At 39.9% G+C, this 144,179-nt stretch overlaps 1 protein-coding gene across 1 annotated transcript in view; it reads left to right on the forward strand.

Moving 5' to 3' along the window:
* The window catches only part of tshz1 (teashirt zinc finger homeobox 1), a 49,175-nt gene extending 44,639 nt beyond the window's left edge, over window positions 1-4,536 (forward strand). The window contains exon 3 of the mRNA XM_083523537.1: window positions 1-4,536. This exon is cut by the window's left edge and continues 37 nt beyond it. Coding sequence (XP_083379663.1) covers window positions 1-3,340 — 3,340 coding nt within the window. The 3' untranslated portion in view covers window positions 3,341-4,536.
* Window positions 4,537-144,179: the final 139,643 nt, after the last annotated feature.

Below are 144,179 nucleotides of genomic sequence, written 5' to 3' on the forward strand. Positions count from 1 at the left end.
CGATGAGGAGCACCTGCAGGATGATGGGCTCTCTTTAGATGGCCAGGACACAGAGTACCTGTGCAACGAGGAGGAGGATCCACGTGAGCAGCTGAGCTACCAGAACTCCCCTCTCAGCAATGGCACTAACCCTGACGCCGGGTACGGCTCACCACTTAGTGACACCAGCGATCACCTGGCTGACTTTAAAAGCACCTCTTCCAAAGAGGGCCAGGAGAAGGATGAGACTGAGGACATGGAGATGGAGCCTGGTCTTTCTGTGCAAGACAGCTTGGCAAAGATGAAAGCCGCCTATGCAAACTTGATCTCGAATGCCTCGTGGTCCAGCATCACAAGAGACATCATAAAAAGCAAACAAGTTAACATTAGCAACAACAGTACCACCAGTAACCACAAGGGGAGCAATAGCATTATGAATAGTCATGCAACTAACATCAACAGCAGTGGGAGCAGTAGCGTTAGCACAGCTAGCATTAGTGCTACAACAAGCACCACCCCAAGCAACACTTCCACCAATGCCATCACTTTAACCAGTAATAGCAATGGGAATGTGAGTGGTACCAGTAGTGGAAGTGTCTCTTATGACTGGCATCAGGCTGCACTTGCTAAAACATTACAGCATACACCGTACCACCTTCTGCCAGAACCCAGTCTCTTCAGCACAGTGCAACTGTACCGGCAAAACAATAAGCTGTATGGGCCGGTGTTTACTGGTGCCAGCAAATTTCGATGCAAGGACTGCAGTGCAGCTTATGACACACTTGTAGGCCTCACAGTGCACATGAATGAAACGGGCCATTACCGTGATGACAATAAAGATCAGGAGGATGACATGGGCAAGAAATGGTCGAAGCCAAGGAAGCGTTCCTTGATGGAGATGGAGGGCAAAGAGGATGCTCAGAAAGTATTAAAGTGCATGTACTGCGGACACTCGTTTGAATCTCTACAAGACCTAAGTGTTCACATGATTAAAACAAAACACTACCAGAAAGTGCCTCTAAAAGAACCAATGCCAGCTCTGGCCTCAAAGCTGGTGCCCTCTACCAAAAAACGAGCCTTTCATGAACTAGTGTCTCCCTGCTCACCCGAGTCGATCACTAGCACAACAGGTGCTCCACTAACAGAGTCCACACCTACCAAAGACCAGAAGGTTGCTAATCCCTATGTCACTGCTAACAATCGTTATGGCTATCAAAATGGTGCGAGTTACACCTGGCAGTTTGAAGCCAGAAAAGCCCAAATACTCAAGTGCATGGAATGTGGAAGTTCCCATGATACCTTGCAGCAGCTCACAGCTCATATGATGGTAACAGGACATTTTCTCAAAGTCACCAACTCTGCTTCGAAAAAGGGGAAACAGTTAGTGTTTGACCCAGTTGTGGAAGAGAAAATTCAGTCCATTCCCCTTCCACCCACCACCACACGTCTACCGGTTCCAACTATCAAGTCACAAATAGATTCTCCATTACAGACCTCTACAAATGAAGAGAGAAAGGATTCACATGAGGAGAAAAAAGAGGTGACTGAAACAGAAAGGAAAATAAAAGAAGAAAAAGAGGACCCCTCAGACAAGCCAGAGAACTCTGCTAAACCTGGCCAGTACAAATATCTCAGAGAAGAGGATTTGGAAGAGACGCCAAAAGAGGGTCTTGATATTCTGAAGTCTTTAGAAAATACAGTTTCTAGTGCAATCAGCAAGGCTCAGACAGGTACTCCTACATGGGGTGGTTATCCAAGCATCCATGCTGCCTACCAGCTCCAGGGGTCAATAAAGTCTCTTGCTGCTGTCCAGAGTGTCAAAATGCAACCCACCTTCAGTGCTAGTAGCTTGAAGTCTCTGTCAACAGAAACCAGTGCCCTCATCCATTCTCCAGGGAGCCCGTCCCCACCTCCAAACCATAAGAGCAATGTATTAGCCATGGAAGAGTTGGTGGAGAAGGTCACAGGGAAAATTGTAACTAAAAAGGAGAAGGAGGAGAAGCCAAACGAACGCATTCCAAAGCATGTCTCTACGCCATCCCCATCACCTGGATTCAGAGAGAAAAAGGACTTCGCTCAGCCAACTGATCTTAGCAAGCCGACAAAGAATGGTATCACAGAGGAGACTGAGTCAGTCAGTAAAGAAGGGGAACAGATTGAAAGTCATGCTGAAACCCCAGACAAGAACGGAATAGATAACCTCAAAACGCATGTCAGCAACGGGTGCAGTAGCTTGGGAATAATTACTGACCACTCACCAGAACAGCCTTTAGTGAACCATCTCAGTGCACTGCAGTCCATCATGAACACTCACTTGGGCAAGGCATCCAAAACTGTTAGCCCGTTATTAGACCCGTTAGCAATGCTGTACAAAATCAGCAACAACATGGTCGAGAAACCTTTCTATAGCCCAACTCAGGTTAAGCAAGTCGAATCCATCAACAGATACTTTGACAATGAAGACCAGCCGATCGACTTGACAAAATCCAAGAACAGCAACGGGCGTCCAAACAACAGCTCCTCCACGGTCATAAGCAACAGTAGCAACAGCAGCATTCCGAACACTAACCGACCCATTCTTTCAAACTTATCTGAATCGCTGTCTTCCCCTCTGAGGGAAAATGCCTTGATGGACATCTCAGACATGGTGAAAAACCTCACGGGCCGCCTGACACCAAAGTCGTCGACACCCTCTTCAATCTCGGAGAAGTCAGAAGCAGACGGCAGTGCTTTTGAGGATGCCCTCGAGGACTTTACCCATGTCCAAAAGAGGAAAGGGAGGCAGTCGAACTGGAACCCTCAACACCTGCTGATCCTGCAAGCTCAGTTTGCATCCAGCCTTCGTGAAACTCCGGAGGGGAAGTTCGTCATCACCGACCTGGGTCCTCAGGAGCGTGTACATATCTGTAAATTCACAGGCCTATCAATGACCACAATCTCTCACTGGCTTGCCAACGTAAAGTACCAGCTCAGGCGGACAGGTGGAACCAAGTTTCTAAAGAACATTGACTCTGGCCAGCCTCTGTTCTTATGCAGCGACTGCGCCTCTCAGTTCAGAACTCCCTCTACATACATTAGCCACTTAGAATCCCATTTAGGCTTCAGTTTAAAGGACCTGTCGAAGTTGTCTATAGACCTTATGCGAGAGCAGCAATCGGTCACAAAAATGATAACGGACAAGACTTTCGGTTCCCTCGGCTTGAACGAGGACGACTCAAATTCCATCTATCAGTGCAAACTGTGCAATAGGACCTTTGTCAGCAAACACGCAGTTAAGCTGCACCTTAGCAAAACGCATGGCAAGTCTCCAGAGGACCACTTGATCTTCGTATCCGAGCTTGAAAAGCTTGATAAAATGTAGAGGAGCAGGCCAGTGGCAGTGACGTGACTGACTTGAGAATCATTGCACTACATCATTGTTCTGCACTGCATCCGAACTGAGCCTTCAGTCGAAACTGATTCGAACTTTGATTTGTTGTGCAACTGCCTGACTGGACCATGATCTTGCTCTCCTTTTTCAGTTTTCTTTTTCACTTCTGTTGATTTCTATACCTTACTTTGTATTGTATTTATATATGTGTTAATTATGTGCATGTTTTTTTTTTTTTTTTTTTTTTTTTATAATGAGTCCAGACTTGAGCAAATTTTCCACTGTTTGTACTTTGTGGAATTGAGAATGAGACCAGCATGGTATCCATGGGCATGGTCAAAACAACACGCGAGGAGTGCCATGTGAATTTCGTCCAATCTATTTCGTTCTGTATTCTTCGAATAACTGACAATTTCAGCAAAGCAAACCTGCAGAAACTATAAAGAATATATAGAGAGTATAGATTTTATTATTTTGATCTTAAATTCCCAAAATTTGACTTTATTACAACGATACCTACATTTCATTATAAAAATAAAAAAATATACAAATGGCAGCATTGTATCTTTAACCTCAACAGATGATGACTGACTGCTTCAGATTATTCAGTTTGTGTTTTAAATGATTAATTAAAAAAAATTTTGTTGGTTTTTTTGTTTTTGTTTTTTTAACTGTAGCAATTTGGAAACGTATGCTTTGGTACCAATTTTTCTCTTTCTATAGGTTTGCTTCGATTTCAACTTGTAAAGACTTAATCAAATCCTTATATACAGTACATATATATTTAAATGATCTGCAACAATGTACATGTAATTTTTTTTTTCCATCATCATATCTTGCCAGTTGCCACAGCTTTGTTTGTATGGTGTGCATTCTTTTATATTGTCATTTTATATATAGTAAAATGAAAAAGGAAATAATATGTAAATAGATATATATGCAGACGATATGTGAACAGTAGCGCTGACGTTCATCTTTTTTGGTCCTCCAGTGTGGTTAATATTAATTGGTTTGACGGAACGCATCTTGCGATGCACATGATGCCTGAGTGAAAATGAGCAATGCACAACAGGAAAGCCAGTGCATTTTAATGTTTTTAAATCATACCATTGTGAAATGTCTCATCAACTCATAAAAAAATATTGTTTTCGTCTCTCAATTGTAAAATAAATCCTGACATTTCTTGACTAAGTCTCCTTTTTTTAATTGATGTGATGATGTGATTGTGTGATGCCTTTTACAGCAGGCAAGAGCTTTTAAAATGTACAATGTACAAAAACTACATTCAAAGAAAGAAAGATGATGTTAGGAAGCTGGGGTTAGCCATGATACAGCACCCCTGGAGCACAGAGGGCCTTGCTGAGGGGCCCAAGACTAACAGCTTGGCAATACCGGAGCTTGAAACCTCAGCATTTATATATATATTAATTAATTTATTTATATTTAGTAGACTGCCTTATCCAGAGTGACTTACATTTATTTTATTCATACAGCTGAGCAGCTATACGGTGCTCATGGGCCCTGGAGTGGCAGCTTGGTGTGGCTCAGATTTGAACTCATGACCTTCAGATCTAGAGGTCCAATGCCTTGACTACTAAGCTACCAACCTTCCAATCACTAACCCAGAGGTCTGATTTCCTTCGGATGGTTTGTAAGTTTGTCCCAGGGTACTGGTCTAACACCACTGTGAGACCTTTTTTGTAAGTGTATCGCAAAAAAAAAAAAACTAATGAATTCGGTATTACACAGATGAGGATGGGTTTCCTATGTTTCTTCAAACCATCTCTGATTGTTTTTATTCCACCACCATCACCTCTGGCTCGCTCATTAGGGATAAACGGTAAGGGATAAACAAATGGAAGACAATTAAAGTATCAAATCTATTTATTTTAAGCTGCTTTGTGACAATGTGCATTGTTAGAAGTGCTATACAAATATAAGCAAAGTGATTTGAATTGATTTGGCTACATACAAAAAATCCAAAATGCTATTCATTAATTTATTGTGGTGTAAAGATCACCTGAAAATCCTACATAAGTAAAAGTATAGACATCTTACAGCCAAAATTACTCCATAACATGTTAAAAGTCACCAATTGAATATGACTTTAAAGATGCATTAGTTCTTAACATTGAGACATTAGTTCTTGACACCATGACATATGTTAGTGAAAAGCTAACATTTAATTTGCCAGGTTTTATTTCCTAAAATACAAATCAAATTGTACACCACAACACTGCGTTAACCATCAACACAACAGCCGGAATATTTAACATGCCAGCATTAAACAACCAATCAAACAACCAGACAAAGAAGTTAAGCGATCTTTCAATTTCTTCAATTAACAAATAAAATGACAGGATCATGTCACAAAGTAGAAGAATAATTATTAATCAATAGACAAATAAAATAAAAGTAACTTATTTCACATAAAGTAAAAACAATTATTCAGATATGACTGTGAATTGATGAAGCTCTCAGTCTCAGAGAGGAGCAATATTTTTATTTAACTTCAACAAAAGCTGTTTTTCAAAGCATTTGGAATTTATTCAAGCTTTTTTCAGACTGAAAATGATGCCAGCAGTGCTTAAAAGTTGAGCTTTAATGACATCTTCAATGGCAAAATGTAATTGGTAACGATCCATGTCAATTAAAATAAAAAGTAAGTAAAAAAGAAAATACACTAAGTAAAAAGTAGATACACTATATTGGCAAACGTTTGTGGACACCTGGTCATAAGTATTGTATGATTTTTGAGCATTGCATTCCACATTTAGTCTAAATTTGCTCTTTCCCTGCACTCTTCTAGGAAGATGTTTTACTAGATTTTGGAGTGTGCTTATGAAGATTTGTGTTCATCAGCCACAAGGGTGTTATGAAAGGCAGGTGCTGATGTAGGTGAGGTGAGGAGACCTGGGGTGCAGTCAGTGTTCACATTCATCCTAAAGGTGTTCAGTAGGGTTGAGATCAGAGCTCTATAGCAGGCCACTCAAGATCTTCCTCTCCAAGCCATGTTAACCATATCTTCATAGAGCTAGCTTTGTGCACAGGGGCATTGCCATGCTGGAACAGATTTGGGTTTTCAAGTTAAAGTGAATGCAAAATATAATTATACCGCATATAAAGACGTCTTGTACAATTGTGTGCCTCCAGCTTTGTGGTAACGGTTTGAATCACATATGGCAGGAAAGGTTAGGTGTCCCAAAACTATTGGCAATATAGTATATCATTGAAAGTCAAAATCTAGAAGGTAGCTACAAAAATTACTTAACCACAGTAACGGAACATATTTACTCAAATACTTTAGACCACTGTATGGTTAGCGTTGTGGTGGATCCAGAGACTATCCCAGGAACACTGGGTATAAGCCAGGAATACACCTAAAATGAAGCATAATTCCATTCTAGGGCATCAGGCACACACTCTATCACCATTAAGAGTGATTGGCTATAACCAGGGTAATTATTCCTATGGGTGAGGTTGGAGGAAAGCTGAGGAAACTACATGGAGAAAAAAACCCATACAGTCACCAAGAAAGTACACAGACAGTAACCTAAAGAGTAACTCAGTGGTTAAGATGTAGTACTTCGGCTCAGAAGGTCATGAGTTTAAAATTCCACCACTACTAAGCAGCCACTGATAGGCCCTTGTAAAAGGCTCCTAACTTTCAACTGCTCAGTTGTATGAATGTACGTCACTCCAGATAAGGGTGTCTGCCAAATGCTGTATCACCAGGGCTTCCATGCAAAACATTATGTTCAGTAATAAAACCTTATGGTTAGTGTTTTGAATTCTTCCGGTACATTTTGACCCTCAATTTCAGCATTTTAAATTGTATGTAAATATGGGAGGGGTTGGGTTGGGAATGTTCTATCTAGAAACAAATGCTCTTGCAAACATTCATTCACCAAAACTAGGAGGGAGAAATATTTTATACACGTCCAATAAATGTGTCTAATCGAGACTGCAGGCAGGACCAGGGACAGCTCCAGAACCCACTTTTGTTAAAGAATTTAGTCGGCTCCCTGTACATATTCTATGTAAATGACTATAATCACTATAAATGTTACCATAAAAGTACCTGGAGAGCCAACCGAGACGTCAGCAGAGAGATGCCATTTAAGCAGATTTGCATAACTTTTGCCTACTCCAACAAATATTTTCCACAGGGTACGTCTCAAGGTGTTCTGACATCATAGGAAAATGTCCAATATCTTTTGGGAATCCAACAATTTACTCATTCCGACTCAATTACTGGGTGATTATGCCTATGGACAACGGGGCTTTAGAGCGTTCGAAAACCCTGAGGGAGCCCGTGACTGATATCCGTGGTGTTTGTGCAATAATCTAATCCTCCGTTCGCAGCAGCTTTGGGGACTTTCCATAGCAAACCTCTTGTTAGTTGTCCTATTTGAGAATACAATCTCACTCAAATTGGCATGTTTTGATTTCCCAGTAGTCCCATAGCGTGTACGAAAAGCCTCGGCGTCGAAGTTCTGCTTTACTTCAATTACTGCAATTTGTCATTCAAATGGCCCTTGCTGCAAGAAAATCTACTCGGGTTTTAGTCAGAAATCCAAATCTGCATGTGCAGGAAAGAAAATACAAGCAAGCCAGGTCATAAAACTGTGTAGTAAATGTCTTTTTTTATTTTTTTTTTATTTTATAACTCAAGCATCCAATCTTCAAATGGGAAGAGATTTAAAAGTTTATTCCATCCTTTTAAATTAAGGGAAGATGCAAGAAGAAGTTGAGAGTTAAACAGACTTACTGCAGCAATGCAATTTTTTTTTTTTTGCCTTTAGAATAAGATGAAAGAAACATTGTTATTAAAATCATACCTTTCGGAGGCTTAGCAGATTCAGGTGTATTATTAAATTAAGCCTTCTATTTTTCCTGACACGTGGGTACGTGACTTGGTGAAGATAAAGAGGACATGCCAGATTTCTCTCCAGAGGAATTTCACAGTGCGACTTCCCGCCTGCCTGCCATTTACTTTTACACTTGCCGGAGGCACCGCATTGAGAAACAATAGAACAACGCTGTGTTTCACACTGAATCGCTTCACACCGAACACAGCTGGTGTTCTGTACCTTAAAGCTAGAGTTCTATATAAGTGCTAGAGCTTCGGGTGAAACGGTTAAAGACAACTGAGAAGGTAAACACAGAGATTTAGAGATTTAAGCACCCTCACAGGTTTGTTTTGGAAGTCTCTCTCTTCTTCTCAATAAATAATTCCATATTCAGTAGCATTATGCAGAAGTAGAAGAATAAACCGGCCTTAATTTTTGTCTGCTTTTGTCTAGAAAGCATTATCTGGTGTATTGTATCATTCTGATAAGCACAGAAAATTTTGCTCAATGGTGTTTTTCCAGGGTTTTTTTTATTATTTTTTTTATCAAAAAATATACAAAAATGTTTTAACCTAGATTCATCACAAAATACACAAAAATGAAATACCCTTTAACCATGCTAATGTGGACGAGGACCTTGAGACATTCTAATGATTTTTCTTATGAATTATATGCATTAAGTCTATAGTTTGTCTAAACACTGCTGTATTTCCAAACTGATCTCATCAGTCAATACAACATCATGAAAATAAAGCAATAGAACATTAAAATTATTATTTTTTTTGTCCTGTGATATTCAGGAAATGCAGATAACGACTTCCTGTTGTGATTAGTGGAATGTTCTCATAATTTTTTACAGGGCTGAGTTTATTTCAGCAATGCTGAGAGAATGTTATGGAACTGAAATACAGATTATCATATAAAAGGATAGATTAAAGGGGCAAAAAAGTTTTTTACATGTATGAGATGTTAAAAGAGATGATTCATGCATTAATGCATTGTATTATTGCATAAATAATACACTTTGTGAAGTATTTTTATGGTTCTATTTTGAAGTGAAGTGGGTTTTAATGGGCCGGGACAGGTGAATATATAGGTTTTAATATTTGAAATGATTTATATACTACTTGTGTCAGGCCATGAATTTCACACCCAGGCCTTCAGTGATGTTCTACCTGAATCAGTCCACCTCTTTATACCATCATTATAATGCCATGTCTTTAGAAACCATCAATATTATAGAGAAACGCTGTATAACAGAGCGCCGCATCATAGACAGGAACAAATGTCATTAATAAAGCAAAAAAAACAATTTGTGTGCATTTATTAAGTTTTTCCTTGGGATTTGAAATGAAGGCAAGTTGTGTGTTTTTGTGCAAATTGTACAGACACGAAAAAGTATAACCTGTTTTGAACTGTTTCAGCCAAATTTTCCTTACAATGTCCAGCTTTTCTTAAAAAGTCTGTCTTGTGAGCGTATCTGCAACCATATCAATTTCGTCTCGTCCGTCAGTCATTGTGGAATGAAAAAACAGCTAACCCATACAAATATATTCATGCTTGTGCAGTTTGCTATAGATGCGGGTTGTGAGCTCCGACTAGTGCGCTCTATGACCATCCAATGAAAGCATGTAAAAATGCTGACGTGTTTAGGAGCCCATGAGAGGGCCTTGGGGTGGCCAAATCAGAGTCTGATTTAAAGCAACAACTTCAAGCAACATGGAGTTAATGGTAGAAAAAATCTGCATTGCTCACAGTGCTGGTCTTACGGCAATACGTGATTTGACGGCTGAAATCTAAATGGAGAGAAAAGCTATTAAATGAAAAAAAAGATTATTGGGAATAATTGAATGCATATTTATATACAAAAATATATTAAAACATAGGTCAGTGATTCTGATAGAGTTTAGGACAGCAGAGAAGGCCTTTGCTTGCCCTGACAGCCATCCACTGTTTAAAACATACACATGTTCTATAACATAGAGTTGATCTGAATATCATAGTTGTAAATGTAATATATGTGACATAAAATGGCACGTCAATCATGCGATCTATTCACTGTATAATGTTAAAGGCAATACTATTTCAAATTTTCTCATCACAATACGTCGTCTTGCCCGCACACCATCACAAAGCTGTCATCAGCAACTGCTGGTACAACGCTCAGAACCATAGTGTGTAGGACAAACTTCTAATTCATACAGACAGCTGTAACGAAATTTCCTGTACGTACAGCAGATCAATTAAATAAAGGCCTCTTCAAGTCTTTAAAATCCACTCACTTTCCTGAATGTTGTTTAGTTTAAAATTGTTTGTTTTTCTAAAACGGACCACATTTAGGTCGATCGCGCAGGCAGATGACGGCTGTCAAATGAATCAGATCAAGTAAAATTGAATCACAGTCGAGCGCACAGAAGAAAACAAAGGCCTGTCAGCTAAATACACGAGGCTGATAAATTGTGAGGCCATTTTGATCGACAGGCCTGGAACTATATCGTACGTTTTTCGGAGCGCGTAAATACTTTCCCGTGACGGACTGCGAGATCATTGCAATGAGAATTATTTGAAGTTTTTTTTTTCTTTAAGAAACCGACACGCCGTGTAGCAATGGAAGTAAACGGTTGTGTTGCTGTCAAAAGCGAGCCGTGCTCGGAGACGGGACGTGCGTGCGATTCATCAGAGCGAGGACGGCGCTGTGAAGAATGGAGATGTGACAAAATCGCTCCTTTATCGAATAATGATGGCTGACACGGGGCCTAATGGATGCAGTGTTTTTAATCTTGGCTCAGTGATGGACTCCGCTGGCAGGCCTACAGGTGTGCTGTGACAGCCCCGTCTCTTCTCTTACTCATCACTTACCCACAGCAGACAAGACTTCATCCTTCTTCTCTAAAGCACTGGCACTTCTGATTTAGAAAAGCACAAAGAGGACTCGGTATTCTCCGACCCTGAGCGTCAGGTGCAGTGACCTTCGTAATCGTGCGAAAAAATCGGCGTACTAAACACTTGGGAGCACAAGGTACTTGACTAGTGAAAAACTTCTTGTGCACTGTGTATCTATCACGCGGTATCTTTTTGATGCTAACAAGCCAACGTTCCAACCTGGCACTGTCCACCTACACACTGAGTCATTCTGATATTTTCAAACTTCAGGCAAAATAAACACCTCACACCAACCCCACGCAAAGTTGTTCTATCAGGCATCATTCAACACTATTAACTCGTCTCGATGCTGTGAGTAGGAGATACCCTTGGGGCTGCAAAAATGTTTTTGGTACCTCGCAAAGTGTTCTTTTTTCGTGGGGCCGAATGCAAGAATTGTTCACGTGGTCAAACCTTCACATTTTACCCGAGATAGATATATTTCTTGAAACTGTGTGATCTCCTGAACTAAAATATATTTCCCTTTTGGATGTATCATTAACATCGTCTTACCGTCTAAGGCAAAAGTCAGTCCCAGGATCTAAACACTAAGCTCAGCATGATCTCTGTGTCACGAACATCAGCATAGATTAATCCATGCATTTGTAAACCTTGAACAATCTTCTGCCTTGCATTATGTATTAATTGATTTTTTTCTCCAGACATGCCGATCTTAAAGGAAATAAAGCATTATTTTGAAACCTTAATACATCAAAAGGTCTTGGAGATGAAGAACCATCTCTCCTGAACCCTTCCCTTATTTCAATTCAAGCGCCTTCAGTTTGATCAAACTCTCCTCAGCGTGAGGGTTATTTATTCTCTCTCCTCAGTCTTGTTTTTTCTTTTTAATTTTCAATTCCTTGTTGAATGTCAAACATTTGATTCAAATCAGGTCGCTTTAAAGCAAACATTTTATAATTTTAAACCGTTTTTTTTTTTTTCTGTGGTGGCTGCACATATTTTCCACTTAAAGTGATTTACTGACATGCATTCATGAGTGAATGATTGAATTTTGCCAGGCCTGAGTGATATTTGCACAGCATGTAATTGCAGAGGGCGGCATAGCGAACAAAAGCCCCTGCACATGTTGCTATGGGATTTTGGTGCAATCTCTTCTTAAATTGGTGTTTAAAAAAGAAATATGAGAGCAAGTGAGGAATAAAGGAACTGCGATTGTGTGCTGGCAAATTAACAATTAAAAAAAAAACTAAATCAAACAAACAAAGGATCGGAATAGGTTTGTAGCCATTTTTATAAAGAAATATAGAATACATTCAGTGGTGCTCTTCACAAGACAGAACTCTGTGCCACTGATTCATTTTTTGCATACCTGTCTTGTGGGGTCTATGACAGCTGTCTACCAGAGACAGGTTGATGGGTTGCATGATGTAAGCAGATGTGTGCAAGACGGATGAATCCAGGCCTGAACAGAACAGTTTCTTACTTTTTCCTCCATATTAATTATACTGAACATTAAACTAAAACTCACTGTATTCCTACTTCCTGTTCGATTTAGCACGTAAACGCGAGCAGTACAACCATCTCCCCATGCATCAGAACTGTCTGAGATGTGAGTGCAGTCCTCTTCTCTTCAGTTGCAAGTGAAATTTTTCGCCCTCTGCACCACACCATCCTCTCCAGTACTACAAAGAGCACTAGCATGTCCACCCTGCCGCTAGCTTAACCTGACACTAGCGCATGCTAGTTTCCACATGCCTTTGCTTGTTTTGGTTTGTTTTAATCGGATGGAAGGGTCCTAGCGACGTTGACATGCTTTGGCTCACAGATACACACACATACACATTCGCACTCATGCATACAGTCAGAAGGACAGTGGGCTGTCCGGCGCAGCATCATTAGCTCAGCAGAGACATAGCGGCCCTGACACATGTCGGACGCTTGCGCATAATTTGGAGGTAACACCACGTTTGTGTGCAGGCATGCTGTCAGCCGTGCAGCAGGAGCAGAGGACACTGGGACGGGGGGAAAATCGGTGCGAGAAAGAGATGGAAGGGTTTTATATGGGGGAGTTCTGCTGGGCGCAAACGACTGCTTCCCCTTGACGCCAGAGAAGCGGAGGGGCTGCGTTTCAACAAGCTACTGCAGCGATCATAGTCTCTGTCCAAGAGAAGACCTGCCAATGCGGTTCCTCCTCAAACAGGGCCTACCTGGGATTCACTATTTGGCAAGTTAGACATCACCTTTCAGGCCAGTGCCAATTGTCATGCAATTGAATCAGCATAATTTGACAGATAAGACATGGCTGGTTACTTTATGTCGCCACAATGCTGCTTATTTCTGGTCGGGACGAGCAACAAGAAAAGCCATGAGGATCAAATGGAAAAAAAAAAGCTTCCTAGGACACATACCTATTCTCCATGCTTTGACATCTGCTGTGCAATAAATAGGAACATTCTTTACAATGAAGCCGATCCATTCTTATATACTTTAATTATGTCTTAGCTAGCACACATAGTTCATCTTATATGGACTGTATGAAAACCTTCACGTTGCATCCACGGACAATCGATCAACGCTCAGAATGAGTTCTTCCTGTTTTCCAGCCTGGCACTTAATATATGCAGCATGGTTGCTCTGGAGGTATTTTGTCCCCTTCATCCATCAATCTATCCATGCATTATGCATATCAGGGGGTCATATTGGTGGCTGCCTTCTCCTGCACAAGCGCTAATCCTTATCTTAAGTGTAATAACAAGATTAGCCGAGGTACGAGGGCCTACACAAGTTCCCGGTTTGACCACAACAAGGTTGACAAGGCCAGGGCAGCGAGGAGATCTCGCACAGTCCGCCGAGCCTGCCTCATTGATTACCTTAACACACTACACAGGCCTGGGGTTGGGTCTAAGTAGTGTGTGGAGTCAGATAAATGGCAGCTAGCCACACACAGCAGGGGCCAATGTCATGCAAATGGTGTGGTGTAGGTTGTGTTTGGTCAAGCTGTGACTAAGAATGATTTTAGGCGTTTCATTTTTGGCCCTCGTTGAGTGCTATAATGCCACAGAATTGTTTAATGGTTTAAAATAACAATTAGACAAAAGCCTCCAGTGATTCTATACTCTGTAGAGGTTAAATGTCATAAAGGGTCATTTGGAATTAGGAAAGTCAAAAGGTTAAACCAACAGAAGCACACTACTGCAGAATTCACACAGAAATCAGCATTCACACAGTCAAGAAAAATGACAAAATGACAGATAATATGATGATGTTTTTAAGACTGAATCTCTGGGCCCAGATGTGTGTAAGCATGTTACAGCTGTAATTATTGATTTTTGTTTTTTTACACTAGTCTTTTTTGTGGGAAATGGTAGCTCAGTGGTAAAGTCATTGGACTCTGGATCGGAAGGTTGCAAGTTTAAATCCTGCTTTTTGGCCCTTATGTAAGGCTCTCAACCCTCAACCGCTCAGTTGTAAGTCGCTCTGGATAAGGTTGTTTTTGTTGAATTAAATGTTTGTGGATTATAGGTAACAAGTTGTGTTTTTTGTACTTATTAACTTCAAAAGAAAAAAACATTGGAGAGGTAGGAAATGTGTATATATATATATATATATATATATATATATATATATATATATATATATATATATATATATATATATATATATATATATATTTTTTTTTTATTATTATTTATTTATTTATTTATTTTTTTATGACATTTGACGGACACACTCTTATCCAGAATGACTTGGAGTAGTATGATCTCAATTATACAAGTAAGCAGATAAAGGCCTCGCTCAATGGCCAGTGAAGGCATCTTGGTGGTGCCAGGAATTTGAACTTATGACCTTGCACACAAAAGTCTGTTGTCTTTACCATTGATGTACCAGTCCCCCTGGTGAAGTTCTTTGGTATAAAAGGAATAAAACACAACTATTAAGCTATTGTAAGAAAATATTCAACTTGGCTAGATTCATTACCAATAGGAGTAAATGGCCAATTCAAATCACTGTTTAAAGCTTTTAACTTTGGACAATGTCTTAAAGCAGCTTTTCACAAATAAAGCGGTTTTAATATCCTTATAATTGTAAGTTTGTTCATAATGAGTAAACCAGTGGTGACTGTGTCAAGGATAAACTCCCTGAGATGACATTAAACAGAAACCTTGAGAGGAACCAGACTTAAAAGGGAACCTCATCATAGAATGTCATTTATCACATTATATATACATTAATTAGTAGACTATTAATATTAATTCCAGTCCAAATCCATTATCAATGTTCTTGAGTTGTTCAGTAACGTCATTAATCTTTAGATTGTTGATGTGGAACCATCTCCAGCTGTACAGAGTAGACAGAACTCCATCCAGAGGTAGGACTTCAGGATGAATCGGGAAGATCCGAAGAGAGAAAAGGAACACTATAGTCCCCTGTGTTGGACTGGTATCCCATTCGGGGTGTATTCATAAGTTCCTCCCCAGGGGTTTCTTGGAAAGGCTTCAGTATTACCATGACCAGGATAAAACAATCAGTGTTGCATTGCCTTAACCTTAATTAATCTATTCATGAAGCACACACTTACACACTTTTCTGCCCACAAGCTTCATACTCTTTCAAGGTCCATCTTATTAGGTGGCTTTGGAGCAAGATTTCTGGATTGTTATTGTATACTAATAAAATGATTAGTTAATTTGGAGCAGTCAGCAGTGAATATATGAGATATCCTGATTTGATGACTATGGAAAAGTTCTGTGTTGGTTTTTTTGCAATGACAGTAAAACTGTTTGTGAAATTAGAAGGCTCTGGGTCACATTGAGTGGTGGAAATTACCAGCCAGAAAACTTTGGCTTGCCAGTTCACTAGTTCACTTCATGCTTGTTGAATAGTTCAGGGACTTAATACCATCATGCGAAAACCCTGTTGCAACATTTAGAGTATAATCGGTACATTTAATTCAGTAGGTCTTAGAAGACCATTTGAAGACCATGGGTGACTCCGCTGTTAACTATCAGCCCCCATTTCCCAGTCCACGCCTAACCCTGAATGGCTAGAACGTATAAACAGTCTGACTTCGTCTTCCATTCAGAGGACGTCTCCATTTTTTATGGAACCCACGGATGCATCAGCATCAGTGTTCGAGCTCGGAAAAGCCCTGAATGTATGCGAAGTCCATAAACAACTTAGCCGGTAAAGTTTTTTCATTTTCTTCTTCAAAAGATATGTCCCATATCTGTCAGGGACAGATGCTGGCTGATGAATGATAGATGCACGCTCAGGACGACATGGCTGACTGCTGTGGGCGCTGATGTTTAGAGTCTATTAATTTTACAGTGCGAGTTGGAATTATCCATCTGCTTAAAGGTTAACTGCCTCCTTGCTTGTGAAGAGTGCATTTCTCACTCACGGCCCATGTTAAACACGCCGATGAAGCGCAGACAAAGTTTATTCGAGTCTAGCGGGCACGTACAGCAAAATCACAGCACGGGCCCATTAATGAATGTCAATCACGGCATGCCGCACCGCTGTTTTATCGCCTTGGCTCGGACATATGCTTCTTTAAGAGATGTATTAATAGGGAGACAAACAATCCACTTAATGCCCAAAGTGAAGCGGAGAGGCGTTTTTACAAGTCTGCAGATGAGCTTCGCTTTCATAGACGCTGTCTGTGTGCTGATTTAGTGCACCGTCTGCCACTCGCCTGTCAGTCGGCCAGAGCAATCTCTCTTTGTCAGCTGCCAGAGGGGGTGAAGTTCATCTTTGCAATAACGTTAAATGCACCGGTCTTTCTTATCTCATGCATATGAATGGGTGTATTCATATAAATAGGGAAGTTAGATCAGGTGGGTGTCACTTCAAACTTCCTCATCATCCATAATGAGCGCATTTCGTGCCATGCTTTACATAGAGCTCTTGCTTTCTTAGAATGTTCTAGTGCAGGACCTCTATTTAGATCTTTTTGCAAATGTTTTGGTGTTTCTTTCCATCAGTGTTTCCAACGTGTTTCTTTCCATCAGCTATCAATTCAGTATCAAAAATGTCCAGTTGTTTTTATTTGCTGGATTTTTATTGGTTCCCTCACTTTATTGGTTTCTGTCTTTCTAAAGATATTTTGCCAACAATTAGTCAACATTGGTTGGTAATACAGGTAGAGTTGATACCATTGATGGAACTCTTGAACTTATATTCATATAGTGTCACTAAGGGTACAGGGGGAGGACAATGTAGTAATGTAAGTCCCCCAACAAGACATTCTGTTAGTAATATAAGATTAAATTGGACAGCTCTTTTATTTGTAGAGCGTTTTTAACAATGCACATTGTCTCAAAGCAGCTTTTCAGAGATAAAGCAGTAAATAAAGTACAAGGTGGTGCAGGAAAGTACTTTATCACACTATCACCTTTAAAACAGTACACTTGCACAGTTCATGACACCTCTGAAACGTGTCCTGAAAGTGTTCTTTTTAAAGTGTGTCAAACACCTTCTGCGATTCTTTCGCTGGATTCCCGCAGTGGTTCTAAAACTGTGACCTTTGAGTTGAATCTTCATCTGTCGGAAAAGTCTGCAGCAGCCAAATCTGGTGAGCAGGGTGGGTGTGGAAGTGAGATCATGTGGACCTCACTCCGACGATCATCATGCACAAGTTGCCAAATTGTTTCGACATTTTCAGGGTTTGAGCTCGTTAAAGGTCTTCCTGATCTCTAGTTGCCTTCTAGTGATGTTCTTCCCCTCTTGAAGCGTGTGTTGCTGCTTGAACGACTTGTTGCAGCATCGCCGTATGTCATACGTACATCATGTCAAATGTCTCTGTGGCAGATTTGTCCTGTTTTATACAGAATTTCACGTTTTCTTTTTGTTCTAACTTGCTGTCTGTGACGAAATCGCAGATGTGTGGTCAGAACAACACCAGTTACACCATTAGTTTCTAAACTTTTTGATACCACCTCATATATGCTTGTTCCTTATAATTGTAAGTCCATTTGTAAGTCCAAATCCATCCTTAAAGTTCTTGAGTTATTCAATATCTTCATCATATTTAGGATGTTCATTCGAAACCATCCCCAGCTGCTCTTCCCACTGAAGAGAACTTTATCCAGAGGTGAGATTGGGGTCAGTTGCTATATTGAATGTAGGCCATGGTGCCTACATGTTTTTTTTTGCAAAATTAAAAAGAAATTATGTAAAGATAAGTTAAAATATAAATAGTTTAGGATTATTTTAATTTATTAGCTAATCTCAGCCGTAGCTGAACGATTTCTGTTTAAAACACCACCAACAGAGGCAAGATAAAGAAAAAAAAAAAGCACTTTTTTTTGAAGTGTGTTTCTTTAACACCTCTCGGCAGGCTTGGCTGTAACACGGCACTATTTTTATTGACACCCTTTGAAAAACAACAACCACGAGGCAAGCTGTCAGTCATGTTCCCCTTTTCACTCTCGTCAAAATCCGAGAGGCCGGGCCTGCTCTATCTCCAACATGGCTCAGTCAGAGCTGCCTCCACTCGCGAGGCTGACACGTCCCTTCGCTGCTCGTTGTCACCTCACACACACACACACTCACACACACACACACACACGCTCTTCGACGTGCAATACTTCCAACAGAGCACACGCCCACTCACATGCGCACCACCACAATGTGTGACAACTCCAGCGCAACACACAAAGCCCCCCCCAACACACACACACACACACACACACACACACACACACACACACACACACACACAACCACGTGGCGAGTTAATTCCCGCCCGCGTATGTTTCTTTGTCCACATTCGGCTGGTGTTAACCCAAACCGAGATGCCAAGAGAGGGGGGTGGTGCTGGTGGTGCTGCTGGTGGTGGCGTGTAGAGCAAGAGAGAAGGGAGGGATGACAAAAAAAAAAAACAGAAAGACAGACAGAAAGAAAGAGGAAAATTGAGCTTCAGCATGTGCCAAAGTCGGCGCTGCCAGTCAGCGACACGTATTTTGACAATCATAGGCTGTCATCACTCTGTGATCAGAACTGTCAGAGCTGAGGCGGCCAGGAGATGAGCCGAGAACTGGCAATCCTCACTTTTCCTCCTCACAAAGCACTGTCAGAAGAGTCACTTCTGGTATTTATACACACACGTACACACACCCAACGAGTCGACAAATCAAACATGTCACCCGAGCCATGTGTGGCACACAAAGAATGATGAACAGATCTGGGGTTTGAAAAAACTTGGGAAAAAAAGGCATATCTGTCTAAAAATAATCTCTAGTGTGACATTGTTTCACACAGGAGGCCTGTTATATGCAGCGTTCATAATGTTATAATACTGCTCTTATACAAGCTCTTTATGGCATGTCCATGTGGGTGCCCTGCGGGTTCTCTGCTTTCATCTCACTTCCTCAAAACATCCCATTGAATAGTAATGCAAAATCAGCTCCAGTTGTAAATGAGTGTAGGTGCTTTGGCATAAAGGTAAACAATGTGATGCATAGATTTAGAAATGCATGCATCGGAAACAATTTGCATTTGAATCAAGATGCATAGTTATTTAACATATGATGCTCTAAACTTTAATAATTTAGAAAGTGACCGATATTTTAAGTCGCTATTTCTTGTCGTTAAACTTTTTCTTGAGCGCGTTCTCTAAGCACTACTGCTGCTACATGAACATGACACATGACAACACGACGAAGACCGAGGCTTCCTGAGAGTCACGTATACAGATTAACATGGCAGAGGTAGAGCTGCATCTTTCTGCAGACACAACAGGAAAAGAACGTCTGGGTTTATATCATCTTCTTTTCTTTTTTTTCTTTTTTGCAGTACAAAGGCGTGTTTGTAAAAAGGCCATGCATTAGAAGTCAGAAGGTGTTTAAATAAATTTAGGATTTGCTGTCTGACTGAACCGAAGACATAAAGTGAACTATCTGTACCGTATTGAATTGCATAGCATCATATTTTTTTTCATGGATTCATATCATATTGTTGAATTGAACTGAAATCAGATTGTTCTGCACCTTATAAGAGGGGAATCGTATCGCATTGGATCAGTAGTTGATTCATATGTATCTTTAATGTATTGTATCGTTGCCCATGCATTAAGATGTAAATCGTATTAGCCTCAGTTATGGATATGTGTTAGCCTCAGTTATGGTATTTCTCTGTCTTAAACTAAAGTCCCATTCTGCATGTATTCTAGTCTTACAAACCAGGCATCAGAACCACTGACCCTGATCAAGATAAAGTGTTTGCTGAAGATGAACAATGAATAAACATATGTGTGATGGTCTGGAAAACCAGGTTTAGGCAAAGATTTCTTTTTTTTTTTCATATAATATTCTTGGAGTCTTTGATTTCCACAATGTATCAATATATTTAAGAAATACACAATGGATTTTTAATTAATACAAACTTGGTGTTAGGTTTTTGCACCGTTACACGTCACTGCATCAAAAACAGAATAGTGCTCAGACTCTCAGTGCAGTCAGCATGGGACATGACAGAGAAGCATCTTTGGAGAAGAAAATGTGTGTGGGATCACTGGTATCTTAATGGTTAAAATGGCAGCTAATTTCAGATCGAAGAGTTGTTAATCTAAACGACTGAGCATCTCCAAAACTGCAGCTCTTCCTGATCTGCAGTGGTCAGTATCTATCAAAAGTGCTCCAAGGAGGGAACAGTGGTGAACCGGCGACAGGGTAGTGGGTCCGTGTGGTCAGATCCAACAGAACCTGTAGCTCAAACTGCTGAAGAAGTTAATGCTGTTAATGGTAAATGGGTCACAACAGATTTAGCAGCAAAATGGGACCAACACAATATTAGGAAAGCGGCCATAATGTTCATAATGTTACTCCTGATCGGTGTATGGTATATAAGATATATATATATATATGTATATATCACTTAAACTTAAGTGGTTCTGAATAAAGGCATCTGCCAAAAACAGTAAATGGCAAAGTTGTAAAAATATGATCATAAAAAGATATTAATATAAAAGAAACAACCTGAAAAAGGTGTAAATAAATCAAAGATTATCAGATTTGATTTTCATTTGTTACTGATTTACTTTTCTATCTTTCTATTTTATTGCAGATTTTCAGTATGAAGCATCATATCCAGTTTGTATAATCTGTGACTCTTTGCCTGTTACAGTTTGTTGAACTGGACGAAAAAAGTTAAATGAGAAATATAGCTATAAAGGGCATAAGGAGTTAATACCAACATCTTCAAGAAAAGTAGATGAGGCACAGATTCTCAATCTCTTTCTCTTTTACAAACTCTCAATCTTTTTCTCACCATCTCTTTCATTCCAGTTTTTCCTCTTTTCTCTCTCTTGCTTTAGCTCTTTGGTGAAACTCATTCAGACATCAGTCAAGTGATTTTTCGCTTATGTAATTGATTGGATTTTACTTATGAGTTTCTTTTTTTTTTTTTTCACAGATATTCAGTCTCAAGCAATTGGCTAATGTCTATAATCTGCGAGTCTTTGTCTGGTCTTCGAATATGTAGGCTTGTTCATAACACTGGTGACCCGAGACTCTAACAAGGAACAACAAAATGTCCTTGGAGCTGATCAGAATCTTAAACGGAAAAATAGTCTTCTCCTTTTTCTTCTCCTCAATCATGAAGAACATTCGTAATAAGAGCTATGATTTCCTCAGCACTACTTGCTAAACATCGCTAGTCGGTTTTGTGTTAAGTGAAAAATATTGCTTTCCTTCTATTACCTGTGATCCTCCTCCTGGTGCTCTGGTGAAGACAGAGTTCAATTCGCTCGTCTTCCCTGTGGGCCTACAGGATGCAGGAACAGGGTTTTGATCTGCGTGATGGACACATGCTCAACACTGGCTGGACAAGCCTGTAAGAAGAGAAACAGAGATAGACAGACACATGGTGAGTGTGAAACAAGCAGGAAGAAAGAGAGAGAAATGTAGGTGATGTATTCTGCCATCTCGCTCGTTGCTCAGTGTTTTTATTGGCTTCGTCTTTCTTGAGTGAGTCGACCCTTGATTTTACTCTTCAGAGAATTCCATGAGGAAGAGTCCCATTTCCTCCAGCCTCACAGTGTAGTCATGTGAATAGAACATCATTCTAGTAGAAAGTGAGAGCGAACATTAGGAAGAGGAAGAGGGAGAGAGAAGAACAAAAACCCAAATGTAACATTTTAATTTTAACATTTGACTTGGACACAGAACTCCTTTTTAACCAAAAGCAACATTTTAGTCTATAGGGAGAAAGTCCTTTAAAGTCAGTGTTAAAAGTATTGGCACACCAGACTTTTCCAGCCCTATGTGGTTCTTCCTCAAAAGGTTACCACAAAGTTGGAGGTACACAATTGTACATGAAATGTTCCTTTCACTTGAACTAGAAGACCCAAACCTGTTCCAACATGACAATGCATCTGTGCACAAAGCCAGCTCCATGAAGATCAGCTTTACCTAGGTTGGAGTGGATAGAGCGATAGAGCTTTGACACTAACATCTTTGGGATGAATCTGAGCGCTAACTGCACCACAGTCCTCACCTCGCCTACATTAGTACCTGCCTTTACCTTGTAGCTGAATGAATCTTCACAAGTACACTTTAACATCTAGTGGAACATCTTTTCAGAAGAGTGAAGGTTATTTTGTGGAATTGGATGTTTAAAAACCAAATAATCTTTTGGCCTGGTGCGAAAATCATTGTTTTTCATGTCACCTGTCAGTAGTTTTAATGTTTTGGATGATAAGTAAAAACCTTTCTATATTGTACTATGCTTTGTCTAAATACTTGATTCTGATTGGTTGGAATGAGGGTGTGAGTTTATAGCATTGATCACACAGGTAGTCAGTTAAATCAGCATTATATAATAATTCACACCAGTGTTGTACCAGTATTCATTCTTAAGCCCTACCTCTGGATGAAGTTACGTTGGAGGCCACTCGTGCAGCTGGGGATGATTCCACATCTGCAGTCTAAAGATCTACTGGGCATCTCAAGAACTATGAAGATGGATTTAGACTGGAATTAAGATATTCAATATACTTTTATTCCCCACAGTGGGAACATTTCTGGGTTTTCACATATCCCAGCTTCTCTGGAAACTGTGGTCAGAGCGCAGGGTCAGCCATGGTATGGGACTACTGGAACAGATAGGGTTAAGTACCTTGCTCAAGGGCTCAACAGTGGCAGCTTGGCAGTGCTGGGGCTTGAACCCCTGACTTTATGATCAGTAACCCAGAGCCCTAACCACTGGACCACCACTGCCCTATTTATTAATATCTTATTAATAGCTTATTAATATCAACAGTCTACTACAATGCCTCAGGACCACAGTTTGCATGAACAGTTCTGCACTGAAGTGCCTATTACTGAACAGCACACCTCAACAATGATGGAACTGTAATGAATAGACATTTGGTGTCACCCAGATGAGGATGAGGTTCCATTTTGAGTCTGGTTCCTCTCAAATAAATTAAATTAAATTAAATTAAATTAAATTAAATGAAATTAAATTAAATTAAATTAAATTAAATTAAATTAAATTAAATTAAATTAAATTAAATTAAATTAAATTAAATTAAATTAATTAAATTAAATTAAATTAAATTAAAATTAAATTAAATTAAATTAAATTAAATTAAATTAAATTAAATTAAATCAATTTTTATTTGTATAGCGCTTTTAACAACAAACATTGTCTCAAAGCAGCTTTACACAGATGATGTGGTGATAAAAATGAATATGCTCTTTATAAGTGTAAGTTTGTCCCTGATGAGTGAGCCGAAGGCGACTGTGGCAAGGAAAAACTCCCCGAGATGGCATAAGAGAGAAACCTTGAGAGGAACCAGACTCAAGAGGGAACCCGTCCTCACCTGGGTTGCACCGAATGTTCATTTATTGCGGATATACGATGTTGCGGTGTACAGTAATGGTGATCAGAAGCAAACTGTAGTCCTGAGTCAATGTAGCAGTCTGTTGACATTAACTACAATGCAAATCCATCCTCAAAGCTCCTGGTCTTATTCCGGAATATCATGGAACCACACAAGGCGTTGATGAGAAACCGTTCAAACTATCCACTACACTATCCAGAGGCAGGCCTGGACGAAGTGGAAAGATCCACCGAGGGAAGAGGGGCAAATAATCTACTGATAAAGGACTTGACTAAATAAATATATTTTCAGCCTTGACTTGAACACTGAGACTGTGTCTGAGTCCCGAGCACTTTTTAGAAGGTTGTTCCATAACTGTGGGGTTTATAAGAGAAAGATCTGCCCCCTGTTGTAGTCTTCATTATTTGAGGTACCAACAAATAGCCTGCACCTTTTGATCTAAGAAGGCGTGGAGAATCATACTGGTACAGAAGTTCACGCAGATACTGCCGCATGCGATTGTTAAGTGCTTTATACGTCAGTAGTAGTATTTTATAATCAATGCAAATTTGATTGGGAGCAGTGTAGACTGATTAAAGGGGTGATGTCATATTTTCTAGATCTAGTGAGGCCACTTGCTGCTGCATTCTGAACTAACTGAAGCTTATTTATGCACTTACTCGAACACCCAGACAATAAAGCATTACAGTAATCTAATCTAATCTAATCTAATCTAATCTAATCTAATCTAATCTAATCTAATCTAATCTAATCTCAAGGTTTCTTCCGCATCCCGTCTCAGGGAGTTTTTTCTTGCTACAGTAGCCACTGGTTTGCTCATCAAGGAAAAACTTACAATTATAAGGAACAAACTTTCTACTTCTCGATTATGTTTCCTATGTAATGCATAGCACAACGTTTATGGGAGTCACATGACAAAAGAACAAGTGACTCGCACTAGAAAAAATCAAAAGATGAAAACTTCTCAATTTTGTTCGCTGTACAGAATCTACAGAAATTTAGCGATTTTGTAAAAAATGTTGGTCATTTAGAGATACTACATCAGGGACCGTGACGTCGCCCGGTATGGCGCAGCCGGGGCCCCACCCTGGGGCCAGGCCCGGGGTTGGGGCTGGTATGCGAGCGCCTGGTGGCCGGGCCTTCCCCCACAGGGTCCGGCCGGGCTCAGCCCGAAGGAGCGACGTGGGGCCGCCTTCCAGTGGGCTCACCACCTGCAGGAGGGACCGTAAGGGGCCGGTGCTAAGAGGATCGGGCAGCAGTCGAAGGCGGAGGCCTCGACAACCCGATCCCTGGACACGGAAGCTAGCTCTAGGGACGTGGAATGTCACCTCGCTGGCGGGGAAGGAGCCTGAGATTGTGCGTGAGGTTGAGAGGTTCCGACTAGAGATAGTCGGGATCACCTCTACGCACGGCCTGGGCTCTGGAACCACACTCCTCGAGAGAGGATGGACTCTTTACAACTCTGGAGCTGCACATGGTGAAAGGCGTCGGGCTTGTGTGGGTTTGCTTATAGCCCCCCAGCTCAGCCGCCATGTGTTGGAGTTTACCCCGGTGAACGAGAGGGTCGTTTCCCTGCGACTACAGGTCGGGGATAGGTCTCTCACTGTCGTGTGTGCCTACGGGCCAAACGGCAGTATAGAGTACCCGGCCTTCTTGGGGTCTCTGGGAGGGGTGCTGGACAGTGCTCCAACTGGGGACTCCGTCGTTCTACTGGGAGACTTCAATGCACACGTGGGCAGCGACAGTGACACCTGGAGGGGCGTGATTGGGAGGAACGGCCCCCCTGATCTGAACCCGAGCGGTGTTCAGTTATTGGACTTCTGTGCTAGTTACAGTTTGTCCATAACGAACACCATGTTCAAGCATAAGGGTGTCCATCAGTACACGTGGCACCAGGACACCCTAGGCTGTAGGTCGATGATCGACTTTGTGGTCGTTTCATCTGACCTGCGGCCATATGTCTTGGACACTCGGGTAAAGAGAGGGGCGGAGCTGTCAACTGATCACCACCTGGTGGTGAGTTGGATCCGATGGCGGGGGAGGAAGCTGGACAGACTCGGCAGACCCAAGCGTACTGTGAGGGTCTGCTGGGAACGTTTGGCCGAGCCTCCTGTCAGAGAGATCTTCAACTCCCACCTCCGGCGGAGCTTTGACCAGATCCCGAGGGAGGCCGGAGATATTGAGTCCGAGTGGACCATGTTCTCCACCTCCATTGTCGAAGCGGCCGCTCGGAGCTGTGGCAGTAAGGTCTCCGGTGCCTGTCGAGGCGGCAATCCCCGAACCCAGTGGTGGAAACTGGAAGTAAGGGATGCCGTCAAGCTGAAGAAGGAGTCCTACCGGGCCTGGTTGGCTTGTGGGACTCCTGAGGCAGCTGACGGGTACCGGCAGGCCAAGCAAACTGCAGCCCGGGTGGTTATCGAGGCAAAAACTCGGGCCTGGGAGGAGTTCGGTGAGGCCATGGAGAAGGACTATCGGCTGGCCTCGAAGAGATTTTGGCAAACCGTCCGGCGCCTCAGGAGGGGAAAGCAGTGCCCCACCAATGCTGTTTACAGTAGAGGTGGGGAGCTGTTGACCTCAACTGGGGATGTCGTTGGACGGTGGAAGGAATACTTCAAGGATCTCCTCAATCCCGCCGTCACGTCTTCCATTGAGGAAGCAGAAGCTGAGGGCTCAGAGGCGGACTCGTCCATCACCCAAGCTGAAGTCACCGAGGTAGTAAAGAAACTCCTCGGTGGCAAGGCACCGGGGGTGGATGAGATCCGCCCTGAGTACCTCAAGTCTCTGGATGTTGTGGGGCTGTCTTGGCTGACACGCCTCTGCAGCATCGCGTGGCGGTCGGGGACAGTGCCTCTGGAATGGCAGACCGGGGTGGTGGTCCCTCTTTTTAAGAAGGGGGACCGGAGGGTGTGTTCCAACTATAGGGGGATCACACTTCTCAGCCTACCTGGGAAAGTCTATGCCAGGGTACTGGAGAGGAGAATACGGCCGATAGTAGAACCTCGGATTTAGGAGGAACAATGTGGTTTTCGTCCAGGCCGTGGAACACTGGACCAGCTCTATACCCTCTACAGGGTGCTGGAGGGTTCATGGGAGTTTGCCCAACCAGTCCACATGTGCTTTGTGGATTTGGAAAAGGCATTCGACTGTATGGGATCGGGGGCCCTTTACTAAGGGCTGTCCGGTCCCTGTATGACCGAAGCAGAAGCTTGGTTCGCATTGCCGGCAGTAAATCAGACTTGTTCCCGGTGCATGTTGGATTCCGGCAGGGCTGCCCTTTGTCACCGGTTCTGTTCATAATTTTTATGGACAGAATTTCTAGGCACAGCCAGGGGTCGGAGGGTGTCCGGTTTGGTGACGACACGATTTCGTCTTTGCTCTTTGCAGATGATGTTGTCGTGTTGGCTTCATCAGACCAGGGCCTTCAGCATGCACTGGGACGGTTTGCAGCCGAGTGTGAAGCGGCTGGGATGAGAATCAGCACCTCCAAATCCGAGGCCATGGTCCTCAGTCGGAAAAGGGTGGCTTGCCCACTTCAGGTTGGTGGGGAGTTCCTGCCGCAAGTGGAGGAGTTTAAGTATCTTGGGGTTTTGTTCACGAGTGAGGGAAGGGTGGAACGGGAGATTGACAGACGGATCGGTGCAGCTTCTGCAGTAATGCGGTCGATGTACCGGTCTGTCGTGGTGAAGAAGGAGCTGAGCCGCAAGGCGAAACTCTCGATTTACCGGTCAATCTACGTTCCTACTCTCACCTATGGTCATGAGCTCTGGGTCATGACCGAAAGGACAAGATCCCGGATACAGGCGGCCGAAATGTGCTTTCTCCGCAGGGTGGCTGGGCGATCCCTTAGAGATAGGGTGAGAAGCTCAGTCACTCGGGGAGGAGCTCAGAGTAGATCCGCTGCTCCTCCACATCGAGAGGGGTCAGCTGAGGTGGCTCGGGCATCTGTTCCGGATGCCTCCTGGACGCCTTCCTGGGAATGTGTTCCGGGCGCGTCCCACTGGGAGGAGACCCCGGGGAAGACCTAGGACACGCTGGAGAGACTATGTCTCCCGGCTGGCCTGGGAACGCCTTGGTGTCCCCCCGGAAGAGCTGGAAGAAGTGTCTAGGGAGAGGGAAGTCTGGGCATCTTTGCTTAGACTGCTGCCCCCGCGACCCGGCATCGGATAAGCGGGAGAAGATGGATGGATGGATGTTGGTCATTTAACAGAATTGAATTGAAATTAAACATGGAGTGGAAGTACTTTGATCATGGCTGAAGCAATAACACTGTTCCTATATAGCATTCCATTCGAGTCATCTTGTCAGTAGATCATTTTTCATTTTTGTGTGGTGAAACAATTTTCAAATGCATATTTTGGATGGTTTATCCATACTTGCTCTGCTTTTTGTAGATCTTTTTAATCTCTGAGGCATCATTACCTACAGCAATAACGGCATTTTAGGTAAACGTACTATTTTAAATTCTCTATGCCAAAAACATAACATTCTCTTTTAAAGAGCCAATATGGTAGCCACTTGATACTGTAGCATTCATGAAAATGGTAAAACTCAAAATAGATTGTTTCTATGGTATATTACATAGAGTTTTAAGTGGTATATAATGAGTAATAATGGACTTTATAGCAGCTAGCTTAGCAGTTAGTTAGCTGTGGCAGGGATTTGAACTTCTCAGTAGTTCAATAGTGCAGTTGTCCAACCACTGAGCTACCACTTCCCTAAATAAAGTGCTGTCAGGAACTGCTGTCTTCACCTAGAAAGTTTGAGAGAAGACTAGTGAGGAAGCTGGGATGGAGAGATGTTTGGCACAGATGCCGTTCCCACTCGAATCTCACCTGAAGTGGTCAGAGTGAGCTGTGAAGCACATTTCCAATTGCCCTCAGGTGATCCTATAAATGTTTAATTACTGCATGTATCTGATTCAAGCTCTTTAACTCGAACCGGCTCCCAGGCGAGAGGCCCGAAGTCAATTCTGAGTGTGTTTTCCGTCTTCCTTTTCTTTTCTTTTTTTTTTTTTCTTTTCTTTTCTTTTCCTTTTTTAATTCACTATGACTTGAAAAGGTGTAGGCAGTGTTTAGCCTCTATGAATGACAAGAACTGGTAACTTTAATTAACAACCTGTCACATTATCTTCTCATGGTGAACAACATGTCTTAAAAATCAGCCTGTTTCAAGGACTCTTTCAATTCACACACCATAATTAATAAAAAAGGGAAAAAAATTTAGCAGTTAAGATGCAGAAAAGGAAGGACATGTGAAAAATATTGTGTAGAAAAATCAAACACATTTCACATGTGGAGGATCAAAATCACAAAATCACATATAAAAAAATTATTTAGGAAAAAATTTACTACGAGAAAATAGAAACATAAAAAAAAAAAAAAAGCGTAGTAAATTACATAAAAAAAATGCAAGAAACTCATAATTTTTATTAAAATGAAAAAGTAATACATTAATTAACTAACTAACAAAATAAATAAAAATTGGTCACAAAAAAAAGAAAATGGAAAAAAAAAACCACACAAAAATAATGAAGCCAAAACAAATCACACAATGAAAATAAGTAAATAAATTAAGTAAATAAGTAAAAATTAAGAAAATAAGTAAAAATTAAGAAATGATTAGGACAAAAATTTATGAGAAGAAATTTAATAAATAAATAAATAAATAAAAATAAATAAATAAATAAATAAATAAATAAATAAATAAATAAATAATGCTGATGTGGATAAATCACTTAAACTAAATAAATTGCTAAATGAATCACATGAAAAGAAATGCATCACAAAAAACATCATATGCAAAACATCACTTGCAATATGCATGAAAGCCGATTTACATGTGAAACATAAAAAAAAACAACGTGACAAAATGCGAATTTGCTTTTAATTTCACTTGTGGCAAATATTGTGTTCATGTTATTTGTTGGTGAGACACACGCACACACACACACACACACACACACACACACACACACACACACACACACACACACACACACATTGCATGTATATATAGACAGCTTCTTGTGTTCTCGCATACACAAACACACACATCTCAGTGTACACATGCCTGCTTTTCTGGTCTGATGTAACATAAGAAGAAATCACCTCCCACTTCTTTCTCACACTTGAACTCATCTAGGTGTCGCAAAAAGCCTCCAGCCTCCAACAAAAACCCAGACCAAGCAGTGAGGAGTTGAAGTTCGGAGTGTTTATCAGAACAGGGCCCAGATCACTTCTTGATGTCTAATTAACAGGGCAGATTCGCGCCACAATGAGTGCGTATGCAGATGAGTTGTGCGGCTGACACTAATTTCGTCAAGTGGCGATAACGAGGGTGAGTTAATCTCCTCTCTTTTAACCCCGATTTACTTGATCCACCATAACAAACAAACAGAAATAATAATCCTATTATTGTCTTAATAGCACATTTTGTTCTCTGAAGTGTTTCTGAAGGATCGGCGCCTGCATTGTGGCTGACAAAAAAAAAAAATCTCCAAATCAATTTCCTGCTATTGTTATGCTGACTTTTTTTTTAATACTCTTCACAATGTTGGTTAATTGTGCGTTCTCTCTTGGTTTGATGTTGTTGTTCGTCCACAGCTGTCACTTTCGCCATTGCTTGGACAATATCGAATAACGAGGGCTTCGGCTGGTGTTAATATTAAGAAGCTTACAATGCTGTCACATGCTGCTATGAGTTTAGAGCTGGAAATGCTTCTGTTCTGTCAATAAGCTGAATCTAAAGGAGAATTGGAACGGCACGAGATTGCAGCACAATACAAAGGAAATGGCTTTAAATGTGCAAATAAAATTGCTGCTCTTTGTACAAATTTAACAATAAAAATGGTTGAAGGATTAGTTTCCAGTGTGCTTATCAATTTGATTTGTTTTGATTTTATTCAATTCAATTCAATTTAATTTGATTCAATTCATTTTGATTTGTAGAGCGTGTTAAACATTGCACATTGTTTTAAAGCAGCTTTACAGAGATAAAGTGCTTATAAAGATATAAGTTATAAAGTAATACATTTAGTTTATTATAATTATTATATATTATTATTATTATATATTATAATTAAGTTTATATCGAATGAGCAATCAAATGGCAACTGTGGCAAGGAAAAACTCCCTGAGATGGCATTAGACAAAAACCTGGTAGGCACCAGACTCAAAAGAAAACCTCATCCTCATTAACGAATGTCTATTCATTACAGGTCCATCACTGTGAAGGTGTGCAGTCATACAGTAGGTGCTTTACTGCTTTAATGCAACCTGTGGTCCTAATCTATTGTAGTACACTGTTGATATTAATTCCAGTCCAAATCCATCCTCAGATTTCCTGAGTTGCTCAGTGGGAACACTATTAAACACCTTCTCTCTAACATCAGCACCTGACTTTACTAACAATCTCATAGCTGAATGCCAAAAATCTCCACATGCACACTCCACAATCTAGTGGAACATCTTCCCATAAGAGAGGAGGTTATAATAGCAGCAAATAGGGACACATGCCGATTCAGTTATTTACAAACTTGTCCATAAAGTGTGCTAAACAACGAGGTGTGTGTTGTAAGCAGTAGAGTTGCAGTATACATTTTAAGTTTATTGTTTGCTAGATCGTCTTGACGTCAGGCTTCAGGATTCAGAATGCTACACTGCCATGAGATGTGCAATATTAAATGTAGCAAACATACTAAATAAAAATGTTTTTTTTTTCCATTTTTATTAGTTTTTTAGACTTGTTTGCCCAAAAACTGTGAATAAACTAACCCTAATGAGACACTGAATCTGTTTGTGTTGTGTTATCTGATGTGAATATTGGATTGGAATAGCTGAGTGATCCCTTTTTGTATCCCGAAACACACACGCACACACAGGCACACACACACACACACACACACACACACACACACGCACTTTAGGCCCATGCATGCACCGGTGTGTAATCACAGTGTGGTGTGTGTAACATGTGATGAGCGGCAGCGTGATGGCATTGCAGGTGTAAGAAAGAGCCGGTGTTTTCAAGGGCGCTCTGAGTTCATGGAAAGGAGCCTGGAGCACCCGAGATTGGCAGTCCTGGCTGCTACTTCCTGTCCGAGCGGCACAGAAAGAGAGGGAGATAGATAGAGAGAGAAGAAGAGAGAGAGAGAGAGAGAGAGAGAGAGAGAGAGAGAGAGAGACGCTGGCACAGGCATAGTGCACGGTTTATTTATAGAGTGGCGAGAAAGCGCTGCCAGGGCCGAAGCTGTATGGTGTTAGCGTGGCATATGGGCCGATCTGTTTCTGGATGAGATGAGATTGTTCTCGTGCTGAAATGTCGCACAACATTTGCGTTTATTTTTGCATATCTCCGCCGTTTAATACGGAATTGCTTGCTGGACTTCTGTATAACCTGCTGGATTGCAGTAAAAGCTGATCTGCGGCTTGAAAATCTACCCTTTTGCCAAATCTCTAAAATACTGCATCCAGAATAATCACAAAATCGAGGTCTGCTTTGATGCTCTTCAAAGAGTGTCTGCTTATTGTAAATCGACACCATTAAGGTCCAGGGTGTTTATATAAGGTTGAGGAGAGTGTGTAAGTAGGTCAGAGGGAGGGCCTGCATGGCGCTTAAAGAGGTTGAAAAGGGGATACTGTTAAGACTCTAGCTGAAAGGCAAATCTCCTATCAGCTTCCTGTATAATAATGGTTCCTAATTACCATAATAGCCCAACTTATCTGATGCATTTAATTAAGATGGCACGTCTGGTACTCATTTACAAAGGAACCAGTGACTTGTTCATATCAGGAAGTGTTTTGCAAGATAGGCTTTGGGAGGCTTTGTGAAAAAAAATAAACTATTATAAATATTTGTTGTATTATATATTTGTTGTATTATATATATATATTTTTTTTTTTTGTAGAGCTTTTTTAACAATGGACATTGTTTCAAAGCAGCTTTACAGAGAAAAAGAGGTTATAAAATAATGTATAAGTTTGTTCCTTAGAATTGTATATTTATCAATAATGAGTGACTCAGTGACGATTGTGGTGAGGAAAAACTTCCTGAGACGGCATGAGGAAGAAACATCGAGAGGAACCAGAGATAAAACCTCATCATTGAATGTAGTTAATTACAGTTCCATCATTGTTGAATTGTGGATCTTCATTTATATTTAGCAGCTGCTTTATCCTTGTCACCATTACAGTACTGTCTATCCAGAGCACATCTTGGGTGCAAGGCAAGCATGCACTGAACAAAGACAGAACACCAATCCATTGCAGATCACCAAGGAGTTAATGTTCTATGTACTGCTATGTTTCTGGTAGGCTGGAAGAAAATGGGAGGTTAGAGAGTCCCCAGCATCAAACCACGAACCCTGGAGCTCCTAACAGCACCTGAATAACAGCTAATAAATTGCTGTCAGGGGTTGATGGTTGATTGGATTTAAAGGTGCTTTTGTTGAAGTAGTGGAAGATCTGCTTCCACTGAATGGCCGGCAATATAGCTCTGACTGCACTCGCAGGACTCCTCACCTCACTTTACCCTACATCAGGACCTGAAGTGTTTGTAGAGCACATATCTTTACAATCAAACTCCAAAAATGATTGTAACACCTTCTCAGAAGAGTGAAGGTTATTATAAGAGCAAATCTGAAATAAATGTGGAGGTAAGGTAAAATGAGGGGGAGTAGCTTAGTGGCAAAATCTTATTGCATTGGCCTTTGGATCTGAAGAATGAGTTAAAATCCCAGCCATACCAGGCGGCCACTCTGGGGCACCTGGGTAGGGCCCTTAACCACAAACTACTCAGTTGTAGGAATTAGATAAACATAAGTTGCTCTGCATAAAGGCATCTGCCAAATGCCATAAATGTTACATACATAAATATTAAATATTTAGAGACAGAATTGCAACCAGATTAAATTACGTTTCATTGCCATTTAATGTATATCACATTTTTTGAGGGCGCAAATTGTGTATGCTGAAAAGACAATAAAGGAAAAATATCCAACGATCTTAAACTCGACGGGTGACCATTTTTTATTGTTTGTGCCCGTGGCTCGGAGCTGCATTCAGCGCTGGTAGAAAGACTTAAACAGTCATGCATAATATTTGTGTGATTTGTGTGTGTGACTCTGGCTTTGTTTTATGTACATGCTGAAATGCAGAAATATAAATAATATATCAAATGTACTGTATTTCTAAACCCCAGGGCTCTCTGAAAGACATTCTCTCTGAGTCTTCAGGTGACAAGCAAATCCTTAGCTCCTTTTTTTTACTTTATTCTTTTTCTTTAATACAATTGCCCCAAACTTCTTCGAAATTAGTGAACGTTCCGTAATTGTGCTAGTTTCTTCACAGACATCAGACGCGGCTTAATCCGTTTGCGATGTTGTTGGGCTAATTTGTTTGGCGTATTAGCGTTGATGAGCGGCAGTAGAGGACAGGGCCTCGGGCCGGACGAGTGATTTGGAGCTCTTTGATCCGAGCAGCACCCTGCTGATAGAGCTGCAGTGTGGCCATATGGAGAAAGCGGCCTGGGTCTTGGACGAGCACTCGGCCCTAACGGAAACTGCCCCGTGAATGCCTAGAGGGCAGGAGAACAACTTATTCTTACATAGAACGATTGCATCGGATCTATATATAGATCATATCAATGCCAGGAACGGGAATTTTACCCGGTAGGTTGCTCGGATTTTTAGCTGCTGGACGTCTCTGTGCTGCTTTTTGTGTGGAACGAGGAGGACATGCCGTCTCTGATAAGCATTTTAATTTCAGTAACATCATTTCCTATGCTTAGAGGACAATGCTAAAGAGGTCTGCTGCTTATGGCTGTCCTTTCTTATGAATATGTAGGTTCCTTTCAGTTTATGCCAGTTTAGAACTGTATTTGTCCTTGATGAATAAAGCTGAAAGATACCGTCTGGCATGATGACACCTGTGTTTTTTTTTTTTTGAATAAACGTCAAAATAAGTTTGTGGACACCCGACCATTTTGAAGGGTATGTGTATCTTTTTAAACATCCCATTCCACATTTGTCTCCAGTTGCTCTTATAATAACCTCCACTCTTCTGGAAAGATGTTCCACTAGATTTTGTGTAGATTTGTACTCATTTAAAGACAAAGATGTTAATAAAGTCAGGTAGTTATGTAGCTGAGAAGGTTCCTGGGGCGCAGTCTGCGTTCACATTTATCCAAAAGGTTTTCAATAGTGTTGGAGCTATAAAGCAGGAGATCTTCCACTCCAGCCCATGTAAAGCAAATCTTAATGCAGATGGCTTTCTGCCCAGGGGCATTGTCATGCTGGAACAAGTTTGGGTCTCCTAGTTAAAGCGAAGGAATAATTTAAATGCTATCGGATCCAAAGACGTCCTGTACAATTGTGTTTTTCTGACCACGTATGGAGTCAGGTGTCCCAATACTTTCCCAAGGATCTGGGTTACTTATCAGAGGGTTGAGGGTTCAAGTCCTGGTATCGCCTAGCTGACACCCTTGTCCCTTTAGTGATCCAGAGATGCTGTAACATGGTTGACCATGCACCTTGACCCAAGCTTCGTACATTGCTGGAATATCTAGTTTCCTTTTTGGATTGATTAAGCGATCTAAAATAAAAAACTATATCATCCAAAACTGTACATTCGAAATGCTTTAGCATGTGACCATCACAGAGCACTAAGGGTGGGTGTATGGTGACTTTATGCTGCACCGTGCTTTTCTTATTTACCTGTTTCTCCCTGATTCATAAAATCTCATCATGGCATCTTTTCAGCTAATTAAGCTGCCTAGCGCAAATAGTTGTACTGGCAGGACACCTCGGCTTGGCTGATGTGTATAGTGAAGCCGCCAGTGGGATTCGTAGTGATGAGCTCCTGCTACAGTTACTGCGCTCACAAAAAGAGGCGCAGACTCGTAAACTAGACTCGTCATCGAACCTTATTAATGATATCCATTTTTAATTTTGAAAAGCAAAACGTCTTTCACTCTACAGTAAACACTGTTACAGTAAACACATCTGAGCAATATCAATCTTTAATTTACAATAATGCAATTATTTATGTTTTATCTGTAAATTCAAAGAATATCACAGTAATTTTGTTCAAACTAATGTATTTGCAGCCTCAACAGTCTGAAGCGCTTGTGCAATATTGATGAGTGCAGTACAGTCTGTCAAGCTGTTCTTCAGTTTCTGAATGAAACTCGGAAGGAAACTATTTACAGCCCCATTTGGGGGATAGATATTACAAGATAAAATTTTATTGCTTGAAAATCCTTAGAGAAATCCTGTCAGGGTCGCTCGGGCACGCTAACTACGTACCATTTATTTACCACCAAACACTGAAAGCTAAGCTTACTAGCACCTAGCAAGACACAAATTTGTATGGTAATGTGTGAGATAAATTCAGATAAAGTCATACCAATTTATCTAGATTTTTGTAGCATTTAAAAAAAATCTAATTCACTAGTTGGTTTTCAATTTTTGGTGTATATGCTTTTTATACTAGCAAAAAAAAACAGTTTCGAGACCGTTTTTTTGTAGGTCTTATTTTAGTTTCGGCCACATTTGGACTCTAGTCTCTAGTCTTGTAAAAAAGCATTCAGGATTTTTTTCATTCAGGACATTGTTTTTCTCACAATGTTTAAATCTGTTTTTCTCACAATGTTTAAATCACAATGCTTGATTTTCGAATAAACATATTTCCAAACAAATCCAGAGCAAAACACTTGGTGTGAAACATCTCGACTGCAGTTCACACTCTTAATGACTGTTCACTAGCATCACTATTCCACACACAGTATTATTATTATTATTATTATTATTATTATTATTATTATTATTATTATTATTATTATTATTACTAAATTAATACTTCTAATATTAGCCTATTATTTTTTTACTGAAAGATAAAGACAGCAATATATCTTTGATATTTGTGTGTTTTCTGCATTTTAAATTCTTAAATGTTTGCCATTTTTCTAGCACAAAAATTATAATGTTTTAGGTAAATGATAAAACATGGAAAATAAGTGTTGAATTTGAATTGAATATATTTATGTATTTATCTGTCTGATTGTTTATTATAATTATTATATTATTATTTATTATTAACCTGCATCACTGCCTCCACGCCAGGTTCTGCCTTTTTTCCCGGACCTGCGGTGTCCAGGTCTGGGCTAAGCCTTACTTGGCCCAAAGTCTCCCTATATTCAAATATAGTCGGAGTGAAAGAGTGCAGTTCTGGGACGATGCCCAGAGTTGAAGAGACACTAGCTAGCTATCTCTGCCTGGTTGCTGCCTCGTCCCTAAAGACCCTGTCTCTGCCCACCAAGCCCTTTTGGGCTACTTTAGTACTGGTGGGCAAGGCTTATGCCTCAGCAGGTCAAGCTTTTTTAGCGCTTCAGGGCAAGTCCAGCCCACCTCGGTTTCCGCTTGACATCATAGCGGACTTGGGGGGTTTGCCGCCTCTCAGGGGGCCCCTAGAGCTGCACCAGGGCATTGCTTTGCCTTTAGGCACACCAGAGGTCAGGTTTGAGAGACAGATTCCCTTAAGAGACTATCTGGCAGCCTGGGAGGTTCTACCAGACATGTCTCAGTGGGTCCTGCGCACTGTAGACAGAGGCTATACAATTCAGTTCAGGTTTTGTCCCACCCCGAGCAGGCTCAGGTCATGGAACAAGAAGTAGATACTCTCTTGAGGAAGAAGGCCTATGAGGTGGTCCATTCCTCAGACAGAGAGTCCAGGTACTACAGCCGGAACTTTTCCAAGTTCCCAAAAAGGACGAAGGGTTGTGTCCTATACTGGCTCTACATCAGCTGAACCTCTCACTTCTGAGACTCAGGTTCAAGATGCTGACCCTGAATCAGTTGGTGTCCCAAATTTGTCAGTTTTGTCACAATAGATCTGAAGGATGCATACTTTCATGAAAGCTCAAGGAAGTTTCTGAGGTTTGCTTTCAGAATGAAACTTATGAATACAGGTTTTTTCATTTGGTTTTGCCCTCTCACCCTGCACCTTTACAAAGTGTGTGGATGCAGCACTGGTCCTGCTGAGACTTCGGGGTGTCTGCATTCTAAATTATATCGACAATTCGTTGATATTGGCTCAATTAAGCAGCTGGCGGTCCACCATTGAGATGTCGTTCTCGCCCACATGAAGGAGCTGGGGTTAATGCCAAAAAGTGTGCTTTATTCATCACAGAGAACCACCTATTTAGGTGTAGTAAGGGATTCAACACTTATGCAGGCACAGTTGTCCCCTACTCATACTGAATCCATTTTTGTGGCCGTCAAGAGAGTGAGAGAAGGCCAATCACTCCATGAGAAGCAGTTTTTAAGATTGATGGGTCTAAAGGCAGCAGCGTCCAGCGTCCAATGTGGTTCCACTTGGCTTGATGCTTCCCTCACGTGGTGGAGGGCGGTCATGAGTGGAGAGGGGGTAATTATGGGGAAGGGTCCATCTAGGGTAGCATATTAATTGCCTAGAGATGTTGGCTGTATTTCTACCTCTGAAGCATTTCCATTTTTCTCCATTTACAAAGCTCAGGTGGACCTGTTTGCAACTCAAGAAACATCACACTGTCCCCTCTAGTTCTCCCTTACATCCCAAGCCCCTCTATCGCTGGATGCCATAGCCATGAGAGAGTGTGCCATGATCCCAGATTCCCCCGCCGTTCCCTGAATGAATGGAACCTTCCTGTAGAGGGAACGCTCCATGCCACACTGCCTGCATCCCTGCAGCGCCGGATTCAGTTCAAGTGCTTTTATAGCTTCCTAGTCATGACGTCACCCCGCTGGGCCCTCGGGGAACCTGGAGACATTCTTACTTTATAATACGAAAAGGTTTTGTAATAATAGTGAAAAGTTAGTAAAAACTTTTAAAGGAAAGTGAATAAAATGAAGTGTTTGAGGAGTGTTATCCTGACCTGTTATTTCCCACCTTTAATTAAAATACCTTTGCATAAATTTCAGAGAGAAAGAGGAGTATATTTAAAAAAAAAAAGGAAGCATAGACCAATTTGAAAGTAAAAAAAAAAAGAAAAAATGTCTGACAAAAGAAAACTAGATTTCAGCTTTTTAAATGCAGTATGTATGTCTGCATCAGCAAGAACAAAAAAAACACATATTCAATCATGTAAATATTACATTGCACATTACAGCTTTGTTGTTGTACAATACTACCTATGATTCAAAAATATTTATAAATAAATGCATGTGAAGTTGAACTGATTCATAGAAGTCTTGAACCCAACAGGAGGTACCTTTGCTGTATACAGCTTCAGGGTCTCAGGTTTAATCCTGAGCTTAGTGTACTGTCTGTGTAGTGTTCTGCATATCCTGGTCATGTGGCTTTTTTTTGCAGATTACACTTTGCAGAAGTATTCGGACACCAGTCTTTTCCAGCCATATATGGTTCTTCCCAAACTTTTAACACAAAGTTGGAGGCACTCAATTATACAGGACATCTTTGGATGTGGAAGCATTAACTTCTCCCTTTACTTGAACTAGGAGACCCAAACCTGTTCCAGCATGACAATGCCCTGAGCACAAAGCCAGCACAATGAAGATATGCCTTATATGGGTTGGAGTGGAAGATCTCCTGTTGTAAAACTATAAACCCTACTGAATACATTTGGGATGAATGTGAACACTGACTGCACCCCAGGCCTCCTCACCTCACCTACATCAGTACCCAATTTTACTAACATCCTTGAATCTTAATGAATCTCCACAAAATCTAGTGGAACATCTTCCCAGAAGAGTGGCAGTTATTATAACAGCAAATGGGGTCTAAATGTGGAATGGGATGTTCAAATAGCACATATGAATCATATGGTCAAGTGCTCTATGTTGAGTTTGGTTTTACAAATAATAAACATATACAGTCCAATCTCGATACTCGCAGGGGTTACGTTCTCTGACCCCTCATGAGTAACAAAATATGGCAAGGTTTTGCCTTTCCTTCAGATGATTCCTTTTTCAAGGGGAATTGTAAATGTACTGTACTGTAAACTCAACAAAAATTGTGAATTATTGTCATAAATGCTTTATTTTCTACTTTAAATGAATAATACAATGATAAAATAGTTTTTCAAACATGTTTAGCGGCTTCTTGTGAACTGTCAGATTTTTCACGAGTTACTCTCAGTCAGGTTCCAAATGAAAAGTGTCAAGGTTGCGAATATCGAGGTTCCACTGTATTTGCATATTTGCATAAATCTTCCATATTTGTTCATGCCCATGTTGATTAGAGTATTGAAAACATGAAAAGTATTAATTTGAGGTACATTTAGAACAGATAAAAATGTGCGATTGAGTTAGGATTAATCACAAGTTACCTCATGACAATCATGCGATTAATCTCGCTTAAATATTTTAATTGACTTCTTCTTCTTCTTCTTCTTTCGGCTGCTCCCATTAGGGGTCGCCACAGCGGATCATCCGTCTCCATACCACTCTGTCCTCGATATCTGCCTCTTTTACACCATGAACCTCCTCCTTGGCCCTCCTCTTTTCCTCCTACCTGGTGGCTCCATCTTCAGCATTTTTCTACCAATATAATTCATGTCCCTTCTCTGCACATGTCCAAACCATCTCAATCTCGCCTCCCCCACCTTGTCACCAAAACATCCTACATGTGCTGTCCCTCTAATAAACTCATTTCTAATCTTGTCCATCCTCGTCACTCCCAACGAAAACCTCAACATCTTCAGCTCTGCTACCTCCAGCTCCACCTCCTGTTTTTTACTCAATGCCACTGTCTCTAATCCATACAACATCGCAGGTCTCACCACAGTCCTATAAACTTTCCCTTTCATTCTTGTAGATACTCTTCTATCACAAATCACTCCTGTCACTCTTCTCCACCCACTCCACCCTGCCTGCACTCTTTTCTTTACTTCTCTAACACACTCTCCATTACTTTGCACTGTTGACCCCAGGTACCTGAACTCCTCCACCTTCTCCACCTCTTCTCCCTGCAACCGCATCACTCCACTGCCCTCCCTCTCATTCACACACATGTACTCTGTCTTACTCCTACTGACTTTCATTCCCCTTCTCTCCAGCGCATATCTCCACCTCTCCAGGCTCTTCTCAACCTGCTCTCTACTCTCACCACAAATCACAATATCATCTGCAAACATCATAGTCCAGGGAGACTCCTGTCTGACCTCGTCCGTCAACCTGTCCATCACCACTGCAAACAGGAAAGGGCTCAAGGCCGATCCTTGATGCAGTCCAACCTTTACCCTGAACCAGTCTGTCGTACCTACTGCACACTTTACTGCCGTCACACTGTCCTCATACATGTCCTGCACCACCCTCACATACTTCTCTGACACACCTGACTTCCTCATACAATACCACAACTCCTCTCTCGGCACCCTGTCGTACGCTTTCTCTAAATCCACAAATACACAATGCAGCTCCTTCTGTCCCTCTCTATACTTCTCCATCAACATCCTCAAAGCAAATAAGGCATCTGTGGTGCTCTTCCTCGGCATGAAACCATACTGTTGCTCACAGATGGTCACCTCTTCTCTCAGCCTGGCTTCCACTACTCTTTCCCATAACTTCATGGTGTGACTGATCAACTTAATTCCCCTGTAGTTACTGCAGGTCTGCACATCTCCCTTATGCTTAAAGATCGGTACCAGCACACTCCTTCTCCATTCCTCAGGCATCCTCTCCCCTTCCAGAATTCTGTTAAACAATCTGGTTAAAAACTCCACTGCCATCTCTCCTAAACATCTCCACGCTTCTACCGGTATGTCATCTGGTCCAACCGACTTTCCATTCTTCATCCTCTTAATCGCTGCTCTCACTTCCTCCTTACTAATCCTATCTACATCCTGCTTCACCAACTCCACATCCTCCAACCTTCTCTCTCTCTCTGATTTTCCTCATTCATCAGCTGCTTAAAATACTCCCTCCATCTTCTCAACACACTCTCCTCACTAGTCAACACATTTCCCTCTCCATCCTTTATTGCTCTAACTTGCAGTACATCCTTCCCAGCTCGGTCCCTCTGCCTGGCCAATCGGTATAAATCCTTTTCTCCTTCCTTAGTGTCCAACCTCTTATACAGTTCCTCATATGCCTTTTCCTTGGCTTTCGCCACATCCCTTTTAACCTGCTGCCGCATCTCCTTGTACTCCTGCCTACTCTTCTCATCACTCTGTCGATCCCACTTCTGTTTTGCCAATCTCTTTCCCCTAATGCTCTCCTGCACTTCTTCATTCCACCACCACGTCTCCTTGTCTTGCTTTCTATTTCCAGATGTCACACCAAGTACTTTTCTAGCTGCCTCCCTCATCACTCCTGCAGTAGTTGCCCAATCATCCGGCACCTCTTCACCACCACCAAGCCCCTGTCTGACCTCTTCCCTGAACCTCACACTACACTCTTCCTCCTTCAGTTTCCACCATCTTATTCTTCTTTCAAACCTTACTTTCCTCCTCTTCTTCTTCGCCTCCAAAACCATCCTACAGACCACCATCCGATGCTGTCTAGCTACACTGTCCCCCGCCAACACCTTACAGTCTTCAATCTCCTTCAGGTTGCATCTCCTACACAGAAGATAATCCACCTGTGTGCACCTTCCTCCACTCTTATACGTCACCCTATGATCCTCCTTCTTCTTAAAATACGTGTTCACCACTGCCATTTCCATCCTTTTAGCAAAATCTACCACCATCTGCCCTTCCACATTCCTCTCCTTAAAACCATACCTACCCATCACCTCCTCATCACCTCTGTTCCCTTCACCTACATGCCCATTAAAGTCTGCCCCAATCACCAATCGTTCTTTCCTAGGTACACCATCTACCACTTCATCTAATTCACTCCAGAATCTTTCTTTCTCCTCCATCTCACAGCCAACTTGTGGAGCATAGGCACTGATGACATTTATCATCATCCCTTCAACTTCCACCTTCACGATCATCACCCTATCAGAAACTCTCTTCACCTCCACTACACTCTTACTGTACGCTTCCTTCAGAATCACCCCTACACCATTTCTCATATATATATACACATACTTTTGGCAGTAATTTTAGTTTCAAGTCTTTTTAGGTATGACTCAACAAACTTTGCACACCTGAATTAGGAAATTTTCTTCCATTCCTTAGGGCAAATCCTCTCAAGCATTCACATTCATAGATTCGTCCCTAAGCCTCTTCTGTGTTTTCTAGGCTGTGTGTTTAGAGCTGTTGTCTTCCAGGAAGGTGAAACCTTTTTCCCAGACTAAGTTCGTGAGTGCTGTGGACACGTTTAGTGAGGAGATCTCTGTACTCTGTATATATTCTAAACTTCTGCTTCTTAGTCATTTCTCATGGGCTTCTTGGTCATTTTCCAAGAAGGTGTCTTTACTATAATTAAATTGGGTCGTTTATGTTGGGTACGTTATTCCCTCCTGGTCTACTAGCCCTGTTCTATTCTAAAAGCTCTATTAGACTTCTTGTAAATGTTCTTGCTTTGTAACTGGTATGACAGTGTTCAAATTCTAATAGGATAAATGTGGCTATTGACACTCATCCATAGCCCAGTACAGTGATGTATGAAAATTGGTGTGAACATTGTGCTATTGTGTATTAACCAGAGGTGAGCAAATGGGCAACAAGCAATATATGCTGTATGCACCGATGCAGTTGTCTGATAACGTTCAATCCATCAGACATCCTCTCTCTCTCTCTCTCTCTCTCTCTCTCTCTCTCTCTCTCTCTCTCTCTCTCTCTCTCTCATCTTGTTTGGGATTAGATGATTTTACGTATCCTCCAGACAGAGAAAGAGAGAGACAGAAAAACGTGTGAAAATTACAATACATCAAGTAGGAGTTATTACAGGATCTCGCTCCCCTCCTCGTCTCACTTCAAAGTCTTGGCAATTTTCTGATCCATGTGACATTCACCCTCCTCCAGGGTCAAACAGCATCTTGCAGCCTTCACAAAATGATTAAATATTTTAAACAGCTCGTGCCCGTACCTCCGTGGCCCCCGGAGACTGATGCTGTTATCGCTTTTGTCAAAGCCACTTTCCATCTGCATTTGTCATTCCTGCTTCGTGTTTATGAGTTATCAATCGGCACGTCAGAATGCCAAATAACTGATGTACTTTGGGGCGGTATTGGATGCACTATCTTGGGCTTTTAATCAATGCGTATTTCTTTCGCACTTCCCTCATTCGCCACGCTCTCGTATAAATCTTCGGAGTCCCGAGCTCCTGTAATGTATTCGCACAGAAGACGCTCTGACGGCAGCGGTAGTTATATTATCAAGCATTACACCTCGGGGCTAACAGAGTATCAGGGGCTTTCACACATAGGCAATGCTGGGAATTACAGACAGGAGGAAATGACTGCTGCACACACACGAGAAAAGGATTGCCCCCGCCATACATAAATCAACTGCACTGAAGGCTAATCGTTCTCACTCAGATATGCAGCATATACTCCGTTTTTAGATTTGTCTTGCCTGGGAGAAGATTCCAGGCCGTGTGAGGCCTTTATCAGTGGTAACAAGGTTGTTAATGTATCTGAATGTGCTGTACATCCTCCATCTTGGCTCTGGCTTTGACAGTTGGGCTAAAAAGATGTAGTTCAAACAGAAACAGCTGGCTCGTTGTCAAAGGCAGGCACCGGGATGTGCAGATGTGTTTTTGATCGGGCAAGACACGCAGGGTGAAAGTGTGCATGTATTTATTAGATCATTACAGTTAGAAAAAAACTGAGTAATACATAAAAAAATTAAATGAAATAAAAAGTTTGAGTCTTTCCAACCTTTGCCATGTTCAAATTTAAGATCAGGGTCTCGTAAGCATTCTTTAGTTATTTATGTTCAGACTTTGTCTTATGAACACTTCAAAACAGAATTTGATCAGAATGCAAACATCCCCATTACACATGTAATATCACTGAATCTAAGAATAAAACATAATGAGGCATGCTGAAATAGAAAAGTAATCAGTGATGGTTCAAATAGAGTTCAACTTAGGGTTTATGACTGTACCTTTCAATACTCACATGTCCCACAAGTTGTTTATTATTCTTATATTTTAGCAATTTGTCAGAAATTATTAAGTTTTTAAGTAGAGAAGGATATGTCATATATTTAATCCATTCCAGTGTTCGTCTAGTACACCTGTGAAACATGTTCCTGTAATCTCTTATATTGTAACAGTTACAAATAATTTCCTTTTTTTTCTTTCTCACAGAAACAAATTCAAACCAGTGATGCTGAAAATGCCTTCAATTTCTTCAACAATATTTTTCTTTTCATTAAGTTTAGATTATATGAAACACCTTTATTCTATAAACGGTAAGTTTTAATGAATCACAAAAAAAGTGTGCATCGGATACAAGTTGGCGTTTGTATCACGGTGCATCGTTTTTAACATATTTCCATTGGTAAAAAACAACAACTATCTAGCAGTATTGATTGATGTTCTATATTATTATTCAGATGATTGTCTGAATTGAAGAAATAAAAGTGAACTATCTGTACCATATTATAATGCAAAGCATCACATTTATTTTTCATTACATTGTATTTCATAAAATCGCATTGTGTTGAATCAAATCGAAATCATGACGCACTGCATCGTAATAGCAGGTAATTGTATCGTATCGCATCAGTAACTACCTGTATCTTTAATGTACCGTATCTTGGCTATGCATTGAGATGCACATCGTATCAGCCTCAGTTATGGAGATGCACATCCCTACTCCATTCACATCGATTCCTAAATGACTCATAATCAGCCTAAAGATCAATGATCTGAGCAACTCAAGAACTTTAAGGATGGATCTGAACTGTAATTAATATTAATATCAATAATTAATATTTTCTAAAATGGCGTAGGACCACAGGTTTTTTTAACAGTTGCAAGAACTGCATTTACATACCCATCACTGAACAGAACCTTAACAATGATAGAACTGTAATGAATGGACATTCAATGGAGAATGAGGATGAGTTAGACCATTTTAAGTCTGGTTCCTCTCAAGGTTTCTTCTCCATACCACCATTAGACCATTTAGAAATAAGACAATAAGGTAGATCTGAATTGTTTGTCTTTTGGAGGTCAAGTCAACACTTTCAACACTTTGTCATGTTCCTCAAATGGTTCTTGACAGATTTTTAAAGTGTGGACGTGCAAAGCACTTTATCCTTCTGAAAGAGTCCACTGCTATAAGGGAATGCTTATCGGCACCAATGATTATTACGATAATACGTCAAAATAACATAAATATGAAATACAGAATTCAAGATATTTCACCAGAACATTACTCAGAGCATCTAAGAGCTAAGATGCTCTAATCCAGCTGCCAAACCATCACAATTTGTCACTTAGATCCTTGCGATTGCCCATTTTTCCTGCCTCAAACCTATCAACTTTGAAACCCAACTGTTTACATGCTGACAAATAAATCCTACCACTTGACAGATGCCACTGCAGAAATCACTATTATTCACGTCACGTTTTATTGGATTTAATGTTTAGGCTCATTTTAGTTGCAAACGTACAAAAAAATGCAACTGTATAATATACTGCCTGACATTATTTGCCTTGATATCAATTATATTGCAGTCATCGGAATTTAAAAGGAATTGTTTTAAAGAAGTATGGAGTATTTCAGTAAGCTTTCCAGGAAAAGGGTTTGGTGTAAAACTAGTAACACTGGGCCATCTACAGATCCTCTAGACTTTAACACACTTCCACACTTAATTTCTTATTCCTATAGAGAAAATAAGTGTGTCTGATTTAACCAATACTCCTAATCCTGTACTCTATGATTCCCTTAAATCGTCCAGAACCTCAACCTTTACTCTATAAAAGCTTCCGAACATTATACAAGCCCTTTTAATGCTATTAAGATTTTCTATAAAAAATAAATAATAATACAGTTCCTTACATTTTCAAATTGAAGTCATAAATTACACACTCGTGACCTGTACACAGTAAATGAGCCACTTAACTGACACAGCTGGGCTTGTGTGCTCCATAAACCTGCCCTAAAGCTATTACGGAGTCAAGCCCTGAGCATTACTGTCCTACACCCTCGCTGCGACAGCACCACTAAATTAGCATGACAGTCATTTTTTTTAAAAGACGGGAGGAGATAAAAAAAAAAACATTGAACCTTCAGGCAACAGTTTTTGATCAATTAAGAGGTAAAGCATTCATTTTGCACCCTGAAACCGTTGTCCGCTGGCATCCTTCGCTTGCGATTGATCCCTCGAGTGCTCCCTTTAACCCTGGAGTGATGGTAATAGCGGGAGGAGATGAGCGCATTAGGAGGTGGCAGGATACTCGGTGTGTGTCTGAGGGCGGTAAACGGGTGGGGTGTGGTTGGAGGGACACCCAGTCGCATTCTCACACAAACACATGCACTCACACACACACACACACACACACACACACACACACACACACACACACACACACACACACACACACACACACACATACACACACACATACACACACACACACCCTGGTGTCAACCCTTTCTTCAGACTCTTCTCTGAGGCAATTTAAGTAGAAATTAAGCTTGTCGGAGCACCATAGGGCCACCCTGACAGCCACCCGACGCGGAATAAATCACAAATCGCTCTTTCATTGTGAGGGAAGCCGAAATACCCGCGTTTGGCATGATGGCTTTTACATTTTAAAGGGAAAAAGGTTTACCTGATGCCATTTTCCGCCGCAGCGCTCTGTCACAACGTGTTCAGCTCTTAAGTGACCATTTTAAATCAAGGTTCAGACACAGGCGGCTCAGGAACCTGACCTGCTTAAGGTATAGGAAATAGGATGCTGTCTACAATAAGAAAAAAGAAAAGGAAAACTATATACAGGTTTATCTCCCCGCCAACAATTTCAGCCTGGCCCGGTGAGTCATGACAAAGATATGACAAGTGCACTTTCACATCATAAAATGGTTGTACAAACGAATAAACCTTGTATCAAATGTGTTTTGCTGTTCGTTGCAGCGCAATTCTTTTAGATCTGTTCATCTCTTTTTCGCTTTCTCTTGCTCATGTTCAAATAAAGACTCCTTTTTGTTAATTAGTCTGTGTGTTCGGCCTGTGCCGGAGAAGATCAGATTATTGTCCCAGACAGACTCAATTAGCACTAGATGGAGTAGTGACTGCTGTCGCTTCATCAGGTATAAACCAATAAGCACCCGAGCTCGCATCCGTGCAGCCTGGCCAAGAGACACCTCAAATCCTGCCAGGGACTTCCAGCCGAACGAAGACCTGACTGCAGCACAATTAACTAGGCCAAAGTAATGCCACAGTCAATACCAATACAATCAGCAGACAAACCATTATGCATTCGCAGGTAATAGATGGACCTAATAAACTGCCAAATCCTGGATGAACAGCAAAGAAAGCAATGTACACTGACATATGAGATACACATGAGATAGAAGACATGCACCAGTCTCCAAGTCTTACATTCAACTTACACCTACACTTTACTGCTTATTAGATCAGTCCATTAGGAAATAAAACAAAAAAGCTGAGGGAAAATGATACGTCATGACACCAATTGATCATCATTTAATTTATTAAAGAACATGTCATTTTCTTTTAGCCCTTAAAAGTTACATTCAATGCTGTGAAGCATCCATGAAAGTTTGTTCCTATTAACACTCATATTTAAACAACATCTCTCATGTCCTAACAAAAAATTTAACACATTTCTGTTTGTTTTTTAATTTACATAACAAATTGCACATTTTAAAACAATTAATTACAAAGTTAGACAAATAAATAGAGGTTTAAGAGCTGGTTTTAGAGATGCTTTGACAGACCATATAATAAATAAATACTGTATAAACCTGTGATTTACACTCGATTGCTAAAAGTATTGGGTCACCTAGTCATAGTTACAGTATGTGCAATTTAAATTTAGTACCAATTTTCTATTATTATTCCCTCCACTTTTCTGGGAAAATGTTTTACTAGATTTTGTAGTGTGCTTGTGGAGATTTGTGCTCATTCTGCCACAAGGGGCAAACTTGTGGCTTTGTGCACAGGGGCATAGTCACGCTAAAACAGGTTTGGGTCTCCAAAGACACAAATTGTGTGCATTGTGGTAAGAAGAACGACATATGGTTAGAAAAGTCCTTCAAGGTGTCCCCATACAGTACTGTGGTCCATATAGTGTACATTGGGCATTTATGTAAGTGTAAATACAGTATGTATGTTTTCCAATTGGGGTGTTTGTTGCACTGATTGAAAAATTAGAAATGGTTTATGTTTGACTGAGTAGCCATTATTCTCAACGATCAAGATGATGAACATTTTTCATTACTTTCATTTTTACTTCTTCATTTATTTTCTTTTTTTTCATCAAACATCAGTTTTAACACGTAACCTGATTATAGAGACGTGATTAGAATTTCATGTGAACAAAGCATTAATAATGTGTTTTAGGCATTGAGCAATGTTATCACAGATTCACCTGAAGTGATTGATAAATAGCTGATAAAGTGCTACAGTTCTTCACAAACAGACGCACACACAAACACACGCACACACAGACACACAGACACACACACACACACACACACACACACACACACACACACACACACACACACACACACACACACACACACATACTTCATCTCAATAATATCCAAGACACTGTTGTATGATTTATTGTCGCAGAAATGTAAATGCTATATTCCGGGCAGGTGTCTTATATTTTCTGCCCATTTGTTTTGGAGAGTGAGCGAAGGGAGGGAGGCGGCATATTTAATTAAAATTCATGAGTGAGGAATGTGCTGAATTGCATTGGCCATCATGGATATCTTTGGGTTGAGTCTGCTGGAAGGGAGGGATGAGTGATGGTGGACAGGAGACAATGTTGACAAGGGCGAAGTCAGAGACATTCTGGTTGCATCATTCGCAAACATAAACATACACACACAAATACACATACGCAACCACAACTGTGCAGCACTGTCATCACTTTCATGTTCACTTTTACAATATAGTATTTACAGTCGTGTGTAAATAAAAGTACACACTCTTTTTGAAGTCTTTAGTTTTAAGTATCCGGACAGAATGAACAAACAACCTTTGTGACATATTACAGTGTCATTATTTATTTATATCATTCTAAATGAACTGCAAATTTTACCAGAGTCTTTTAAAACACGAGTATCTGTACTTTTTGCCATCTCTAGTTGCTGTCCATCAATCTGGAAAGGTCATTTTTAAACAATCATAAGTCTATAGGGAAGAAGATTATTCACAGTGGAAAACATTCAAGACAGTTGCCAATCTTCTCAGGAGTAGATGTCCCAGCACATTTGCCCCAGGATCAGAGAAATAGAAAAAAAAGAGTTACATATCAGACTTTACAGGCCTCAGTTAGCATGTTAAATGTTAAAATTCTTGACAGTACAATTAGAAGAAAACTGAACAAGCATGTTTTTTTGGAAGGGTTGACAGTACTCTGTAAAAAGAAAATGGGAGCACATGGCTTTGGTTTGCAAAGTTGCACCTGAACAAACAAATAAGACTGAACTTAATGTTTATATCGAACCAAATGTACCGTTTCGTCCCACGCAACATTTTTGCTGTGTTTACTGTTTTTGACAGTAACTGTGTATACTCTCACCCTGTTGTCTTTTGGGTTTTTTTTGCAATAAATGTTGCACATGTGCACTTTGTGTTGTTAGTTTGGAAATTTGTGTAGTTCTGTGTTCCTTTTGTTAATTTATGTTGTCTGATGTGCCACCTCTGTCCTGAGGAAACTCACAGTTTCATTTCACTGTGTGCTGCCCTGTATAGATGGAATGACAATAAAGCTGACTTCACTTGACTTGAAGACTTCTGAAATGATGTCCATTAGACATATGGGACTAAAGTGGAGATGTTTGGCTATAATGCAAGGCATCGATGATGTCCAAACAGCAAAGTCCGTGGTTATCTTCAAGACCTTCCTCTTTCTGAAACACTTAAACTAGCACTTTCCAAGTTTGCCTTATTGAAAAAAGCCCTCAACAGAGTTGTAGGCTGATTTATCTTAAGTTTGTAATCCAGCGTACAAGTGTTGCTTAATTCATTGCTAGAGACTCAAAGCACTTTTGTACGTCGCTCTGGACAGAAACGTCTGCTAACTGCCCCAAATGTAAATGTAAATTATTAAGCACAGCGTTGGAGGGGGAATGATTTGGGCTTGTTCTGCAGTCATAGGACCGTCTAGCAGTCAACCATGAGCTCCTCTGTTTACCAAAGTACCCTAAAATCGATTGTGAGGACATCTGTCTTGAATAAAATCGAGTCATGGAACAAGACAATGATCTCAAGCACACAAGCAAATTTACAACAGAATGGCTGATAAGAAACAGAAACAAGGTGTTGCAGTGGCCCAGTCAAAGTCCTAACCTCAACCCGATTGAAATGCAGAGAGAGCCATACCTAAACAAATGCCTGGAAATGTCAATGAACTAAAATAACACTGTAAAGAAGAGTGAATTAAAATTCCTCCACACCGATGTAAGAGACTGATGAAGTCATACAGATCATTGACTACTTCAAGTAATTGGTGTGTAAGGTGGATTTACAAACTATTAAATCATAAGCTATATTTTGTTTCTACATTGATTTTTATACATATGAATAATGACAGTGTAGTATGTCATGTGTTGTTGTTGTTCATCTGAAGTTGTCTTTACCGAATAATTTAATTACCATGTAATATCCAGGTGATTTTTATTATGTCCTGATACATAAAAAATTGAAGGTTTACTTTTATTTTCACAGAACTGTACACATTATATTGTTTACTGATACAGTGTATTTACTTTACAGTATCAATTGCTTAGCTATAAGGTTTATATTGCTAACCTATACAGTATTTCTTGCTGATTAGTTCAATAATATAGTGTTTATTTAAATGTAAAGGTAATTTATTATTTCCACATTTATATTACTGTCAGTAACCATGAGTGAAAGGACCCAAATGCAGGATGCAGGCTTAAGTTTAAAAGGCAGTCTTTATTTAGAAAAGAAGAAAAAATCCCAAATGTCTGAAAACTTATGACCCACCAAAAAGAGCACCCAGAAAAACAAGAGCAAAAAGCAAAAAAAAAAAAAACTTCAAACCTGGAAACCCGGAGCAGAAGACGCAGGAAGCTGTCCGAAACATGCTTGGACAGGTCTGAGGCGAGAAACATGGAAGGCAGGGTGAATCCGAAGGGCCTTGTTTGAGGCGTACAGCAACCAGTTTAATTACCTTGGAGATGGGGAAGGGTCTCAGAAATCGTGGGGCAAGCTCAGACACTCGGACTTAAGTGGAAGGTCCCGAGTGGAAAGCCATGCCTTTTGACCAACCCGGTAAAGGGTGGCGCCTCTGGTTGGCTCAATGGGCATAGCTCTGCGAAGCTCTTAGAAGAGCTGTGTGGGCCCTCCTCCAACTGAGACAACAGTGTCGGAACTAAGCCAACGCAGAACGGATGGATGCCTCAGTCTCCTGGGTGGAAAATAGAGGGGCCTGGTAGCCATAAACCGTCTGAAAGGGTGATAATCCAGTGGCGGCAGTAGGCAGCAAATTATGGGTGTACTCCACCCACAACAGCTTGGAAGACCATGAAGAGGCATCTCGGGCACAAAGGATACAGAGTCCGGTCTCTAGCTCCTGATTGAGCTTCTCAGTCTGACCATTGGTTTGGGGGTGGAACCCAGAGTAGAGGCTGATTGAGACCCCTAGAAGGCAAAAGAACTCCTTCCAAAAGTTGGCTGTGAATTTTGGAGAACGGGTTAAACACGGTAACAATGACTGTGCATCCGGCAGAGGGAGGAGGTCCAGTAACGAAATATAGGGCAATGTGAGACCAGGGACGTTTAGGCATTGGGAGCAGGCAAAGTAACCCCGCTGGGCAGCCTCTAGGGTTCATATTTCGTGTGCAGGTAGGACAGGCAGCTATAAATTTCCCGGCAGTGCGCAAATACTCCAGGTGATCTGCAGTGATCTGTCCAGACCAAGAAAGGGGTCTCAGCACCCTCTAACCAGTGACGCCATTCTTCCAGGGCGAGCTTGACGGGCCAGGAGCTCCCGCTTTAAAATGGGTTTATTACGTTCTGCTTGGTTAAGTCGGCGGGAGGAGAAGGCGCATGGGTGCAACTTACTATCAGTAGCGCCCCTCTGGGACAGTAAGGCGCCTACCCCTAGGTCGGAGGCATCAACTTCCACGATGAACTGGCAAGAGGGATCAGGGAAAACCAGGACTGGGGCGGAGGTGAAAAGGCCCTTAAGTCTAATGGAATCCTGGTAAGAAGAAAGCTCGGGCCTTGCTAAATACTAGTCGTAGGTCGTGTTAAGTTTCGAACTCTAATACTTTGCCCATTGACCAGTCTAGGCGGGGGTTGTGTTTTTGCAGCCAAGGAAAGCCGAGCATGACAGGTGTGTGAGGGGACGAAATAACCAAAAAGGATAGCCACTCCTGATGTTGATCGGCAATGGTGGAGGGGTTTGGTGCGACAGGCCGCATGATAAAGTAAATGGCCATTAAAGGCTTAAACTTGAAGGATGGCTGGCAATGGTTTGGTCTCAATCATTAACTGCTGATCCTCATCCAGAAATTCTGAGTCTGACCCTGAATCAACAAAAGCCACAAGCTGGTGCTTCTGCCCTCCAGGGAGGATGCGGATGTCCAAGAGTGGTTTGGAGAGGGCAGGAAGGATTTGGCTTGGCGAGGGCCTCCGCATCAGCTACCAGCCCGGTCTTTCACTGGGCAGAAAATGTGTTGAGCCTCCCAGCAGTAGAGACACAAGCCTCTGGAGCAACACCTCCCCTTTTCGTTTGGGGATAGGTGTCGGCGGCCGATTTCCATAGGATGGGGTGGAGAGTGGGGTTCTGGAATGGTAGTATCACAAGGGGGTGTCTGGCGGCGGTATTGCGGCGGAGAGTGGCGACGCTCGGAGCGAAGTGTAGTGTGCTCCGCATGACGCTCCTGAGCTACAAATAGGCGTCTGTCTATTCAGATCTGCTTCAGGGAGTCTACACTCTCCCTTAATTCCTGTGCGTCCATGCGGTCCATATTTGGCCAGATTTTTATGTCAGTAACTGTGAGTGGAAGGACCCAAATGCAGGACACAGGCTTAATTTCAAAAGGCAGTCATTATTTAGAAAGAAGAAAAAATCCCCAATGTTGGAAAACCTATGAGAAACGAGAGCAAAAAGCAAAAAAATAAAATAATTCAAATCTGGGGACCCGGAGCAGAAGAAACAGGAAGCTATATAATACACCAGGAAAATGACTGACAATTACAGCACAGTGTATTCTTTAAAATATTAAAGAATAGTGATCAGTATACTGTACTACATAATGTAGTACAAAATTAAACAAAAAGAGCAATTTACAGTACCATACTGTATAAACTATAATGTATATGTATGTGGCACAGGGTGGGCAGAGTGGAGGGTGGAGCATACAATGCAACTTTTGCCTGCTGTATATTTATATAAAGCAGCTTTACAGAATTCAATTAACAGAATTTATTATTAAACAAAAATGTAAATAATTGTGTATTTATCCCTACTGAGCCTATGGTGATTATATTGTTGTAAATCATCGAATTACTAATGAACTGTAGTTGCAATATTCCATATTCCAATAGTAATGAATACCGTTTGGGCAAAACTCATGCTTTCACAATATGATTTCAATTTGTTTTTCTTCAGAAAAGGTGAACGGTGGTGAATGGTGATGTTGCAGCTCTCTGTCTTTTTTAGAAATCCATTTGGTTTCAGAGAAATAATTTAGAAAATCTCTGACATTGGAAAAAATTGCAAAATTGCAAACAAACTTGTGGTTTCCTGAAGAATGAGTTCTGTCATTTTAATCATTGTTGAATTGAAAAATTGAAAGTAAATTGGGATTTTTTAGTACAGCAAAAATTCAGCAACAATTTATTTTCTATTTGTAGCTCAGTCACATGTGTTTCTGCTGTTGAAAATCCCTGAGCTTTTACCTAGAAATTCTCTCCCTGCTACAAAATATTGAATTCATCCACTACATTCTTTATTGGAGGTAAAGATGTGAAAGCTGTAAGTTTTAGTGCTATAAACGAACTCCCGGCATCTCGCCATTCTGTGGTGCTGATTGGTGGACTGGTTTATATGTGTTACTGATGCGTGTGTTATGGGGATTTTAGTGGGTCACGTTGTCCTGCTCTCAAGGTGATGAAGCTCGTGCTGGAATCAGATCATTCCATACATCATTATCAGCTGAAAATGAAGAAAGTGCAGATGCCTCTGTCGAGCCTCGATCAAATAGTGACGCCATCAGCATTATGGGATTTCGAGATGCTGGATGTTAATTTAAGACATTCTCGGGGCTTCGCACTTACGCGCACACGGGGAAGAACGTGTGGAATTCGATCTTGGGAAGACTGATGAGAATATTAATAACAAATAAAGGAAATATTAGGTTTTATTATCTGGATTCACTTATTATTGATTAATTAAACGCTGTTAATCATTTCCAACACCCTTAAGCTCTGTTTATTTTATTTTATTTATACATTTTTTTACAGCTTTCTGAGGTTTTTTATATATAATGAAAACTTTTTCATATAAAATATTTGTGATGTGTTTAAAGATACGGATGCTGATTGGGTGTTTAGAGTTAGAATTATACCATGGGACTTCATTACCCAAAATTCACTGCACTTCCTTGTTTATCACATGTCAGTGATCACTCACAGTGTCTCATTCAGGTCCAGGTTCATGTTCAAGTTTGGGATTTTGTTCCTTTCAATTCGTCAATTTGCAATTCGTTTGTTCGTTCAATTTGTTTTGTGTTTTATATCTATACATTAAAAGAAGATGCTGCATTCACCTGTCCTCGTATTACCTGACAGTTGGGAATGCATTTTTGTGAGAAGCGAGAACACTGTAATGTTATGATTATGGTAAAAGCGACGACTGAAGACCTACCTCTTCCTGAAATACCTAAATTAGCACTTTCCAAGTTTGTAGAATTCGAGTTGTATTTATATTAAGTTTGTAATCTTGTGTACCAGTGTAGATTTATTCATTACTAGAGATTTAAATCACTCTTGTACGTCGCTCTGGATAAGGGCGTCTGCTAAATCCCGCAAATGTAAATGTAAATGTAAATGTAATAGCAAGTGCCTTTACAACGGTGTTTAATAGAAGAAAAAATACCAATAATCTTTTACATAATGGATAAAGTTCAGTTTAGTCACTCACTCACTCATAATTATTTTTGTAAATGCTATTTTACAGCACAAACATCTATGATTACGAGATTAATGGTGTAGCGATATAAAAATAAAGTCGTAATATTTTGAGAAAAATATATATAGCATTTTTTTATTATTATTTATTTTTTTTTTTAAACATTGCACTTAAACTAAATTAAAAAAAAAATTTCAGCAACTGATCTTTTTCTTTTTCTTATTTTTTCTGTTAGGGGTCTCCACAGCATATCATCTGTCTCCATATCACACATCTGCATTTTTTTCACACCAACCACCTGCATGTCTTCCCTTAATCACATCCATAAACCTCCTCCTTGGTCTTCCTCTTTTCTTTTTGCCTTGTGGCTCCATCCTCAGCATTCTTCTACCGATATACACCGAGGCTCGTAGTTTAAAAGAAGAGAAAATTCTCAAGCATCTAAAGACGTCCTATACAACTGTGTTACTCCAAATTTGTGCAAACAGTTTGTGGAAGAACCACATATGGCTGGATATGTCAGGCATCCCAATACTTTCCTCTATATAGTAGAAAACGCTACAGAATCCAGGTGAGATGATTCACTGAAACCAGGCTAAAACTTGTGTATAAAGTGTTTTGTGGTCTTTAAGGTGAAGCCAAAGTATTTGAAGAATCCGCATAATAAAAGGCGCCTGTTATTGGTGTTGCAAATGAAATTAAAAATCCAATATTGCTTTCTGGTTCAGTGTCCACTTTTATAAACCAACAACTTTTTTTTTTAGTGCATTTGGATTCCTTTTTTTTTTGCAGCCAGTGAATCATAAAATACACACATCACAGCATCACATTAGATGAGTAATCACTGCAATATAAGACGCTTCTAATTACATGGTGGATGCTGTTAAAATTGCATTATAAATTCAACGCAAGAAATAATACGATTACTACAGTAGTGGTGGGGAGGGAGAGAGAAAAAAGTAATCGAAAAAGAATGCAATCGTTAGGGCGAGCGTGAGATTCGGGCTACTCTGTTAGATTACAAACAGTGTTCAGTTGATTAGAACACTAATGAAATAACAGTACGTAGTGTGGAGATCTCGTCTCAGACTGTATATACCATCACACAACCGACTGCGCTCGTGTACACTCTTGCCGTTACACTGTATATACACAAACACGCATACGCACACACTCATACACAAACTAGTCCAAGGTCACAGCTCAGACAGACTCTTTAGATTTCTTGGATAGTGATTTGGTGTGACCTTGAAGGAAAGTAGCTCTAATCCAAGACAGTCCAGTGAGTTCTTTCTTTTTTTCTTCTTCAGAATGGGAAAGAGCCGTTTGTTTGCCATCAGCAGTCAGTCTCACCCAGTGACTCTAAGCAGCTGGCCTCTCTCAGCTGCATTATTCATACAACACACACTTGGAGAGAGAGGGAGAGAGAGAGAGAGAGAGAGAGAGAGAGAGAGAGAGAGAGAGAGAGAGAGAGAGAGAGAGAGAGAGAGAGCGGTGCTCACCAAAGTTACAAGATTTATGGCCCTCTGTTTAGGATATAATTCAAAGTTCATACTCACATACATCATATTTTGAAGCACATAGATTATGAGGGGGAACACATTTATCATGCTGCAACACACACACACACACACACACACACACAAACACACACACACACTGCACTGTTTGCACCAGGGCCTAATTTCACACGGATGCGTCTGGTCCGTATGAAACAGATGAATGCTTTAGTCAGCTTTGTATCAGCTTTGTCATGAACCCATCGCACTGTAATGAGCCCGCGCTTAAAATAGACCAGCTTTTCGAGATAAGGCTAAAACGGAACGCCGCATCGTGACACACCCCTACGACCCCAAGTTCCTCAGATTCTTCGATTTGTTTATTGCTTTGAATTTTCAGGGTTCTGGCATCCGGATGGTCAGGACGGATTAATTTATAACAATAGCTTGTGGATGAACCACCCTGTGACACTCGACGTCGACACACGAGTGTTAGCAGCCCTCAAACCTGCGGGAAAAAGGGAGGAAAAAACATTTCATACAAATATCATATTCACAAGCAATGTTTTTTTTTAGCATTTTATACCCAGAAATGAAACACAATGAGAAAATCTTGTATGTAAACATTTTATTCGATTGTCTACAGAAACTCATATAGTTTTAATGTGTATGTACATGTAATAAATAGGTACTTGAGAAAAAATAACAAATACGAAAGACTACAATCTGTCTTGTGTCAGAAAGCCTTGGTGAGCTTAGAAACATTTAGAAACATTTCTACAACATTTATGAATCATATTTTTCCCAAAAGTGAGAATTGTATAATAAATAGAAAAACACAAGATTTTTTTTATTGGCATTTTTATTGGTTTTGCTTTTGTCTTATAAAAAGAGGAATGATGGAATTTACATTTATTTTTATTTTACTGCAAGCTATAATTAAAGTCTAACTGTGTTTGTGACAAATTAAAATCTTCTATTGAAAGAGAAATCATGAATGAAGACTAGAAATCATTGGGATACAATTATTAAAAGGTACAGTGTTCAAGTTATGATTCAAAACTAAAATTGAATTAATTTTTTTACAAAATAACAGTGAGCATTTTCGCAGCTGTATTTAATAAATAAATAATTTAATTAATTCTAATTACTAAATCTACTCTATCTATCTATCTATCTATCTATCTATCTATCTATCTATCTATCTATCTATCTATCTATCTATCTATCTATCTTACCAGCATATTTAATTAAACTAATAATCACAATAAATAAATAAAGATTAATATCATTTTTTAAGTTCTTTCTTTCTTTCTTTCTTTCTTTCTTTCTTTCTTTCTTTCTTTCTTTCTTTCTTTCTTTCTTTCTTTCTTTCTTGAATCATGTCTATCTGTAGTTTGAAGTATTGTATATGATTATGTAACTCTGTACTAAAACTGTTGTCAAATGGCATAAAAAAATTATTGTTTTTTACCTATTTTTTTTTAGAATTAAAATTAATTTTAATTCTAAAAGAAATTGGTAAAAAACAATCTTTTTTTTTTTTTTGCCATTTGACAACAGTTTTAGTACAGAGTTACATAATCATATACAATACAAAAAAAAAAAAAATTAAATGTCCCCCTACGAGGGAAATTTGACGTCGGAGTGACGTGGGGCCGCCTTCCCGTGGGCTCACCACCTGCAGGAGGGACCGTAAGGGACGGTGCTGTGAGGATTGGGCAGCAGTCGAAGGCGGGGGCCTGCTTCGACCCGAATTACGGATAAGCGGGAGAAAATTAATGAAATTAAAATGTTCAGTCTAAGAAAAAATATCAAATTAAAAGAAAAATATAAATATTCCATTTTATTTTATTTTATTTTATTTTATTTTATTTTATTTTATTTAGGACACCATTTTAGGGCACACACTTTCAAACACAAGCCAACAGTTTTGTGATTGTTCCTTAATAAGCCATGTGGAGTTTATTGACAGCACTCTGAATAAGGATAATAGTTGCAGACATGAAAATGGTTAACACGAGCTTTGGGAAATAAAAATCCCCCATTAGTCACTGATGCAATGGAGGGAAAAAGAAAAGAAAAGTGCCATGTTGGCAGTGACCCTCTCACCCGAAGCCCTCCAGCCTGCACTCCTTCAAAGTGACTGAGAAAGAAAAGAACGTGTCTTCTGTTGTTCATTTCGAACGAGGAAAATAAATTCAGTGTTGTTTATTCCCCTCCTGGAGTGATCGCTAAATTATGAATAATTTCCTATGAAGCTGAGGAAAAGCAGAGCAAAATTATAGAGGTGTGGATAGAGAGCGAGAGAAAGAAAAGGAGAGGTGGAGAAGGAAGTATAGAAGAAAAAAAAAATAAAACTTACATTTAAAAAAATAAAATAATTAGCTTGGGGTGGTAGGACACAGACGTCCCATTAATTACAAAATGCATTAATATTGTATTAGTCCCTTATCGGTAATTAATCATACACTTTGATGTAACGTTCAGCTTACAAACGATTTCACCACATGCAATAAATCCCACACACACACACACACACACACACACACACACACACACACACACACACACACACACACACACACATGCCTCAAAAGTGCTTTAAAAACAGAAAAAGCAAGGAAAAAAACATAACATACGGAAAAAAGAATAAAAGAAACAACAGAGGTGGGAGAGGATTCCAATGACAAGCAGGCAGCAGCGAGGACACGCTGGATGAAGAGAGCACAAGCGAGGAGACTCACTCGGATCTGATTTAACCGGGCGACAGAGGACGTCCAATCACAGTAAATATTATTCTTTGTGCTCCGCTGCTAATTAACATGCTTAATTGCAGCTGTCAAAAGGCTCTCCGGTTTATCAGGCGGACGTGAGAGAGGGAGAGAGAGAGAGAGAGAGAGAGAGAGAGAGGGAGACCTGTAACAAGTCTCCATAGCCATTGTAAATACATAATACATAAATATATATATATATATATATATATATATATATATATATATATATATATATATATATATATATATATATATATATATATATATTTACTTTTCCAGCATAATGTCAAGTCAAGTCAAGTCAAGTTTATTTGTATAGCGCTTTTCACAACAGACATTGTCTCAAAGCAGCTTTACAGAAAACAACAGTGAAGGTGAATGGTGTGCGTTTGTCCCTGATGAGATGATAATGTGGTTGTTCCTCAAACTGTTACCACAAAGTTGGAGGTAAACACTCAAATTCAAACCTACTATAGTAGCTTAGCAGTTAGGGCTCTGTGCTCCTGATCAGAAGGTCTGGGTTCAAGCCCCAGTATTTGCCACCTTTGGGCCCTTGAGCAAGGCCCTTAAGCCTTTCTGCTTCAGGGTCTTGTATCATGGCTGACCACAGCTTTCTAACAATTACTATATGTGAAAAAAAGCCTCTTTCTTGGGAAGTGGTTAAGACTCTGGGTTACTGATCAAAAGGTGGAAAGGATTTCAGGCCCCAGTATCACCAAGGCCCTTAACATGGCTGGGATAATGGAAGAAAGAAATTCACTGTGCTGTAAACAAGTGCATGCAACAAGGAAATGCATTTAAAACTCTAAACCTGTTCCAGCATGACAGTTCCCCTGTGTACCATGAAGATTGGAGTGGAAGATCTCCTGCTATAAAGCTCTGACCCCAACCTTATGGAACACCTTTGGAAGTAATTGGAATGCTGACTGCTGTGTATCACTTTATACAAATAATAATAATAATGTATAATCTAATAATCTTTATAACAAACTACAGTATATTGATGTACCTGAGGAACAGGTACAGTGTGATCCAAGCAAATATACTGTATGACTGAAAGAAAAGCGGCAACAACAACACATTTTGGTGAGGTTACGTCCCTCCTCCTCCTGTAACATCCCTTGATGATCTTTGATGCTAAGCAGCGAAAAAGAGAAAGAAAAGGAAAAACATAAAGAAAAAACAATAAAGCTTACAAAGAAGGAAGGAAGGAAGGAAGGAAGGAAGGAAGGAAGGAAGGAAGGAAGGAAGGAAGGAAGGAAGGAAGGAAAAAAAATTTGAAAGCTGACAAAATGTGAGGTAGGTGTGGACGCAGGAAGTTAACACAGGAAGTAAACAATCCCGATTAGTGCCAGAAATCTAGAACTTCTATATAAAAGAAGAAACATTAAGCGAGTAGAACATGTAGATGTTTTTCATGAAGTATTCAAACTTTTATATGTGCAAAAAATACCCATGCTAACCGTGCTTATTTCCTTCTTTGCGTTTATTTAGACAATATGCAATATGCAAATAAACTTATTTTTTCTCAAAGATAGATCCTCAGACATGGAGAGTAGAAATGCTGTTACTGTGATTTATATCTTCATGTCTAAACAAAGCCATGAAGTCTTGCATGTCCGAGGCCATCACTAGAAAAAAATCTAATTGAATTTGGGAAACCCAGACAATTGTTGTCCCAAAAAATGCATTATATTGCACACTGAATATATTTTGTGTGTGTGTTTGTGTGTGTGTTTGTGTGTGTGTGTGTGTATGGAGATCTTCTGCAGGAGTCAGGTTGAACTTGAGAAAATCGTATTTGAGGCAAAAGATATGTTTTGTCTCTTCATAAGAACACACAAACACACAATTTTTTTTTTATTATTTATAAAAGTATATTATAACATATTCAGACAACAGTTTTATTGAATTCAAGAATGTGAATGGCTAATATATATATATATATATATATACAGTAAGTGATTAATGTTCTTCCACAGCATTATTCATTCCTGTAACCTCATATAAATGTCATTAAATAATAAATGTAATAAATAAAGTCATTTAATAAATATAAAATATAATTGTAATCAAATTGCTGTGGACTAAGAGAAATAAAACACTTCAGAATGTCTGTATATTGGTATTAAAGCCATATTTAATTCCTTGTCTTCCTTCACACATACACATACTGAGAAGCACTGAGCTGAGGAAGCCTGGGTGACCAAAAGGTCACATTTCTCTCACTCTCCCATGATGCAATGAGGTTGCTTGTACCCAATAAGGTCAGCACACAGTGTAATAGATGGCCGTGATCACTCAGTTCTCTCCTCAGGCTTACAGCTCCATGATGCTCTGTTTTCAATGATGGATTGACCCACCAGAGAGCCCCCGGGCTGAACTCCACCAGGGGACCTCTGTCCATGGAACATCTGTACCGTTCCATGCCAACAGATGTACTGAGCACTTTGCTCTCATTGTCCTGCAAACGAAAACAGGCAGAAGAGCCACTCTACTGATCCATCAGACACGATGACAGGTCGATTTGTTCTCAGTGTGTCCTCGCAGGGGATAAGTACACTCCGGATGGCCACATGATGGCTCATTGGAGGTTTCGCCGCTGCCCTGCCTCAAAGGTAAAGTGGTCACTTTCATTTTGGACATTGCTCAACTAGGCCAGACCGTCTGCATACCAAATCTCCTGGCTGGAAAACAGCCTGGTGTGCAATATCTTCTACTCAGGCACTTTAGGAAAATGTGTGATCAGAGAGTAACTCCCCACCGAGCGGCTTTATTCAAGATACAGAGGTTAACCTGTTTATAGAGAGGGCAAAAAAAACATCCTAACACTTGTTTGAAGTGGTAGAAATACAATTGCAATGTACAATGTCCCTGACCAAACAATTAAATAAAGAGCTTCAAATTTGACTAGAATATATTTATAGATTGACCCTGTCTAGTGAATGCTGAAATGATTCCAAATGAGAAAGAAATCTGCCCTCAAATCACATTTTGATTTCCTCTGTACTGTCACAATCTGTCTAAATAAATAGCAATGACATATGTATGTAACCATAGATACAAATTGTACGTGTCTTTCCATAATAAAAACAATTCTGGAATTGACCATTTGAACCAGTTTGACTTGCAAACTGATGTAAAGATATCAAAATATAAGTTTAATCCATAAAGATATCATTCATCATTCTGTTCTTCTTGTATATCTGCAATTTGAATCAATTAATGAAATCTGTCTGGCAAAAAAAAAAGGTCACATATGACCTAAAAAGTATGTTGTGGAAAAATTATAAAGTAACTGATGTTTTAGAATTTGCCAGGAAATGGATTTACTTTTTGGTAACGCACGTGGTCAGAATAGCAGCAGTTTTACAGCTCCTGAAGTACACAGGACAATATCTTTCGGCCAGTGCTCCCTGTGACTGTGTGTGCAGCATTGTGCTGCCATCTGTTGGCTTGTTACAAAACTAGTCTTGAAACTTTTTGATATGACCTTGTAGATTAGGGGTGAAAACACTTTTGTGTAGCCAGTGATACCTTCCAGAGTAAAAGTATTTTTTTTTATAAAAGCCTCTTATGAAAAGTAAATGTGCCAATTTGTATGCCACTATGCTAGGTACAAGTCTTTAAATGCAATGTGTACATTAGCACATATGCTTTAAAGTGTGAGCACTCCAGGCCTCCTCACCACATCTACATCAGTACCTGACTTTTCTAACACCCTTGTGGCTGAATGAATCTCACAGAAATCTTCACAAAATCTAGTGAAACATCTTACCTGAAGAGTGGAGCTTATTATAAGAGCAAATGGAGACTAAATGTGGAATTTTAATAAAGCACACAAGTCCACAAACTTTTGTCCATGAAGTATATTTATCATAGAGTGCTATCATTAATAAATAATTCATTAAAAGATAATGCATTGAATACCACATTTTTATTAAAAGGTATTATTACAAATACATTTTAATAATACCGTACACCTTCTTTTTTGGAGTTTGTTTTAGGAAAAGTCTGTAAACGCACCTACGTACACCAATCAGACCTAACATTAAACTATATATATATATTATGTATATATATATATATTTTTTTATTATTATTATTATTATTATTATTATTATTATTGTATATTTTATTTCTATTTACATGTTGGACAGTCATAATAATCATTTCTAAAATTTCTAAAATACTAATTGTTGTACTGACATTGTGCATGAATGTGTATGTGACAAATAAATTTAGATTTGATGTGATTTGAAAAACAACAAAAGTTGTTAAAAGCTGGACAATTAAGCGAGGATCTGAGCAGCTTTACCAGAGCAAGCCTGTGATGTCTAGATAATTGGGTCAGTGCATCTCCAAAACAGCAGGTCTTGTCTTGTTCCCGGTATGTTGAGGTTAGTAGCTACCAAATGTGACCCAAAGACAGACAACCGGTGAACAGGCAACAGGGTCATAGACGCCCAAGGCTCATTGATGCACATGGCATTGAGGTCCAGCCCATCTGTACCAATCCACCAGAATATATAGGGTAGCACAAAAAGATTCCTGCTGGAAACTCACAGTGCACCAAGAGTACACAATAGGTGGCAGGTGAATTTAATGCTATGGCTGATAAGTGTCTGTTTAAACATTACAAAATATAATTCTACATAATGTTTTTTTTGTGTTTCATGACCGTATATAATTCATGCTCTCACCCCTTACTGCTTGTTCCTCAGATTGTAAATTCTAGTCAGGTTAACAAACTTTTTTGGACGATACAGTATACTGTAATAATACGTTTTTAATAACGCCAGGAGCTCCACTAATTCTCAGTCCCCTGCTTTCTTGAGATTGGTCTACTGCAACTTGATTCCCCCTGTATGCCATATCTATTCTTGCAACCGGATTCAGAATGCAGCTGCATGTACTGGCTTGTAAGGTCCACAATTTCACTACTCGCACCCCACTGCTGCTTCCACTTAATTTCAAACTCACACAGACAAAAACCCACTTCCTGAAGGCATTTATCAAAGATACCTCTTTAGGTAAGATACCAAGACACCAAGATACCAAGGTAGCTTGGCTTGACTTAAGCTACCATTCCTATCATATGAGAGTCCTCAAAATATGAGAAAACTCAGCATCAAGACTAAATAGTTGATAGTGGATTTCAGCAGGAAACAGGAGAGGTCATTCCAACCCCTAAACATCAACGGGACCCCAGTAGAGAGAGTGGACAGTTTCTGGTACTTAGGTTTTCACATCACACAGAACCTGTCTTGGTCCTGTCACATTAACACCCTAGTTAAGAAGCCTGGCACTTGCACCAGTGAGAGCATCCTGACGGGAAGCATCATTTCCTGGTTTGGGAACAGCACCATGCAGGACAGGCGAACCTCAGCCATCCCAACAATGGACTATTTTCTTTGTTGCGTTCAGGGAAGCGCTTCCACTCTTTGAAAGCAAACACAGAGAGAAAGAGAAGAAGCTTCTTCCTGCAGGCCATTCAGAGTTTAAACCAGGAAACACCCAGGATCTAGTACTGGACCTCTCTCCCCATAGTCACTCATTTCTAATCCATTCCAAATCCATCCACCATTCTTTTCCACATTCAGTTTCCATTTTGATGTTTATTTATTTATTGGCTAAAAACAAATGACATAAAGCTCCTTTTCCAACACACTTACTATTTTCCAGGAACTATCAGCAAATAATCAGATGGGCCACTGATGGGGCAAACTTTAGACTCAATCATACGTATATGGAAAAAGTTTGTAGACACCTGGCCATAAGATTTGTAGATGATTTTTGAATATCCTTTTCCACATTTAGTTCCCATTTGCTCTTATAATGCTTCACTCTAGATTTTGTGGAGATTTGTGGAGGTTCATTCAGCCACAAGGGTGTTAGTAAAGTCAGCTGCTGATGTAGGTGAGGAAAGGAATCCTGGGGTGCAGTCAGCGTTCATATTCGTCATGTTCAGTAGAGTTTAGTGAACTGATATAGAACTCTGATCTCAAGATCTTCCACTCTAACCAATGTAAAGCAGATCTTCATGGAGCTGGCTTTGTGCATCGGGGTTTGTTATGCTGGAACACATTTGGGTTCAAGTAAAGGGAAGTTTTTATGCTCCTGCATGTCTGGTACAAATGTGTCCTCCAACTTTGTGTTGACAGTTTGGGGAAGAAGCACATCTGGCTGGAAAAGTCAGGTGTCCCAATACTTGTTTTTTTCCATATAATTAAATATATTTTGCTTTATAGTCTTTTAGATACTGACTATTTTTCCTATTTGTGACTTTTAATCATGTCTGGATTCTGGATGTTCTGAAAGGTTTGGACTACATTGATTCAGTAATAAATAATAATAAATAATAATAATAAACAATAATAAATATAAGTTAATAATAATAATAATAATAATAATAATAATAATAATAATAATAATAATAATAATAATAATAATAATAATGGCTGATTATCTGGGGCATGTATAAGCAGCATGAGGTTTGCTGACTTTCTGAAACTGGAACTTGCAGGAACTTCGACAGGGTTTAAGGTCAGCACTGTGTTGCATGATCGATTAGACATTAAACCCACCAGAGTTTATTACATACATATGACACCTTAAAATAAAACCATTTTTGGGTTATGTCCTGCAGTTTTTCATTGGTTATGTTTTCTCTCTCTCTCTCTCTCTCTCTCTCTCTCTCTCTCTCTCTCTCTCTCTCTCTCTCTCTCTCTCACACACACACACACACACACACACACACACACACACACACACACACACACACACACACACACAAAACACCATACAATTGAATAATCTGATAAGTGTTTATTGCAACTCATAAAACTCATGTCAGCTTATTACCAACCTCAAAAACAGTCACTGCTGACTGCCGAGTTTAGACAGAGAAAAAGGCCGAAGGAGGTCTCATTTAAAAAAGGCATGTCAGTATTTCTCTTATTGGGAATATAATAATATTGCTTGAAACAACAGCCAGGAGAAAATACTTGAAAACATATATAAGATACTGTACATAGACATAATTGTTTTTTTTTTATAATTTTTTTTTATGTTTTTAACATGTTTTGTCCTTTTTATATATATATATATATATATATATATATATATATATATATATATATATATATATATATATATATATATATATATATATATCTGAAAGCCTAATGCTGAATAATTAGATTTGCATGAGATCTGGTTGGATGAGTTATTAAGTAAAAAAGTCATATTTTAAATAGAACACTACATAACTAGAATATCAGTATTCAAGCTAATACTATTTATAAAACCCAATTTTATTACAAAATACAGTTCAAGGTATTAAAAGCTATTTATATTAAATATAAATACACTGAAATGCATTGGAATAACCCTTTAATGCACTGTCCATAACCCTTTAATCTCCCAGATTATTACTTGGTTGTTCATTTTAGAGCATTGTAAGTGATCATTTATTTCTATGCCCTCAATAAAGGCCCCCAAAACAACAAAGAAAACCAAGAAAAAATATATACAGTGAGGAAAATAAGTATTTGAACACCCTGCTATTTTGCAAGTTCTCCCACTTAGAAATCATGGAGGGGTCTGAAATTGTCATCGTAGGTGCATGTCCACTGTGAGAGACATAATCTAAAAAAAAATATCCAGAAATCACAATGTATGATTTTTTAACAATTTATTTGTATGATACAGCTGCAAATAAGTATTTGAACACCTGAGAAAGTCAATGTTAATATTTGGTACAGTAGCCTTTGTTTGCAATTACAGAGGTCAAACGTTTCCTGTAGTTTTTCACCAGGTTTGCACACACTGTAGGAGGGATTTTGGCCCACTCCTCCACACAGATCTTCTCTAGATCAGTCAGGGTTCTGACCTGTCGCTGAGAAACATGGAGTTTGAGCTCCCTCCAAAGATTCTCTATTGGGTTTAGGTCTGGAGACTGGCTAGGCCATGCCCGAACCTTGATATGCTTCTTACAGAGCCACTCCTTGGTTATCCTGGCTGTGTGCTTCAGGTCATTGTCATGTTGGAAGATCCAGCCTCGACCCATCTTCAATGCTCTAAATGAGGGAAGGAGGTTGTTCCCCAAAATCTCGCAATACATGGCCCCGGTCATCCTCTTCTTAATACAGTGCAGTCGCCCTGTCCCATGTGCAGAAAAATACCCCCAAAGCATGATGCTACCACCCCCATGCTTCACAGTAGGGATGGTGTTCTTGGGATGGTACTCATCATTCTTCTTCCTCCAAACACGTTTAGTGGAATTATGACCCAAAAGTTCTATTTTGGTCTCATCTGAGCACATGACTTTCTCCCATGACTCCTCTGGATCATCTAAATGGTCATTGACAAACTTAAAACGTGCCTGGACATGTGCTGGTTTAAGCAGGGGAACCTTCCGTGCCATGCATGATTTCAAACCATGACGTCTTAGTGTATTACCAACAGTAACCTTGGAAACGGTGGTCCCAGCTCTTTTCAGGTCATTGACCAGCTCCTCCCGTGTAGTTCTGGGCTGATTTCTCACCTTCCTTAGGATCATTGAGACCCCACGAGGTGAGATCTTGCATGGAGCCCCAGTCCGAGGGAGATTGACAGTCATGTTTAGCTTCTTCCATTTTCTAATGATTGCTCCAACAGTGGACCTTTTTTCACCAAGCTGCTTGGCAATTTCCCCGTAGCCCTTTCCAGCCTTGTGGAGGTGTACAATTTTGTCTCCAGTGTCTTTGGACAGCTCTTTGGTCTTGGCCATGTTAGTAGTTGGATTCTTACTGATTGTATGGGGTGGACAGGTGTCTTTATGCAGCTAACGACCTCAAACAGGTGCATCTAATTTAGAATAATAAATGTAGTGGAGGTGGACATTTTAAAGGCAGACTAACAGGTCTTTGAGGGTCAGAATTCTAGCTGATAGACAGGTGTTCAAATACTTATTTGCAGCTGTATCATACAAATTAATAGTTTAAAAATCATATATTGTGATTTCTGGATTTTTTTTTTTAGATTATGTCTCTCACAGTGGACATGCACCTACGATGACAATTTCAGACCACTCCATGATTTCTAAGTGGGAGAACTTGCAAAATAGCAGGGTGTTCAAATACTTATTTTCCTCACTGTATATATTTGTAAGAATTATTTAACAAATTCACTGTGTACCACTAAGCGACCACTGCAGGGCCCTTGAGCAAGGCTCTTGATCCTCGACTGATCAGTTGGAAGTTGCTCTCGATGAGGCCTTCTGCCAAATGACATACATGTAAATGCATAATAGTTGCATTAAATATGATAAAGTTGATGTATTTGGATAAAAGTTATATGAAACACTTGATTTGTTGAATGCTCAGCCTCAGAATGGTAACAGAGACTTATTTAGGCTACGTCTAGACAAATCCGGATGAATATGAAAACAACGTTTTTGTTCTCCGCGTTCACAGTTTAGTTTTCAATTTCCCAAAAGTTTCCTGGCTCTTCGGAACGTGGCTGCATTGTCAAGGACAGGTCAGTTTTTACAGTGCATACTGTGATGTGTAAATGTTATTAAAAAAGCTTTGTTTTCACTGACTGAAAATAGCGTCCCAGTGTGGACAGAAGCTTGTTGTGACTGGAATTTAAACTCATAACCTTCGGATCCAAAGTCCAATGACACTACGCGACTACCTCCCTATTAATCATTAATCAATCATGGAGTAATTTTACTTAGATCAATGCAGAACCTTGGATCCACGATCCACTGTATTTTTTTATTATGTGTGATGTGTAAGGAAACTGCTTTACATGTATAAAACCCTCTTACTTTCACACACACTCACACATATACAGAATCGACTGTCCGAATTTGGCCCCCTGCTATGCCAAGTCCCACACGCTTGGCTGAGTGGTAATTAGAGGTGTTTCGAACAAAATGAGTTCTCCAGCTTTCATCCTTTTCATACAAACAGTTCTCATAGTGACCTGATACTCGCTTATATTGCCCTTTTTTATCTCAACAAATGTCAGAGCGTACGCAAATCTTTCGGGTGACTTCAGGATGTATTAGGACTCACTTTATATTTCTGTTAGAATGTGTGCACTTCTTCTCTTCTCTCACTGTGTAAACTGCAAACAGCTCAACATCCAAATGAATCCCAGACACATTAACCAGGCAAATATGTTCACTTAACATAATTTGAGTGGGTGGCATGAGAGCAAATGTACATTGCTGCATGCACACACACACACACACACACACACACACACACACACACACACACACACACACACACACACACACTCCTTAAAGGCACCCATTCACAAGAAGATCTTCACACTTAGAACACCAGCTTTCATCAGGGCTGTGTGTTAACACCAAGCAAATTGGAGATCTGTTTTCTGGCCTCCTGAATCATCTTTGTGGCAACTGGTCATTAAATGCACCTCCATTTGCAAACACACACACACACGTACCTACAAACACACATATACACGGATATCACATACATTTAAAAGCAGTGTTTTATTTTTTAACATATGCATTCTGGTAAAACCTTTTACTCCTATTCTGTAGGAAAGAATCATAATTTTCATTTCACCTCCGTCTTCTGCTCCAGAATTATCCAAACCTCAAACTACAGTGGAACCCGGTTATGTCGCCGGCCTAGGGGACGCCAAAAAGCGTCAAGATAACCAATGATCGAGACAAACAAAAACCAATATGGTGGAAATATGTTAACGTGCTTGAAATTTCTTTATGTACATGTGTGTTATTAAATGAGAACGTGCATGCACGCGTTTTGAGGTTTTTTACACAACAGCGTTGCCGTGATTTGTTTGATTGGTCGTGCGGATCGAGATAACCTGTAATGCGGATAAGGAGGCGGAAGCCGAAGTAAACGCAAACAAAGTTTATTGAGAATACTCAGGAGATAATCCACCAATACTTGTAGCGGAACAGTAATATCCAGTGCTGCGCTCCGGGAGCGCGGTCCACCAAGTTCTGTGAAAGCAGAGACAGTTCGTGTAGAGAATCCACGGATCTGCGCTATGGAAAGCGCAGCGCTGGGCAGCAATGAATAAACGTGGTGCAGACAGCATGAACATGGAAAAGAGCAGGATCGGGGTAATCCGGGGTGATGTTGAGAGAATGCGGTGTCCGAGAAGAAGGGTACGTAGCGGGATATGTATATGCGATTACACAGACCGCAATAAACCAACACATACGATCATGCACAAACAATAACGGACTGCAAGTGTGTGGAGGTGAGGGGCTTAAATGGGATGAGTGCGTGAATGAGAGTCAGGTGTGTGTGATCAGCATGACTGTGAGGAGCTCCGTGTGGGCGGGGCATGCACGGGAGAAGAAGCAGGGTGCTTCGGGGAATGCTGCCGCAGAAGGGGGCGTATCAGGGGGATTCCTGACATAACCGACGTTAAGTGGCAAATTTGTGCTCAAGATATTAGGGTTCGGCGACATAAAAAATCGACATAACTGATTAAAAAAATGCCAAGACAAAGCGAGAATTTGGCGGTTCCACTTCAAAAAACTTCGACTTAATAGGGTTGGCGAGTTAACCGAGGTCGAGATAAGTGGGTTCGACTGTAATTTCTATCAAATTCACTCACTTTGTCACCCAGATAAGAATGAGGTTTTCTTAAAGGTAAAAAAGAAATGTGCTATATACTTGTCACATGCACTTTACAGCACTTCCCAGCTAGGATACAGAGTCCCTGGAGCAAAGAGAGTTAAGGGCCTTGCTCAAGGGCCCCAAAAATAGCAGCTTGACCATACTGGGGTTTGAACTAACAACCTTCCATTTATTAACTCATTAAAATAACACAATCTCCATAGGTCATCCATTGATTTTATCCAAACTTTATTCTGTTTTTGAAACTTGTAAGTAGCTAAACCTTTGCAAATTCTCTTTCCAACTAAGATTAATGTTAGACACAAAATACTATTAGGGATTAATCAGACATGGATTTTCTTTTCGGCTTCTCCCGTTAGGGGTCGCCACAGTGGATCCTCCGCACGTTTGATTTGGCACATGTTTTACGCTGGATGCCCTTCCTAACGCAACACTCCCCAATTTATCCGGGCTTGGGAGCGGCACTAAGAGTGGCTGGGGATGGTTCCCTGACCGGGAATCGAACCCGGGTCGCAGCGGTGGGAGTGCTGCATCTTAACCACTAGACCACCAGGGGACCTGGATTAATCAGACATAATGGGGGGAAAATCTATTCAAAGGATCCCGGGACTCCTACAGGTGGCAGGTGTCCTCTTTTCCTATAGACCTGACTGAAGATCTCAATATTTATGTGCATGAGCTTACAGAAATGATGGTTTATTGTTTCCGATAATAAGGAAGAATTGCCAGTCTTGCTTTTCTCCCCGTCTAGGTGTAAAATGTGTGATCCAAATGACTGGTGTCCTCCGGATCGCTTTAAATCAATTGGTTATTATCACAAAGCAGCTCTAAAGATAGAAATCTCATTAGGCAATTATTTAATTCACAATAGAACATTAAAAACATATCAAATGTTTAAACTGAGGAAATGTACCATTTCGAAGAAATAATGGCATTTTGATTTTGATGGCTGCAAACATCTCAAAAAAGTTGGGACAGGGCAACAAAAGTCTGAAAATAGTTATTGAAATGAAACATCTGGAGAAACATTTAGCAGCTAATGAGGTTAATTGACAACAGGTCAGTAAGAAGATTGGGTATAAATAGTGTCTTAGAGAGGCAGAGTCTCTCAGAAGTAAGGAAAATCTGAGAGTCTGGAATCTAGACCTTCTACCATTTGGCACATCATAAAACAAAAAATATCAGAATCAGAAATAACTTTATTACCAAGTACGTTTACACAAACAAAGGTAATTTAACTTGACTTAAGCCTTCCAGTGCAGGAGAAAGTACAGACATAAGACAATTTAATAATATACAAAAGTAGAAAGTACCCTAGCTAAAAGTGTGCAGTTTACAAATGTACCATTCAAATTCTATGTATAAATGTGTCAGTTATGATGGACAATGTGTAGTTATAAATATTTAAATTGTCCATGCTTAGTAGAGACTGCGGGAAAACTGTTTTTTTGCCTGGCTGTTCTGCTGGACGGAGCTCTGTAGCGCTGACCAGAAGGCAACAGCTCGAAGAGAGAGTGGGCTGGGCGTGTGGGGTCCAAAGAGATTTTCTTAGCCCTTTTCTCCACTCTGGAGGACTGAAGATTTTGGAGATTGGACAGTGGGGCACCAATAATCCTTTCAGCAGTCCTGACCATCCACTGTAGCCTCTTGATGTCTGATTTGGTATCTGAACCAAACCAGACAGTTATAGATGTACACAGGACAGACAATTATGGCGGAGTAGAACTGTTTCAGCATCTCTGGTGCAGGTTGAATTTCCTCAGTTGGCAAAAGAAGTACAACCTCTGCTGGGCCTTTTTAGCAATGGAGTCAATATAATTGTGCCACTTCAGGTCCTGAGAGATGGTGGTACCCAGAAACTTGACTGACTCCACTGTTGTTACAGTGCTGTTCGTGATGGTAAATGGGGGGAGTGCTGGGGGATTTCTCCTGAAGTCCATGATTATATCCACTGTATTGAGTGTGTTAAACTCCAGGTTGTGGTGGTTGCACCAGACAACCAGCTCTTTAACCTCCTATCTGTAAGCAGACTCGTCTCTGTCTTGGATGAGGCCGATGACTATAGTGTCGTCTGCAAACTTCAGGAGCTTGATAGAGGGTTGTTAGAGGTGCAGTCATTTGTCTACAGTGAGAAGAGCAGTGGGGAGAGAACGCAACCCTGGGGAGCACCAGTGCTGATAGTGAGAGACTTGGATGCGAGTTTGCCCAGCCTCACTGTCTGCTGCCTGTCTGTTAGGTGATCCACAGACAGATTGGGATTGGCACGGGGATCTGGGTCAATTTGGTTAAGAGAAGTTCAGGAATTATGGTATTAAAGACCAAACTAAAGTATACAAACAAGATCCTTGTGTAGGTCCCAGGTCTGTCAAGATGTTGCAGAATATAATGCAGTCCCATGTTGACTACATCATCTGCAGACCTGTTTTCTCTGTAGGCAAACTGAAGAGGATCCAAAAGGGGTTTAGTGATGCCCTTCAGGTAGTTCAGGACTATCTTTCAAATGACTTCATGATCACAAACGTGAGAGCAACAGGTCTGTAATCATCAAGACCAGTGATTTTTTTGTTTTCTAGGGACCAGATGATAGTGAATGATAGTAAATATATAATATTTAATATTATAGAAATATAAAAACATAGGACATCCAGAACTGTTAAGCAGCTAGAATCCTGTATCAGACACATATGGGACAACATTCCTCTCCCAAAACTTCAGCAACTGGTCTCCTCAGTTCCCAGATGTATAAGAACAGAAGACGTGGAAATATAAGAAGATGTGATTCTACCCATGGTAAACATGTGACCTGTTGCAGCCATCAAATTCAAAATGACCATATATTGTCCTTAAAATGGTATATATTCTAAATATGGATTTATGAGATTTGCAATCATTATGTTCTGTTTGTTTTTTTACATTTTGTACAGCATCCTAACTTTTTTGGAATTGGGGTTGTACATTTTAGCATCATTAGTTTATCCATATAAGTTATCCAAAATGAGTGAGCCATTGGCAAAAGTGGCAAAAAGGACTGCTTGAGTTGAAACGAGGAAGGAACTTTTAGAGAAACACAACTCAAAAGGAAACCCATCATCACCTGGATTACATTGGATGTTCTTAGATCAGTAGTTAAGGCTCTGGGATATTAATCGGAAGGTCGGGGGTTCAAGTGGCCACTCTTGGGCACTTGAGCAAGGCTGTTAACCCTGTCCTCCAGGGGTGCTGTGTCATGTCTAACTCTATTTTCCTAACATCATTGGGATATGTGAATGCCTAATATTGTGTTGGTCCCCCTTTTTTTGCTGCCAAAACAGTTGTGACCGATCGATCATTAACAGCATGAACTTCTTTAGCAGTTTGAGCTATAGGAGCTCGTCTGTTGGATCGGACCACATGGACCAGCCTTTGTTCTCCACGTTCATCAATGATCCTGGGCTGCCCATGACCCTGTCGCCGGTTCACCACTGTTCCTTCCTTGGAGCACTTTTGATAGACTCTGACCACTGCAGACCAGGAACATCCCTCAAGAGCTGCAGCTTTGGAGATGCTCTTACCCAGACATCTAGACGTCACAATTTGTCAAACCCGCTCAAATTCTTGCCCATTCTTCCCCCATTTTCCCCGCTTCAAACATCAGCTTTGAGGACAAAACGTTCACTTGCTGTCTAATAAATCAATCCACCCACTAACAGGTGCCATTATAAAGAGATGCTATACCTCATTATACATAATTTAATGAGGTATAACAAACCAAAAACAGTGACATGGACATTGACAGCGAAACATCCAGAACGGAACAGTGTTTAACGCAGTGGAGACAGCTTAGATAGTGAGCTTTTTTCTGATATGTTATTGTTTCTATATACTTGTATGATGGACCATGAGCAAATATCCTTGAAGTGTTCTGTACAATGATTACTAAGTATTTTGTGCAGTCTCCAATGTCTCTAAGTCTTCCATAACGAAAAAGGGTTCTAGATAGATGTTTTTGACGATTCTCAGAAGCGTCTCTAGCTCTACCTTGTTTTTTCATTGGTTTTCCAAAAAGAAAAAAAACTGAAAAGTACAGTAAGCGAAGGACATACAATAGCTTGTCATGGATGCGACACAGAGCTAAAAATAACCACAAATGATTGTAAAAGTTTTTTTTTTTTTTTTTTTTTTTTTTTTGGGGGGGGGGGTTATTTTTCATTCCAGTTGTAGAAGAAGAATCAAATCTTTTAGAACATGCTGTTATTGGAAGATAATCAACTTCAGGATGGTTAGAATGACTCAGATTTGGGCCATGTCATATTCTCCCACCCTGCCTGTGATTTTTTTTTTGTATTACTGCGCACACACAAGTGTACTCTATAATCCTGTTCATTCTAAAGATGACAAAAATAACAATATTCTCGAGTATCATCATGGCTTTTGGAGTTAGGGAAGCTTTAATTAAAATGAAGCCATATTTATAATCATGAACCAATTAGTAAGTCAAGTCAAGTTGTAAGCACGTAATGTGTAGCCGGACCATTGCAAATTCTCTTTACGAGTAGGATACTGTGCCAGCGGTGGGAGAGTGGAGGGCGGAGCCCTGGCGTGAATACTGAATAGGAAAGCGCCCAGGGTCAAAATTAGGGTAAATCAATAAGGCTCTGCTTGGTGAACTTTTACTTGTCTATTTTTCCAGTGTGGAACCAGTAAGTTTGCTACAGATACAAAGCCAAAATAATTTTGGGGGTTAATCAGACACAATTGGGTGAAAAAATTTAGTCCAAGAATCCAAGGACTCCTCCAGCAAAAGTATTTTTAATTTTTCTGAAAGGCACTTGTCTTCTTTTCCTACAGATATAACTGAAGATCTTGAAGACATTTTTATCTGCATGAGCTTCCAGGAAGTATAGATTATTGTTTTTTTTTTTCAATAATAAAGAAGACTTGCCAGTCTCTTGCTTTCTCCCAGACCAGGTTTGAGATTTTAGCCACACTACAGTACGTGAAGATTTCATCCTGATCTTGTGATCCAGTTCATCCCAGAGCAGTTTCATAGGATTTTAGGTGCAGTGACTGGGAAGGTCACTAAATAATAAATAAGACACATGATGACTCTTTGCTCTCTAAATACGCTTTGCAGTCCAGACAGAATTGCATGATGTTAAAGCATGGAATGGTAGCCATGAAGGTTGTGGATTCTTTTCACTTTTCATAACCTGCCCTGCTTCGAAACAACCACAAAACTTTAAGCTGTTTGATTGTAGGGATGAGGCAATCTGAAGATGACTGAAGATCTCGAAGGCATATTTATCAGCATGAGCTTCCAGGAAGTATAGTTTATTGCTTTCAATATTAAAGAAGAATTGCCAGTATTTGAACTTTTTTTTTCCTGGGCCAGGTTTGAAATCTTAGCCACACTACAGTACGTCTGTCGAGCACTAGCTTCTCGTCTCTAATTAGAGGGCAAAAACTCGAGAAATTCCTTAGCGCACTTGTCTGCAACAGTAAGCGAGCACTCAAGGCCATTTCACACGCTGCCTGCGAAACACGTTCCATCCTTCTTCGCCGATCTCGCTCGCACTTCAAAATATTTGCCGTGAACGACTTGTGAAGTGAGGGCTTTGAAATGTCTAAACTGCACCCATTCATTGCGGTCTATCAGCGCGAGCACATCAAAGTGCAGCGAGTCTCTCAGATCTGCTCGGCTCCGGCGTACTCCGCTGTATACGGATGTCGGCGGCGCGTCATTGGTATTCATGACACATACTTCTAAACTGGCCCAATATGCACGGCTGTTATTTGTAAATACACTTCAAACATCTCGATGCTAGTTTAGTATGTGCAGAGAGGAGTGTGGCAGGGTTTTTTTAGTCAACAAAATATCTCCATTATTGGATGCCATCAGAAACGGAGCCAAATAGTTTGGATGGGTGTTTATTCCATAACACGTTATTTGGATCAAGTTCTTCTGCTTCTCTCCCACCAGACCACAGATGAGAATTTTCATTGTCCTCCATCTTTCTCTCTTTTGCACTCACTCTCTTTTCCTCTGGATGCCCTGGAGACATGCAGTAATCTCGCAGAAAAACAATGCTAATCTGCAGAACAACGCGAAAACTAAAACTGATGATCCTTGTTGTATTTGCTTGCCACATAACCCTTGATTAGCCAGTTGGAATTACATAAAAATAAGAAAGAAAAGAGAGTAAACCAGAAGACTGATCCACCCATATTCATACAATATAAGATAAAAATGCTTTCTTTATCAGGTTTAAGGCTAATCATAATGGCTAAACATGTTCTAATAAGTGCATTCTCTCAAATCTATCTCTTCATCTTCAGTAGTCACTTGGTCTTAAGGGTTTTCTCCAGGTCCGGAAGCTATTCTGGGAACACTGAGCACTAGGTGGAAATACACCAGAATGTTAACCATAGCAGCAAGCAAACAGACACAAATACAGTCATGCCCAGGGAGAGGTTAGTGTAGGAAGTTCACTTACCGGTGGGAGGAAACCTGAGAACCTGAAGGAAACCCATGTAGGAAGAACATGAGTAACCTGAGCTCAGCATCAATTCTTGGAACACAGGAACTGTGCTATTATAGTTATTATAATATAATTATATAGTTAGTTTAAATATAAAAGCTTTTTTTTTTCATTTAGTAAAACTGTGGTAGAATAAGTGATCACAAGAAAAGGTCTAATTCAAGTCAACTCAAGAAGCTTTAATTGTCTTTTCAACCATATATAACTGACGCAATGCACAGTGTAATGAGACGACGGTTCTCCAGAACCCTGGTGCTACACAGAACAAAAATTAACTCCAAAACACTAATTCCAGATTTTTTCAGCTCAAACATCCTATTAAACATACACAGTTCAGTGTCTTTATTGTTTTTAGGAGACACGTGAATGTTTCTTTTGTTTCTATGCAACAAGCTCAGTGATGTAATGATAAGAGGATTGACTTGGACCAAATAAATCTATAAATGTTCAGATGTTTCACTTTATTTTCATTGAAAAATCCTTCTTTAGCATGAAGAGCAACTCTAGACTCTCAGCATCCGGACAGTTTGTTTCTCCAGACATTCAACTGAAATATTTTGCAGGTCATTTCATGACAGATATCACTCCAGACGTCTGTTTACTCTTTAAATAACTCTTACAGAACTCGGATCATCGTCTGTTTGTACGTTGATGTCGGTTCCAATGAGTCTCAGTCCAGATGGAACTGCATGGTGTTGAAGTATGGAATGGGAGACATGTTGGTTCAGGATTCATTTCACTTTCCAGACAAAGTCTCAAATCTTCACTGCTCCAAAACAACCCCAAACCATTAAACTTCCACCTCCATGTGTGAGTGTGGGGATGAGGGTGTCTGATCACATCTTCTCTCCTGTTCTCCTCCATACACATGTTCTTCTGTTAGAGACAAAAAAAATCACATTTAGACTCCACAGAACTTTCTTTGTCATTCAATGTCCAGTACTTGTGTTTTTTGCATAGACACCAAATGAATATGAATGTATCTTTCAAAAATGATCAGGTGCTTCCTCTTTTTTCAAAATTCCTTGTTTAGTGTTTGTTTGTATCTAAGGAGGACATGAAGGGGTGCAGTTTAGTGTGGAAACTCACATTTTTATTTCAGATAACAGAACTGTTTTCTCAATGAGAGTTCTAGTCTTGTAATCATTTTAATGAACTATAATAACCTTGATTTTGAGAACAACAATGACAACTGTTTTATCTTTGGACAGAATTGGTGTATTTTGATGCTAATTGCATACATTCGGATTTGGACCATTTTCTCTGCATCGACTACACAGATTATGTATCATTATTACTATTATTATTATAATTAATATGTATATATTTTGTTCACCTATCAAATTAGCAGGCAGTTATATAGTTTTATATATAGTTAAAATATAGTTATAAACTACGTTATTACACAATGCAATGGAAATAACCAACAAAGATTGAAATGCAAACTGTCTGTCTGTGTGTGTGTGTGTGTGTGTGTGTGTGTGTGTGTGTGTGTGTGTGTGTGTGTGTGTGTGTGTGTGTGTGTGTGTGTGGGTGAGGGGTTGTTAAGTGGGTAGGTAGGAAGGTGTTTTATTTTTTATCAAGTGCTCATCACCCAAGACCAGACATTTCCCTTCTCATCAAGCGTGTTCCTTTTGTGCCGTCTCTGCTGTTCCTTTCAGGCTGTTAAGACAATTAATGAATAAATGAATGACAATCAGCGGACGAAATGAAGAAGCGACAACAGGTTAAGAAGGTGGGGGAGATAGAAAACAGACAGGATTTGCAGAAGGAAGTATTTAATGGAAGTGAGATAGAGAAAGAGTAAGACAAGAGTGTGGGAGGAGGATACAGAGAAAAAGAAGAGAGAAAGAAATAGATAGGAAGGATGGAAAAAACTGTGTGTGTGTGTGAGAGAGAGAGAGAGAGAGAAAGAGCGAGAGTAAGAGAGAAAAAAGGAGAGAAAGTAAAAAAGAAAAGGTGCTTTGTTGCTTTGGCTCGCAGGTGCCTCTATGCGCATGATTTCATCCCAGCACCACAATCAACCCCCTTAATGAAATATGTAATTAACATATTATAATTGTAGTAAGGATGGTTTTGACAGAAATCATTTTCCATATCTAATTCTATGCTAATTTAATCTGTTCCTCACTCCCCGACATGACCCTTGCTGATTAAGTTTCATGGCAGATTTCTTCCTTTTGCCGCCACTATGAGCGTACATGAGGGAGAAAGAATGGGAGAAAGTGTGTGTGTCTGTGTGTGTATGTGTCCAACCTGTGTGTGTGTGTGTGTGTGTGTTCCAGGCTCTTGACGGACGGGCACGGGTGACGCGGGCTTCTCAGACATGGCTGTCAGTGTGCGCTGTTGGAGCAGATGGCCCAGAATGGCAGGAGACGGAGGAGAGGCAGCGGGCGGGCGATATGTGTGGTCTGCACTCCTCCACATGAGCAAAGGAGGGAAGAAAGGGAGAAAAAAAGCAGAGGAGAGGCGAGGAGAGGTGAGCGAGAGTGCAGGAAAGATAGAGGGAGGGAGGGAGTAGAGCGATAGAGAGGTGGCTCACTAACCGGTGTTAGAGAAGAGGTTGCACTTTGTCAAATGTTTCCTCACGTTTGACATGGCGCCTCACAGTTCCGCTGCGTTAACGTCAGTTTTCGGAAACGGCCGCCGGTGACAGTCAGCCGATGCTGGCACAGCTCTGCGAAAAACACTTCCTTCGTGTTTTGAGGAACACCTTTTAAACTCTGCTCGCATTCGGAATGATACGATTTATGCGCTTCTCATACTTAACCTCGAATTGGTTTCATTATGGAGACTAACAAGAACATCAGGCTCTCAGTTATAAATCCCCAAACATACACACACAAGCACACAATCCTCTTACTCGTCTTACTCGCCACCCGAGAACCTTACATTATTATTATTATTATTATTATTATTATTATTATTATTATTATTATTATTATTATTATTATTACGACTCCTGTGTTTCTGGAAACACAATGTGACTTTTGTCATTTATGTTTTACTTTTTAAATTGTGCAACATTCATATAATCAAAATATGACTTTTGCAATATTTTTTTTCGTTATTCAAATTTTTGTGTGTTTCTGTTTTATTTTAACTGCAACCATAAATTTTTGATAAAGACAAAATACAGTGGTATTTATAAAGCAGCAAAAGGTTTTCTTTTTCTTTTCATTTTCTTTTTGTAGACTATTCCAGCTCTATGTATTTCTTTTTGGATGTGGTGGAATGAATCCAATTTAATTTAATTCAATTCTGTTTTATTTGTATAGCTCTTTTAACAATGAACATTGTCTCTAAACAGCTTTACACAGATAAAGCGGTTATAAAGTATGTATAAAAGAATGTATAAGTTCCTATAAGCTTGTTCCTCATAATCGTAACTTTACTTTTTAAGAAACCTGGAGAGGAACCAGACTCAAATGCGAACCCGTCTTCATCACAGAATGTCCATTCATTACACTTCCATCATTGTTGAGGTGAACTGTTCAGTGATGGACACTTAAATGCAAAACTGTTCATAAAAACTGTGGTCCTGAGCCACTGTGGTAGGCAGTGGATATTACAATCAGTCCAAATCCATCCTCAAAGTTTTTGAGTTGCTCAGTAATTGAGTAAATTGAGTGCTCAGTAAATGAAATTTCTCTTTCAATTGAAGTAAGAGACCGAAACATGTTCCAGCATAAAAATGTTCCTCTGAACAAAGCCAGCTCCATGAAGAGCTGCTTTACATGGGTTGGACGATATAGAAATATAAACCCTATTGAACACCTTTGGGATGAATGTGAAAACTGACTTTTTTATATATATTTTCTGCAATGTAGTCTTTAAAGTAAAATTCCGATTTTTTTGCTAGATACACCAAATGGACAGAAGTACACAATAATTAGACTGATATGTGCTTTTTCAACGTCTGATTTATTAAGATTTAGATAAATAAAATATATAAACTTTGCAGCTTATCAATGTAAAACCACATATGCTAATAAATGCAACACATATAATTGTATAACATGCTGCAAAAATTTATGAAAAATAATTAATAAAGAATGAATGAACTTAATATGCACTATTGAATCCACAAATATATGTTTGAGGGACAGCACATTCTTAAAATATAACAAAATGTGCATTTTTAAAACAATAAAATTAAATTGAACATAGAAATAAAATCTAAATTCATAATATAAATACTCAGTTTATCCTCTAGTGTTATATGGTTGTAATTACAGCTCAAGAAAGCACTTTTACACACTTCCATGTCTACTGTACTGGTTGGTTGCTGCAATGTTATCGTGTTTACACCAAATGTTGTTTGTACACATGCAATTTATGTAGTGTCCTAGTTAGTTTTGTGTTTTGTGTTATTTTGTGTTAATTTATGTTAATGTGTATGTTTATGTTTCATGTAGCACCTTGGTCTTGGAGGAACGTTGTTTCGTTTCACTTGACTTTGAAGAACAACAGAAACATGGCAGGTTTGCATGTATATTTAAAACCGAAATGTAGTTTTTTTTAAAAGTGCATGGATTTGTTTAACTCTCCAGAAGGCAAAAAATGTATGATTTATTTGTATTCAAGCTTTATTTCAATTGCTGCAACGTAGAGGGACACCACTTGCCACCACAAATAAAGAATGACCCAAAAAAAGAAACCACAAAGTCCTCCATCTTGAAGACTTAGTTTTTTCCCCTGTATATGAAATCCTGCAGTTGCAGCTTTACCCCTGACTGATACAAAGCACTTACATTTCCAAAACTGCCAAATAAGCAGCTCTTCAAGAAAAAAACTTTACCATATCAACAATTACATGAGCCTTTAATTTGTTTTCTGTGCCATAAGTCCATGAGTTACTTCTTACTATAGAAACAATGACGTATTAGACAAAGCACAATGATATATACCTTGCAGGTGTATACGCAGTGATGGATGAAGGAAATTATTCCTGTGTTTGAGTAAAATACTAATTCTCTGTTTAAATAATAATCCAGTACATTTCTAACTGAAGATACACTCTATGGGCAAAGGTTTGTTTTTTGAACATCCCATTCCATATTTAGTCTCCATTTGCACCTCTGCTACTTAGACCATGTGATGCTGATCCCAGCATACAGAACACTCAACAGGCATTCAAGACCAGCTCAAAAGCAGGCGTGAACTTGACCATCTCTGTTCTTTAGGACTGCTTTCAATATACTAACTAGAACATGTTTAGGGAGACTGCAACCAACGCCAATCATCTTACACCCCAACCATAAACTGTGGATACCTGGAGAGATGCATGCACTCCTGAAGACTCTGCATTCAGGGCAGGTGACAAAGGGGCTATAAGAACAGCAAGGGCCAAACTTTCCCAGGCCATCAGAGAGGTGAAGTGTGCACATGCCCAGAGTATCCACAAACACTTCACGGACAGCGGGGACACATGGCGGAGACACATGGCACATGTCCTGTAATCACCAATTACAGGACATCATCACCTGCCTGTGACTGTGACGGCTCCCTTCCAGCTGCACTCGACAACTTTTATGCCCATTTCGAAGCGCAGAATGATGTGACAGTACAGAAGACCACACCTTCTTCCAACGACCATGTGCCTTGTCTCTCCACTGCTGATATGAGAAAAGTTCTAAGCAGAGTCAACCCACAGAAAACTGCAGGACCAGACAGCATTCCAGGCAGAGTGCTCAGAGGGTGTGCAGACCAACTGGAAGATGTTCTCACTGTTGTCCAAACGTGCTTCAAGACAATGACCATCATTCCAGTGGCAAAAAAACATCTGTGTCCTACCTCAATGACTATTCAATTCAATTCAATTCTTTTTTATTTGTATAGCGCTTTTAACAATGAACATTGTCTCAAAGCAGCTTTACACAGATAATGCAGTGATTAAAAATGAATATGTTCTTTATGAGTAAGTTTGTCCCTGATGAGCAAGCCGGTGGCGACTGGCGACTGCCAGTCCCATTGCACTCACTTACCGTCCCATTGCACTCACTTCTATCGTCATGAAGTGCTTCAAGAGGCTCGTCATGAGGCACATAAAAACGCTGCTGCCTGTAACCCTAAATCCACTGCAGTTTGCATAACGCCCAAACCGCTCCACCGAAGACCCCATCTCCACCACACACAACCTGGCCCTCACTCACCTGGGAAACATGCAGTGATTTTCCCTATCAGCCTGTTGGGCCTGAACACCTCCTTCTGTAACTGAATCTTGAATTTTTTTACTTGTACACCTCAGGCAGTCCAGATCACGAACAACATCTCCAACACCATCACACTGGGTACTGGGGCCCCTCAGGGCTGTGTACTCAGTCTCCTGCTGTTCCCCCTGCTAAGCAACGATTGTGTAGCAATGCACAGCTCCAATCACATCATTAAGTTTGCTGATGACACGTCCGTGGTGGGTCTCATCAGCAAGAACGATGAGTCAGCATACAGAGAGGAGGTTAACGGACTGGTGTGAAGCAAAAAACCTGTTTCTAATTGTAGACAAAACAAAAGAGATGGTTGTTGACTTCAGAAGGACACAAATTAACCACTCCCCGCTAAACATCAGCGGCTCCTGCGTGGAGAGCAACCTCTCAGATCGTAACACCCTACAGATAGTGAGGACGACTGAGAAGATCATTTGGTTCTCTCTCTCGTTGCATCATTAAAGCCATCAGCATTGTGGCTGACCACACACACTCCTCACACACACTCTTCACACTGCTGCCATCTGGAAAAGGTACAGAAGCATTCAGGCCTCACATACAGACTGTGTGACAGTTTTTTTTCCCACAAGCCATCAGACTCCTTAACATGAAGGAACCTGACACACACACACAATTTGGAGACAATCAACACACAACACAAAATCTGTTTGCAAAACTGCTGTTTGCACACTTTTGGGAAACAAAAGTTTTTATCCAGCCAAATGTTTACATGTATAGAATATATTTCTTATTTGTATATGGACAATCTTTTTTGCCTTCTGTACTGTACTGGTTGATGCTACTGTGTTACTGTTTTTCCTTGTCCTATGTTGTCTCTTGTCTTTTAATTTGCACATGTGCACTTTGTGTTGTTAGTTTACAGGTATGTGTAAATCTGTGTTCCTTGTGTTCCTTTTGTTAATTTATGTTGTTTCTGTATCACCTTTGTCCTGGGGAAACTTTGTTTTGTTTCACTGTGTACTGCACAGTATATGGTTGAAATGACAATAAAGCCTCATTGAATTAACTTGAAAAAAAAAAGGTGTTAGTAAAGTCAGGTGCTGATGTAAGTGAGGTGAGGAGGCAGTCAGCATTCACATTTATCATAAAAGTGTTTATTGGATACACAAAGTACACAAACCATGTATTTGAGTTAAAGTAGAGAAAAAGTAAAAATGTCCCTTTAAACTTTCACTTGAGTAAAAGTACAAAAGTATGATTGATATATATTCAAAATATCATGAACCATCAGTCAGGAGTTTCTTCCATCATTTATTTCTCTCCCACATATGGCTGGAAAAGTCAGGTGTCCCAATATTTTTTCCATATGGTGTAGTATATGTGAATGATAGAGGCAGTTCAGTGTTCCACTCTCCTGCAAATCAGATCTTAATAAGGACAGAGTGTTTATATAGTTAAAGATAAACAGTGAGTAAACCAGTGTGGTTACACTTGTGCTCTTGCCCCAGTTTTCCCTTCAAAGTTTTAGTGGAGAAAAAACATTACAATGTAGTAAAATCAAAGTTTCTCAAAATGAAAATATTCTGATCAAGCACACATTCTTAACACTAATGGAACTGCAACGAATAACCTTTGGGGGTTAAGGATGAGGACGGTTTGCTTTTTGAGTTTGGTTCCTCTCAAGGTTGAGTGATGAGTTACAATGAAGGCTATTTGTTAAACCAATCTTTTCAAATGTACATCATAAAAAAATGTGCAGCATTTAATTAAAATAATGTATTTCTATGCATCAAAATTCCACTTTAAGCTCATTTCACAAGTAAAATCATTCTCAGGCTTCAGTCTGCATGTCAAGCAATCTCAGTGACAGTAACAATTACCTTAACAATGGACAATTATCGTGTGACAAAATCTCTGTGAATATCAATCAGAAGCAAAAAAAAAAGATCAGAGTGCGCTTCAGTGACCGAGATCACGAGTATCCAGGTGACATTTAGCAGTTACTCCTTTAACAACGGATCTATCATATACAAATTCAATGCTGCTACTCATATGGTCATATGGTTTCGTAGGGGAAGTGAGTGAAGGATTAACTCTGTGGGATTGGAATCAGGCCATTGACTTCTGGGAAAATGAGAGACTATCAGTCCATCTCTTGTTGCACAGATGTCTGAGAATAAAAATCCCCAAAACCCCCCAACCACCCCCTCCACGTGAAGTGCCTCCTCTCGTGTGCGTCGCAAAGGTCAAGTAACTAGGGATGCAAAGCGGACTGGAATTAATGCACAACAGCTGAGTGCAGAAGGAATGTGGCGATGAGTGACAGCATGTATGCTGCTGCATAATGAGCAGATCTGGCCCTTAAATCTCAAGGTCCTGTGCCGACTCTGGAGCCCTTCATGCCCTCAGGTGGGCTAACCTCCCCGTGCAGGCGCAGAGTGCCCACTACGTCAGGGTGGGTTCATGAAACTCGACGGGAAGCTGACGGCTGCCTCCGATTGCCTGCATGTCTCCTTCAGTATATAATTTGAGATGGGGTTGACAGTGTGGTAGTCCGTGTGTCCTTGACAAACCGGCAAAATGCAGAAAATGTCCCAGTAGTAGCTCATAGAGAACTAACGAACTGTATATTAGGGGTGACCCCAAATAGTGGAAGATTCCTTGTTAAATTTTATTTTTTTTGTTTTGTTTTTCTAGTCAAAGGTCTGAGTTACGTCAAATTCATGTCAAAGTAAAAGTCAAAATGCACCCTAAATGTCTATGTCATGAAACTCTTTCTCTGCTTTGATTGGTTGTCTAGCACCATTGCCTAGCAGTCTCTATGTAACTCTAAACATATTTGTGTTCCATGCTTCACCTCCTCAGCTTCACCTGTATTAGACATGCTATGGAGGTCACTCACTCCACCTCTTGCAGCAGCATGGATCTTAAAACCATGTTAGAACACGGTTAACAGAGCAGTCTTCAGGCTCACTCAGCAGCAGATCCGCCAACACCAAACCTATCTCCTCTTTATTCCCATAAATAAACTCTTGCTATCTTCATCCCAAGAGTTGTCATGACTGAAATATACTCCTACGACCAAAACAACAACAGTTCACTGAAAGCAATGAAATAAAACACTGTGTAAAGAAGAGTTACAGAATGGTAGAAACAGCACAAGTAAAGATTAGTGAGTAAAAATCGCTTGCTTTCTGAGCAGACTCTCAGGCCAGCTAGCAGATTTTAACCTCAAGCTTTGAGGCTATTCGTTCCTTATAATCCACTGTTAGACTCTAAGTCTGACTACCACCTCTGTGTAGACTACAATCCAAAAAAACAATTACTCTCTGGCAGCTAATCAGTACAGTTAGCTAACATTAGCAAATAAAAGGAAAGTGACAAATGTTTACAGTAAGGACTACATATTCAGCTGTTTGATCTTACCCTATAGCTGTGAATGAACTTCTTTATAAAAGAGTTTATATCTTTTTCTAAGCTAAGAATTATTTCATTGAATGGTTATCAAATAATTTTGAACTCATAACGTTTAGCCTCAGCAGAAAAGATGGAAGAAATCATTATTTTGTGAAGAGAAAGGAAAAGTGGTAATGTTAATGCTAATAATGCTACTGTTTAGCTAAACAACTGGCTTGAATGATAAACCAGTTCGCACTGACATACTTTAGTTCTTTGTAAAGTGGCACATCGTATCATAGCAGGCTTTTCCTGAGAGCTTTATCTGGCAATGCTGTGACTAAATGCATGTTGTGAGACTGAGAACTGATCACATGACTAACTTCCATGACGCATCTTTGGAGAAACGTAGCATGGCATGTACTGTCTGATGCAATTACAAATACCAGGTGTGACAGTTTAATCTGTCAGTCCTGATTTGTTCTGGTGGCATAAAGCCACTCATGAGGCTGGACCGAACAGATCGACATGATGTTTATTAGTGTACAGCCAAAGCCAGACATTTATCTCTATAACAGCACAAAGTTCAATAACTAAGGTAACATCCAAATCGTGAGTATTAGACACATTTATTTCCGAATTGCAGTTATAATAACCTCCACTCTTCTGGGAAGATCTTCCACTAGATTTTGGAGTGAGCTTGTGGAGATTTGTGCTCAGACACATTTTGCGGACACAAGGGTTTTAGACACAAGGGTTTTAGTAAAGTCCGTTTTAGTAAAGTCCTGATGTAGGTGAGGAGGCCTGTGGTTCAGTCAGTGTTTACATTTATTCCAAAAGTGTTCTGTGCGGGTGAGGTCAGAGCTCTGCAGCGGGAGATTTCACTTCAGTTCATTTTTATTTGTAGAGTGCTTTGGACACTGTCTCAAAGCAGCTTTACACAGATAATATGGTAAGAAAGAATCAATAAAAGTGTTCTTTATAAGTGTAAGTTTGTCAAGCTGGCAGCGAATGTGCAGAGGAAAAACTTTCTAGGAGAGGAACCATCCTCATCTGAGTGGCACTGAATGTCTATTTATTACAGATAAACAATGTTGAGTGAAGTGATGGTAATCAAATGCAAACTGTAGTCCTGAGTCAGTACAGCAGACTGCTGACATTAACTACAGTCCAAATCCATCCTTAAATCTCGTCCGTTTACTGCGTAATTTCATGAATCTTCAGGCCGTTGATGTCAAACCATCACCAGCCACACAGAGTGGCCTCCAATCGAAGAGAACACCATCCAGAAGCAGGCTGGGATAAAGTGGGCAGATCTAAGGATAGGGGCAGAAACAGTGGCCACTGGTACCTAGGAACATGTGTAATTCGATGAAGAGAGAGAGAGAGAGAGAGAGAGAGAGAGAGAGAGAGAGAGAGAGAGAGAGAGAGAGAGAGAGAGAGAGAGAGAAACAGGGTTATTTTAAAATAGTTTGGATTAATATTAATAGTCTGGATATTTTGCTGGATATTTTACATTTTATGATTAAAAACGTCTATTAAATCATCACTACCGATTTATGGTGTGAATATTAGCCCGGTGCATTTATTTCCTGTTAATTTTGCTGCAGTATTGAATAAAAATCTAGGATTATGCTTGTTATTTTTCATGAAAGTAGAGAAATATGCTGATCTGGCAGCACTAAAAAATTTTCTATAACTCAGGAGGCTCTCCTTCCATGCAATTAGAAATACTGTCAATTTGGTTTGATGTAATTTAAGGTCTAATTTGTGCAGTTAGCAGACGGTCGGTTTAGCCTGCTTGTCTGCTCCCTGGCTTTGACTCTGAATATTCACTGGTTAACTAGTGCTGTTCTGAGACTATGAATTATACTACAAGAAATAAGAGCATCCTGAGTGGTATGGATACCATCCCGCACTAACAGGCCAGCCTTGCCGTCCAAATTGCTCCAATTATCAATGAAGCCCACATTGTTTTTGGAGCTCTACTCAGGCATCAAGCAGTTCAGCAACCATACACCTGCAATAAGCTACATCACCACTCCAATCAAAGTAAAGCAGATCTTGATGGAGCTGGCTTTTTGCACAGAAGCATTGTCATGCTGGACAAGGTCTTCTAGGTGAAGCGGAGGAAAGATTTCATGCCTCCACATCCAAATACATTCTATACAATTGTGCCTTTCCAATGTTGTGGTAACAGTTTTGGAAATAACCACATATGCATGGGAAATGTAGGTGTCCCAAAACTTTTGTCAAAATATTATATGTTAGTATTTCTTATTAACTTTCTTTCGGCTTCTGCCATTAGGGGTCGCCACAGTGGATCCTCCGCACATTTGATTTGGCACATGTTTTTACGCTGGATGCCCTTCCTAACGCAACCCTCACCAATTTATCTGGGCTTGGGGCCGGCACTGAGAGTGGCTGGGGATGGTTCCCTGACCGGCGATCGAACCCGGGTCACAGCAGTGAGAGCGCTGCGTCTTAACCACTAGACCACCAGGGGACATTTTAGTATTTCTTATTAAATTATTAAATTATTAAATTTTATAAGGTTGCAGGAAATTTGGGGAAAAAAGGTGGACTGCTAGAGTACAACAAAGGAGAGAGTTCTTGGATATTCATTTCTCCCATTTCGTTATCTGGGTAAAATCAAAACAATACACCAGATACTGTACACATTTTAAACACACACACTCTGATGCACAATAATGTGGCTTGCCTGCGAATTTTGATTGGCAGGTGTTCATAGATGGTGCCTTAGCTGCCAATACCTTTATGTCACAGCAGCGTCTCACAGGATGTTGTTCCACTCGCTCGCTTGGTCTTCGTACATGAAACAGCCATCTCAGGTGGTAACACTGGCTTGATGATAAAGAAGAAAACATTTATGGTTTGACAGTTCTCCAGGAAGCCTTAAGGGCACAGCTTTGATATCAAATGAATCAACAACAACGAATAAACACTGCTACATGAGACCAGTGAACATGATTCTCATACTATCACAGTAGGGTGGTGTTCATAGAGCTTTAGGCTCTTCATATACCTTTGTACACCTTCATAAAGACTAGATTATACGATTTCTGTAAATGTTTGCACCTTGTTTTTTTATTTTATTTCTGATTAATCACTTCTTCTGGATATGTTTGAACATATGAATGCAATAATTACAGTTATTTATATACAGGTATTTTATCTGGCTTTAATTCCTCTTATGTATGCATATAGATTTCTTTTGCATTAATATTTACACAGTAGAGGGCCATCAGGGCCAGCATGGCCTTCTCTGCTGGCCTAAACACTATCAGAATCACTGACTTATGACTTGTGATTATTATTTTATTCTTGTCGATAAACATGTTGTAAATTATTCCCAAAAGACCATTTTCCAAGTTTCTATCAGTCAGGTTTTATCCGTCACATCACGTTGCCATAAGGCCAACAGAAATTAACAGTACAGGCTCTTGTTGAATTCAAATCCATGTTGCTTGAAGCTGTTGTTTTAAACAATCAGAGCTTGCAACCCGCATCTGTAGCAAACTACACAAGCTCAAAAATATTTCTGAGGATTAAATAGCTGTTTATTTATACCACAATGGGTGACAGACGGGAAAGAAATCAATTTGGTCACAGATACTTTAACAAGGACACTTACAAGACGGACTTTTCTAGAAAATCTGGACAGCCAGAGGAAAGGTCGGCCAAAACAGTTCAAAACAGTTGTTAACAGCTGCGTTTTTTTTTTCCTGACAAATTTGCACAAAAATACACAATTTGCCTTCATTTGAAATTCCCACAGTTGAATCTCCGACCTTCCAAGCAATATATATTAGTGTAATAACTGTTGTGTATATTAGTTTTTTTTTTAGCTTACTGTAAGTAAAGAGAACTTCTTATTATCTGCTAATGTTCTTATGAACATTAATTCCACGTCATAATGTGTTATTTATGACAATATTATCAATCGTCAGTGATGTTTGTTAAAATGAAAATGTTATATGATTATTCTTTTTTTTTATTTTTTTATTAGTACCTAATCTAGCCTAATCTATAAATCACAATAATGTAATGACAGGGCTATGTATACTTATTATCTGACATCTTATCTATCTTATTTTGCTTTTGACAGAAGTATATACATTTGCAAAATCAGTTGTCAGTGTAACTCAACTTACTATATATTATTATTTTAGATAGATATTGATAAAATTATAAACTTATAGGCACTAAAAATATATATTTAAATAAATATTTTATAAACCTTTTATCTTTTTAAAGCTGCTTTGTGACAATGTCTGTTGTTAAAAGCCACATAGAAGTACAATGAATGGAAATAGCAAAGTGTAGCAAATTAACATGTGATGGTAAATATATAAATATGCTAAAATATGTACAACAATTTTTGCTCACTTAATAGTAAGAATATATTTTTACAGATCCTGCAAAAAGATTTAAAAGGCCAAATCTTTTATTGTTTTTGAGAGACATACGTGTTCCTTTATGCAACAAACTCTGTAAAAGGCAAAAATACCATATTTTTCTAACTATAAGCCGCTACTTTTTTCCCACGTTTTGAACCCCGCGGCTTAAACAACGGAACGGCTAATTTATGAATTCCTGGGTTTTTCCCGGTTTCAAAACTTCAAGCCAAAAATCTGAACCCCATAACATTAGACCAATAAAATTCCTGAACGGAAACGAAAAAACGCATCTCACCTGTGTTCTGAGCTGCACAGCTTCAGGAGAAAAAACTTCCATCAGGTGATTTTTAAACGCACGACGATGCCAAAAAATAAACTCCCGAAATAAATAGTTGTGAAAGGAAGGAGGAAGACAGTGAACAATTACTTTTTTTGGTCGGCTACTGTTTAGACACAAGCCGTTGTAATGCGTTGAGTCTGGGTGAAGGGAGAGCTCGCTAACTCCAGTTGCAACAGAAATCATATAAGCACTGACAGGTTTCCAAAACTCGTGCTTTTTTATTTACAGCGTTACGGGTTAGTCAATGAAACTTGGAAATGAGCATCAGAAAATAATAAGCACATAATCCTCAGTCTTACACACACGCAGTAATACAGGAAGAATGCAGTGGCAGGCTATTCCCAAAATACTGCTATGCTCCGAAAGGAACCGCAACATATTTCACCCGTTACACCGTGTGTAACGTGTCTTTCGTTAAAGCCTGTGTAAAGTACATTAGTGTAGACAGGTGCGGCTTATTTATGTTAAAAATGAAAATATTTGTAAAATTCAGTGGGTGCGGCTTATATATAGATCCGGAAATTACGGTACACAAGAATTGGACTGTGAATGACAAAGAAAAAAAGTGGAGTCCAAATAGACATATTTTGCATCTAACAGAAGAACTTGTGTAAGTCGTAGAACAGAAGAGATGTGATCAGACTGCCTCATCCTCACAGTCACACATTTAAATGGAAGCTAAATGGTTTGGGGTTGTTTTGGAGCAGGGAGGATTGGCGGCTTAATACAGAAAGTGAACGGAATTCTGAATCAACATGTCTCCCATTTCATACTTCACCATTATACCATGCAAATCCGTATGGACTGCGGCTCATTGTGAGTGTTATTTAGAGAGCAAACGGTCATCTGGAGTAATATCTAGCATGAAAAGGCCTTTCCAGTCACTGCACCTAAATCCCATTAAACTGCTCTGAGATTAACTGGATCACAAGAAAGAAATCCACAACTAGTGAAGAACATATTTGGCAAGTTTTAAAAGCAAAGTATCAGCCTAATGTTTGGAGAAATTAACTGTTCGGATGCTGAGAGTGTGTAAAGCTGTTCTTCGACCAAAGGGTGGATTTTTCCAATAAAATGGAAGTAGAACATCTGGACATTTTACATAACATTTATATATTTGTTTGGTCAAAGTCAAACTCCATACTGTTACATTACAGAGTTAATTGCATAGAAACTAAGGGATTATGCACGGGCCTCTCAAAAACGTTAAAGCTTCAGTTTTCTCTAAACCTTTTCACAGGCACACACATATATATATATATATATATATATAAATAATAAAACAAAAATTACTAGAATAATAAATTAAAGTATGGGCAAGTCACAAGTGTATAATATATTAGATAAAATTATTTAGGAAAATACACAGTATAAGTGGCGCCGTATAAGTGCTCTGCCCTGCCTCTGGTTTTGAACTTTGGACTGTTTTTTTGGTTTGTGTTTCTGCCCTCCCTGTATTGCTCAGTTTGCTGGCTTAGATTTTTTTGGCTCTGTTTTCGGTTTTGTTTTTATCTTCCCTGCCTTTGCCTGTGTTTTCGACACTGGAATGTTGTTGGACTTTGTTTTTGCCTTTGCCCCATTGCTTTGCTTACTTTGATTAAAGCCTGTTTTCTCCTTGACCCTGTCGAATCCTGCATTTGGGTCCTCACTCACCTAGTCACCCGAGTTCACTGACAGAATAATCTGGCCGTGCATCGTGTCCCGTGAGTCTCTGACAGAATAATCTGGCCTTGCATTATGTCCTGTGAGATCACTGACAGAATAAACTGGCCAAAAGATGGACCCAGCGGATGTGTTAAAGCGTTGGGCTTGCTCCGCCTCAGACTGGCAATTCAAGGACCCTACAGAGACAGTTGATATTCTGATGCTCAGCCCACAGCAGAGAACTGGGTATTTCCGGGGGCATCAGGAACAATCTCTGGAAAATCAGATGGCTTTAAATAGCCTCCTGAGACGGTTGTCCCTCAGGCCCCTGAGCTCTGCTGGGGGAGCTGCCCAACCTCAGCCTTCCTGCCTGACTGGGAATGTCGCCCCGCTCTTCCAACCTACCAAGATCACCTCTATGCCTGTCTGCCCTGCTTGGCATGCCCCCAAGCCTGTCCAGAGTCCCACCGAGGGTGCCGCACCGATCCGCTCCAGATCCTTGATGACTATATTACTCCACCCCCGAGTTTCTCCAAGGTGTTCGGTCAATGGGTTTTGCTGACAATGTGATCCAGACTACGCAGAGGGCGTCGCTCCGCCTCAGACCTCCGCAGAGTCCGTTGCTCCACCTCAGAAATCCACAGAGGGCATCGCTCCACCTTAGACCTCCGCAGAGGGCGTCGCTCAGCCTCATCACAACGGCCAGAAAGTGCTTGGGGCAGCCACCTGGAGACTCGCTCCACGCTTTGTTTGGCCTTTTCTTACCTCCAAGGCGTTCTACCTGGTGGCAGTTCACCTCAAGTCCCTCTGTGTCTGCCGCTGGCACTCAACTTTTCTCGTGCCACAGGATTTTCGTGCCTGTCCAGCATTTGTAAATGTAGGTCAGTGCTTCTGATAGTGTTTAGGCCAGCAGAGAAGGCTTGGCCACCTGCCACTGCAAAGTAGATAGATAGATAGATAGATAGATAGATAGATAGATAGATAGATAGATAGATAGATAGATAGATAGATAGATAGATAGATAGATAGATAGATAGATAGATAGATAGATAGATAGATAGATACATTTTAAATTGAATCAAATTTTTTTTTAATGATATTCTAATTTATTTAGATGCACCTGTATGTACATGTGATTTATTATTATTTTTTATTTGGAATACATTTGCAAAGATTTCAAACATCCTGTCCTTATGGGGTTTTGTTTGTAGAATAAAGTCACTGCACAATGAAGATGGATGGATGGATGGATGGATGGATGGATGGATGGATGGATGGATGGATGGATGGATGGATAGATAGATAGATAGATAGATAGATAGATAGATAGATAGATAGATAGATAGATAGATAGATAGATAGATAGATAGATAGATGCTGTATAAAAGGATAAACTAGTATATGCTGTGAATTTACATTCTTTTACAATAATAAGTATATATAAATAACACGGAATGTACATAGTGGAGCAAAACTGCATGATGATTACAGGCAGTAAAAGCAGTGAAGCAGTAATGAGTGTCCTAGTGGTACAGTGTGGAGAGTGATGGTGATTCTGGTGTGAATGGCTTTTCTGGATGGATGGAGGTTGAATAGTTTGTAACTGGAATGGGAGGAGGTCGGTGGTGATGTTTTGTGTGCTCTACTGTGATAACTGTATCCTGTTGGAATTAACATTTTTTAAATGCTTATGCAAGTTTATATCAGTTATAAAGGGCTTATAAATATGACACCTAACAAAGGCTTGCACATGTGCATCATATTTATACCACATTCAATTGGCCTGCATTTTGTCTATATCTATTATCCAATTAATACAAAAATTCTTGTTGACCTGCTTGCACAGAGATAATTATATAATCAACAAATTCATTTTCCGCTCCCGGTGGACCGCAAATCTTCCGAAAGAATATTAGCTCTATAATTGCTACTGTAAATATGCATACTTGACGTGTTAATTTATGTTAATTAATCTACAAGTCATTGGGGTGTAGAGAGAAGAGAAAAAAAATGATCAAGTGACACAGAGATGTATTTAACAGTGAGTCGATCTCTCTCAGGAATGAACCAAATGAAATCTTAGACACGGGTGTGTGTGTGTGTGTGTGTGTGTGTGTGTGTGTGTGTGTGTGTGTGTGTGTGTGTGTGTGTGTGTGTGTGTGTGTGTGTATGAGTTATTCTTTGTCATCTAAGTTTCCCTGGAGTTCAGAATGACAGGTACTGAGTGTAAGTAGTGGATGAGTGAGTTGACAAAGAAAGTGAGATATGGAGATAGAAATGTGTGAAAGAAAGCAATAGAAAAACATAATATCAACCAAAAATTAAAAATTTTTTGGGGTGAAAAACAATTTGAGTAACTATACTTTAAATTTTTGTATTTTATTTTTTTTATTGTCTACTGTAGTTGAATATTACTGCAAGTGAATAGCTGTGCTCAGACCTCAACAATTCAGCTTTTTTCCATCCACCATCACCCTACTGACCTCTACACTACACTGTTAGATCACTGTATAAACACTTCATATAACTTCTGTGCAATTATACATACAATGTACAATGTACATATTGTATTTTTATACTCCTCATTCTTTACACAGATTGTGCTTATTGTGCGTTACGTACATCTGCACTATTTTATTTATGTTTCTATATATACCTTAATGTACATCCTGTCTAATATTTCATATATATATATATACACAGTATATATATATATATATATATATATATATATGGTTTTTTTTGTTTTTTGTTTTTTTTATTATTATTATTATTATTATTATTATTATTATTATTATTATTATTATTTTCTTACTACATATACCAAGCGTTTTTTTCATGTTTGTTTTGAGTTCTACATTTTCTACTGTAAGCTGACTATAATTTTTTTTGGTCTTCCATAACTTTGTTCACTTTATTAACTTTATTCCTTTTATACACACTTGCATCTACTTGCATTTGCTATACATGGTACATGGTGCACACAGGAGTGTAGAACACGAATTTATAAATCAGCGGAAGAATTGATAAAAAATAAATAAATAATAAATAAATAAAGCAATAAAATAAAACCTCACAAATCAACAGTTTTTTGGCTTTTCACTAGATAGATAGATAGATAGATAGATAGATAGATAGATAGATAGATAGATAGATAGATAGATAGATAGATAGATAGATAGATAGATAGATAGATTTTACCGTTAAAACACTGTCTATACATCTAGTCAGTTGACAGACAAAAATTTAGAACTCAAAACAAACGCTTGATATATGTAATAAGAAAATTATAAAACTCAGCAGAGGCAAGATAGATAAAAAATATATTAAGTACATATATACATGAATTAGACACTTGAACCAAAGACGAGACAATAGTGAAGACATTACATTGACAAAATCACAGACATCACAGAGGACCAAGGAAGAGCCAATGGTGGAGACATTACAATAACAAAAACACATACGTGACACTGAATTGCAATCTTTCTTTTCACTGTTGAATTCCTTCTTAGGTTTATAAATACAGAAAAAAATGAAATGTCAAATGTGTGTATGGAGCAGAAATGTGATGTACTTGTTTAATATTATGGGTAAGCTGTAATAAATGTCCTCATTTCTACATTGAGTGATTGTTCGAGCTGGTTAGATATTACATCATCATGCCTTCGGTTTATTCATTATATCCACCTCGTCAAATAAACATTTATAAACATCAAGGCCTTTAGCATATATTAGATATTCGAAATGAAACTGAAATAAATAAGAACGGAATAAAAATGAGCCATATTTTTTCAACTATATTAACCCCGTAACAGATAACGCATCAGTGAGCAGGAGGTCAGTGTCAGATGTCAGTCATTAATTTCCTCTCCAGCGTTTTTGTTCCTGCCGCCGGATGTCTTCATAATCTCGACCAGACACTGTATTAACCCCATCCGAACAGTGATACACATCTAAAATAGGTTTGTAGCCCTGAGGGGGAGGGAAATGACTGAAGATATCAAACGCCGCCGCCACCCTGTGAGAAGCGACCTGTAACAAACACGTTGATCGCTCTCGCATCTCGCCCCGACGCCCTGTACAACTTCAGTCCACGACGTTCCCTGTAAGCGAGAACTTCGCTCGCTAACTCTTCCATCAAACATCATAATGTCAGGAGATGTAGAGCGACTTCATTCGAATAAATATCTTGTGTTTTGACTATTCAAGCGTCACATGCTAATCAGCAGTGGTGGACAGAATCAAGGAAATTTAATTTGTTACAGTATTTAAGTAGCTTTTCACGTATCTGTACTTTACTAAAGTATTTTCTTTTGGGGAAACTTTTACTTTAACTTTACTACATTTTAAAGTCAAATATCTTACTTCTTACTCAACTACATTTTGAGGATAAAAACGTAACTGCTCAAGTGAGTCACCAATCAGGATCGAGCGCTCGCTCTGTTTTAAACTCATTTCTGATCGGCACTTGGTGTATCTACTGATCACCAACATACAGTTCAGCATCAGTTCAACAGCAAGCAGAACATCTAGAGAGGAATAAATGATGAAGAAACTCCAGACTCAAACACACTTGGGTTTTTTATGTATTTTTTTTTAAGTCGTTAAAAAGAAGGTTTCGGGCTCATGATAATTGTAATAGAAATCAATTAGTGTTTGAGTCATTAATATTATTCTATTAATAGATCAGTGTGCTGAGAGTCTTTTCACATAAACTGAGTTGATTAAGTAAAGAGTCTTGTGGTAAAAATGATAATAGGAACATTATAGTTATAATAAATCATAGTACTTTGGATACTTTGGATACTACATTTAAAGGCAAATACTTTTTTTTTTTTTTACTGAAGTAAAAGCTTTTGATTTTACTGGAGTCATATTTTACCAGGTGTATCTTTACTTTATCTTAATGGACTGTGTACTTCATCCAGATGACATCAAGATGACAAATGATTGTGATAAAATCAGGTGGTTTTGCTGATGCTTATCTAATAAATGCAGATCCTGAAACCTGAAAAATAAACATCTGGACAAGCTTATAGGTATATTTATGGTTTTTGGTAAGACACTAATGATTGATTGGTCTCATTCAAACTCTCAAGAATGCTTCATTTCCAATTCCATTTCTGGAACTTGACAGACCCCTTCTTATCGAGAGTGACTTAGAAAGAACTTTAGGGTCTCCATCTATAAATACTGAACATCCTAAAGCTGGTCTGCTAGACCACAGACAAGGAATGCTATCAGTCTAAAACTCTATTGGAACACTGGAAGAAGAAGGTCTTTAGATGTTGTTCGAAGACTGCCAGAGACTCTGCTGTTCGGACATCAAATAGAAGTTTGTTTCACCACCTCGGTGCCAGAACAGAAAAGTCTGAAAGCATGTCTTCCTTTCACTCTGAGAGCAGTGTGTGTGTGTGTGTGTGTGTGTGTGTGTGTGTGTGTGTGTGTATTTATATATATATATATATATATATATATATACAACCTTAAAATACTTTTTAACACTAAAGTAATGGTGTATATAAAATTCACATAATTTCTGTTATATATAAAATCAACCTTGATCCTAGATTTTTCAATAGAACGTTTGTTTTGTACTAATTTTTTTTCATTCTAACTTTATTCATGAATTTCCCAAACTTATATATGACAAGAATAGTTCTAGGCATCTAATGCTGGGTGCACACTGTACGATTGTTGCATGTCAGACTGTACGAACATGATCCCCATGGGAGTTGCCTGAATGGGCAGAAATGGAAGAAACAAGGAACTGGCGACAGGGTCGTAGGCGTGGACCAAAGATCAGTGATACATGTGTAGAGCGAAGGCTGGTCTGTGTGGTCTGATCCAACAGACGAGCTCCTGTAGCTCAAACTGCTGAAGAAGTTCATGCTGTTAAATCCTGACAAGTCAGGACTGTTTTGACAATCCCTGTATTTGTAATCGGTGTATAGTCAATTTTAGTAGATTTGATCTGATTTACAGAATTTGTTCTCATGTGATCTAATTGTGTTGATGGACATGATATGGTATTTTTCAATTCACAAAGCTCCCATTCCTCCCCATTCCGTACACTCAAGCTGAAGCCCTGTTTCTATCCGATGGTTTAAAAATGCTGTACCCAGACCTGTGGGTGTGTACATCCTAACCCGATACTCCACCCACTGAGAGACAACACACCATCCCCTATCAGCTACTATCTGGAGCAGCTCGACAGACTGCTGGGGGGCCCATGGGGCAAATTCTCTGGCATCTTTCCCCGTCTTGGACCTCCTGGAACACAGAAAATAGAGCAAAAAGAAATCACTGCATTTTCTCTGCTACAGCGATGCGTGTTTTGTGTGTCTAGGCGTGATCGAATTTCAAATAATGGCTGCTATGTTTGCTCCCCGACGTTCAGTTTTTTGTTTTGCAAAAAAAACAAGTGGTGACGGAGTAAACGTGCCCTTTTTGAAGGAATGGAGAGATGATGCTTTGTTGAAGCTGAAATAGTCTGCATGCTGGATGTCTCAAATTAGTCCCCACTTCCTCATAACCACCTCTCTTCCTCTTTCTTTCTCTTGTGATCTGTTGCTAAGTAACAGTTGACAGACAGGGGGTGACAGGCCAGTGATGACAGCGTTTGATGGCAATGTGTCTGTGGCTTGATGGCTGTGAGCTAGCGTCGCCTCATTTAAGCCGGAGAGAGTGAGTGAGAGAGAGAGAGACAGAAACAGAGAGCGAGAAGAGAGAAATGAGAGATGAAAGAGAGTATGTGCAAACAGCCAAGCCAAATGCGACAGAAACGCAGCCAAAATACGGCGAGTCACACGTTAGATGTGAAAATGCAGTCGTGTAACCATATGATGCCCCTTTTTTTTATTGTATGAAAGCAGAACGTATGGCTTTAGGAATATCTGCATTGGAGAATATCAGGGTTAACGTGGCCGCGTGTTATAGAGTCTGAACGCGGCACGGAACACATTAAAAGGAGAAATATGGCGAGTGTGACACAAGGAGGGTGGATGCAGAGGGAAACAATAATAATGGTGGTATGCAAAGAGGAGCGATGGACGGGGAAGATGGGAGAGAGGGAATACGAGGAAAAGAAGAAGTCTTGGCACGGTATTGGCTAGAGAAAGGTTTATTATTCTCGCCAGCACTCAATCAAAAGCTGGCCCTCCGAACAGAGACTAATGCTGGAGAATCCTCCTCAGGGCTCTCTCTCTTTCTTTTACACACACACACACACACACACACACACACACACACACACACACACACACACACACACACACACACATATACACATACACACACATACACCGTCTTTCTTTTTCCCCCTCCAGTGTGTGTGAGTGGTATCCATCTGTCAGCTGTCAGTGCTAGTGAAAGATATCCAGAGCTGTCACATCTTGTCAGCTCTCTGAGCTGAGGCCTATTGCAGCTGCTCAGGCCAACACACACATACAGTACACACACACACACGCACTTACAATGGCCTGGAACCCCCCCTCAAACAAAATGAGTGGGACCCAGATAGATGAAAGCCAAATGGAAAGCAAAATTGTATGGAAAAAGCAGGAGAAATAGAGAAATGATGTGTGATAGAAAAGGCGGATTAGAAAGAAAAACATTACAGATACTTTGCTAAGAAACGGAGTAATGACGGCTGAAGTGGGACACAGACACAGAGCAGACATAAGTCAGATAAACGTACTGTACATAAGTCAGAGAAACATAAGACGGAGGACATTCTGCAGGTTTGTGAACTGAAATAAATAAGGGTGGGGAGGAGGTTTTGGGCAGGGCGAAGAGGGCAGAGACAGAGATCAACACCTTTAACTGTAATACAACAATGTAGTGTTTTTGTAAAATATGAATAATATGCACAAGCACTTAAAATAAAACCAGCTTGAATAGACACAAATAAATGTAAAAATAAATAAAATATTTAAATAAAATAAAATATAAATAAAACATTACTGAAACGGCAATTTAGCCGACACAATCTCATAAAAAAAATTATAAAACAATGTTACACTGTATTCATTCCCATTTATTATTGTATTCGAGGCACACAATTATACAGGTCTTTAAATACATGTAGCATGAAATTCTCCCTTCACTTGAACTAGGACTAGGAACTAGCGTGACAATACCCCTATACACAAAACCAGCACAATAAAGGTCTGCTTTACATGAGTTGGAGTGAAAGATCTCCCGCTATAGAGCTCTATTGAACACCTTTGGGATGAATGTGAATGCTGACTGCACCCCAGGCCTCCTCACCCTACATCAGTACCTGACTTTACTAACACCCTTGTAGCTGAATGAATTATTAATGGCATTTGGCAGACGCCCTTATTGCAACTTACAACTGAGCATTTGAGGGTAAAGTTTCCTGCTCAAGGGCTCAGCAGTGGTAGCTTGGTGGTGCTGGAATTTGGACATTTTGTGACATTCTAATCCAAAGTCCAATGCATTAACCACTAATCTACCACCTACACAAACACACGCCGAAATCTAGTGGAACATTTTCCCAGTAAAGTTTATCATAACAGCAAATGGGGACTAAATGTGGAATAGGATGTTGAAAAAGAAGCACATATCAATCTTTAGCAATGGAGACTCTTTCCAAAATCTTATAATTAAATTAACAATACAAAAAATGTTTTGTTTCTTATTTTGATTTGTTTATTATGCTTCCTTTATGAGGGGAATATAATAAGTCTCTGTAAATTAGAGGTAACTATAATACCTCTGAAATGATGCTGAAAATAATGCCCTTCCTTCAGAAACTGGGCCGAACGGCAGTTTTACAACATAATAACGACACCAGACACACCATGAAGATGACAGTTGCCTTGCTGAGGAAGCTAAAGGTAAAGGTGTTGGAGTGGCCAGGTATGTCTCCAGACCTGAATCCTATTGAGCACTTGTGGGAATCCTCAAGAGAAAGGTGGAGAAGCTCCATGTGTCCAACATCCAGCAGCTCCATATATATATATATATATATATATATATATATATATATATATATATATATATATATATATATATATATATATATATATATATATACACGTAATATTACAGTAGACACAAGATATGAAATTTTCCAACCAATCAGATTTGAGAATTCAACAATGTTGCTGTATAATATGTAGAGTATATTTTTGTGTGTGTGTGTGTGTGTGTGTGTGTGTGTGTGCGTGTGAACTGTGAATAAATAAATTTGAAATTTATCCATCATAAATAAGGTTTCAAAGGATATTTGAGATCTCTGTGTGTGTGTATGTGTGTATGTGTGCGTGCGTGCATGTGTGTGTGTGTGTGTGTGTGTGTGTGTGTGTGTGTGTGTGTGTGTATGTGTATGTGTGTGTTTGACACTGGAAGACTGAGAGCGCATGTTGATAAATGTATATGAATGAGTATGCTGGTGAAATTCGGGATTAGCATATGCAACCTCAGCAACACTGATATTAGCCGCCCTGACGGTAGGAAAAGCAGCATGTGTTGGGGGTTTAAAAAGTGAGTTTTCAAAGACTGAGTCCGTGTGTGTGTATGTGTGTGTGTGTGTGCGTGCATGTGCACGCATTCACTCCTGCATGTACCAGAAGAGATCTGAAGACCTACGGGATGTACAGGCATCTGCTAAATGTAAAACAAACCCGTTTCTGTTTTGTTCTTCAAAAAAAAAAGCCCACGTTCTCCATCTTCAAAGCACGAGACCAAAGTGGAAAAAAGCATAGAGTACCAAAGGTGTGCATAAAACACAGGCTGAAAACATGCATTCATGCCTCTCTAATTCCCTTTTCCTACGCAGCGTGTTCACAAACAGTGTTTAAGATTCGCGAATTCTCCCCTTTTTCTCCTTCATCCGCAAGCTCTCTGATAAATGCTGAAACAAACTCAAAGGGAAACAAATGCAGATTCAAAGGCGACGTTTTGTTGCGACTTAAAGAAGCCCAAGCTTGTGACAACATGTCACCTGGGCTCGGGGGTTCATTTAGTCAACAGATTCAACAGACGCACTGTTTTATTCATACCTGAGGAATAGAGGAGGTTTGATTATCAGTTCTCAGATGCTACATAGGCTTTGTGCTACCAGGTATTTTCTAATAAATATACAACACAAAGATTCATTAATAGTGAATCAGAACACTTACCGTGTTACCTGTTTAACAAAACACTTTACTTTTTGTTTATCGTGTTGTCAGAATGACAATTCTGTCAATTATGTGCAAAAGTTTGCATCTATTTTGGGGTCTGCAAAAGGTGGGGGAAAAAAAGAAAATATCAGCTAGGCCACCAGGAGAGTGAACAATATGAGGCTCAGTGCCATGTTTTGGAGACCAAATCAACTTGAGGTAGTTTCTACCATTATGCAATAACATTATTATTAATATTATTTTACATTTGGTGAACATTTAATTTAAAGTGAATTACTTTTGAGAAATGATCACATTCAGCAGTTCTGCAGTCAGTATTTTACTAAAAGAGCCAACAGAAGTAACTTGGAACTGCACATCCGACTAATTAAATCACCCACCCAACCAGCCAATCAGTCCATTCCACACATTCTCCACTGAGTCCAATGAATCATCAGAACACTGCATTCTAGGGAGAAGAACTTATCCAACTAACCAGCCAGTCAAACAGCATCCTAGGGGTGCTGGGTTTTGAACTTGTGACCTTTCAATCCAAAGTAAATGTCTTAACGTGTCTTAAGCGACCACCTACCACCACCAATCAATTAACCCGCCCGCCCAATTCCAACCAACCAATTAAACAGCTTGTTAAACACATCCATGCAATTCAAATCTTGGGTATTCTGCATTTCTATCCCCACTTACACACCCAATTCCAAACAATCGACTCACAATGCCATTTCACACATCCATCCATTTGTATGCTTAGCAAAATAATTCACCCTACTAGGGGACTACTGAGGATACCGACACAAAGAATGCAAATCTTCACATAGAAACTGATGCCGGGGGCACCTGTGTGATTTTGTATAGTCCTTTGCGAGTGTTGCTTGTCAGACAATATGAACATAATCCCCATGTCACACTGTAGGATCTCAAATGTCATAACGTCACACTGTAGGACAGTCAAAAACTGACCCACACAAGAATTGTCCAAAGTTTTATGTCATCGACCTGTGACACGTTCAGACCCATGGTCTTTCGCTAGCAGCAAACAAAAACAAGCCGGAGCATTAATTTGGTTTAGGACATACTAATAAAAGGTCATACTAACACTCCTTTTCCCTCCACAACTTGATAAGTTTCTCTGCTTGCTCTAGTGTCCACCTGACTCATTCCAGTTTTCTCTGAGGTGGTTTAAAGTTGTCACGCTAATTGCGTCATCAGTTTCGACGCTCCTATTGGTTCTCGGTTTGACAATTATCGTGGAAGAAGGAAAGAGTCTGAAACTGCAGGAAAGAGTCTGAAAACATCTGGCAGAATTTCATCGTAGGAAAAAGATTATCACAATGGCTATTAATTGGCTGTTGATAAACATGTTAAACCAGCAATCAAAAGACTAAAAATGTTTAGGATTTGTCTCAGACAAACAAATCATGTCCAAAATTGTACAGTTGCACCTGGCATAGGCAACTCAGGATAAAACCCAGGACCTTGAAGCTCTGAGGAGGAAATGCTACCCACTGTGCTTTCAAATGGAATTCATGTGCAAGACTCAGGAATGAAATCCTTATTTTCAAATGTTTTATTGAACTATTTTCATACCTTCTGTTTTTTTTTTTGTCATCTATTAATCAAAGCACCGGGAAAAAAATAAATAAATAAACACAATGACAGTAACAACCCTGAAGGATTAAAATGCCATGAAACGTGTCTTACTTATAGTTAGCAGGATGCTAGCTGAGCCTTCATTCAAAAGCAGAGGATGTTTTGTGTGTCTGAAGTCAAAAACTTCACGCTCCATCTCTGAAGACCGCTCAGAAGAGATGCTCACAAACCTTTAGTGAGTGAACGAGCGAGACAGGGACTGACGAGAGAAAGAGAGGCGCCGCAGGAAAGTTCCAGATGCAATCGCTGCTTCTTTCTTTTGTTTGTTTGTTTGTTTGTGTGTGCGTAAATGCAGTTGTGATGAAATATTGATGCTCCCTTCCAAACTGTCTTGTAACGTCATCTTGTCTCTTTCGGGCCTTCCATCTGCAGCACCTGAGGAAGTGAAGAGGAGAACGCAGCTGACAGTAGAGATGAACTCAGGCTTTCAGCGTCAGGCTGTCAGAAACCGACACTTCTTGCTTTACAAACAGACAGTATCGCTAGCTTCCTCTACCTTTCCACCTCTGGGTAAGAGGCAGCATGCAAAGGTCTGACAGGTGCTAATGAATGGCATATCAATTATGTCATGTGACATTCTGTATATGTCTGAACGATAGTTATACATTTTGTTTTTTCACTACTTCACATTCATCCCACCAACTAACTTACTCAACACATATTCCCCATTCACTCCAATCAGTCTTGGGAACACTCCAAGAGGAAAGAGAAGTGACCCACAAAATTTCAACCAGCCAACAAACAGCTCATTCTACCTTTCACAGCACCCCTTGTCTCACATTTGTCTTTCAAGGTAGTTGCTTCTGCTCAGGTTTATGTTTTCGGTCATAGTTCATAGTATTTAATGCTTTGTTTCATGGTATGTTTTTCGATATTGAATTTTGAGTTCAAAGAAATATCTTTGCTTTCTTCAACAAACTCGTCTACAAATTTATAAATGTCCAGATGTTCCATTTTATTTTCATTGAAAAATCCTCCCTTAGCATGAAGAGCCACTCAACACGCTCTCAGAATCTGAACAGTTTCAGCTGGAATACTTTGCATGCCTCTTCACTATTTGATGATCCAATTCATCCCAGAGCAGCTCAATAGGATTTAGGTGCAGTTACTGGACAGGTCCAGACGACTGTTTTGTCTCTAAATAAGGCTTACAGAGTTTGGACGGACACGTCGGCTCATCGTCTTGTGGTACGGTGAAGCCGGGTTCCAATGAGCCGCAGCCCAAACGGAATTACATGATGTAATGGTGAAGTATGGAATGGGAGCCATGTTTCCAAAATACATCACCAATCTTCCGTGCTCTAAAACAACCCCAAACCATTAAGCTTTCACCTCCATGTGTGACTATGGGGGTGAGGGATCTGAACACATCTCTCCTGTTCTCCATCTTACAAAAATTCTTCTGTTAGAGACATAAATGTCTCATTTGGACTCCACAGAAATTTCTTTCACTCATTCACTGTCTAATTCTTTTTTTGTTTTTGCCTTGGTTGCATTCAACCAAAAGGAATATCCATGTTTCAAAAACTGTAAAAGACTAAGTGTTTTGAAACTTTACATTTTGCAAATATAATGTTGCAGAACAACTAGAAAACATTAGCACCTGTTTTCATTTATATTATAGCAGTTGAATTTGTCCATAACAGCAAACACTGTGTTGTAATTTATTACATAAATACTTTAATCAACATCATCCATCACTGGTAACATAAAATATTACAGCTTACAATGAGACCATGGCTATTTTAAGGACGGAAAAAAAATCAGAGTTGTACGTCAAAAGCCAAAGACAATCTAAAGTTAATGGAAGCTGACAATCTGCCATTAACAAGGGCTGATGCTCAGCTGTAATGAAGAGTCACATTGAGTGCAATGTACGAGCCAAATTCGTTCATCAACATCATTTGACTTTGATCGGGGGGTGGGGGGTGAACATTCTGCTTCGACTGAAGTGTACTGCAGCCATTACTGGCACCTTAATGTCATCACTAAACAGTTAAAAAGAATAATGTTAATTTTTTTTACATTAAAAAATGACACCGGGGTCTCACCTCATCCATGTCCAGCCAACATCCTCCAAACTCTGCTAAAAAAAAAAAGAAACAAAGGGAAAGAAAAAACACATTCACTCCTGGTCAGAAAGAATGGACACCTCAAAACTACAAGATGTGAAACTTTTAATGGTAATAATACCAAATCATTGAACATGGATGTGTTTAACTGTGTTTATATTTGACAATTGCACCTTATTTAGTATTACTGTAATATATATATATATATAATTTTAATTTTTGTTTTTGCACTTTCACACTTTTGCACTCACATAATGTGCTTATTGTATATTTATATAATTTATATTGTATATTATATTCACTACATTTCATCAGCCCTATAGTTGTACTCTGCACAATGACAAAGTTGAATCGAATCTAATCTGATCAAATCTAATCTAATCTTACAAAAATTAGCAAGAATTGAACAAATCCTGTTTATCTCTCCCTGCTCTATCAATCCTGGTTCCATTTATGAGAATTAGTTGTGGCACATCCTATAAAATACATTATATGGACAAAGGTTTGACATACTAAGAATAGAATGTGCTTTTTGAACATCCCATTCCACAAGTCTCCATTTATTTACTTTTTTTTGGGAAGAGTGGAGGTTTTGTGTAAGATTCATTCAGCCACAAGGTTGTTAGTAAAGTCTGGTACTGATGTAGGTGAGGTGAAGAGTCCTGGGTGCAGTCAGTGTTTACATTCATCAATAGGGTTGAGGTCAGAACTTTATCTCCGGAGATCTTCAACTTGAACCCATGTCAAGCAGATCTTCATGAAACTGGCTTTGCACATAGGGACATTGTCATGCTGGAACAGGTTTGGGTGTCCTAGTTCAAGTGAAGGGAAAATTCAATGCTATAAAATCCAATGGAATTATATAAAGTCAGGTAATCCAATACTTTTGGAAACCTCTAGAAGTAAATTCTACTGTTTCTAGCTTTTCCCCAAACCATCTATTTTATTAATAGTAAATGAGCACAATGATGGCACAGGAGAGTCTCAGGGGTGCTTTTATTTCAGTCTTGCTCATTTACTGATTGGTGATTTCTTGTTACGAACATTAAAAAGTTCATATTTTGCCATTTTGCCAAGAACAAGAACAAAGTAATGTAATAATGCAGCATGGCCTGAACACGAGGGAAAGACTGTTCATAGCTGCTTTAACATAATAAAAAACTGGATGTTTTCTGGAAGATCTACAACATTAAATAACTACAAACATTATTGTTCAAGAATCTGCCCACAACCAGCCCACAATTCCCATTTCCCAACAAACACTGCGGCTTTTTAAATATTACCCAATGGACTACAGTTCCCAGACACTGCATTATTCTCATTCAGCAAGCTACTGATTGAGTGCAGGTGTTCTCATTTACACACACACTATAAAGAGAAGCTGGTTCATGAACAAACCACTGACCCAGATTCCCTGCTTGTTTCTGCCTGTGTTTTGTACCAGATGTATGTATGTATGTATGTATGTATGTATGTATGTATGTATGTATGTATGTATGTATGTAGGTAGGTAGGTAGGTAGGTAGGTAGGTAGGTAGGTAGGTAGGTAGGTAGGTAGGTAGGTTCTTTTTCAATACAGTAGCTAAATTAACATCAAATCAGGTATCTGAAAAATTTATTCCATCACAGTTTAGTAGTAAGGACTTTATGAATTTCTTCACTAAAAAAAATTTATATTATTAGAAAAACAATTGTGGAGGTCCAACCTCTGAGAGCATCTCCTGATCCAATCTCACCTACAACTCCACAACTCCAGTTCTTTACATGTATAGGACAGGAAGAGCTGTATGATCTTTTCACCAAAGCTAAATCAACAACATGTCTGTTAGATCCCATTCCAACTAAACTATTGAAGGAAGTGTTACATACAGCTGGTGAGCCTCTTCTCAATATTATTAACTCCTTACTATCTTTAGGTCTCATCCCTAAACCCCTCAAGTTAGCAGTTATTAAGCCCCTCATTAAGAAACCTAATTTGCATCCAAACACACTATCAAATTACAGGCCCATTTATGTCTAAGATTTTAGAAAATATTGTCTCTGCCCAGTTACGTTCCTACTTACAAAAGAACAATATCTCTGAAGAGTTTCAGTCAGGTTTTAAGCCCCATCATAGCACAGAAACTGCTCTAGGTAAAATCACCAATTACCTGTTTTTAGCTTCAGACCAAGCTAGTTTAGTTTAACTAGATCTTAGTGCTGCATTCGACACTATAGATCATGATCTTCTCCTGGATTGCTTACAAAATTACATCGGCATTAAGCTGGTTTAAATCCTACCTGTCTGATTGTTACCATTTTGTAGACTTAAATGGAGAGCTATCCAGGTTAATGCTAGTAAATTATGGGGTGCCACAAGGTTCAGTTCTGGGACCCCTGCTTTTCACAATATACATGCTTCCCTTAAAGAATGTTATTAGAAGGCATGGGATTATCGAAACCAGATAATACAGCTCAATTGACTCGGATAACTGAGTGTGTTAAATAATTAAAAGATTGGATGACTCATAACTTTTTATTATTAAATTCTGATAAGACCAGTATACAGAAACTTCAGCATTTCAACCTGCATTTAGAAGGATGTACTGTAACTACTAGTTCAACAGTAAAAGACCTGGGAGTTATTTTACACAGCAACTTGTCTTTTAAAAATCATATCAACCATGTTACAGAAACAGCCTTCTTCCACCTTAGAAATATTGTTAAGCTTAGAAACATGTTGTCTATATCTAATGCAGAGAAGCTCGTCAATGCGTTCATGACCTCCAGACTGGACTATTGTAATGCATTACTAGGTGGATGTCCTGCATCATTAATAAACAAGCTTCAATTAGTTCAGAATGCAGCAGCCAGAGTTCTCACAAGGTCGAGAAAATATGATCATATAACCCCAATCTTATCATCCTACACTGGCTACCTGTTAAGTTTTGCATCGACTACAAACTACTGTTACCTACAAAACACTAAATGGTTTAGCTCCCATGTATCTTTCCAGTCTTTTTACACATTACAATCCATCACTCTCTTTGAGATCTCAAAACTCGGGACTTCTAGTAGTTCCTAGAATAGCAAAGTCCACTAAAGGTGGTACAGTATTCTCACATTTAGCTCCTAAACTTTGGAATAATCTTCCTCACAGTGTTCGGAGCTCAAACACACTCTACAGTTTAAGTGCAGATTAAAAACCTCTTTTTTTTAGCAAAACCTACATATAACACACATCACATCTCATAACCTTGTGCTCCATTACATCTGATCAAATGCACATTATCAACTTGTGCTTGTTAATATCATGAACAGCAGCTACGCTAATTCCTCTCCACTGCTTCTCTTTCTCTCCCCTCTAGGCATTCTGACGTTTCACCAGCCCCAGTCACGTCCCACCTCATGAAGATTGTGGACCTTTAAAGAAGTAGATGCAGACCCCGCAAACATCCCGAACCATCTAGAGACGCACCAGATAGCTCTCTAAATGTGAACCATCTAGAGACACACCAGATAGATAGATAGATAGATAGATAGATAGATAGATAGATAGATAGATAGATAGATAGATAGATAGATGGATGGATGGATGGATGGATGGATGGATGGATGGATGGATGGATGGATGGGTTTAGCCCTTTTATTTACCCAGGAGTGTAATGGAATAGTTTAAAATGTAAAGAAAAATAATTATTATTGAGACTATAAAGAAGCTGTAAGAACAGCAGCAAAGAGTTAAAAAAGGGAAAGGGGCAAGTGATGCATGACTGAGAGCACAGGAGAAAGGTGAAAGCTGTTTTGTTGGGAGAATAGTGACAGGGGAAAAGCGTGGAGGGGTGACATGCTTGTTACAGCAGTTGATAGTGGCATCTGTCACGCAAGCTCTTCCATGACTCTCTTCAACTCTTCTATTCTGCCTTCGCCTTCAGAGACAGAGTGAGGTGTTCAGTGTGGCGGAATGAAAACATTGACCGACAGCTTCAACATTGTACTTACTGCTTTCTGTCTCTCACTCGTCTGTCTTTTCATTCTTTCTTATCTTTCACTTTTCCTCTAGGTTCTGCTGCTGCTGGTATTCTGAATGCAGACTGTAATCATTCTACTCCCTCATTCTTGCATGTTGACATTGTTGACACAGTACAAAAAGCACTGGAATGTGTAACGTCACAGTTCAAGTGCAGTCATTCTGTGATAGTTAAATATTAACATACTTTTAATAATGAATTAGTAGTTTCACAGGGTCTTTGTATTGCCTAATAGTGAGACTGAATGTTTGTCATTATGGAAACTGCTTCACAATTTTATAAAGCTGACCCCTAAATAAGCCTCTAATAACAAATAAATACCCCTACATAAACATACTGCATTTACACTTACATTTTTAACATTTGGCAGACGGCCTACCTTTGTCAGGACCTATAGACTTGACATTAGTGGCACTTCTGGCACCTCTGTTCTTTGGTCTGCTAGTGATGTTGCGCATTTCTGTTGGACTGATTACACACGTGGTTTAGAGCGTAGTCACGTCTAGTTTCCTTGGGGAACCAGGGTTTCATACGTAACCTAGACACATTCCCAGAGGAAATAAGATGCTGTGGCAACAACAATTTGGAAACCCCTCTGTGTGACCACACAGCATTGCAAACATCCTGGAGAGAGACCCCAGAGGACAGGGAATTAGAGGCCACCACACTCCGGATCCAGTGAGCTCTGACCCTGAAAAGGCCTGTGGAGACCAGAGGAGTCATAAGAGGAGGAGATAGCATCCACAATCCACCTACGTAGCGTCTACTTGTCTGCATGAAGACCCCTCTTATACGGACTGCAGCAGGTGAATGGTTGTGGGGCAACAGAAGCCATTTTGGAAGAATACCCCTGTTCCAGGTAGAGAAAGGCACTGGCCATGCCTGGGGTAAACTCCACAAAAAGGACCTGATGGTCACCAACTCAGAGATTAGATGGCCCCCTAATCCAGTTAATGTGCCACTAGAGATGGGGCCCTTTCTATAGACATTGGGCAGAGCGGGCACTAATGACCATCCCCAGCCCTTGAGGGAGGCATTAGTGTTACGTGACAACAAGGAGCACCCAACACTGGGCCCTGTAACAGGAAACCAAGTTTCTTCCACATGTCTAAGGCCCGTAAGGCTCGCTGCCACTGCAGACCTCTCATGTATATGAGGCAAAGTGTCACCACGTTGGATGCACCCTGCATCACACCCAGCAGTCCTTGGGTGACTGGCTTTCTCTCACTCTCTTGATGGCTATAAGTGTCGACTCAAACACTACACCTAGATAAGTGGTTCTCTGTACTGAAAAAAAAAAAATTTCTTGCCGTTTAGTTTTAACCCTAAATCCTTTATGTGGGCAAAAACGACATCTTGATGCTAAATCACCAAGTGCTCCGATCGAGTATTCAATTCAATTCAATTAATTTTTATTTGTATACCGATTTTAACAAAGAACATTGTCTCAAAGCATTTTTAAACAGATAATGTGGTGATTAAAAGTGAATATGTTCTTTATAATGTGGGGGGAGAAACTGAGTATCCGCTAGTATCACCAGTCGTCAATTTAATTTTGTATGAGGATGCCCCAGAGTTTTAGAGGAGTCAGAGCAGCATTTACACACTTTGTAAATGATCTCGAGCGGTACCCAGAGGCTGCTTTAGGGGCAGTGAGCATCTCAAATCCACTATGTTCCCGGGCGGAAGCTGAGGCACTGAAACACCAAAGGTGGCAGGGTTAACAGATTGATCTCTAGAGGGCACTGAGTAGAGGTGGGCGCTGTGCGCTGAGGCATACACACCCCCGAGGCGGGACCCCTCAGAGGTCCACAGATCCGTCACTTTCTTTTGGACCTCACGATGCACACGCGTTTAATAAACAGGATTTGTTTTGGAACTGGTCGTGTCCTGAGTAGTGTTCTATCCCCTGAACCTTCTGCTCTCCCACACGGCACAAGTCACCACCTCCAAAAGCTCCTCGTAATGGAAGGGATGCAGAGGAATGTCCACAGGTTCATCCAAAATGGCATCCAGTCATCACCGCTGCTCAGAGGAAGAGAGGTGGAGCGCCGTGCCCTCTTCGTGTGGGGAGAAACTGTTAAAGAGCGGGCTTCCGAACCCTGGGAGAAGGTGCTGGGTCTGGCAGGAGAGGAAGAAGAAAGGGACACGCCTGTCTCCATTCCCTCTGCCAGGTCTATTTGCAAACCCCATGACCTCAACCGACACTCTGCCTCGGCGGAAGCAGGGAACGCGAGGAACGCTAATGAGAGCTCTTCCCTTTAAGAGCGCTTTCCGGGAGCGGAGCGTACGCATGGAGCGTGCCCACAGTGCGAGCAGTCGCAAGAGCTGACCAAACATCTTCCACCTTCAAACAAGCTACTGCCTGAAAGATTGCTTGTTTCTTTTTTCTATGTTTTTTTTTTTGTTATTTTTTTTATTTTACCTCCTTACCAGTAACCTGTACAGAGGAAAAACACAGACACAGATCGTTTCCTGAACAAACAGAAGCTAGCGCTGTCGCCACAGCATGTGCTTTTATAGCTTCCTGGTCATGACGTCACACCGCCGGTGATGCTGCACTTTTTCATTGGACGGACTACACACATGGTTCAGAGTGTGGTCATGCAGAGCCATTCCCAAATCTTTGTTGAGATTCCAAAGGGGAAACTTTTTTACTCATGCCAATATATTACAAAGACTGTTTTTTTTTTCCAGTTTTTATGATAGGTTGACATACACAAATTCAGGGATATAAAATACTGTATTTATTAATAAAGTTGTTATAAGGTTAACATAAGAATGACTTAGCCGGCAGAAATTTTGTTTCCAGGTGCCATCAGATGACAGGTATGATGTAAAATTGACACAAGAGATATAAATGCAGTATTTGCTGATAGGGTTAACAGAAGGTTGACCAATCCTACAAAAATAGGTTTCTTCATTCCAACATGTCTCAACATGAAACCCATTTTTGTCAGTTTTGATTTTGAGTTGACATAGCATCAAGTCACAAGACCTAAATACAGTACTTTTAGACATAAAGTTGGCATAAGGTTGAGGAAACCTTCAGAAACATTTCATGTTATTCCAACTGGCGTTAGAGATCATAAAAACTGCTTTGGTTAAATCTGATTTCAAATTGACATAACACCAAGTCAACAGACATTTTAGTACATTATATTTTATTTTGACATAATGTTGACATAAGTCTGACTTACCCTACACAAATGAATTATTCCAATATGTCTCAAATGACATTACATCTGCTTTGGTCAAATCTAATGTCAAGTTGACATAACACTAATTCAAGTCATTTTAGTACAGTAGATGTTGACATAAAAAGCATTTATTATATTTATTTATATTTGTTGTATTATAGTTTTGATGTCACATTGACATAATCAAGAGATATATTGTCTCAGTGGAAATAAAAAATGATTTGATTACTTTTGGTCAAGTTTACATAATACCACCTTAAGAAACATGAATACATTATTTGTCGACATTAGAATGAGATAAAGTTGACATAAGGCTGACTAACCCTATAGAAGCATTTTTTTAATTATGAGGTGTGAAATAGAATGCATGAAATAAGTTGACATAAAACTGACCAGCCCTTCAAAAAAATTTCCACTCATTTTAAAATATGTCTCAGTGGACATAAAAATGCTTTGTTGACTTTTTGTCAAATTGACATAAAATTTCTACACATGCCAATATATTATAGCTGACATAAGGACTTATGGTTAGTTTTGATATCAAGTTGACATAGCACATAAGTCAAAGGGACATAGAATAATCTATTTGTTGACGTAAAGTTATCATAAGGTTCTCATAAGGATGACTTAGCCTACAAAATAAGGTATTCCAATTGGCATCAGCTGACAGTTTTGATGTTAAATTGACATAAGTCAAGAGACATAAATACAGTATTTACATCTGATACAATACAGTTCATCTGATCAAATGCACATTATCAACTTGTGCTTGTTTATATTATGAACAGCAGCTACGCTAATTCCTTTCCACTTTTTCTCTACCCATCCCAAGGCATCCTAAGGTTGTGCCAGCTCCAGTCGTATCCCACCTCATGAAGATTATGGACCTTCAAAGAGAGATGCCAACCCCGCAAACATCCTGAACCAGCTAGAGACGTACCAGTGCTCTTTGTATCCCACTTTTTGTCAAGTTTGGACATTGGACTTCTTTGAACAGCATGAAGGAATTAGTGTTGGATCTATAATGATCTTAGTTGTTGAGCTATTTTATGATTTGCTCAGTAGCTCCTGGTTCCATAACATTAACAGACTGTATAAAACTGTAGAAAGGACATTGCTCATAATTACACCCTCTAGTGCTCACGGTAGTTCTCATGCTTGGGTGTTTTGTATTGTTTTTTTTAGATTGATATTTACACTCTTGATACCATGCAAATAAGACTGGGTTCCCCTTTTGATTCTGGCTCCTCTCAGTTTCTTCCTCATACAATCTAAGGGAATTTATACTTGCCACAGCTGCCCCAGGCTTGCTCATTCGTGATAAACACAAACGTTAATCCCTTTAGTTCTGTAAAGCTGCTTTGAGACAATGTTCATTGTGAAAAATGCTATAGAAATATACTTGAACATGAACCTATTCTTTGACATAAGGTTGACATAACATTGGCATAAGGTTGGCAAAACCCACAATAATATTCCACACTATTCCAACAGTTAAATAGCTGTTTGATGTTGTTTGATGTTATGATTTCACTCTACTGTGCGGTGTCCTTGAGGTTTTTTGAAAGGCACCTTTAAATAAAATGTATAATTATTATGATTATTACTATTATTATGCAAGTCAGTAGGAGTTATACAGAGTACATGTGTGTGAATGAGAGGGAGGGCAGTGGAGGGGTGCGGTTGCAGGGAGAAGAGGTGGTGAAGGTGGAGGAGTTCAGGTACCTGGGGTCAACAGGGCAAATTAATGAAGAGTGTGTTAGAGAAGTGAAGAAAAGAGTGCAGGCAGGGTGGAGTGGGTGGAGAAGAGTGATAGCAGGAGTGATTTGTGAAAGAAGAGTATCTGCGAGAGTGAAAGGGAAAGTTTATAGGACTGTGGTGAGACCTGAGATGTTGTATGGTTTAGAGACAGTGGCATTGAGTAAAAGACAGGAGGTGGAGCTGGAGGTAGCAGAGCTGAAGATGTTAAGGTTTTCATTGGGAGTGACGACGATGGACAGGATTAGAAATTAGTTTATTAGCGGGACAGCGCATGTAGGATGTTTTAGAAACAAGGTGAGGGAGGTGAGATTGAGATGGTTTGGACATGTGCAGAGGAGGAACATGGGGTATATCGGTAGGAGAATGTTGAGGATGGAGCCAACAGGAAAAGAGGAAGACCAAGATGTGGTGAGGGAAGACATGCAGGTAATTAATTCGAAAGAGGCAGATGTAGAGGACAGAGGGGTATGAAGACGGATGATCCGCTGTAGCGACCCCTAATGGAAGCATGTTTTTTATTATTATTATTATTATTATTATTATTATTATTATTATTATTATTATTACTGACTGTCATCAGTCAACATGAAGATTGCTTTGGCCAGTTCTGATGTCAATTTGGCATAACATGAATTTAAGAGACATTTATTACAGGTAGGTTGGCCTAAGGTTGACATAAGGCTGAATAACCCCACAGAAGCATTTTTTATTATTCCAATAAGTCTTAGCTGTCATAAAGCCTGCTTTGGTCAGAACTTTTTACATTCATTATTTATTAATTGAATGCATGGTTCATACGCATTCACATGTTGTACATTTGTATGATTTTTTTATGCACTTCCACAAGTGATTTTACTTCATGGCTGAAATGCACCTTCATGTCTTTCAATATATTCACTAAAATGCATCAAGCCAAAAGAATTTGTTATTTTCTAGGAAAAGTTATAATAGTGTTTTAATGTTTTTTTAAATTATTTTAAAATTGAAAGAAAAATTTGCCCCACATATCTTGGTGATTCTCAGATCTCTCCTGTGCTTCTGCTTGTCTTTGTTCGACTTGTATTATGTGTGTGTTTTTAGTTTCTCTGTACAGAAAAATAAATTATTCTATAGAGCACAGTGCTCTATATCAGGCCTTCAGTCCAACCCATATAAACCATATCTTCAAGTCTGTTCAAGTATGTGCTTTTTAACACCCTATTCCAAATTTAGTCACTGTTTGCTGTTATAATAACCTTCACTCTTCTGTGAAAGTGTCACACTAGATTTTGTGGAGATTTACCACATTCAGTTAGTAAAAGCAGGTACTAATGTAGATAAGGTGCGCTGGGGTGCAGTCAGCATTCACATTGATCCCAAAGGTGTTGTTTTTTCACCTTCTGCTTTAAGATGCCCCACAGGTGCTTAATAGGGTTCAGGTCTGGAGACATACTTGGTCACTCCATCACCTTCACCTTCAGCAAGGCACTTGTCATCTTGGTGGTGTGTCACAGTACATGTTTGAACACATGTTTCCCTCAATGAACCAAAGCTCCCAGGTAAAAGCAGCACTCATGCAGCCCTAGACTATGATGCTACCACCACTATGCTTGACTGTAGGCAAAGCACAATTTTCTTGGTACTCCTCATTAGTGTGTCTCCACACATGCTGGACATCATCTGGGACAAACAAGTTTATATTGTCTCATCAGACCACAGGACATGGTTCCAGTAATTCATGCTCTTGGACATGTTGTCTTTAGAAAACTGTTGCGGGCTTTCTTGTAAGCAAGCTTCAGAAGAGTCTTACTTCTCAGTTACAAAGGCCATGCAGACCGACTTGTTGTAGTGTTTGGTATATGGTCTGAGTGCTGACAAACGGACAAATATTTCCAAGTTAAATTTCTGTAGTAATGTCCACTGAGAAGATATACTAAAATGGTTGCTGAACACATTCATGCAAACTAATTTTAATGGCATTAATTTTTATTAACGTGCGAATAATGCATCTCTGTTTAAAGATTTTTATATAAATATTTTTAATTAATTTTTAAATATTTAAAACAAAACATCCGTGTGGAAACATAGCAAAAGTTACGTTTGGTGTACTGATGATTTACGCAATTTAAAACACCATCATTGCTTTAAAACATTTACAAGAATATTTTGTCTTCATGCTCTATGTTGAGTTTGGTTTTACTAATAATAAATATACATTTGCATAAAGCATCAATATTTTTGTCCATGTGCATGTTGATTAGAGTATTAATAACTTGAAAAGTATTAATTTAGAACAGATGAAATTTGTAATTGTTACAATTAAATGTGAGTTAACTCATGACAATTATGCGATTAATCGTGATTCAATATTTTAATTGATTTACAGCCCTAATATATATAGCGCATCTGGAACATTTTGTTCTGTTACAGCTTTATTCCAAAATGTATCAAATTCATTATTTTCCTCAAAATTTCACCTTTGACACCAATTACAGCCTTAAGTCTTTGTGAGTTTGATGCTACAAGCTGGGCACCTATTTTTGGGCAGTTTCTCCCATTATTCTCTGCAGAACCTCTTTATCTCCATCAGGTTGGATAGGGAGCGTCGGTGCACAGCCATTTTCAGATTTCTCCAGAGATGTTCAATCAGGTTCAATTCTGGGCTTTAGCTGATTCCACTCGGGGACATTTACAGAGTTGTCCTGTAGTTGCCGCAGTCTGAGGTCCAGAGCGCTCTGGAGCAGGTTTTCATCAAGGACATCCTGTACATTGAACTGCATTCATCTGTTCCTCAATCCTGCTCAGTCTCCCAGTTCTTGCAGCTAAAAAACATCCCACAGAATGATGAAAAACACCCCCACCACCATGCTTCACTGTATGGATGGTTTTGGTCAAGTTATGGCCGGTGCATGGTTTCCTCCAGATATGACGCTTGGCTCCAGATATGACGCTAGGCTAAAGTGTTTTTAATCTTTGTTTCTTATGGTCTGAGAGTCCTTCAGGTGTCTTTTGGCAAACTCCAGGTCAGCTGTCATGTGCCTTTTACTTATGAGTTGCTTCCATCTGGAAGAGACCATACAGGCCTGATTGGTGCAGTGCTGCAGAGATGGTTGTTCTTCTGCAATGTTCTCCTCTGTACACAAGAAACTCTCAAGATCCTTCAGAGTGACCAGGGGCCACTGACCATTCTTGGTCACCTCCCTGACCAAGGTTCTTCTCCCGATCTCTCAGTTTGGCTGGGCCAAACTGGGTAGAGTCCTGGTGGTTCCAAACTGATTCCATTTATGGATGATGGAGGTCACTGTGCTTATTAGGACCTTCAATGCTGCAAACATTTTACTGTACCTACCCGAGATCTGTGCCTCAATACAATCCTGTCTCTGATGTCTACAGACAATTCCTTGGTCTGAGCTTTGACATGCACTGGTAACTGTGGGACCTCATATACAGTTGACAGGTGTGTGTTTTTCCATATCATGTCCAATCAACTGAATTTACCACAGGTGGACATGAATACTGTTTTTACGTGTTTTTTTTTTTTTTTTTCGGTTTTTATTTTGAATTTCAAACACACTTCTTTCATGTTGTCATGATGTGGTATTTTTTGTAGAATTTTGAGAATAATTAATTTAATCCATTTTGGAATAAGGCTATAACATAACAAAATGTGGAAAAAGTAAAACTCTGTGAATATGTTCTGGATGCACTGAATATATAAGTGCTCTGTGTGTCGAAGTGCTTCATTTCTTTAATTCTGATGATGGAGCTATCTAAAAAAACATGACTCATTTGCATTACAGTCATTATCCTCCAATCTAGGTTATATTGTGTACTATAAAAGGCACTACACATATCAAGTGCAACAAACACATACACACACACACACACACAAACGCACACACACACACAAACGCACACACACACAGTACATACACAGTGCAGGAGCTGTGAAAACAACACGTTCCCCTTTGTATTAGTACTAATAGTGAAAAGGACGTTTTTTTTGCAGACAGCTGAAAGTGTGATTGCTCATCCAGAACATGAGTTAATGCATTATTTTAGCACAGTGTGTCAGTCAACTCTTAATAATGCACCGCTTTTATATAATCTTACAATTCCAGGCGTAAAATCATCGTTTCGGGGAAAATTATTGTTTTGTCTGATTTATTTTTTACTGCACAGTGATGATTTCCATCTTCTACAATCACCACAGTCCTATAAATCTAAACTTCTTCTTCTTTTTCTTTCGGCTGCTCCCATTAGGGGTCGCCACAGCGGATCATCCGTCTCCATACCACCCTGTCCTCTATATCTGCCTCTTTTACACCAACTACCTGCATGTCTTCCCTCACCACATCCATGAACCTCCTCCTTGGCCTTCCTCTTTTCCTCCTACCTGGTGGCTCCATCTTCAGCATTTTTCTACCAATATAATTCATGTCCCTTCTCTGCACATGTCCAAACCATCTCAATCTCGCCTCCCTCACCTTGTCACCACAACATCCTACATGTGCTGTCCCTCTAATAAACTAATTTCTAATCTTGTCCATCCTCGTCACTCCCAACGAAAACCTCAACATCTTCAGCTCTGCTACCTCCAGCTCCACCTCCTGTCTTTTACTCAATGCCACTGTCTCTAATCCATACAACATCGCAGGTCTCACCACAGTCCTATAAACTTTCCCTTTCATTCTTGCAGATACTCTTCTATCACAAATCACTCCTGTCACTCTTCTCCACCCACTCCACCCTGCCTGCACTCTTTTCTTTACTTCCCTAACACACTCTCCATTACTTTGCACTGTTGACCCCAGGTACCTGAACTCCTCCACCTTCTTCACCTCTTCACCCTGCAACCGCATCACTCCACTGCCCTCCCTCTCATTCACACACATGTACTCTGTCTTACTCCTACTGACTTTCATTCCCCTTCTCTCAAGCGCATATCTCCACCTCTCCAGGCTCTTCTCAACCTGCTCTCTACTCTCACCACAAATCACAATATCATCTGCAAACATCATAGTCCAGGGAGACTCCTGTCTGACCTCGTCCGTCAACCTGTCCATCACCACTGCAAACAGGAAAGGGCTCAGGGCCGATCCTTGATGTAGTCCAACCTTCACCCTGAACCAGTCTGTCGTACCTACTGCACACTTTACTGCCGTCACACTGTCCTCATACATGTCCTGCACCACCCTCAAATACTTCTCTGACACACCTGACTTCCTCATACAATACCACAACTCCTCTCTCGGCACCCTGTCGTACGCTTTCTGTAAATCCACAAATACACAATGCAGCTCCTTCTGTCCTTCTCTATACTTCTCCATCAACATCCTCAAAGCAAATAAGGCATCTGTGGTGCTCTTCCTCGGCATGAAACCATACTGTTGCTCACAGATGGTCACCTCTTCTCTCAGCCTGGCTTCCACTACTCTTTCCCATAACTTCATGGTGTGACTGATCAACTTAATTCCCCTGTAGTTACTGCAGGTTTGCACATCTCCCTTATGCTTAAAGATCGGTACCAGCACACTCCTTCTCCATTCCTCAGGCATCCTCTCCCCTTCCAGAATCCTGTTAAACAATCTGGTTAAAAACTCCACTGCCATCTCTCCTAAACATCTCCACGCTTCTACCGGTATGTCATCTGGTCCAACCGACTTTCCATTCTTCATCCTCTTAATCGCTGCTCTCACTTCCTCCTTACTAATCCTATCTACATCCTGCTTCACCAACTCCACATCCTCCAACCTTCTCTCTCTCTGATTTTCCTCATTCATCAGCTGCTCAAAATACTCCCTCCATCTTCTCAACACACTCTCCTCACTAGTCAACACATTTCCCTCTCCATCCTTTATTGCTCTAACTTGCAGTACATCCTTCCCAGCTCGGTCCCTCTGCTTGGCCAATCGGTATAAATCCTTTTCTCCTTCCTTAGTGTCCAACCTCTTATACAGTTCCTCATATGCCTTTTCCTTGGCTTTCTCCACATCCCTTTTAACCTGCTGCCGCATCTCCTTGTACTCCTGCCTACTTTTCTCATCACTCTGTCGATCCCACTTCTGTTTTGCCAATCTCTTTCCCCTAATGCTCTCCTGCACTTCCTCATTCCACCACCACGTCTCCTTGTCTTGCTTTCTATTTCCAGATGTCACACCAAGTACTTTTCTAGCTGCCTCCCTCATCACTCCTGCGGTAGTTGCCCAATCATCCGGCACCTCTTCACCACCACCAAGCCCCTGTCTGACCTCTTCCCTGAACCTCACACTACACTCTTCCTCCTTCAGTTTCCACCATCTTATTCTTCTTTCAAACCTTACTTTCCTCCTCTTCTTCTTCACCTCCAAAACCATCCTACAGACCACCATTCGATGCTGTCTATCTACACTGTCCCCCGCCAACACCTTACAGTCTCCAATCTCCTTCAGGTTGCATCTCCTACACAGAAGATAATCCACCTGTGTGCACCTTCCTCCACTCTTATATGTCACCCTATGATCCTCCTTCTTCTTAAAATACGTGTTCACCACTGCCATTTCCATCCTTTTAGCAAAATCTACCACCATCTGCCCTTCCACATTCCTCTCCTTAAAACCATACCTACCCATCACCTCCTCATCACCTCTGTTCCCTTCACCTACATGCCCATTAAAGTCTGCCCCAATCACCAATCGTTCTTTCCTAGGTACACCATCTACCACTTCATCTAATTCACTCCAGAATCTTTCCTTCTCCTCCATCTCACAGCCAACTTGTGGAGCATAGGCACTGATGACATTTATCATCATCCCTTCAACTTCCACCTTCACGATCATCACCCTATCAGAAACTCTCTTCACCTCCACTACACTCTTACTGTACTCTTCCTTCAGAATCACCCCTACACCATTTCTCTTCCCATCCACACCATGATAAAACAGTTTAAACCCACCTCCAATGTTCCTGGCCTTACTCCCTTTCCACTTGGTCTCCTGAACACACAACACATCTACCTTTCTCCTCTCCATCATATCAGCTATCTCTCTCCCTTTACCCGTCATAGTACCAACATTTAAAGTACCAACCCGAACCTCTACTCTCCTACACTGCTCCTTTTCCTGCCGTCTCTGTAGACGCCTTCCTCCTCTCCTTCTCCTCCTTCGGCCAACAGTAGCCCAATTTCCACCGGTACCCTGTCGGCTAACGATACCTGTGGCGGTCGTTGTTAACCCGGGCCTCGACCGATCCGGTATGAAATTCTCATTTGTGATCCGCATATTTGATTTGGCACATGTTTTACGCTGGATGCCCTTCCTAACGCAACCCTCCCCATTTACCCGGGCTTGGGACCGGCACTAAGAGTACACTGGCTTGTGCCCCCCTAATGGCTGGGTTCCTATAAATCTAAACAATAATACAAAATCTAAACATTAATACAAAATCTAAACATTAATACAAAATTAATACAAAATACGATGATAGATAGATAGATAGATAGATAGATAGATAGATAGATAGATAGATAGATAGATAGATAGATAGATAGATAGATAGATAGATAGATAGATAGATAGATAGCATATCAACAAATCAGCAGATGTATATAAACAAATCAGCTTTTTCTTTTCTTTTTTTTCTGCTATCTCATTATGTTGTCGGAGGAAATAGCATTTATTTGTAGATGATCTGATAAACTCGGACTCAGCTGTTACTTGACCAGTGCATCTGTTTTTTTTCTCGCTGTATGTTTGAGAAACAGACAGAGTTTCAGGTGCTTTGTCTTGGGTGTTTTTAAACAATTCAACAGCATCTCTCTCTTTTTCTTTCTCTCTCACTCTCTCTCTCTCTCTCTCTCTCTCTCTCTCTCTCTCTCTCTCTCTCTCTTTCCTACACAAGAACACTTGAGTCAGTACTCTCTCATTACCACTAGTGCTGTTTTCTCTCTATGCCCTGGAGACTTTCTTATCATTTACTGACAACATCATTATAAGGATCAGAATTTATTGATCCTTCCATACTGCTGGGAATAAAATAATGCTCACACACACACACACACACACACACACACACACACACACACACACACACACACACACACACACACACACTGATTTGCCAAACAAGCTGCTTTAAACGAACCATGCCTATTTTAAATCCTCTGATTGCATCATAGATGCTGAATTCAAAATTTCAGCTTGATTAAATTTCCAATTCCTGGTCAATCCATGACCACACCCCATATGTGTCATTCTGTCTCAAAATCAAGTCTTGAACATGTCTATCAAATTTCTGTACATGAACTATTAATTCACCTAAGCAGTTAATGGGTAAGGAGCCTTGCTCAGGGGCACACCACTGAGAGCGTGGCAGTACTCCCACTCACCGTCAATGCACAACCTCCCTATCCAAAGTCAAACACCTTCACCACTGAGCTACAACTAACATTTCTACAAATCACTGCAAGTGGTGATATGCACCTTCCTGACCAATACTGTACATACAGTTCATTAATATCCAGAGTCTGATTTTGGCCTGAATTAGATTTTTTGGGGGCTGAATTGTTCTCAACAATGATAAATGAATATCTGGATTTCACCCAGATGATGGTGGTTATTGTGGTTCCGCCAAAGGTTTCTTTCTCATGAAATCTCAAGGGAAGTCCAGCTTAGTGTTTAAAGTGCTGGAAATCTGATCTGAAGGTCGTGAGTTAAACTCCCAGCACCATCAAGCAGGGCCCTTAACCATCAACTGCTCCAAATGTACAGATGAAAAAATTTTAAATTCACTTTCGTGTCTGCCAAATGACATAAATGTCTCAGTTAGGGAGTAATAAATACTCACTCACTCTCTCACTCACTCACTATCTCCTATTCTCTCCCTCACTCTTTCACTCTCTCACTCTCTCCCTCCCTCACTCAATCAATCAATCACTCTCTCACTTGCTCAATCAATCACTCACACACTCGCTCAATCACGTACTCACTTAATCACTCACTAAATTATTCACTCACTCACACAATCACTCACTCATTTGCTCAATCACTCTCTCACTCAATTGCTCAATCACTTACTCAATCACTCACTCACTCGCTCAAACACTCTCTCACTCGCTCAATCACTCACTCACTCAATCACTCACTCACTCACTCACTCAATCACTCTCTCACTCACTCAATCACTCTCTCACTCGCTCAATCACTAAATCACTCACTCAATCACTCACTCATTCACTCACTTACTCAATCACTCAATCACTTTCTCACCCAATTGCTCAATCACTCGCTCAAACACTCACTCAGTCATTCGCTCAATTAATCACTCACTCAATCACTTACTCACTCACTCAATCACTCCCTCACTCGCTCAATCACTCACTCAATCACTTACTCATTCACTCACTTACTCAATCACTCAATCACTTTCTCACCCAATTGCTCAAGGGAAGTCCAGCTTAGTGTTTAAAGTGCTGGAAATCTGATCTGAAGGTCGTGAGTTAAACTCCCAGCACCATCAAGCAGGGCCCTTAACCATCAACTGCTCCAAATGTACAGATGAAAAAATTTTAATTCACTTTGGTTTCTGCAAAATGACAAATGTCTCAGTGAGGGAGTAATAAATACTCACTCATTTATTTACTCACTCACTCTCTCTCATTCTCTCCCTCACTCTTTCACTCTCTCACTCTTTCCCTCCCTTTCTCAATCAATCACTCTTTCAATTGCTCAATCACTCACTCAATCACTCACTCACTTGCTCAATCACTCACTCAATCGCTCAATCACTCGCACAATCACTCACTCACTTACTTAATCAGTCACTCACTCAATCACTCACTCACTCGCTCAATCACTCACTCACTCGCTCAATCACTCAATCACTTAATTAATCACTCACTCAATCACTTACTCACTTACTTGCTCAATCACTTAATCAATCACTCACTCAATCAATCACTCACTTAATTACTCACTCACTTAACCACTCACTTGCTTAATCACTCACTATCTCAATCACTCACTCGATCAATCAGTCACTCACTCACTCACTCACTCACTCGTTTGCTCAATCACTTACTCATTCAATCACTCACTCACTTACTCAATCAATCACTCACTCACTCAGTCAATAATTCAATCACTTAATCACTCAATCACTTACTCACTCAATCAATCGCTCACTCACTCAATCAATCACTCACTCAATCACTTATTCAATCACTTACTCACTCAATCAATCACTCACTCACTCATTCAATCAATGATTTATTCACTCAATCACTCACTCACTCACTCACTCACTCACTCACTAAATCAATCGCTTACTCACTCGCTCAATCACTTACTCACTCACTCAATCAATCACTCACTTATTTACTCACTTACTCAATGAATCACTCACTCAATCACTCACTCAATTAATCAATCACTCAATTACTCACTTAATCACTCACTCAATCACTCACTCACTCGCTCACTCACTCAATCAATCACTCAATCACTCACTCAATCAATCACTCAATCATTCACTCAATCACTCACTCACTCAATCACTCAATCATTCACTCAATCACTTACTCACTTACTCACTCAATCACTCACTCACTCACTCACTCACTCACTCACTCAATCACTCACTCATTTACTCACTTACTCAATCACTTACTTACTCACTCATTTAATTACTCACTCAATCACTTACTTACTCACTCACTCACTTAATCACTTACTTGCTTAATCACTCACTAACTCAATCACTCACTCATTTGATCAATCACTCACTCCCTCAATCACTGACTCACTCAATCACTCACTCACTTGATCAATCACTCACTCACTCACTCACTTACTTGCTCAATCACTTAATCAATCACTCACTCAATCACTCACTCAATCACTCACTCACTCAATCACTCACTATCTTAATCACTCACTATCTCAATCACTCACTCAATCTCTTACTCACTTACTCAATCACTCACTCACTCAATCAATCACTCAATCATTCAATCAATCACTCAATCATTCAATCACTCACTCACTCGCTTAATCACTCACACACTCAATCACTCATTTACTCATTTACTCAATCACTCACTCACTCACTTACTCAATTACTCACTCAATCACTCACTCACTTAATTACTCACTTGCTTAATCACTCACTCACTCAATCACTCACTCAATCACTCACTCACTCACTTAATCACTCACTCACTCAATCACTCACTCGCTCAATCACTCAATCACTCAATCACCTAATCACTCAATCACTCACTCAATCACTTACTCAATCACTCAATCACTCACTCAATCACTCACTCAATCACTCATTTACTTACTCACTTAATCATTCAATCACACAATCACTCACTCAATCACTCAATCACTCACTCACTTGATCAATCACTTACTCACTCAATCGCTCACTCACTCACTCAATCACTCACTCACTCAATTACTCACTCACTCAATCACTCACTCACTCAATCACTCACTTGCTTAATCACTCACTCACTTAATCACTCACTCACTCAATCACTCACTTACTCACTCAATCAATCAATCAATCACTTAATCATTCAATCAATCACTTACTCACTCTCTTAATCACTCACTCACTCGCTCAATCATTGACTCAATCACTTATTCACTCACTTACTCAAATTCTCACTCACTCACTCACTCACTCACTCACTCACTCACTCACTCACCTAATCACTCACTCACTCAATCACTCACATATTTGATTAATCACTCACTCAATCACTTACTTACTCAATCACTCACTCGCTCAATCACTCAATCATTCAATCAGCTAATCACTTACTCACTCACTCAATCACTCCCTCAATCACACAATCACTCACTCAATCACTCACTCAATCACTGACTTACTCACTCGCTCAATCACTTACTCACTCACTCAATCACTCACTCACTCACTCACTCACTCAATCATTCACTCAATCATTCACTCACTCACTCGCTCAATCACTCACTCACTCAATCATTCACTTAATCACTTACTCACTCACTCACTTAATCACTCACTCACTCGCTCAATCACTCACTCAATTACTCACTCAATCACTTACTAACTCACTCACTCACTTAATTACTCACTTGCTTAATCACTCACTCACTCAATCACTCACTCATTTGATCAATCACTCACTCCCTCAATCACTCACTCAGTCAATCACTCACTCACTTGATCAATCACTCACTCACTCACTCATTTAATCGATCACTCACTCCCTCAATCAATCAATCACTCACTTGATCAATCAATCACTCAATTGCTCACTTACTTGATCTATCATTTACTCGCTCGCTCAATCACTCACTCACTCACTCACTCACTCAATCACTCACTCACTTACTCGCTCAATCACTCACTCAATCACTCACTCATTTAATCACTCACTCACTTAATCACTCACTCACTCAATCTCTTACTCGCTTAATCACTCAATCACCTAATCACTCAATCACTCACTAAAGTCTCTCACTCACTTACTCAATCACTCACTAAATCAATCACTCAATCATACAATCAATCACTTACTCACTCACTTAATCACTCACTCACTCACTTGCTCAATCACTCAATCACTCAATCACTCATTTACTTACTCACTCAATCACTCAGTCGCTCAATCACTCACTCACTCACTCACTCACTTAATCACTCACTCACTCACTTGATCAATCACTCACTCAATCACTTACTCACTCATTTGCTCACTCACTCACTTAATCACTCACTCACTTACTCGCTCAATCACTCACTCAATCACTTACTCACTCAATCACTCACTCAATCACTCACTCAATCACTCACTCAATCACTCACTTGCTTAATCACTCATTTACTTAATCACTCACTCGATCAATCACTCACTCACTCACTCACTCACTCAATCACTCACTCACTCAATCACTCACTTACTTAATCACTCACTCGATCAATCACTCACTCACTCAATCGCTCAATCACTCACTCATTTAATCACTTAATCGCTTACTCACTCACTCAATCACTCACTCACCCAATCAATAATTCACTCACTCAATCACTAAATCACTCACTCACTCAATTAATTGCTCACTCACTCGCTCAATCACTCACTTACTTGCTCAATTAATCACTCACTTGCTCATCGATTATTCAGTCACTCAATCACTGACTTACTCACTCACTCAATTACTCACTCAATCAATCACTCACTCAATCACTCACTCACTCACTCAATCAATAATTTACTCACTCGTTTATTCACTCAGTCGCTCAATTACTTACTCACTCGCTCAATCACTCACTCATTTAATCACTCAATCGCTTACTCACTCACTCAATCACTCACTCACCCAATCAATAATTCACTCACTCAATCACTAAATCACTCACTCACTCAATCAATTGCTCACTCACTCGCTCAATCACTCACTTACTTGCTCAATTAATCACTCACTTGCTCATCAATAATTCACTCACTCAATCACTGACTTACTCACTCACTCAATTACTCACTCAATCAATCACTCACTCACTCAATCAATAATTTACTCACTCGTTTATTCACTCAGTCGCTCAATTACTTACTCACTCGCTCAATCACTCACTCATTTAATCACTCAATCGCTTACTCACTCACTCAATCACTCACTCACCCAATCAATAATTCACTCACTCAATCACTAAATCACTCACTCACTCAATCAATTGCTCACTCACTCGCTCAATCACTCACTTACTTGCTCAATCAATCACTCACTTGCTCATCAATAATTCACTCACTCAATCACTGACTTACTCACTCACTCAATTACTCACTCAATCAATGACTCACTCAATCACTCACTCACTCACTCAATCAATAATTTACTCACTCGTTTAATCACTCAATCGCTCAATTACTTACTCACTCACTCACTCACTCACTCACTCAATCAATCAATCACTTAATCAATCAATCACTCACTCACTCACTCACTTGCCTAATCACTCACTCGATCAATCACTTACTCAATCACTTACTCACTCGCTCAATCACTCAATCAATCACTCACTCAATCATTCAATCACTCACTTAATCTCTCACTCACTCGCTCACTCACTCACTCAATTACTCACTCACTCATTCACTCACCCACTCACTCAATTACTCACTCACTCGACTAATTACTCACTCAATCACTCGCTCAATCACCGACTCAATCACTTACTCACTCACTCACTCACTTACTCGACTAATTACTCACTCAATCACTCACTCACTTACTCACTCAATCAATCACTTAATCAATCACTCACTCACTCAATCACTCACTTGCCTAATCACTTACTTACTCGCTCAATCACTCAATCAATCACTCACTCAATCATTCAATCACTCACTCACTCACTCACTCACTCACTCAATAACTCACTCGCTCACTCACTCAATCACTCACTCACTCATTCAATCACTCATTTAATCACTCACTCAATCAATCGCTCAATCACTCACTCAATCACTCAATTACTTACTTGACTAATCACTCACTCAATCACTCACTAATTTACTCTCACTGACTCATTCCCTTACTCACTGTCACCTAGTCTCTCTCTCTCTCTCTCTCTCTCTCTCTCTCTCTCTCTCTCTCTCTTTCTCACTCTCTCTCTCGCTCAATCACTCACTCACTGACTCGCTCGCTCAATCACTCACTCACTCACTCAATTACTCACTCAATCAATCACTCACTCAATCACTCACTCACTGACTCACTTAATCAATAATTCACTCACTCGTTTAATCACTCACTAGCTCAATCACTTACTCACTCACTCAATCACTCACTAAATTACTCACTCACTCACTCACTCACTCAATCAATCACTTAATCAATCAATCAATCAATCACTCACTCAATCACTCACTTGCCTAATCACTCACTCGATCAATCACTTACTCAATCACTTACTGGCTCAATCACTTAATCAATCACTCACTCAATCATTCAATCACTCACTCAATCTCTCACTCACTCGCTCACTCACTCACTCAATCAATCACTCAATTACTCACTCACTCATTCACTCACCCACTCACTCAATTACTCACTCACTCGACTAATCACTCACTCAATCACTCGCTCAATCACTTACTCACTCACTCACTCACTCACTCAATTACCCACTCACTCGAATAATCACTCAATCTCTCACTAACTCGCTCACTCACTCACTCAATCAATCACTCAATTACTCACTCACTCATTCACTCACCCACTCACTCAATTACTCACTCACTCGACTAATCACTCACTCAATCACTCACTCACTCACTTACTCACTCAATCAATCACTTAATCAATCACTCACTCAATCACTCACTTGCCTAATCACTTACTTACTCGCTCAATCACTCAATCAATCACTCACTCAATCATTCAATCACTCACTCAATCTCTCACTCACTTGTTTAGTCACTCAATCAATCACTCAATTACTCACTCACTCATTCACTTACCCACTCATTCAATTACTCACTCACTCGACTAATCATTTACTCAATTACTCGCTCAATCACTCACTCAATCACTCGCTCAATCCCTTTCTCACTCACTCACTCACTCACTCAATTACTCACTCAATCACTTACTCACTCACTTACTCACTCAATCAATCTTTAAATCAATCAGTCACTCACTCACTCAATCACTCACTTGCCTAATCACTTACTTACTCGCTCAATCACTCAATCAATCACTCACTCAATCATTCAATCACTCACTCACTCACTCACTCAATCACTCACTCACTCGCTTACTCACTCAATCACTCACTCACTCATTCAATCACTCACTCAATCAATCGCTCAATCACTCACTCAATCACTCAATTACTCACTTGACTAATCACTCACTTAATCACTCACTCATTTACTCTCACTGACTCATTTCCTTACTCACTGTCACCTAGTCTCTCTCTCTCTCTCTCTCTCTCTCTCTCTCTCTCTCTCTCTCTCTCTCTCTCTCTCTCTCTCTCTTTCTTACTCTCTCTTTTGCTCAATCACTCACTCACTCTCTCTTTTGCTCAATCACTCACTCACTCGCTCGCTCAATCACTCACTCACTCACTCAATTACTCACTCAATCAATCACTCATTTACTGACTCACTTAATCAATAATTCACTCACTCGTTTAATCACTCACTCGCTCAATCACTTACTCACTCACTCAATCACTCACTAAATTACTCACTCACTCACTCACTCACTCAATCAATCACTTAATCAATCAATCAATCACTCACTTACTCAATCACTCACTTGCCTAATCACTCACTCGATCAATCACTTACTCAATCACTTACTCGCTTAATCACTCAATCAATCACTCACTCAATCATTCAATCACTCACTCAATCTCTCACTCACTCGCTCACTCACTTAATCAATCACTCAATAACTCACTCACTCATTCACTCACCCACTCACTCAATTACTCACTCACTCGACTAATCACTCACTCAATCACTCGCTCAATCACTCACTCAATCACTTGCTCAATCACTTACTCACTCGCTCACTCACTCAATTACTCACTCAATCACTCACTCACTCACTCACTTACTCACTCAATCAATCACTTAATCAATCACTCACTCACTCAATCACTCACTTGCCTAATCACTTACTTACTCGCTCAATCACTCAATCAATCACTCACTCAATCACTCAATCTCTCACTCACTCGCTCACTCACTCAATCAATCACTCAATTACTCACTCACTCATTCACTCACCCACTCACTCAATTACTCACTCACTCGACTAGTCACTCACTCAATCACTCGTTTAATCACTCACTCAATCATTTGCTCAATCACTTACTCACTCACTCACTCACTCACACACTCAATTACTCACTCAATCACTCACTCACTCACTTACTAACTCAATCAATCACTGAATCAATCAATCACTCACTCACTCAATCAATCACTCACTTGCCTAATCACTTACTTACTCACTCAATCACTCAATCAATCACTCACTCAATCATTCAATCACTCACTCACTCACTCACTTAATCACTCACTCACTTGCTCACTCACTCAATCACTCACTCACTCACTCACTCATTTAATCACTCACTCAATCAATCGCTCAATCACTCACTCAATCACTCAATTACTCACTTGACTAATCACTCACTCAATCACTCACTAATTTACTCTCACTGACTCATTCCCTTACTCACTGTCACCTAGTCTCTCTCTCTCTCTCTCTCTCTCTCTCTCTCTCTCTCTCTCTCTCTCTCTCTCTCTTTTTCTCTCTCTCTCTCTCTCTCTCTCTCTCTCTCTCTCTCTCTCTCTCTTTCTCACTCTCTCTCTCGCTCAATCACTCACTCGCTCGCTCAATCACTCACTCACTTACTCAATTACTCACTCAATCAATCACTCACTCACTCAATCACTCACTCACTGACTCACTCAATCAATAATTCACTCACTCGTTTAATTACTCACTCACTCAATCACTTACTCACTCACTCAATCACTCACTAAATTACTCACTCACTCACTTACTCACTCACTCAATCAATCACTTTATCAATCAATCAATCACTCACTCACTCAATCACTCACTTGCCTAATCACTCACTCGATCAATCACTTACTCAATCACTTACTTGCTCAATCACTCAATCAATCACTCACTCAATCATTCAATCACTCACTCAATCTCTCACTCATTCGCTCACTCACTCAATCAATCACTCACTCAATCATTCAATCACTCACTCAATCTCTTACTCACTTGCTTACTCACTCAATCAATCACTCAATTACTCACTCACTCATTCACTCACCGACTCACTCAATTACTCACTCACTCGACTAATCACTCACTCAATCACTCGCTCAATCACTCACTCAATCACTCGCTCAATCACTTACTCACTCACTCACTCAATTACTCACTCAATCACTCACTCACTCACTTACTCACTCAATCAATCACTTAATCAATCACTCACTCACTCAATCACTCACTTGCCTAATCACTTACTTACTCGCTCAATCACTCAATCAATCACTCACTCAATCATTCAATCACTCACTCAATCTCTCACTCACTCGCTCACTCACTCAATCAATCACTCAATTACTCACTCACTCATTTACTCACCCACTCACTCAATTACTTACTCACTCGACTAATCACTCACTCAATCACTCGCTCAATCACTCACTCAATCACTCGCTCAATCACTTACTCACTCACTCACTCACTCAATTACTCACTCAATCACTCACTCACTCACTTACTCACTCAATCAATCACTGAATCAATCACTCACTCACTCACTCACTCAATCACTCACTTGCCTAATCACTTACTTACTCGCTCAATCACTCAATCAATCACTCACTCAATCATTCAATCACTCACTCACTCACTCACTCACTCACTCAATCACTCACTCACTCGCTCACTCACTCAATCACTCACTCACTCATTCAATCACTCACTCATTCAATCACTCACTCAATCAATCGCTAAATCACTCAATTACTCACTTGACTAATCACTCACTCAATCACTCACTAATTTACTCTCACTGACTCATTCCCTTACTCACTGTCACCTAGTCTCTCTCTCTCTCTCTCTCTCTCTCTCTCTCTCTCTCTCTCTTTCTCACTCTCTCTCTCGCTCAATCACTCACTCACTTACTCGCTCGCTCAATCACTCACTCACTCACTCACTCAATTACTCACTCAATCAATCACTCACTCAATCACTCACTCACTCACTCCAACAATCAATAATTTACTCACTCGTTTATCACTTACTCACTTACTCAATCACTCACTAAATTACTCACTCACTCACTTACTCACTCACTCAATCAATCACTTAATTAATCAATCACTCACTCACTCAATCACTCACTTGCCTAATCACTCACTCAATCAATCACTTACTCAATCACTTACTCACTCGCTCAATCACTCAATCAATCACTCATTTAATCTTTCAATCACTCACTTAATCTCTCACTCACTCACTCACTCAATCAATCACTCAATTACTCACTCACTCACTAACTCATTCACTCACCCACTCACTCAATTACTCACTCACTCGACTAATCACTCACTCAATCACTCGCTCAATCACTCACTCAATCACTCGCTCAATCACTTACTCACTCACTCACTCACTCACTCAATTACTCACTCAATCACTCACTCACTCACTTACTCACTCAATCAATCACTGAATCAATCACTTACTCACTCACTCAATCACTCACTTGCCTAATCACTTACTTACTCGCTCAATCACTCAATCAATCACTCACTCAATCATTCAATCACTCACTCACTCACTCAATCACTCACTCGCTCACTCACTCAATCACTCACTCACTCATTCAATCACTCACTCATTCAATCACTCACTCAATCAATCGCTTAATCACTCACTCAATCACTCAATTATTACTCGACTAATTACTCACTCAATCACTCACTAATTTACTCTCACTGACTCATTTCCTTACTCACTGTCACCTAGTCTCTCTCTCTCTCTCTCTCTCTCTCTCTCTCTCTCTCTCTCTCTCTCTCTCTCTCTCTCTCACTCTCTCTCTCGCTCAATCACTCACTCACTCACTCGCTCGCTCAATCACTCACTCACTCACTCACTCACTCACTCACTCACTCACTCAATTACTCACTCAATCAATCACTCACTTGCCTAATCACTCACTCAATCAATCACTTACTCAATCACTTACTCACTCGTTCAATCACTCAATTAATCACTCATTTAATCTTTCAATCACTCACTCAATCTCTCACTCACTCACTCACTCACTCACTCAATCAATCACTCAATTACTCACTCACTCACTAACTCATTCACTCACCCACTCACTCAATTACTCACTCACTCGACTAATCACTCACTCAATCACTCGCTCAATCACTCACTCAATCACTCGCTCAATCACTTACTCACTCACTCACTCACTCAATTACTCACTCAATCACTCACTTACTCACTCAATCAATCAATCACTGAATCAATCACTTACTCACTCACTCAATCACTCACTTGCCTAATCACTTACTTACTCGCTCAATCACTCAATCAATCACTCACTCAATCATTCAATCACTCACTCACTCACTCAATCACTTACTCGCTCACTCACTCAATCACTCACTCACTCAATCAATCACTCACTCATTCAATCACTCACTCAATCAATCGCTCAATCACTTACTCAATTACTCACTTGACTAATCACTCACTCAATCACTCACTAATTTACTCTCACTGACTCATTTCCTTACTCACTGTCACCTAGTCTCTCTCTCTCTCTTTCTCTCTCTCACTCTCTCTCTCGCTCAATCACTCACTCACTCACTCGCTCACTCACTCAATTACTCACTCAATCAATCACTCACTCAATCACTCACTCACTCACTCCAACAATCAATAATTTACTCACTCGTTTAATCACTCACTCGCTCAATTACTTACTCACTCACTCAATCACTCACTAAATTACTCACTCACTCACTCACTCACTCACTCACTCACTCAATCAATCACTTAATCAATCAATCACTTACTCACCTAATCACTCACTTGCCTAATCACTCACTCGATCAATCACTTACTCAATCGCTCAATCACTCAATCAGTCACTCACTCAATCATTCAATCACTCACTCAATCTCTCACTCACTCGCTCACTTACTCAATCAATCACTCAATTACTCACTCACTCATTCACTCACCCACTCACTCAATTACTCACTCACTCGACTAATCACTCACTCAATCACTCGCTCGATCACTCACTCAATCACTCGCTCAATCACTTACTCACTCACTCACTCACTCACTCACTCACTCAATTACTCACTTAATCACTCACACTCACTTACTCACTCAATCAATCACTTAATCAATCACTCACTCAATCACTCAATTAATCAATCACTCAATCATTCAATCACTCACTCACTCAATCACTCACTCGCTCACTCGCTCACTCACTCAATCACTCACTCACTCATTCAATCACTCACTCATTCAATCACTCACTCATTCAATCACTCACTCAATCAATCGCTCAATCACTCAATTACTCACTTGACTAATCACTCACTCAATCACTCACTAATTTACTCTCACTGACTCATTCCCTTACTCACTGTCACCTAGTCTCTCTCTCTCTCTCTCTCTCTCTCTCTCTCTCTCTCTCTCTCTCTCTCTCTCTCTTTCTCACTCTCTCTCTCGCTCAATCACTCACTCACTTACTCGCTCGCTCAATCACTCACTCACTCACTCACTCAATTACTTACTCAATCAATCACTCACTCAATCACTCACTCACTCACTCCAACAATCAATAATTTACTCACTCGTTTAATCACTTACTCACTCACTCAATCACTCACTAAATTACTCACTCACTCACTCACTTACTCACTCACTCAATCAATCACTTAATTAATCAATCACTCACTCAATCACTCACTTGCCTAATCACTCACTCAATCAATCACTTACTCAATCACTTACTCACTCGCTCAATCACTCAATCAATCACTCATTTAATATTTCAATCACTCACTCAATCTCTCACTCACTCACTCACTCACTCAATCAATCACTCAATTACTCACTCACTCACTAACTCATTCACTCACCCACTCACTTAATTACTCACTCACTCGACTAATCACTCACTCAATCACTCGCTCAATCACTCACTCAATCACTCGCTCAATCACTTACTCACTCACACACTCACTCACTCACTCACTCAATTACTCACTCAATCACTCACTCACTCACTTACTCACTCAATCAATCACTGAATCAATCACTTACTCACTCACTCAATCACTCACTTGCCTAATCACTTACTTACTCGCTCAATCACTCAATCAATCACTCACTCAATCATTCAATCACTCACTCACTCACTCAATCACTCACTCGCTCACTCACTCAATCACTCACTCACTCATTCAATCACTCACTCATTCAATCACTCACTCAATCAATCGCTCAATCACTCACTCAATCACTCATTTACTCACTTGACTAATCACTCACTCAATCACTCACTAATTTACTCTCACTGACTCATTTCCTTACTCACTGTCACCTAGTCTCTCTCTCTCTCTCTCTCTCTCTCTCACTCTCTCTCTCACTCAATCAATCACTCACTCAATCACTCACTCACTCACTCCAACAATCAATAATTTACTCACTCGTTTAATCACTCACTCGCTCAATTACTTACTCACTCAATCACTCACTAAATTACTTACTCACTCACTCACTCACTCAATCAATCACTTAATCAATCAATCACTCACTCACTTAATCACTTACTTGCCTAATCACTCACTCGATCAATCACTTACTCAATCACTTACTCACTCGCTCAATCACTCAATCACTCAATCAATCACTCACTCAATCATTCAATCACTCACTCAATCTCTTACTCACTCGCTCACTTACTCAATCAATCACTCAATTACTCACTCACTCATTCACTCACCCACTCACTCAATTACTCACTCGCTCACTTACTCAATCAATCACTCAATTACTCACTCACTCATTCACTCACCCACTCACTCAATTACTCACTCACTCGACTAATCACTCACTCAATCACTCGCTCAATCACTCACTCAATCACTCGCTCAATCACTTACTCACTCACTCACTCACTCACTCACTCACTCAATTACTCACTTAATCACTCACTCATTTACTTACTCACTCAATCAATCACTTAATCAATCACTCACTCAATCACTCACTCAATCACTCGCTCAATCACTTACTCACTCAATCACTCACTCACTTACTCATTCAATCAATCACTTAATCAATCACTCAATCACTCAATCAATCACTCACTCAATCATTCAATCACTCACTCACTCACTCAATCACTCACTCACTCGCTCACTCACTCAATCACTCACTCACTCACTCACTCATTCAATCACTCACTCTTTCAATCACTCACTCTAATTTACTCTCACTGACTCATTCCCTTACTCACTGTCACCTAGTCTCTCTCTCTCTCTCTCTCTCTCTCTCTCTCTCTCTCTCTCTCTCTCTCTCTTTCTCTCTCTCTCTCTCTCTCTCTCTCTCTCTCACACACACACACACACTCTCTCAATCACTCACTAACTCCCTCACTCCCTCACTCAGCTCTCTCATATTAGAGAGAAGAGAGCACATGCCCTATATAGAAATCCCAGTGGGAGCATATAAATCACTTCATCTCTCAGAGAAGCTGTTTTTGTCATGTTTTATATCATTCAACTAATAAAACACAACTCGTTTTTCCCCAATAAAGACCCCAAATAGCTTTGTTCTAAATGTATTTCAAACACAACTGTTTGCTTTCAGAACATGTTCTTTTGATTCTTCTCCTTCTTCTTTTTATTCTCAGTCCTCCCCCTCTGCGTGTCGTTCTTTACATCTCTAACATTGTTTAATGCTGTTTAATCTCTCCCCGTTTCTTTTTCTGCCTTTCTCTCTGTGCGTAAGATACGCCACCGAAACACAGCACACTTGACGTTTTCACTGCTAGATAAGGAGATTTAGCTGGCTCTGTCAAAGAAGGAAAAAAGACGCTTTTTAAAAACATTTCCTTGTTCTGTGTTTGTTAGAGATAGGCTGAAGTGGCTTTGGTCTTCTTCGTCACTAATGAAGAACTTGGCTAAAAATAGGCAGCGTTTTGAATTTACTGAATGAATGCATCTTGTGAAAAAAAATATGACTTCCAGATCATGATAATTTTCTGAAACAACAAGCCACCTTAAGCTTTTATCTCAACTGTGGTGAATCTACTGTTAATTAATCTAGTGGATCGCCTGCAATTTCTGCTGGCCATCAGCTGTGTAATAATGTTCAGGACCAGATCAGATATTATACTTTCAACAATTTCTCATTCAATGTTTATTCGAGATTCTAATCCTCTGTACATAACAGCACGCAATTTGGAAAAGTTTATAATAATAATCATAATAAAATAAAAAATAAATAAATAACACTAATAATATTAATATTAATAATAATAAGTAAAAGAAGAAAAAGATTATTATTATTATTATTATTATTATTATTATTATTATTATTATTATTATTATTATTATTATGTACTCAATATGGAAAATATAGAAACAGTGAATTACATTTTTATCATGTCTTTGCAGTGCCAGACGTTAATAATGCAACTTTCATCGTAAACTTCGATCTCTTTGTTCATTGTTTCTAAAAGTCAGTGTGCGGGAGAATAATACGAGCCGTCAGCTTCTCCATCACATTGACCTTTCTGAAGAGCCTAGGTGAGCTGTGTCGTGCCTGCCATATCTACGACTAAACAGAGTCCTGAGAGCTTTATTGCTAAGTGGGCCTCAGCTTGTTAAAGTGCCTGGTGTCTGTGTTTAACAGGACCATTAAGAATAGACAGATGGATCAATAAGAGAGAGAGAGAGAGAGAGAGAGAGAGAGAGAGAGAGAGAGAGAGAGAGAAGAGAAAAAAAGAGGGTGAGGGAGGAGGAGATGTGGCTCTCTGTCAGGGTGATGTGTAGTTAGTGCCTGATTGTCCTGAGGTGTCAGTGAATCTAAAACACACTAATTCCTCTTTCCCACTAATGTTCCTTAATACACCATAATACACCATAATACACCTGAGTCTGCTGCAATTAAATCACTTCCTCTCACAGTCAGAACACTGTGTAAACTACACAACCAGATTCAGCAAAGTCATCCTTCCTTCCTTCCTTCCTTCCTTCCTTCCTTCCTTCCTTCCTTCCTTCCTTCCTTCCTTCCTTCCTTCCTTTCTTCCGTCCTTCCTTCCTTCTCCTTTCTTCATCTTTAACTTTCCTTTATTCATTCTTTCTATCTGTCCATCCTTTTTTCTTTCCTTCCTTCCTTTTACAGCTTTTAGCAGTTTCTAAAATTTCTTATTGCCGTCCTTCCTTCCTCCATTCTTTACTTTATGGTATTCTAGCTTCCACCATTCCTCCCTTCCTTCCACACATTTTGGCAGCTTCCAACCTTTTGTTTTCTTCCTTCCTTCCTTCCTTCCTTCCTTCCTTCCTTCCTTCCTTCCTTCCTTTCTTTCTTTCTTTCTTTCTTTCTTTCTTTCTTTCTTTCTTTCTTTCTTTCTTCCTTCCTTCCTTCCTTCCTTCCTTCCTTCCTTCCTTCCACATCATTTTGCAGCATACTTCCTTTTTTTCCCACTTCCTATCTCCTTTGATTCTTTGTACATCTTTCAATTGATCCTTCATTCCTGCCATCCTTCCTTCAGTCATTCATCCCTTGCGTTCCATCCTTCCTTCCTGCCTTCCTTTCTTTTACAGCTTCCTTCCTTTCTTCCTTTTACAGCTTCAACACATTTTAGCAGCTTCAAACCATCCTTATTTCTTTCTTTCAACGCCTTTTTGCAGCTTAGTTTCTTTTTTCTCCCACCTAATTTTCATCCTTTCACCTTTCATGTTTCTTTCTTTCCCTCTTTCCCTCTTTCTTTCTTTTATTTATTATTTCATTCGTTTGTTACTCATTCATTCATGTTTTCTTTTTGTCCTTCACTATGCCCTTCCTTCATTAATTAATTAATTAATTCATTCATTCATTCATTCATTCATTCATTCATTCATTCATTCATTCATTTATTTTTTGTTTCACATTCTTTCACACTATTTGGTAGCTCCCTTCCCTCCCTTCCCTGAGTGATGTAACAGAGAAACATTCATCCTGTAGCCCCCAGATCATGAGTTTGAGTCGTACTGGTGCAGAAGCTGTCCACAGGAGTCCAGCTGTGGACATCTGTGAGCTCATGCAGACGGGGCTTACCTCCGAGTGTGTTAGATGACAGCATGAGCAGTAGTTCAAAAAGATGTGGCTGCCTGGCTTCACGTGGCTTCCAGAAAGCTTGTGATTGCTGTCACCCCCTTTAGGCTGGAAGAGCTGACTAGAGGGTGACTACCACTTCAGGAATGAAAAAAGTGCTAATTTGGTCAGGTATTTGCTGACGTTCAACACCATTTAACCATTAACATCGTTTCTAAATAATTCATTGTGGAGTTTCATCTTTTTTAATCCACCAGTGTAAAATGATACACTGTTCATCATTCCTTTTTTATTAACGTTCACTTTCCCTATACAGCAGATCATTTTTCCCTCATCACCCTCATCCAGACATTACCATCCGTGCTCTAGGAATGTTTATAGTGCGTTTGCTGGAATTTATGCAAGTAATAAATCTAAATGCGTTCGTTTTTTGTGTGCACGCATCGGAGTTTGTGAGTGAGTGTGTATGATTATGTGAACGTTCGTGTGGATGTTTATGGTAAATGTCAGTCTGATGTATTTATTTCTCGATCTCGCTTTCCTTCTCTCAGGGCGCTGTGTGAAGTAGCGAGTGTATGCCTGCGGCGAATCCCCCTGGCAAAAACCCTGCACTGCTGTCTTCCTCTGCCAGGCCTCCATTAGGGATGCAAGGTGTGTCAATCAGCTCCCCCACACACAGGCTTATGGAAAGACAGCGAGGAAGAAAAGAGTGTGCACCTACATGTGGCACATCCAGTCCACACAACCTGAATCTCTGAATCTAGTGAATCCAAATAGGATGAGAAAGACACTCACGCTCACACACACACACACACACACACACACACACACACACACACACACACACACACACAGTATTATTAGCTTGGAAGAAATCGAAAGAGCATTTGTCCATGTTTATATGTTTTTA

Source organism: Silurus aristotelis (genome assembly GCF_946808225.1).
Source record: "Silurus aristotelis genome assembly, chromosome: 21".
Classification (NCBI taxonomy): domain Eukaryota; kingdom Metazoa; phylum Chordata; class Actinopteri; order Siluriformes; family Siluridae; genus Silurus; species Silurus aristotelis.